The following is a 138,686-nucleotide window of genomic DNA, read 5'->3' as shown; positions in this document are numbered from 1 at the left end:
CCCCAGAGGGGAGTTTTGATCCAGGCTGGGCTGGGTTGGGGGAGCCCAGGAACCAGGACCAAGTAGGTGAGGAATTAGGGGACTTAGATCCCACAGAGGCAGCAGGAGGTGTGGCCTAGGATTGAATGAGGTGGGTGTGGAGAGGACTCAGGAGGCCCCAGGATGAAGATGGAGCTGTTATGAGAAGGGGGCTGGGAGCAGAGAGGACTCCCCCACACAACAGGGGCCAGTGGAGGGCATACAGTGTTCAGGTGAGGGGCGCTGAGTGCCATGGTTGGTGACATGTGACATAGGGAGGCTGGTCATGTATGCCCGGGAGCCTAGGCCTGGGGACAGGCAGGCACTAAGCCTCTGGAGGATAGGGAACCGGTCGGGAGAGGGGTGGGTTCACAGAGGAAAAGCGATGTGAGGCCAACAAAAGAGGGTTATGGCTCCGGCGGGCGGGACCACAGACAAGCTGAGCCAGCGCGAGGAGGGACAGGGACATGGCACAGGGACATGGCAAGGCCGGGGCCTGTGTGTCCCTCAGGCCACCTACCTGACCCTCAGCAGCCGGTTCCTCTCTGCCTTCCCCCAGGCCTCTTTCTCCTTCTCCTTGCGGAGCTGCTCGGCCCCCTGCACCTGCAGGCGCCTCCCAGCGGCCTCCACCTCCTCCTCTCTGATGGACTTCTGCATGGCCTCCAGCTGGCCTTCTCGGATTGCGACATGCCACATGGCACTCCTTGCAAAGCAGAGGCACTTAATTTTTGGCAATCTGAGGCCGAGTGTCCACCCCAAGGATCTGGCAGGACCTGAGCACTGAGTTTTAATATATACTCTGGGTGGTCACTGGACACCTCTGATGGGTCAGCTCCTACTCCTTGGAGCCCTCTGGGCCTGTCATCACCAGAGACTGAGGCTCCCCCTGTCACAGCACCACCCACCCTCGCTGCCCTCCACACCAAGCCAGGCCCAGGACCTGCCCAATAGGTTTCCCAAGCTCCTTAGTCACTCTGCGAGCTATTTACACCCCCAGAAATTCCTTTCTCACTTCAGTGAGCTAAAGGCAATTTGGATGTTCACAATCAAACCCTGACCAGTCAAGCACTCAGAACAATACCACTTCTCCTTCCTGGGGGACCTTCTCAAAAACTCATGAAGCCAGGTTAAAGATGGAGCTGGCTCTTTTATGCAAGGACAAAGAGCAAGAGACAGGAAAAGGGAAACGCAGCGGATGTCATAGTTCTTAAGGACGCAGACAAACGTGAGAAAATGGAAAATGCCTCAAAAGGCGAAGCTGTGGTCTCCCAAGTATTTCACCTAAGTTTCCATTTGATTTTTAGGTAGCCTGAAAGTCAAGATTTTAGGTTTTGTTTTTTTTTTCTTTTTAGAGAGCTAGAGATAGAAAATAAATTCTTTTTTTTTTGTGTGGCAGACAGAGAGAAACAGATAGGGACAGACAGACAGGAAGGGAGAGAGATGAGAAACATCAATTCTTCTTTGCGGTTCCTTAGTTGTTCATTGATTGCTTTCTCATATGTGCCCTGACCGGGGGGCTACAGCAGAGCAAGTGACCCTTTGCTAAAGCCAGCGACTTTGGGCTCAAGCCAGAGACCATGAAGTCATGTCTATGATCCCACGCTCAAGCTGACAACTTTAGGGTTTTGAACCTGGGTCTTCAGCATCCCAGGCTGATGTTCTATCCACTGTGCAACCGCCTGGTGAGGGTTATGTTTCACCTTAAGCTGCCAAGCTGATGGACAAGAGCAGCCCCTGAACTCACTCGTTCTCCCTCAGCACGGCCCTGATTTTTGACAGCAGGCTTCTCTCGTTCTCCAGCTCGGTGCACAGGCATCTGGACTTGGCCCGGAGGCGGCCCATGGCGGCCCTGAGTGCCGCAGCGACAGCAGGAAAGGACCATGGGAAAGGTGTGTCAGAGCTTGGGCCCCTGAGAGCAAGCTCCTGGGGCCTCGAGGCCCACACCTCCCCAAGCCCCCACTGAGGCTCAGTGCTGCCTTTACCTGGCCTGTCATTTCCACTAGAGAACCCCAGTCACCCCAACTCTCCATGGGCCTCTCATGCTTCTTCTCCAGAATGGGGAGCTGGTTCCCACAGTGGCTGGCCCCTTGTTACAGCAAGCCCATCCAGGTTTGCAGCCAGGAAGGACCCAGCACAGCCAGTGAATGACTTAGAAGCAGCAGAGGGGCCCAAAAGCCCCCAAGGGACCATGTGGACCATCAGTTATCTCCCTCCGTTCCCTCCCGGAGCCGTGCTCCCTGGACGCTGTGCAGTCATGTGAACCCAGTTCCGGTATCGGACAGAGCCATTCCGTGGGGATGCGGAGATGAGCAGGGTGGGAGGGGGGTGGGCAGCACAGAGAGGTATATGGACCCCAAGACCCCCATGTGACCTCCTCACCAAAGCAAAGTCCCTGTCCCTGCACTGTCTTCAGGACACCGCTGCCCCTCTCCAGGCCCAGGGGCTCCTGGGCCTCATACATCCTCACAACCCAGAATGTTCTTCCCCAGTCACTGCCCGGCAGCATGCTTCTGCCATTCGGGCCCCAGCCTGGAGGTCACCTGCCCTCCCCTGGCTATCTGCTTCAAAGTGACCCCGTTCTTGGCCTCACGCAACCAACTTCCTGTCTTGTGACCACCTGACACTTGGTGTTCGTTCTGGGTTGTGTCCATTCCTCACACTTGTGGGAGCCTGTCTGCGCCCCCTGGCCACCTGCCTGCCCACCCAGCTGGCCACTCTGCCTGGCTGCAGAGCTGAGACCTACACGTTGTTGGCCTCTCTCTCTGCAGCCTCTTCAGCGGCCACGCTCTCCTGCTGCGTGGTGAGGAGGGCCATCCGCTGGCGGCAAGCACGCAGCTCCTCTCTGAGGATGAAAGCCAGGATGTGGATAGATGGTGTGAAATTCGGCCCTCTGCCTCCTGCTCCCCGGGTCGCCCGCCTGCCCCCCAGCCTCAGAAGGGGACTGCGCCAGGGCTGCAGACATATCTTCTTTTCCAGGGATTTCTAGTCAAGCCTCGTGCAGGGTCTTGTCCACCTGTCTTCTGAAAACCCTGCCAGGGGGCCTCCTATGTCAGTGACTGGTGCCCAAAGAGATGTGACCACGAACCAGCACAAATAAGCTCAGGCACATGAGGGGCTCTCCAGGGTGGCCAAGGGACACAAAGGACATGGGCTGTGCTTCACCAGGGGTCCAGAGCACAGATCCACAGGACACCAGACCAACACGGGGCCTGTGTTGAATTCTGGATCAAAATGCCACTCTGTGACACGCCTGTCACCTAAGTTTAAAATAGAAAACTCAAAGCCCTGCCTCTAAAAGGCATCTGGAGGACACGGGGGAATAGACTACATGAGACTATCAGGAGATTTTGGTTTTCTTCAGTGAATCATGGTACTGAGGACATGCAAAAGAATGTATTGTGTAGGAGACACTGAAACATTCAGAAGTATCGTGATGTCTGCAGTTTGATTTTAAATAAATGCAGCAAAAAAAGTCATAGATATGACACAAGCACACACCTACAGAGATAAATAATCAGAGGTTGACAGAGAGTTTGGGTTGTACATGGATGATGGCCATGTGACCACACACACACACACACACACACGACCAGAGGCAGACAGAGATTCTGACTGGTACATGGGCGATGGCTGTGTGATTTGTTTCCAACGTTTTTGTATGTCTGAGATGTTTCTTCACAGAAGTCTGGGGAACCCGTAGAGGGTACCATTGCTGATCAAGTGGGGTGGTGGTCAGGGCCGCAGGGAGGCTGAGCCCAGCAGGACCCCAGAGGGCAGGCATGGGCTGCTGCTACTACCCAGAGGCTGGGTGAGGCACGTCCAGCCAAGCGGTGGAGGCCCCAGCCCCCATCCTGAAGGAGAGCAGACGCGAACAGCCTGCCGAGCCCTGGGTAATCGCTCACTTGGACCACAGCTTACCTGGTTTTCTGAAGAAAGACATCTTTGTCTTTGCGCAGCTTGTCCAGGTAGCGCATGTCCATCTGCAGGTGTGCGGCCTGAATCCTGTCCTGGACGCTGGCTATTTTCTTCCATCTATCAGTGCTGGTCTTCTGCTCTTTCTTCGGGCTGAATGCAGAAAGGACACTCGCTGCCACTGTACGGCCAGCACGCCCTATAGGATGTGTCCCCATGCCAGCTGCCCCTCTGTGCTCCACCACGGGCCCCTGAGGCTGGGGTAGAAAAGCTGCTCCCCCCCCATGAATTACCTGCAGCTGCCTCCTGAGTCAGCAAGGTTCTCAGCTTCCTGAGGAGGAAATTCCACCTTCAACTCTGGGTCTTCCAGCTCATCTTCTTCTAGAAACAGAGGGAAAAGTTAAAAAATAAAAACAAAAACGCAGATCTAGATATTCAAGACTGAAGTTCTAGAATAAATGTCGTCACACTCAAATGGGGGCAACAGTGGTGGTGGCCTCCCAGAGCAAGGGTTCTCAAAGCGTGACTCCTGGGGAGGGTTTCCCTAAAACTCTTTTGGGGGGGATCTGCAAAGTCAGACTATTTTTATTATAATACAAAATGTTATTTCTTTTTTTACTCTTGTTTCACAAGTGGAGTTTTCCAGAGGCTGCATGACATGGACGTCACAGCAGGTAGGAGAATCCAGCTGTCTTCCATTAAACCAGACTCTGGATAACATGTAATAGGTTTGTCAATTGCTATTTTAAGTGAACAAATACATTTTCAGCTTTAATGTTTAATACAGTAAACACTGGACGTTATAGCCAGCATAAAAGCCCTTTGGGTCTCTGATAACTTTTCAGCGTGGGGAGGGGTTCGCTGACAAGAGCAGTCTGAATCACTGTCTCAGAGAATCGCCGTGGACTGCCAGCGACCGCGGAGACCGCTCCATTCCTCACAAAGCTCCGGAAAACGACGGAAAGGGAACACAGAAAGACACTGATACAGAGTCACAAGCACAGGAGAGGGAAGACTGTGGGTGAGCACAGCTCAGCACAGCGCTGAGCAGGCCAGGTGGGCAGATTGCGGATCAGGAAACCACGTTCATCCTGGGGCCCAGCAGTTGCCCCAAAGACGCTAATCTGAGAAAAACTTCAGACCACCAGAGATTAAAAAAAAAAAAAAAAAACCCGAAAGCCTCTGGAAAAAAAAAAAGGTCATACTCAAAGGGCTGGGATAAAAACGACATTAGATTTTTCAATAAATATGTTGGAAGCTAAAAACTACGGTCTGCCTCTTCCAAAATTCTCAGATGAATTTGTCTTTGTTTCAACTAAAACCAGAGTAATATAAACTCCTTCTCTGGAAAAAGTATGTGTTTAAGAGATGTAGGCTCTTTGGAAAGAAAAGGGGGGAGGGGACATGAAGCACGCCCTGGGTCTCCCTGCTGCTGAAACGCATGTTATTTGTGAAAAAACGTGCATTACCGTCCTCCACACATGGGTCGTTGTCCAAAGGCTCCACCTGGGGGAACAGACTAGCAAAACCTTCTTCCATCTTGGGAGGCAGGAATTAATTAGCTATAAAATATTATTGCAGAATATAGATGAACAAATTCATAGATTTTAAAAAATAACTTAAAACATCAGATTTCATAACAATGGACAATTTATCCTGTAAAAAGACATTAAGAAAATGAATAGATAAGCTGGATAAATCATTAGTAAATCAATGCTAGTAATTAAATTTTTTTATGTATTTTTTTTGTGGTTTCTTTTTTTTTGTGACAGAGAGAGGGACAGATAGGAACAGATAGGAAGGGAGAGAGATGAGAATCATCAATTCTTTGTTGCAGCACCTTAGTTGTTCAATGATTGCTTTCTCATATGTGCTTTGACCGTGGGCCTTCAGCAGATCGAGTAACCCCTTGCTCGAGCCAGCGACCTTGGGCTCAAGCTGGTGAGCCTTGCTCAAACCAGATGAGCCTGCACTCAAGCTGGTGACTTCGGGGTCTCGAACCTGGGTCTTCTGTGTCCCTGTCCGACGCTCCATCCACTGCGCCACTGCCTGGTCAGGCTAGCAATTAATTTTTAAAACGCTATATAGTCTGACCAGGTGGTGGCATAGCGGATAGAGCATTGGCCTGGGACACTGAGTAACCAGGTTCAAAACTTTGAGGTCATCTCACCCGGTGTGAGCTCTGGCTCACCAGGTTGAGCACAGGGTTGCTGGCTTGAGTGTGGAATCAGAGACATGACCCTGTGGTTGCTGGCTTGAGCTCAAAGGTTGCTGGCTTGAAGCCCAAGGTCACTGGCTTGAGCAAGGGGTCACTGGCTCAGCTGGAGCCCCCCATCAAGGCACGTATGAGAAAACAATCAATGAACAACTAAGGTGCCACAACTATGAGTTGATGCTTCTTATCTCTCTCCCAGTCAATGGGTCCTGCCCCCTCCAAAAAGAAGCCACAGAGTGGCCCTGGCCGGTTGGTTCAGTGGTAGAGTGTCGGCCTGGCGTGCAGAAGTCCCGGGTTCGATTCCCGGCCAGGGCACACAAGAGAAGCACCCATCTGCTTCTCCACCCCTCCCCCTCTCCTTCCTCTCTGTCTCTCTCTTCCCCTCCCGCAGCCGAGGCTCCATTGGAGCAAAGATGGCCCGGGCGCTGGGGATGGCTCTGTGGCCTCTGCCCCAGGCGCTAGAGTGGCTCTGGTCGCAACAGAGCGATGCCCCGGAGGGGCAGAGCATCGCCCCCTGGTGGGCAGAGTGTCGCCCCCTGGTGGGTGTGCCGGGTGGATCCCAGTCGGGCGCATGCGGGAGTCTGTCTGACTGTCTCTCCCGGTTTCCAGCTTCAGGAAAAAAAAAAAAAAGAAGCCACAGAGAAACAAATGTGCTTTAAAGGGCTCGAGAGGCATATATATATATATATATATATATATATATATATATATATATATATATATATATATATATAAAATTCAGTGAGAGGAGAGGAGACAGAGAGACAGATTCCCACATATGCCCTAACCCGGATCCACCTGGCAAGCCTACAAGGGGCTGATGCTCTGCCCATCTGGGGCATTGCTCGGTGAGCAACCAAGCTCTTAGTGCCTGAGGCAGAGGCCATGGAGCTGTCCTTAGCGCCCAGGGCCAACTCGCTCCAATGGGGCCTTGGCTACAGGAGGAGAAGAGAGAGATAGAGAGAAGCGAGAGGGGGAGGTGTGGAGAAGCAGATGGTCACTTCTCCTGTGTGCCCTGACTGGGAATCAAACCTCGGACTTCCACATGCCAGGCTGATGCTCTCTACCACTGAGCCAACTGGCCAGGGCTCCGAGATGCAGAATTTCAAGGAATCCTGCAAAATATCACAATCTTCCACTGGAACAGCCTGTTTCCCTACGAGTGTGTGAGGGGCAGGGCTTTTGGAGGTTTTACAAGGTGGTCAAAGCTGCTCTGCTCTGTGCTCGTGATTCCAGGAGCCCATCACACGTAGCTTGGTTGGGGCCCCAGCAGATGACAAGTGGGTCGGAGGTGAACCTGACACATGCACACAGAGTCCCATTTAAAGTGATTCCACTAAACCATAGGCTCTCTGAATGTCGGTTAAGATGGCGGCAGTTCCAGACTGGTAGCCTCTGATCCCTCTACATCCTCACTAGGCAGCAGTGGAGGACTCCATTACTTTGAGATGTGAACCGACAGGACAGGAACTGGGAGAAGAAGCAGTTTTAACAAAACAGAGGCTGGGGAGTGGGAGGACAAGCGGGAACCGCCCTGCAGGTCGTGCTGACCCAGACACAGGTGGACCCACCTAATCCCCAAACCCCGGACACGATGCATGACCTGTGCCAGCTCAGGAAGTGTCTGAAACATGGGGGTGAAGTCAGGTCAGACAGAGATTTGCTGAACCTATTTCAGAGAAGCAGCTGGAATTCTCTCTTTGGTAATGGGGCTGGCAAGGTGCCAGCCACCGCACTGAAAATAACCGAAAATGCTGGAGAGGCTTGTATTTTTGAATCATCTGGAGAACCTTGAAGGATGGATGAGAAAGATATGTTCAGGTCAAAGTTGAAATGAAAGCTAGAAAATATATATATATATATATATATATATATATATATATATATGTTAAATGACTATGCTCAAGAGGAGCATTTTGTCAAATTGGATTAAAAAACCAATGACACCACCAACAAAAAAATCTAACTCTAGTACTTAAAAAAAGAGGCATCTAAAGACAAGCTCACAGAAGCACTGCATTTAAAAGTCAGGAAAAGCCCTGGGCAGGTAGCTCAGTTGATTGGAGCATCATCCCAAAGCACAGAGGTTGCCGGTTCCATTCCCGGTTGGGGCACATGCAGGAACAGATCGATGTTTCTGTCTCTCTCTCGCTCTCCCTTCCTCTCTCTCTCTCGAAAGTCAATAAATATTAAAAAATATATTAGGAACAAAAGTCAGAAAAAGATTCACTTGGTAAAATTGTAAATAGGAAGCTAGTGGAGTCATCTAGAAACAGACAAAATGCTTTAGGCAAAAGGCAGTCAGAGCAGTAAGCGGGTCATGTCATAGCCAAATGTCCGGTTCACCGGAAAGATACAACCCTTCTCAATTCAGATGTGTTTAATAATAGCCCTAAGGTAAATCAAGCAAAGGTGACAGAACGGAATAATGTATCAAAAATCTCTTATGGAAAACTTTAACACACCCTCTCAGGAACTGACAAAACTAGATAAAATAGCCATTTGTGACATACATTTTATTTATTTATTATTTTTTTATATTATTTTTTGCATTTTTCTGAAGTGAGAAGCTGGGAGGCAAAGAGAGAGACTCCCGCATATGCCTGACCGGGATCCACCCGGCATACCCGCCAGTGGGCAATGCTCTGCCCATCTAGGGCGTTGCTCTGTTGCAATTGGAGCCATTCTAGCACCTGAGGTGGAAGCCATGGAGCTGTCCTCAGCACCTGGGCCTACTTTGCTCCAATGGAACCTTGGCTTGCGGAGGGGAAGAGAGAGAGAAAGAGAAAGGAGTGGGGGAAGGGTGGAGAAGCAGATGGGTGCTTATCCTGTGTGCCTGGCCAGGAATTGATCCCGGGACTTCTACACGCCAGGCTGTTGCTCTACCACTGAGCCATCTGGCCAGGGTCATGACATAGATTTAAATGGCATCCTGAACAACTGACCCTGGCAGTCACACACAAAACATAAACTGCTATAGAATCCTGAGTGCTCCCTTAAAGCAAACACAATATTTACCAAAACTATACTGCTCACAAAAATTAGGGGATATTTTCAAAATGAACATGAAGCTATAATATCCCCTAATTTTTGTGATCAGTCTATTTACTGTCCCCAAAGCAGGCCTCAATAAATTTAAAGGACTAAGATCACACAAAGCTGGAAGTAAAGATGGAGGACTGTGGCTCTTCGTGGAGAGCTGGCCTTTGGGCTCCAGAGGTCCAGTGCTTTGCTGGCTCATGTGTGGTATTTCTATGTTGTCTCCTGGAGTGGCTGGTCCTGCTTCTTCTATCCAAGCACTTTCCCTACCCTTGAAATATGGATATCTCCTCTCAATTCCTGACCTCCACGACTTTGGATTAGAAAAGGTTTTGTTGTTGTTTTTTGTTTTGTTTTATGTACCTCTTAATTTTAACAGAGAAGGCACTAGGATGTAGTCATCCTGACAATGTCTCCAGAGAGGAAGAACTAACCGACATGTTTCTTCTGCCACTTGCCTAATTGCAAAGAAATTATTTTTTTGCCCTGGCCAGACTGCTCAGTTGGTTAGAGCTTCCTCTGAAAGTACAGAGGTTGCTGGTTCAATCCCTGGTCAGGGCACATACAGCAATGGCTAGCTATGTTCATCACTCTCTCTCTCTCTCCCTCCTTCCTCTCACTAAAATCAATAAAATATTTTTTAAAAAGGAAATTATTTTGCAACTTGAAAGGTGATGTTTAATATGAAACAGGTGCTTAGACGGTATTTGTGAATTCTTTACTTTTTGTCCCCAACAAGAAGACTATATAAATAGCAAGTATGGGTGACATCAGGGTTTTTTTAATGCCTTCCAGTTTTAGCCACTGTCATAAGCACAGTCTAGACTGCAGCAGTAAATTCCAAATATGTGCTGTAACTTGAAATGAAAGGGATGCTAAGAAAATATATATCTAATATAAAATAAAGTCACACAAGACTGGTTCTCTGACCAAAAGTAATCATCCCAAATTAATAACAAATACAGGATTATAATTCACTTCATTTTGGGAGAATAAGACACCTATGTCTAAATACCCTGTAGGCAAATAAAAAATCATATTGGTGGTGGCGCAGTAGATAGAGCATCGACCTGGGTTGCTGAGGTCCCAAGGTTCAAATCCCTGTCGCTGGCTTGAGTGCAGGCTCACCAACGTGAGCGTGGGATCACAGACATGACTCCATGGTTGCTGGCTTGAACCCAAGGTTTCTGGGCTCAAGCCCAGAACTGGCAAGGGATCACGGGCTCAACTGGAGGGGCAAAGTAATTAGAAAGCAATCAATGAACTACTAGAGTGCTACAACCACAGTTTGATGCTTCTCATCTCTCTCCCTGTTGGTCTGTCTCTCTTTCTAAAAAAAAAAAAAAAAAAAAAGAAATAAAAAGAATCTATACAGTATTATTTGTTTACATAAAGTTTAAAAACAGGTGAAAATTATATTGTTTGGGGATGCATGTGTAAATGGTAAAACTAAAGAAAAGCAAGGAAACTGGAATCTCAAAAGTCAGCCTGTGGTCATGGGGAACCCATCTGCGTGTCGCCAGGGTGGGGTGGGCTGACTTCTAAGGTACTGAACAAAGTTCTGTTTCTAGACTTGGTTAGTGGTTACTGATGTTCACTCTACAACCTGCTATACGTGCGAATTTCTGCACTACGTGTCTGCAAAGTCTCTATTGGGAATTGTTTTGAACAGTGGGGACCAGAACAGCCACTCATTATTACCTCGTTCAGTAGCTGGGCTCAGAGTAGCTGCTCCAGGACTGTTTGCTAGCTACATAAATGTGGGCAGTCAAAAAGAGTGTTCGTTCTTGAGAATAAAATCATCAAGGCCTTTCCAAAATAGGTCCCAAAGTAGGCTACGCATTGAAAACCAAGTTGGGGTGACTTTCGAATGATCAAAGCGCCCTTCTTTTCACCCGCTCAGACGCTCAGGGTCCCATCTCAGCAGCTGGGCTGAGTCTGTTCGGAACTTCCCGTTAAGTGCTCGGTTCACAACACACTTACACCGCGGAAGGTCGGAAGCGGGACCGACCTGCGCCCTGGGTCTCCCCTCCGCAAGCCAGCCAGCGAAGGCGTCGGTCTGTGCCTGAGTGGGCAGCCAAAGCCCCTGTGCCCAGCCCCAGGCTCCCAGCACACTGACCTACCTCTCAGCGGACCGCCTCGGGGGTCCTGGAGTAGTGGGCTCCGGGAGGAGAAACACCCTACGGCTGCACCAACGACCCTTCGCGCGGCTCTTCCCGCCGCGGGCCGCGCGGTTTGGAGCGGTAGCTCCATGGCAACGGACAGCTCCAAGGGACAGAGACGGGGCTCGCCCGGCAAGCTCCCCCGGCGAGCTCCCCCACTAAGGCGGTGGCTCTGTCCAGCACGGGGCGCCCGGACCCAGGCGCAGTGTGGCCGAGCTGGCGCCGCGCGCGCCCGGGAGCGCGGGAGGCGGAGAGAGGCGCGGTTTGGTGGCGGTCCCGGCCTGCGCCCCTGCACCCTCCGCTAGAGGCCAAGGCTAGGAGGTGGAGTCTGGGTCGCCCTGGCTACCAAGATGTCACAGAGGCGCCCAGTGCTATGCAGTGGCCTGGACTCCGTGCCAAACTGCCTCATTTGGCTAGAGTTTGGATTAGTTCCCAACTTTAAAAAAAGTTTAACGTCTGACCAGGCGGTGGCGCAGTGGATAGAGTATCAGACTGGGACGCCAAACCCAGGTTCGAAACCTGAGGTCGCCTACTTGAGCAAGGGCTCATCTGGTTTGATCAAGGCTCACCAGGTTGAGCCCAAGGTCGCTGGCTTGAGCAAGGAGTCACTCGCTCTGCTGGAGCCCTTCAGCCAAGGCACATATGAGAAAGCAATCAATGAGAAACTAAGGTGCCACAACAAAGAATTGATGCTTCTCATCTCTCTCCCTTTCGGTCTGTCTGTCCCTATCTGTCCCTCTCTCTGTCTCTGTCACAATCACAAAAAAGTAAAAAATAAAAAATTGAAGAGTTCACATAAAATCGGAATCCCCCACTTCTCTAAGATGGATGATTACCTTATCAACCTATGGTCGATGATTGCCGGTGTCAATTCAACACTAAATGAAATCCCCAATTGGAGGTGTGGTGAGGAAGAGAATTAAGCCCCTCTCCAGCTTTAGCGTGCTCCACCTGCTCCAATCCGGTCTCCCTCACTCTCTCCTGAGATACTGGGCTCCAGTGGAACATCATCAATATTTCAAGTCCAGCTTAGAAACCCTATGCTCAACATAAAAAGAAAGAGCTCTTACAGCTCCTAGGGGGGCTGACTCATAAAGACAGAGGCCCCTGCCCCCAATCCCTGATTGGTCCATCATCACGCAAATGAGGACTCCAAATCATCAAAGTTTGGTCCAAAAGACACCGTCCTGAGTGGTCAGAATGGAACTATTCTGATTGGTTGATGAAGATGTTGATGTGGGAGGGGAAGAAGTGTGTGTGTTATGACTGCACAGCTTTGATTGCATGGGGAAAGACTCAGTCCTATTGGTTGGAATAGGATTCCGGAACCCCTTTAAAAAGTCTAGCTCAGGCGGCAGGAGCACAGTGCAGGTGGGCAGTTCAGTGACAGCTTCTACGCCTTAGCTGCTGGGCTCAGCTGGAGGCAGGAAGGAGGGAAAGAGGGAAGGAGGGAGGGAGGGAGGGAGGAAGGAAGGAAGGAAGGAAGGAAGGAAGGAAGGAAGGAAGGATTGAGTCTGGTTAGCCATCAGAAGCACAACTTAGTAGGTGTCTAACTTAGGAGGTGTCTTTTCCTCTCAGAGTCCACAGAACCAATATGGCAAACTGGTCTGGAGCAGAACTGAGCTTCCCTGGTGCCTTCTCCAGCCCCAACATACTGCTCTTTTCTCATTGTGTGTCCTGCAGGGCCCTGAAGGGGCAGTGTTTGCCATCGGACAAGTGGATTGTTAAGTAAGTTCCCTCTCACCTCAGTACCTGGCACTGGCACACGAGTGAGTCAGGCGTATCCCCTGCCCTCGCGAAGCCCGGTGCCTCTCAGCACCCCGCTGGCCCTCCTGGCCATGCATTGCTTTTGACCAGAGGCTCCTGATGCCACAATGAGGCACGGGAAGTCCCTTGGTATCATCTTGAGATGTTCACCCATCAGAGCCATTCAGGCCGCGCAAAAACCGCCTCAGCTGTGAGAACGGTGAAAGTTAGCCAGCAACACCATGTCTTCTCTGTCCTCACTGGCCTTCAGTGGCACCCAGGTCTTTTCTATTCTCAGAATTCTGGACTCGAGGAACAGAACTGAGTTGCCATATTAACCCACGGCAGTTTTGTGAGAGAAATAATATTTCTCTTCCCCTTGCCCACCTGAATTATGGGGCTTCTTTCTTAACAGCTTTGCTTCTCTGCGCTATAACATATAAATGATTACTGTGTTGTCTACTAAATGGAGTAAGGACGAAGAAAGATGGAAAACAGTGTGGGAATGGTTTGGTAAAGCAGGTGGTAAGATGGGGTCATGTCTAGGATCCCACACTCAAGCCAGAGACCCCACGCTCAAGCTGGTGAGCCTGCACTCAAGCCAGCAACCTCGGTGTTTCGAACCTGGCTCCTCTGCGTCCTAGGCTGATGATCTATGTACTATTGCACCATCACCTGGTCAGGTTTGAAGAGGTTTAATGAAATTATTTAAAGATCATTCAAACATGGCAGCAACTCTTTATTTTTTCATGTCGGTAATCCTGCACCGGGACCAGAGAGAGGCCCAGGGGATCCCAGTGTCCTTCCCAGAGGGGGCAGCCCCACTGCTGGGTGCTGTGGCAGGACCCTTCCTGCTCGCAGCCCTCTGTAGGAGCTGGTGAGTTCTCAGTTCAGTCTGGTGTGCATCTAAAAGGGAATGTTTTTCTCACTTGATTGACAGCCCCTTTGTCAGGAATTGTTAATTTATGTGTAGCATTTTCTGTCACTTTAAATTGCTATATGAAAAAATATAAAATATGAGGGCAGAATTCTGACTTCTCTGCATGAACCGTGAGCAAATTGTTCTTGGACGTCTAGATAATTCGTGCAGAAAAAAATCTCCAAGTGGCTAAATTTAAGAGTTCTTGTGTGTGTGGGGGGGGAGCTTTGATTACTTAAAGCAGCAACAAAAACCAAGCTCGTTTCCTGGTGAACTGTCTCCTTTGTTTATGGAGCCCGCAGATCTCAGGCTGCTGGAAGTATTTCGTATTTGGTCCTTCCTGCCAACTTTCCTCTGCCTCTCCAAATGAATGGATTCCGTCTGAAAACCGTAGGATTAGTAATTACACTCTAAGCTCAAGAACATTCTTTTCTGTGTCACTGCCATAGTCTCTATTTGGTACACTTCCCTGGGAAAATAATAAAGCATCCTCATAAACATAGGAGGCTGAGATTTTAAATTTAGCTAGTCCAATGTCCCCTCTCAGTTCCCTATGACTCACCTCTGCTGCCCCGGGGCTCGTCCTGCTGCCCGGATGGACTGCGGCCAGCCCTCCGCCCAGCCCTTCCCGGGCACTGTGAGCATCCGGCAAAACATGTACCCAAAGAGAGAATGCCCACAGAAGCTGCAGGCTGATGGTCTCAGGGACCAAGAAGACCAACAGACAGATGCTTCTTTGGCTTTCCAGATGCCACCCAGGGCATTGCTGTCCATGGCTGTCTTGTGACTAAGGAGCAATTTCGATACCTCCCAAAGCTGACTCCCAACCTCCCAGCATGACTGTCCTGCTCAGTGCCCTATGGGGGAGCGTGACACCTGCCTGTGACACCTGCCTGTGTTAAGTCTGAGGTGGCAGTGGCTGCCCTGAGCCCGGAGCCCCAGGGCTCTACATGTGTCCTGCCTGGCTGTGAAGCCACCTTCGGCTGGTAATTCGGGACAAGTTGCAGTGCCGCTTAGTCAGATACATGCTGGGTCTGATCAGAGAGAAAGAGCCTGTGTGCGGAAAGGAGCCATAGACATGTGTGGCACAGGTTGGCTGTGGCAGTGGCGGTGCGGGTGCCCGATCAAGGGGCCACAACATGAGACCGTACAGAAAGAGTTGTCTACCTGGGGGCACTTCGTTTGCTGGCAAGAACCCCAGAGCTGCTTTGTCATCACTGTTCTGTGGTCAGGAACCAGGGCCTTTCTCTGCTGTTCCAAGTGGGGTTGTCTGGGAGTCTGGTGACAAGCACAGACGTGGTCTGCAATAGAGAGCCTTCTGCCGACAAACACCCTGCTTATTATTGATTTTGAAAGTTTCACTGAAGTTGCATTTGGAGGGTGGGGTTCTCCTACCCCCACAAAATAACAGGAGTGGAGTAAACATAGGGAATGTCCTATGGTATTTTTCAGAGAAGGGAGGTGGCTGGAGCGCCTGCAAGTTAGAACTGTTGTTTTCAGAGAAAACAACCTGTTATTACTGATAAGGAAATGTATTCTCTGGAGTAACAAGGTCAGCCTCATGGATCTGTGATTGTTAGGAAACCAGCCGCTCCTCTCTTGTCCTCCCTTTGTAAGTGAATCCACAAAGCCAGGAAAGATTACTTCGGGGGCCACACAGCCAGTTAGGAGCAGAGCTGGGACCTGTACTGCCCTCTGCCCTGGGAGCATTTTCCCAAAGTCTTAAAGACAGGAGCCAAGTAAGTCGTTTTTCCTTCATAGGCGTGGACCTGCTGGATGCTGGGCGCTTGCTTACCTGGGGGCGGAGCACAAGATCAGGGGTCTGTCTATCTGCTTTCCTGGCCTGCGGTGGGGCTGCCCGATTGGTTCTCCCCATTCTGGACCTAGTCTGGCTGGAGCTGATGTCAACGGAATGCATCAGGTCCAGCAGAGCCACAAACAAATTCTCAAAAATTTTGAAGAAGGAATGATGAGAATTCCCATTCTCTAGAGCCAGACAGACACCAATTAGGGACAATACTGCACTTGAATGAAACTCAGCACACTCCGGGGAAGAGTTTAAGCCTTTGATTTGAGGTTTGTGAACATCCCTGGTGCTCCAAAGAGCAGACAGAAGGCTGCTGCTGGGAAACCCATGATGGATGGGCGTCACTGTGGGTCTGCAGGTGGCTTCCTTACGTCTTTCTCTACTCGGCTCTTTTTTTAAATTGATTTTTAGAGTGAGAGAGGAAGATGTGGAAGCATGTTTGCCTCCTGAGCTCAAGGAAGGAAAGTCAGTTTGATGCCAGGTGCCCATCCTGGCACTGTCACTGGGATCACTGTCACACTCCTTCCAATACTGAGAAGGTCCCAGTGCTGATAGCTTCTGAGCAGATGCCTAGACCAGTGCAGAGACCCAACCTCCCTGTGTGGTCCCAAAGCCTGGGACTGAAAGACAGGAGAAGGAGCACTCTGTGGCCCAAGCAGTTAAGGGATGGCCAACTGCACTGCCATATAAGCTTTGGAGACTCCAGCCTGTGTGTTTTTCTACATTTATTAAGCATCTACGATATGCCAGAGGCTTAGACATGGGCAACACTATGGAAAAGCAGGCAGATAAGATCCCTGTTCTGGGTGTGTGTGTGTGGGAGGGTTGATAATAAAAATAATCCTTGTGGATATTCACAGAGCTCTCTCTGAGCCAGGCCATGTTGTAGACACTGCCCCTCCCCCCATGAATTAACTCTTTAACTCTCCCAGCAAGCCCATGCAAATAGACAAACAGAAATGAGGCCATAGGCTTATCCAGGCACACACTGGGATGTGCAGCATGTGGACACCTTGATCTCAGTGCTCCCAAACCGAAAGGACCCACTTCAGCTGGGGCTGGGGAGGACTCTACAAAGGAGGCACTCTGCTGAGCCCTGACCGGCTTCCTTGGAGCCCGTTCCTGGCTTTGGAGAAGAGTTTGGACTAGCCTCCTTCATTCTTTGGAGTTCAGGATTGGGGTACAAATTCCCAGCAGCATAACCTTATCTACACTTCTCTCTACCTGTTCTTGCCCTGGCTGGGGACTTAACCCACCTCAGGACAAGTCTGCCCATTTTCAGTGTTTCCATGAGAAATTCACTCTCTGTTGACAGCTTAGATGTGGAGTCCAGAAGTGAATAAATGCCTAAAGTTAGTGATCAGCTTTATTTTTTTGGGGGGGGGGGGACTGCTGCAGAATTTTATGTTCAAAAGAACCGAAATAGGAAATGTGCCTGGCCTTGATTTTTTCAACATTTTGGGGGGTGGGGAGGGTGGATGCCACGTGGCTGGCGCCCAGCTATCTGCATTGCCCTTGGAGAGGCTGTGGACAAGTGTGAAGGATCCTGACTGCCTGGCAGAGAAGTCACCCCATCCCATGGCCAGAACAGGGTTGTGACCTCAGAACCAAGGCCAGTGGAGCAGCGACAGCATCTACCCCCTTTTTCTCTCCTGGTCCATCCAGCTGCAGGTGGGCAGAGCTGCTCCTGGGGTTGTTGCTCCTGCTTTGTGTGAGGTGCTGGCTGGGGAAGGACGGGGGGTCTCTCCCAAAAGAAGGCAAAGGCTACAGGGATGCTGGCACCCGTCCCAGTCCCCGTCCACGGTGTTCCAAACCAGCTCCTCTGGCCAGTGAGCCCCACAAATAACCCCCAGCAAACTCAGCCTCTGGAACAAGGTTCTGCGTGCCCCTCAGTCCGAAAAAGCCTAACCCAACAGCGGGAGGTCGCAACTCCGCGGGTGGTGAACCTATCGCCTTGCGGGCAGGCGCGCGGAGGGACCCCGTTAGCCGCCGGCTAAACCGGCAGAAGTGGGACGGGCAGTACCAGACTCCTCAGTCCGGAGCAAGCCCCCTGGGGGAGGGGGCTCAGCGAGGTGGTGCGGCCGGCGCTGGAGGGGACGGTTCTCGTGGCTGGGTGGGGGGGGGGGGCGGCGGGAGGAATTGGCGGCAGGTGGGGTGGCGGCCGGATTCAGGGCGGGGCGGCTCCTGGCTCCGCTTTCCTCCGCCCTCGCGCCGGCGCCGCGCGCCCTCCCGCTCCCTCCCGCCTGTGCCGCCGCAGCGGCCTCCGGGGAAGCAACTTCGCGAGCGCCCGTGACCCGCCAGACCCCGGCGCCGAGCGGCCCGAGGCCATGTCCGCGCTGGCCTGGCTGCTGCCTCCGCTCCTCCTGCTCTGCGCACAGCGGCACCGCGGCACCAGGTGAGCGCGAGCCGGGTCCGCGCTGCGCGGGGGCCGAGACCGGGCTGCAGAGAGGGCTCTCCGAGTTACCCTGAGTTTTACCCCTACGCCTGCCCTCTCGGTTGTCCCCGCGTCGGCCCGCATGTCCTAACCCCATCTCCCCGAGTCTCCCTCCCACCCCCATTCTCCCGTGTCTATCTGCACCTTCGGTTCCCTCCGTGTCTGTCCCCCACCCCGAGATCGCCCCCGTATTTCTGCCCCTGACTCCCCGGTGTCAGTCCCCATCTCCCCCCAGGACACCCCCACGCCGTTTCCCAGCGCCCGCCCTCCTTTCCGTACCCAGGTACCCCCCCGCCCCCCGCGCCTGGTGCTGTCCATCGTCCCGGTGCTGAACCGGCCGCTGCAGGGCGGGACGAGGGCGTCGAGCAGCTCCCAATCCCACGGGAACCGCGACCGTACTTGGCGGGTCCCTAGCTGGTGGGTGCCCTTCCAGGCGCGGGCTGCGCGCTCGGCAGGCAGCAGCTGCGGGCAGGAGGGAAGAAGAGATCCTGAGAACAGGAGGAGGCTGCTCCCACTCCGTGGGAACAGAGCTGCAGGAAGCGTCCGAGTTCCCAGGAGCGGGTCTGGGCAGACAGGCAGGCGCGTCCTCACTGCTGCTGTGGGCTTGTGAGAGAGTGCGGGCCAGAATGCAGAGGGGTGTCCTTGCAGGGGCCGTTTCAGAGGGCATACATTGAGCTCTGGAGTGTGCAGGTGGGAGCCAGCCAGGTGCCCCTGGCAGCTGGAAACACTGGGATTTCTTCCTGACAGTGTGTGGGTGTGTGTGTGTGAAGGGGTGGGGGATAACTAGGGCCCCATGACCCCAAGAAAGAGGAGGTAAGAACCAAGCCTTCCCCAGGCTGAGGCTCCCTCCCTCTGGCTTCCAGGGACCAACACAGTCCCAGCCTGATTCGATTCCTCTCCGGGTGGAAAATGGGCTCTGTCACCCAGCATCCTGAGCGCTGGGCTTGGCCACCTTCCATAGAAGTTGTGAGGGGCCTCTTGGTGCAAGAGATCTGCAGGGAAACCAGAGCAAAAACAGACCCCCTGCTCCCATGTCTGGGTTGTCATGGTCAACCAAACACTTCTTAACCAGAGGTGGCTGACTGCCAGCTTGTGTTTGGCTGTGAGGGCTCAGGCATCACCTATATGGGGGTGGGGGCTGGGGGGATGTGGTCAAAGCTTCCTTGTTGGTGGGGTGGGAGCAGACAGGAAGACCTGGGCCCAGCAGGGGAATGCCCACTGTGCTTGTGATCTGGGGCAGTGCTGATGTGCCCCATACTCGGGAAGGCTTTGCTCTTTCATCAAACCCCACATCCCTTCCTGCCTTCTCCTTCCCTCCTTCCCAGAATCAGGAAGGGATAGGTTGAAGTGGGCTGCAGCCCCGTGCGCTGGACGCCATGATCAGCCAGTGACCCAGGCCCATGGCCATGACAATGAGATCTGGAACCCAACGCTATCTGAACCCAAATGCCTTAGCCTAAGTAAGGACCCCAAAATGCATTTGATGGGAAAGCCTGTCCCTCTCAGACACGGGGTTTGTTTGTCCTTATTCATCTTATTTTGGTCATATTTATAGATATCCTGCTGGGAAGTTGTCCAGAACCCAAAGTCTGCATGTGCTCATGTCACCTTTCTAAAGTCTAAACATTCTGAACTCTGACCCCCATCTGGCTCCTGGGTATCGGGGAGGGATGTGCAGGAAGGTTGTCAGGCCTCGTGCTTCGTGGCCCTTGGCAGGCAACCTTCCACCAGCCTCCCTTCCATCAGCTTCTGTGTCCCTCTGTCCCAAAGTGCAGAGAGACAACACCCCTAGTCCCTCAGTGTCCAGGTCCTCACCCCTGCAGCAGGGAGGAGGACGGTGGGACTAACGCAAGGTCCCTGTCCTGGTTGCTGCTGTCAGGCCATAGCCCAGGGGTCCCGTGGGAGAAGCTTGGTGGGACGGGAAGCAATGCCCTGTGCAGTGTCTGCAGGCTGAGTCAAAGCTACAGCTGCCCTGAGTCTGACCGTCCCCTCACGCCAGGACACTGAGCTCACCAGCTGCATGCTGAGTGGGTGGCCTTCTCCGGCTGCTGGCACCTCCGTCTCCCTGGAGGAGCTGTGCCTGCAGCTCCGGTCTTGCCAGCTTACCGTGCTCTCATGGTGGGGTTCCTCTTTCCCTTGGTAACTGAGGTGCCAGCGTGGCTGGTGCTGCTCTAAAAACAGAGCCGTCAGGGACCCGTGAGCTTGAGTGTGCACAGTGCAAGGGTCCAAGGAGGAAGGAGGACCCCAGAGTTTCACTCAGCTACACCCACCTTCCCCTTCTGTCCCTAGGGGCACAGACAAGTGACAAAGGAGGGTTTGTGTCTCAGCAGGAGCAAGACAGGGAGAGAGGTCTGCTGACTCCCAGAACACAGGGTCGGAGCTGCCTGTCATTTCATGGGGGCCGCTCCACTCCCAGGAATTTGAGCCAGGAGCACATCTCTGAGCTTCTTCTGTTCATCTCTCCAACAAGAAACCTCAACCTTAGGCTGCCGCTGGGGTCCCAGGTTGTTATGGGCCAGAAGCTCTCTCCTGAGCTGCTGGTCAGAGTCACCACATTTTTACTCTGTGCTAAGCTCCCCACACATGGCACCCACCCCCCTTACCTACCCCTCAGAATCCTGACTGACAGGTAGCCTACCCATCTGCCCTGGCTTCCTGGCTTTCTACATCTCTTCACAGCTGGAAAACGCTGACCAGCCCCTGTCCTACGTGAAAAGAGACATCTGAGGAGGGAGCCTGTCCCCTTCCCACCTTGGAACGTGGCAGAGACTAAGCAATCTAGTGGTATTCTGTCATTTCCAGGCTAGCTTCATGACAGAGGCTGATCCTAGGACTTGCTTTCCTGCCCCTGAGTGGGCATGAGAGGAGGTGGAGGGAGTGTCCCTGCCTGCGCCACCCCGCTGAGGCCCAGGAAGGACGTGTCTCCTGATGACCTTGTTCCAGGCTGCCGCTGCGGCTGGATGGCAGCTGGGCCAGTCCAAAAATAAAGCCTATTTTGAGTCCCTTTACATGGACCTTCAGGGTGATCTCTATTTGCCTTTTTTAATTGCACTTTACTTGGGGCCAAGGCTTCCTTAATTTCTCTTTATACTTTGCTGCAAAGCACCAGCCCATTCCACAGGAGACAGGGCCACCGCCTGGGAGGACCAAGGTGGTCCTACGGGATAGATCGGGGGTCAGTTCATGTCATTAACCAAGGAACTCCTAGTTCAAAGTCAACTTGTTTTTCCCCAAAAGGCTGTGTGTGAAACAAATAAGGGGCCTCTCAACCATAGGCAGCCCCTGGGGTTTGGGTCCCCCCCAAGAATACAGGGTGAGTTAGGGGCTCCCTTCCAGGCTGCATTGCATCTGGATGCTTGGCCACAAACTCAGCCCTGGAACTTGAGCCCCCACCCACGGCTACTCCTCCAGAAATGCGAGGTCCCCAGTGCCCCCCACCCCTGTCTGGGCTAAGCTCCTTTCTGTCTCAGCTGTGTCCAGCTCAGCATCACCTCATTTACTTACTCCCCCTCCCCACCCCAGGGCACTTCTAATTACACAGCTCCTTGTCCAGAGCCCCGGAGAGCTGTGCTGACCTTGGGAGAGACAGTGGTGCCCTCATGGTGGTCTGGAGGGAAGAGGATGGAGGGATGGAGATGGAGGCTCGCAGGAAGCATTGGTTGGCTCTGGAGGAGTGGGAGGTGGGGGGGGCAAATAGAGCCGGAGCTGGAGAGGAGGTGGGTTGTGTGTTGCGGTGGGCTCATGTGGGGCACTGGGGAAGAGGCTGGACACAGCAGCTGCATGAAGGGCCCCAGCTTGGCTGCCACAAATAATGAGGAGACAGTCCCTAGGATAGCAGGAGGCTGGGGGTGCAGGGGGGGCTGGGGTGTGGCTCCCACTGTTGGTGGAAAAGGAGTGGCCAGTAGCACAGTGGGAACCCAGAAATGACATGGGTCTTCTCACAGCAGCCAGAAAGAAGAGACCAGAGCAGGGCACCTGGGCATGTGGCCATGGCTGACTTAGGCGGGTCTGTCTCCAGGCACAGGGAGCCACAGTCTCGGAGTTTGCAGCAGTCCCCCGCCCCGGATCCAGATCTTGACTTCTCATGTCTTCCCCACACACTCAGGCCAGGCTTGGGGCCCAAGGTGACCTTGTCAGGATAGAAGTGATTCAGAAAATAGTAACAGGAGAGTTATTTTTGAATGCCCCTCATCTCGTTGTTCCTGGCTCTGTGATGTAAGGAACATGCCCTTGCCTCCCCCACTCTGTATGGTCCCCCCTGTGGGCTGTAGGAGGGGAGTGTGAATGTCCCAGGGCTGCTGTAACAAATGACCAGAAACTCGGAGGGGCTTAGAACCACAGACATTTATTCTCTCCCAGTTCGGGAGGCCAGAAGGCTGAGGTCAAGGTGCGGGCAGGTTGCTTACTTCTGAGGCTGTGAGGAGGATCTGTTCCGAGCCTCTCCCATCTTCTCCCTGATGCCTCCAGTTCCTGGGCTTGTTGCTAAGTTACTGCAACTTCTGCCCCCGTATACAGGTGGCCTCCTCTCTCTGTGTGTCTATTCTCTTTTCTGACAAGGACACCAGTCTTTGTGTTCTAATTCAGTGTGACCTCATCTTACTAATTACAGCTTCAAAGACCCTATTTCCAAATAAGGTCCACTCTGAGGTTTTGGGGGAACAAGAACTTTGGGGGCCAGTGCTCACCCCAGGCCAGGTGAACAGAAGGAAGGTGGGCTAGGGAGCTCAGTATTTCCGGCTGTCCATTGTGTGTGGGACACAGGGTGCCTACCCTGTGGGGGACACACACTATGACCCGGCCAGGATATCAGTGGGATTGTCCAGGCATGGGCCTCAGCTTCTCTGGGGTCAGGTAAGCTCCAGCAACAACATGGCAAGTTGGGGACTTCTAGGACCAGGCCTGGGCCTCCCTGGGAAGGGAGAGAGATCAGGAGACCGGCTTCAGCCTCCCCATGGGCTGTTGGTCTGGCCTTGGTCAAGTTAGGGACCTCACCTGCCTCTCTACCTGGCCTTCAACCTCCTGGTCATGTGTCTTTTCTCCCAAGTCACCTCCTGCAGAGCACTTCTTCCTCAGATGCTTGCAAGGGTACTGGTGCCCTTGTTAAGGTCCCCTGAGATCTACCTTATGAGAGACTTGAAAGTGGGGACTCTGAGGCAGGCTGTCCTCTGGGGATCATTTGTGGAGGGAGCTTAGGGGCTAATCCCAGGCTGGGGGCTCTGCCAGACCCTGGCAGCCCCCCCCCGGCTGACCTGGTGGGGTGGAAGCTGAGCAGAGGTTGGTGGAAGAATCGATCAGCCCTGGTTCCTGAACCTCCTTGGGCCCCCTGTTTCTGGTGTGACTCCTGGCCTGGAGGGGCTCTCAGAGTGGTCCTCCCTACCCGTCCGGGTCCTGAGCTCCATCCCTGGTGCTCTGCCTGTGACCAGTGGGCCTTGCATTTCCAGAGCAATGAATGACATTGGGGACTACGTGGGCTCCAACCTGGAGATATCCTGGCTCCCCAACCTGGACGGCCTGATGGAGGGATACGCCCGAAACTTCCGGCCTGGCATCGGAGGTGAGCAGGGCAGACAGACGGTGGGGGCCCTGGCAGCCGTGGGTGTGATCCCCTGGTTTTGGGCTGACTCCCCTGAGGGTTGTGTCATACTTTGAGTGCCGGCCCCTAGGGGCACAGCTAGGAAGGTGGACCCTCTAGACCTCATTGCAGACATTTTATTTTTAAAGGAGATTTTTTTTTTTTAAAGAAAGAGTAAGAGAAAGAGAGAGAGAGACAGGAAAGGAGAATGAGAAACACCAACTCACAGTTGCTTTCACTTTAGCTGTGCATTGATTGCTTCTTGTATATTCCCTGACCGGGGCCAAGCCAGTGTCCCCTTGCTCAAGCCAGCAAGCTTAGGCTTTTCAAACTAGCGACCTTTGGGCTCAAGCTGGCGAGCTTTGGGATCGTGTGAATGACCCCCCTGGCTCCAGCCAGCAACCCTGAGCTGACAAACCTGTGCTCAGAGCCAACAACCTAGGGGTTTTGAACTGGTGACCTCAGCGTTCTAAGCTGATGCTTTATCCACTGCGCCACCTCGATTAGGCCTCATTGCAGACTTGTATCAGGATGGCTCTCACTACAAAACTCCTAGCTGCACCCCACCCTGCCTGTCGGGGCTTTCGCTGGCCTGGCCTAGTAGCTGGGGTGCTGGGTCTGACCTCAGCCCTGCTCCCCACTCTCAGGCCCCCCTGTGAACGTGGCACTCGCCATCGAGGTGGCCAGCATCGACCACATCTCCGAGGTGAACATGGTAGGTGCCACCAGCCCCAACCCCATCTGTGGCCTAGCGCCCCAGGTCTGGCGTGGCTGACTGTGGGGCCCCTCCCGCCCCACAGGAGTATACCATGACAGTGTTCCTGCACCAGAGCTGGCGGGACAGCCGACTATCCTACAACCACACTAACGAGACCCTGGGCCTAGACAGCCGCTTCGTGGACAAGCTTTGGCTCCCGGACACCTTCATCGTGAATGCCAAGTCCGCCTGGTTCCACGACGTGACCGTGGAGAACAAACTCATCCGTCTGCAGCCTGACGGGGTGATCCTGTACAGCATCCGGTGAGCCCTGCCTACCCCCACCCACCCACTGGGGAAACCCAAGACCCACAGCTGTGGGGACGGTGACTACTCACATCCTCTGACAGCTAGCCGATGCTCAGGAAAAGTTGATTGTGGAGGTTGCCGACTAGATGCTGGCCGTGTAGCTCTTGGTCAGTAGAGTTTCTTTTTTATTTTAATTATGATGAAGTCCACATAATGTAACATGAACCATTTCTACATAGACAATTCAGCCCTGGCTGGGTAGCTCAGTTGGATAGAGTGTTGTCTCAATATGCCAAGGTTGCGGGTTCAATCCTAGGTCAGGGCACATGCAAGAATCAATGAATGAACGTGTAAATACGTGGAACAACAAATCACTGTTTCTTTCACTCTCTCTAAATTCAATAAATAAAGCCCCAGCTGGATAACTTGGTTGATCATTAGAGCATTGTCCTGAAGCATAGAGGTTGCCAGTTTGATCCCCACTCAGGGCATATACAGGAACAGATTGATGTTCTTGTGTGTGTGTGTCTCTCTCTCCTTTCTCACTCTCTCTCTCTCAAATAAATAAATTTTTAAAAAGAATGGAGACAAACATTAACATTTTTTTTCTTGTTTTTTATTGGTTGCTTTTAGAGAGACAGAGAGAGAGAGAGAGAGCGTACATTCATTTGATGTCCCACTTTGTTGTGTATTCACTGGTTACTTCCCATGTGTGCCCTGACTGGGGATTCAACACACATGCTTGGTGTTTTGGGATGATGCTCTAACCAACTGAGCTAACAGGCCAGTGCTAAAAGCAATCAATAAAAAAGTTTTTAAAGTGAACAGTTTAGTGACATTTAGCATACATAGTCATGTTTTGCTCAAGCATCACCTCTATCGAGGTCCAGAATATTTCAACCCCTCAAATGGACCACCTATTAAGTGCTGGCTCCCCATGTCCCCTCATCATCCCCAAACCCACCAGTGTGCCATCGGTCTCTGTGGATTTGCCTCTTCTGCACTTTGTATAAAGTGAGTCATATACTGTGTGACCTTTTGGGTCTGCCTGCTTTCACTTGGCCTAGCGTCTTTGAGCATCACCTATGTTGTAATGTTGACCAGAACTTCATTCCCTTTTAAAAATGGAATTCACTGCCAACATTTTAAAAATCAGGAGGTTTACATAGGAATCTAAATTCTCTTGGAAAATCAACCTGGCAGCCGGGTCATCTTTCACCCATGGTCAGTGGGAATGCCTAGGGCTGCTGACCTTGGGGGCTGGGCCGGTGCCTGGTTGGACCTGCCTTCTGGTTTCCGGCACAGCCACAGAAGTCCAGCGTTTTGAAGGATGGAGATAGAATGGAATCCAGTCTATCATTCCTGAAGGAAGACCCATAGATTATCTGTAAAGTGACCAGTTCTCAGTTTCCACCCAGAAGCTGGCACCTGGCCATCTAAGCCCCTGAGCAAGCTGGTGAGGCTGGGGTTTCGGTGTGAGCTGGCCCCTCTAGGCAGACAAAGGAGCATCTCCACCTCCTGGGTCAGAGGAGTTGACAGCTTCTGAGGACTGGCCTCTCCCCTGGGGACCTCACCAGTGTGTTGTCTGTGTAGAATCACCTCCACGGTGGCCTGTGACATGGACCTGGCCAAGTACCCCATGGATGAGCAGGAGTGCACCCTGCACCTGGAGAGCTGTGAGTGCCCCTAAGGCCCGGACGGGCTCCACTTGGCAGCCACTGTTTCTCTGGGCACTTTGCTGTGGGCGGTCAGGGGATTGAGAGGCTCAGGGCCCCATGTGTTAGGTTCTTCCTGCTTCCCGGGAGCAAGAAGCCTGGGTAGGAACAGAAGGGGCAGTGAGTCCTGAGCCCTGTCCAGGAGAGCAGAGCCCAGACAAAGCATGTACCTATGTCACTGGGCCACCATGGCAGCCCCGCAGGTCACCTGGCAATGGTGACCTGCACTCTTGCTAGCTCTTTGGGCCCCATCTGCCTGCCCCAAGGCCTCCTTGCTCTTGGTGTCGCTGCTGCTTTGACCTCCCTGCATGGGCCGGGTGATCTTACAGGGGTGGGAGGGCGAGTGGGCTGCTTGGAGCTGAGGGCACTGGGACCTGCTGCCCATGTGGGCTTTCCTGCAGATGGCTACTCGTCCGAGGACATCGTCTACTACTGGTCTGAAAACCAGGAGCAGATTCATGGGCTGGACAAGCTGCAGCTGGCCCAGTTCACCATCACCAGCTACCGCTTTACCACGGAGCTGATGAACTTCAAATCGGGTAACGCAGACTCTCCTGTGAGCCCAGCTTCTGGTCTCCCTGGGCAGTTAGCTGAACCGCTAGCCAGCTCCAAGGGCCTTGAGGTTGCGGCCGGAAACTGCTGATGGGCAAGGGCACAGTGTGGATGCAGACCAGCTTCTCTCTATCTTATTCCTTGGTCCTTTGTTGCTTCTCAGGGGCTAGCAGCATGCTGGGTTTAGGGGCAACCTGAACAGATGGAGTACTCCCTGAGCCCTAGGACTGCAGGGGCTCAGGGACCAAGCCTTGGGGGTTTCCTTGTGTCCTGGCTCCTCCTGCCTGACCATCAGGGCCTGTGAGCCCAGCCTTGCTCTTTCCTTGAGCTTGGCTGTGCGTAGAAGATGACAAGGAGAGAAGAGCCGACCCCACTGTTAGGAAGGTTCCCTCTGGGGCAGGAATGGTGGCAGAATCTTCCTCCTCTCTGCTCTCTGGGTGGCCCTGTGGCAGGGGCAGCCTTTCTCCAAAGGCCAGACCCAGGGCTAGGGAGAACCGTGACCCACCGAGCTGCGGGGGGGGCAGGCAGGGTGTTAGGGTCCTCCTTCCTTTTGAGACTTGCAGTGGTTCCAAGGGCCATGGAAGGTGGGGGGGGAGGGAGGAAACATGGTGCGGGGTCCTGACCGTTGGCCCCTGCAGCTGGTCAGTTCCCTCGCCTCAGCCTGTATTTCCACCTGCGGAGGAACCGCGGCGTCTACATCATCCAGTCCTACATGCCATCCATCCTCTTGGTTGCCATGTCCTGGGTCTCCTTCTGGATCAGCCAGGCAGCTGTGCCTGCCAGGGTGTCTCTAGGTACTGAGCTGGCCTCCCCGTGAGCCATGAGCCCAGGCATTGCCTCCCCCAGTCCCCTGAGCCAGCTGTCCTGGGTCTCAGCCCAGGGCTGGGGCGAACAGGACGATGAGATCCCAACCACTGACTCCCACAGGCATAACCACGGTGCTGACCATGACCACACTGATGGTCAGCGCCCGCTCCTCCCTCCCGCGGGCCTCGGCCATCAAGGCGCTGGATGTGTACTTCTGGATCTGCTATGTGTTTGTGTTTGCCGCGCTGGTGGAATACGCCTTCGCTCACTTCAATGCTGACTACAGGAAGAAGCAAAAGGCCAAGGTCAAGGTCACAGAGCGGAGGGCAGAGGTGAGGATGAGACAGGCTGGGTTTTTTGGAGTTCAGGACCAGGGACAGCAACCCCAACCCGGCTCCGGCCCCCCAATCCCCACACACCCCTTGCTTGGCTCAGGGGTAAGCAGCCACCTTTTCCTGGGCCCAAGTCTTGGCACCCTCTGACAACTGCTCAGGGAGTGTCACTTGCACCTCGACTCCCCTGCTCCCTCCTGCTGTGGGTCACAGAGCTGCTATTCTGCGGGGGTGTGGAAGGGGGAGGCTCCTGTGTGGCTTCTTGCAGGCTGGGCTGTTCCGCTCAACCGTGCCTCCCGCTCCTCCCCGGGCAGATGGACATGAAGAATGCAATCGTGCTGTTCTCTCTCTCGGCTGCTGGCGTCTCCCAGGAGCTGGCCGTGTCCCGCAGGCCCAGCCGCAGGCTTGGGAACCTGATGGGCTCCTACAGGTCGGTGGAGGTAGAGACAGGGGAGACTGAGAAGCCGGGGGGAGCCCGCTCAGGGGACCAGGGTGGCCTCCGTGCACTTTTCAAGCCCATTGATGCGGATACCATCGACATCTATGCCCGTGCTGTATTCCCGGTGGCCTTCGCGGCCGTCAATGTCATCTACTGGGCAGCCTACGCCATGTGAGGCCAGACCCTCCTGCTGACCCAAAACCTCCTGGGAGAGAGGACCCTGTGGTTGGATCTGCCCACCCTGCGAGTTTCAAAGTGGGGACAAACAATGGGCCACGTTAAATGAGAGGAGAACCTAGGCTTCCCTGAACCCTTTGGCTTTGCCTCTCCCTTGCCGAGACCCCACCCTGGGGCCCTCCCACTTGCCTCTCCTGCAGAAGTTCAGCCCAGCCCTTCCTTCCCAACAGCAGAGCCTGCCTGACCCTGAGGCTGAGCCAGGTGGAGGCCAGGCCCTTGAGGAACTAGACACTTGGGGGACTTGGAAAATGACCCGGCTCTAGGACTTTGCTCTGTGGGATTGAAGCAGGCAGTGGGAGGAGGCTGGGCATGGATGGTGCTCATTGCCTGGGTGAGATGGTGGAGAGGGCATTCATGGGCCTTTGGTCCCAGCATGAAATAAAGAGACTTTGGCTGGCATGACACTCTATGTCACAGCAGCTGGGCTGTGGCCTCCTCTCCCAGTGTCTGAGGAGCTCTCCTCCAACTGTGGGTTCGATGGGCTCAGGCAGAGGGACTTGAGGACAGATACTAGAGGACAGAGGGGCATGAGGGCTGCACCCCAGAGGCTGAGCCATGTGAATACATCTGGGGCATCAGCAGGAGGGGAGCCTCTGGGAGTCACAACAGTTTCTCAGTCTCCTGGTCCCATGGCCAGGGTGCTGTCTCAGACGTGGCAACGAGAGAACAGAGGCCATTAAGTCCCCACAAACACTCCCAGCCCCTTCCCATTTCTGCTACCTCTGAGGACGCAGGGCGACAAGGTCACAGCTCGAACACCCTTGGCCACTGGAGAGCTGACAGGCAGCTTTTAATGAGGGGGTCTGATTTCCCAGTGCTGCCCTCATTGCCTATGGAGGAAGGAGGAGCCCAATGAGAGGAGCAGCTGTGCTGGCTGCTGTCTGCTGCAGGGACTGGAATGCCAGCTCCTGTGGGCAAGGTCAGGCAAGGGCAGTGCCCTGCTGTGCCCAAGGTGGCAGCCAGGCCACAGCCCTGCTGGCTTTATGGTGCCCCTCCCGCAGGGTCCACCTCAAGCCACCTCAAGGGGCATGTGACAGACAAGAACTTGGTGTGAATCAGGAAGGTGCCCTGTTGGGCCATCTGCCCTCAGCTGGCACAGCCTGCCCAGGGGTCCTCAAATATCCCCAGGCCATGAGGGTAGGATCCTGGAGGACGCTCACCCACAGGCAGGGCTCAGCACTTCAGAGTGACCACTGAAGTCCAGGTGGTCCAGCTAGGGGCACAGGGCCCAGCTGCTTCCCAAAGAGCCAGCCCCTGTCTGAGGGCAGAGGAAGGCATCGGACCCCCCCACGCCCAAACCACAGACCGGGGCTCCCCACCGGATTTCACCTCCAGCCTAGAGCTAGTTCGAAAGTTCTGGCCTCTTAAAGACCCATCCTTGACCCCTGCTGCCCCTCTGGGTCCCAGTCTTGAGAGATGGGACTAGGCTGCAGAGCATCCCTCGGGTAAGACAGGCCAGGAAGCAATCTCAGGGCCCCCAGTGTGAACAGGAGCTGGGAGCAATCAGAGAGCAGGTGGCTGAGGAACAGCAGAGCGGGATCTGGGTCAGCCAGGGCTCCCGGCCACCTCCGGACAGCAGGGGGTGGCCGGCCCAGCCTAGCCTGCTCTACAAACAAACAGATGAGGACAATGCTGCCCAGGAGCAGTGGTCCCTTTCTACACTGCCCCAGCTCAGTACTCTCTGGTCTGCATAACCCTGGGCAGGGTTGCTGCTCCCGTCTTCCCTGGGAGTTCCCAGGGGTGAAGTGTCCAGGCCTCAGAGGGTCCTCTGAAGCTACCAGGCTGGGCCAAGACTGATGACACCACCTAGCACCCAGGGTTCCACCCTAAGGCTGAGCCTTCTGCTGAGACTCACATAGGTGTGTTCAAAGTCCATGGAGCTTCTGGGCTCACTGGGGTGCAGAGGTCAGCAGCCACCCCGAGCTGCTGCTGGGACCCTGCCTATCCCAGCGCCCCCCTCCAACCTGCCCTAGGCATGCAGGCTGCCCGCCTTCTGCTGTGCGAGCCCACGGGGAGCTATTTAAAGCCAGCTTCGCTGCCTCTGGCACCCACGCAGCGAGGCCCACCCGGGCAGGAGCCACTGACTGATTCCACCACCAGCAATCACCCCCTCCCGCCTGCAGGCTGCTATTTCTGCCATGTATTTACAGGGCAGGAAAAAGGGGCGGAAAAAACTGCTTTTTAAACACCGAGTTCTATTCTGGTGGTGATGACAGGAGCAGATTGAAGGCCAGGGGCGGAGCAAGGCTTGCAGCTGAGCCAGAGCGGCCTGGGACAGGGACTTCGGCGTTTCCTGCACCAGGGCGTCCCGGCCAGGGCGAGGGGCAGAGAGGTGGCCGGGTTTCCCATTTGCTTCATTCCAGCAGGTCCGTCCTTGGGGGCTGGTGGCTTGCTTCCTTGACTGTGGTCCTTGGCAGGGGCTGGAATGTATGCTGTCAACGTAGACTCTGAAAGCTTCCTTGAGAACTGGGACCACTCTCCCCCAACCTGGAAGGGCCAGAGAGTCAGGGGGACAGCACTCAAACCTCCCTCTCTCACCTGCAGCTGGGGCAGGCCAAGTACTGACCCTCCTGTCCAAGTGAGGCAGACGGCGCACTCGCCCACACCTGGGTGCATGATTGGGTTCCTGCCAAAGCAGAGGCTGAAGACAAGGAGTTGGGTGCAGGGAATTTACTGGAAGGGGGCGCATTAGTGTCCTGAGGCTGCCATAACAAAGTGACACACTCTAGGGGCTTAACACCACACAAATCTATTCTCCCCAGGTCTAGAGGCCAGAGTCCAATCTCCTGGTGTGGGCAGGGTGGTTTCTGCTGAGAGAGAGCAGTACCAGGACCCTCTACCTCTGTTGCTGCTGCCGGCACTTCTGGGCCCCCGGGCATTACTTGGCTTGTGCCCCCCGGCATTCCTTGGCTTGTAGATGCATCCCCCGTCTCTGTGTCTGGAGTCACGTGGCCTTATTTTGTTTGTATCATCTCCACTTGTCATCCATTGTGACCTTATTTTAACTAATGACAGCTGCAAAGACCCTATTTCCAAATAAGGCCCCATTCCAAGGTTTGGTTGAACATGAATTTTGGGGGGACACTATTCAACCTAGTCCAAGGGTGACACGCCAGAAGCAAGAACACAGTGTAGGGAGAATGGAGGGAGGAGGAAAGCCGATGAGGTCCCCAACCCCACTGGGGACACCTGTAGAGCACGTAGAAGGCACCCCTGAGCTGCCCCTTTAAAGAATGAAGGGCTGGGGCATTTAGCACCAGCTTCCCCTGCCCCAGAGCTGGTTACATATGAACTGAGTGGAGACCCCTGCAACACCATGCAGAGCACTGGGGTTGGGTGCCATGTACAGCAGGCACAGCGCAGGGGCCAGAGCACTGCACAGCTGGGAGTCACCCGGCCATGGTCACATCTGCTCGGACACCATTGGTTCTTCAAGGTGGCTACTGTCACCGCAGCAGCAAGCACACTTCCCAGGTGCCTGGGTACCTGCTGCAGAGCCCTGGCAGGTGCTCTGTCTGTCAAGGTTGCACCCAGGCAGAAGTTGTAGAGAGTAAGGAAGGTCCCATTCCGAAAGCAGTTTGTCAGCTCCTGCTGCTCTGCCTGGGGAAGGGTCACTGGGGGCCAGCAAGGGCCAAGTGCTGCCTCTAGATGTGGCTGACTGTCCTTTGGGAGTGGCAGCCTGAGCTCTGTCCACTGGAGGCTCCTGACCTTGGGTGACAATGTCCCAAAGGGTCATCTTCCCTCCCAGGGGCAGCTGGGGTGTTTTCCCAAGAGAGAGATGTTGGATGTAGCTGGGTTGTGAGGCTGTGGGGTCTAGAGTCTCCTGCAGGGCAGGGCCCAGTTGAGCCATGTGCTGCTTCATTGGGGTCACCTAGCAGGGCTCCTACCGCCATCTTTCCTGGCAGACATGCTCCCGCCTGGCCTTAGGGAGAGCCCAAGTGTGTGCCTCTGCAAATGTGTGTATATATCTGTGTGTGCACGTGTATGCCTTGTGCATGTGTGTGCACGTGCTTATGTGCTTGTGTGCATGTGTGTGCAAATTTGCACCTATGTGTGCAAATGCTTGTGTGTCTTGTGCATGTGTGCACATGTGCTTCCGTGCACACGCTTGGGTGACCATAGCATGCTTGCATATGTATGCATGTGCCTGTGTGCACATGTATCCATGTGTGCAGGTGTGAGTGTGCAACGGTAGATCTCAAAGATCATGTGGAGCCTGCGGTGGACTTTGCCTCTGCTGTACAGCTAGCCACAGTGTCACCTGCCACCTGCAACCCTCCCTGTACCTAACCCGGCGGACTGGTGGAAGGGGGGTTCTTCCCTTAAATGGAGTCCTAGAAGTGGAATGATGAGACCAAATGACCTAAATATCTTTTTTTTTTTTTTTTGTATTTTTCTGAAGCTGGAAACGGGAGAGACAGTCAGACAGACTCCCGCATGCGCCGACCGGGATCCACCCGGCACGCCCACCAGGGGGCGACGCTCTGCCCACCAGGGGGCGATGCTCTGCCCCTCTGGGGTGTCGCTCTGCCGCGACAGAGCCACTCTAGCGCCTGGGGCAGAGGCCAAGGAGCCATTCCCAGCGCCCGGGCCATCTTTGCTCCAATGGAGCCTTGGCTGTGGGAGGGGAAGAGAGAGACAGAGAGGAAGGAGGGGGAGTGGAGAAGCAAATGGGCACTTCTCCTATGTGCCCTGGCCGGGAATCGAACCTGGGTCCCCCGCACGCCAGGCCGACGCTCTACCGCTGAGCCATCCGGCCAGGGCCCTAAATATCTTTATGGCTCTAGATGTGTTTTGTCATCTTGCTTTCTAGAAGTCAGCCCAAGCCATACCTCCTGGTGGGCGGTGTGGGGTCTTCTCCACACCCTACTCAGGATGGTCACAGTCTCGAGGCCTCTGGAGGCTCGGGCTGCTCCTCACCCCTCTGCCTGGGAGCAGTTTACAAACAATACTGGGCCTTTGGTGACCCTCGCCTGGGACCACCTTCTCAGTCTTCGAGCAGAACGCAGAGGAAACTTGGGAAGGTGGGCTCAGTGAGGTGGCAGTGCCGTTGGGTCCCTGACACATGTGACGGAGCAGCCCCTGTCCAGCAAGCTCAGCTTCCCACGTGAGGACAGACCTGGCTCACCCTAGAGCTGAAGACCTGTCAGGGCTCTGTGACCACCCTGTGATGCTTCACATTAACCATCATCCTGTCTGTCTTCATGTGGTTAAAATAGAGTGCACTCGACGCCCTGCTGAGTGGCTGTGGCATTGCCATGGTGACCAAGGTTTTGGGTGCTCCTCCTCAGACACAGGCACATCAGGCCGCTTTGGGTTTTAAATGTAATCTCAGAAAACCAGGGGATGGGAAAGTGAAACGGGCCCCACCTCTCCGCATCTATTCCTCCCCCTTGCCCTCTGTGGTGCTCTGACCTGGCTCCTCTTAGGCCCCGAGGAGAGAGGAGCAGTGCGCCCCCATTGGCCTGGGTTGGGGACATTGGCTGCCATATGGTGTCCCAGCCTGGGCTTTGTTGGCCCTGTGACCCTGGACAAAGCACCAGGCCAACCTGACCCTCAGTGTCCTCATTAAAGAACAGGGCCACGATACTACATTCTCAAGAGCTGCTGAAGTCCCTTGATGTGACACCTAACACCAAGGTGACCTCCCCAGGAGTGGGGGTGGGGGCATATTCTGCTCAGTGAAGGGTGTGGAGGGGGGAGTCCTGTGCTTCAGGGTACAATGGGACAATGACCACTGCTTGGCCTCCTCTATGAGACTTAGCGCAGGTGTGTGAGAATAGCCACAGGACAAGGCCTAGACAGCCACGTCCAGCTCTGTTCGACCCTGTGGTCAGTGTCCTCCCAGCCTGTCCAGTCCAGCCTGCCTTCCCTTTTCCAGTCTCTGGACACAGCCACCACACCCTCCCAGCTTGTCCCCTGGTGCACACACACACACACTCACAGACATGAACACATGCTGTATCCGACCAGCAGATAGAAGCTCCCCAGTGATTATGAACCAGGACCAGTTGATGTAAAAGGTGACACTCTGAAGAGGTGGGTGGGAGATGCGAATGTGGCCCCAGGCGCGGAGGGAGGCAGGCCCCCATGGAGGGTAAGCTGGAAGGGCCCCCCTTCCAGGCTGGCGTTCATGCTTGTGTCGTGAACTCTAGCCTGAGCACCCCCCACCCACCGCGCTGCTCTGGGGAACCAGCTAGCAGAGCCCCATCCTCCAGCCGCATCCCTCCCGCGCCCTCTACTGGAGACGCGCAGCACTGCATTCCCGGGTAGGAGAGCCGCTTCCGCTACCAGCGGCGGGTGCGCTGCCCAACACCCCGCAGGGCACCCGCGGGCCCTACCACGGTGAATGACCCAGCCCAGATGCCAGCCCCTCTCCATGGACGAATCCACCTGCAATCACAGGTAGTACATGGTGAATTTGGAGCTGGGAGGCAATAATTAGCAACAGGCACAGGAATGCACACAGAAACATCTATATAAACTCATGCACACAGACACACATAAAAATGCACAGATACACACCCTGGCCCAGAAGTCCACAGAGATGTAGACTTCCGTCTCCCTCTCCCTCTGGGTAGGACTTCCCTCTGGGTACAGAGAGAGGAAGATGAAGCCACCTTTTCTGGGAGCTTCCAGGGTCATGTCCCTGGCTCCCCCGCCCTCCTTCCTGAGGCTCAGCGGGTCCTGGGGTGGGGGTGGGGGCGCTGCTCCAGCACTCCCGCAGCCGTGCCTGTCCCACACCTGCAGACCACTCTGCTCTCTGGAGCCACAAGGCCTTTGCTCAGGTCAGCCCTCTGCCTCCCCTTCTCTCCCCACCTCCTCAGGTCCCACAGCTGCCTCTGCCAGAATCTGGTCAGACCTGATCCCTTTAGCTGAGTGGCTCTGTGTGACCCAATGACAATGGCTTGTTCCTCCACCTACCACTAGGGTGCAGGACTTAGGAGGGAGCATTTGTGGCTGGCCAACTCCCCACTGCACCCTGTCACAACATGGGGCCCTCAGCTGGCCCCCAGTGAACATTCACTGAATGAATGAGCGAGCGAGTAAAGTGTACATTATCATTTGAACTGGTTTCTCCAAATCCTGTAATCTGTGAAAAAAGGAAGAAAACTTTAGCTGTCCCATCCCTCTCACAGCTGTGTGAGCCAGGAACCTGTCAACAGATGGCCTGGGCTCTTTCTGTGAGCTGCCAAGTCCTCACCACCCTGCGGGTCAGTCTCACACCTGCCAGGATGACTAGTACCCCTGACCTCCTGGGCTCCATGAGGTGCCATCTCCTACAGTCAGCTCTTTCTGGGTATAAATGCAGTCTGTGAGCATTCATAAGGACAGTGTCATTTGGGTGGGGCTCTGGGGAAGGACCCCATGGGAGGGGCAGTGACCCTGCAGGAGGCTTTGGTTTGAGGAGTCTCATTGAGCACAAACTCCACCTGGCTTTCACCTTTCACCCCAGGGATGTCAGTCATTTAAAACAGTGGTCCCCTATTCCCGGGCCATGGACTGGTACCGGTCCGTGGGCCATTTGGTACTGGTCCGCAGAGAAAGAATAAATAACTTACATTATTTCCGTTTTATTTATATTTAAGTCTGAACAATGTTTTATTTTTTAAAAATGACCAGATTCCCTCTGTTACATCCATCTAAGACTCACCCTTGACACCTGTCTTGTAAGTTTGACAATTATATTTAAAAATACCACAGTCACCTGACTAGGCAGTGGCACAGTGGATTGAGCATCTGACTGGGATGCCGAGGACCCAGGTTTGAGACCCTGAGGTCGCCAGCTTGGGCGCGGGCTCATCTGGTTTGAGCAAAAAGCTCACCAGCTTGGACCAAAGGTTGCTGGCTCGAGCAAGGGTTACTCGGTCTGCTGAAGGCCCGTGGTCAGGGCACATATGAGAAAGCAATCAATGAACAACTAAGGTGTCGCAATGTGCAACGAAAAACTGATGATTGATGCTTCTCATCTCTCCATTCCTGTCTGTCTGTCCCTGTCTATCTGTCTATCCTTCTCTCTGACTCTCTCTGTCTCTGTAAGAAAAAAAAAAGAAAAAAAATATAATTAAAATACCACAGTTTTTACACCGGTCGCATAATTTTATTTTGTGCATTTATCCTTCCCACACTAAAGGCTGGTCCATGAAAATATTTTCTGACATTAAACCAGTCCGTGGCCCAAAAAAGGTTGGGGACTACTGGTTTAAAAGCATCACGGTAAAGAACACTTTTTAAAGAAAACCAGAGGCTGAGACAGGTGCCACCTGGGGCAGGTGGGGGGGGCCTTGGCTGGAGGCCATGTGGCCCAACTCTGCCCTCGGCTGGCCTGCCCACCCTCCTCCACCGCCTCGTCCCCAGCCCCACACCTGGCGGGAAAGTGCAGCCAGGTGACCAACCTGTATCTCCACACTCCAGTCCTGAGGTTGGGAGAGGAGGCAGGTCACCTCAAAAGGGTTTCTCCTCTGCCTACACACTTCTGTGTTGTTGAGGTTTTACAAAAAGCCCGTGTCACTTTTACAATCCATTTAAAAAGAAACAACACAACACGCCCTCGTATTTTTTCATTTATAACTAATAGGTGTTGACAATTATGAGAGTGCATGAGGTCTTTGTGGAAAATTTGGGGCACACAGAAACTGCTGAGTGGTGACAAGGACCTACCCTCAGCTGTGGGTCTGCTCTGGTCCACACTTTGGTCCAAGGATCACCTCCCCACTCCATCCATCAGAGGTGTTTGGGAATCCTCTCATGACATCTTTATGCCGCTGACAGCAGAAGGAGGAGAGGCGTAGCCCTTGCCCAGTGGTCCTAGGAGGCCGTCCTGGTCCTAGCATTTCCGAGGGGGCTTTACCTACGCACTCATTCACTCATTCATTCATTCTACTGTCTGCCAGGTGCCTGGGGATGTGGGGAAACAAGCAGTGACCCAGGCTGATTGAGAGTCCCAACCTCCATCTTGTCTGGAGGGGGAGGTGAGCAGAAAATTTGGGAACAAACACCCGCCCAGTCACCAGGGTGCAGAACAGGTGGTGGACACAGCAACATTGAGCAGCATGCCTATTTGTCTCTTAGGTCTGTGCCCTCTGCCCTTGAGGCCCCAATGGGGGTGGCTCATTGGCTGGCGGCTGCCAGGAAACTTCACAGTAATGTGCCATCACCCTCTAGAGGTGGTCTGAGGGCCTGGGTGGACTGGGACCTTTGTTTGCACAGCTAGTTGGTGGGGAGAATGCAGAATCCCAGGCCTCTGTCCTCCCTGGTGGAGACTGGGAAGCTGTGTAGAACGGTGCCTTTCTGAGCACTGCAGGAGACCCCTGTGCCCTCACCCCCTCCAGGGGCTACATGTGGTCCTGGACCCAGGGGTGGAAACTCCCAGCACCCCATCCCAGAACAGTTTTCCCCCCACCCCAACTCCCACAGAGAACAGAGCCCCTCCCCAAGTCAGGTGGTTGCTGCCCTCCTCCAGACTTCTCTTGTGAGGACAGGAAGCTGCAGTGACCCATGTGCTGGCCTCCAGACGGGAGGTTCCCACATGGCAGCTGAGGCCAGGCTGGTGTCCAGTCCGAGAAATGGTGTCCAGCGGTAGGCTGCTCGCCAGTCCATCCTGCCCGCAGTGGCATCAAGAATTGGGCTACTTCCTTGTCAGGTCAAGAAAATCAGAATGTTTGACCCAGAAAATCAGAATGCTGGGGGATGCTTTGGGATGTCAGAGGACTACCCTCCAGGATGGCCTGTGCTTACCGAGGTGCAGCCTCTCAGGATGTGCCCAAGGCTGCGGGGACAAGGGCACAGGGCTGGCCATGAGGGTCAGCTGATGGGCCTGTCAGGGGGAGCTGTGTCCCATCCATTTGCGTCCTGGGTTTCTGCTGACGTGGCAGTTTCCTGCTCATCCCCATGAGTACCATGCTGCTCCTTTCGCATGGCAAACCTCAAATCTGGTTTCCCTTCCCCACTGACAGCCACGGAGCTCTGTGTACCTATGCTGGGCCTTGGAGGAGCCACCACAGGTGGGGGGGGGTGAGCAACTAATGCAGGGACAGTCAGGCAAGACCTAAAGAAGTGTGTTCTGGGTGAAGGTGCTTCTGGGAAAGAGAATAGCACCTGCAAAGGCCCCAAGGCGAGAGGCAGCTGGTGGACCAGGATGCGGATGGTGGGAGATGAGGGCAGAAAGAAACGGGGTCCTGGGAGCTTCACCTGAGGACAATGGGGGGTTTGAACACTAGACAGATGGTCGCAGATTGACTCATGATTTAAGGAAACCGGAGGCTGCTGCTGTAGTGCCAGTGTAGAGGGTGGGGCCCAGCCCAGGTGGTCACCACGGAAGTGGCAGGATGCAGCTGGAACCTGGAAGCATGCTGAGGGTGGCTTGTTCCCAATTTGCAGCTGGAGGGGAGTGAGATGTCCGAGGGAGGAGGCCAAGGGGCCTCCAAGGTTTGCAAGTTGCACACCTGGACAGGTGGGGTTGGCACAACTGAGGTGGAGAAGAGCATGGTGGAGGTAGGTTAGGTGAGGGGTGTCTGGTGGGGGGGTCAGGTTCAGGGGAGCAGTCTGAGCCTGGGATGATGGCACTTGGAGCCATCTCCTGATTAGCAGAAGCAGCAGGGGTGGGGGTGGACGGTGGGAGTTTCTGAGGGGGCCCAACAAGGATCAATGAAGAAAAAGTCTGAGGATTGACCATTGTTTGTAAAACACAGGCATCCTGGTGGGTGGGGGCAGGAGCTCAGAGAAAGTAGCAGGAGAGATAAAGGAAAAGGAGGTAAGGAATGCAGGCGGCTCCTGGCAAACCAGAAATGGACAGGTGGGTGGATGAGTGTAGGATACAGAGGTGGTTTTTTTGTTGTTGTTTTGTTTTGTTTTTTAGAAGGGAGAGTTCCCAGCCCCTTAAGTAGGTGAGAGGTGGGCTGTCAACAGGCTTCTCTACAGCCACCTCCAGGAAGAACATGGGTTCTATGACCACAGGGACTGTCCATTTGTTTCCCTGGGGTCCCGCCTGTGCCCGGCACCGCGGAGGCGCCAGGAAGCATGTGTGGAATGAAAGCGTGAGCGAGTGAGAAGTCCTTACATTAGGATTGTCCAGGTGAAGAGTGGTGAAGGCTTGGCAGGGGGTGGAGTCTGGGGAGGGGGAGAGGTTGCCAACTGGGTGGGGTGGAAGGGGAGGGAGGCGGCAGAGGAATGGCGGAGGGGTGGAGGGGGTTTGGCAGGGGCGGCAGAGATGAGGGGGCTGCAAACCTGGGGCCCAGGTGAGGTCTTGCTAACAGCAGGTGGGTCTCTCAAGGGAAACCCAATTCTACACGGAAGAGGAGGGGGCCCAGGATACCGGTTCCTGGAGGAGAAACGGGGGCGGGGGTGGGTGGGTTTTGTGGACAGTGCTCAAAGGCGACTGTCCAGATCAAATGCCAACAAGGACGTTGTGGATTCAGAAATGAAGGTCGTGGGCGACCTGGACAAATGCAGCCTCTTAGTCCCAGGAGCACAGGGAGCCGGCTAGCGAGTGTAGTAGACCAGCCTTCCTTGTAATGGGGTCATGGATTCCGCAGGGGAGGAGGGGGCGGCTGGGGCCGGGACAACCAGCGGAGCTTGAATCCTGTGCGTTGGGACCTTGGCCAGGGCCTCTGCCCCTCCAGCCGCAGTCTCCGCATCTGTCAACTAGCGGGACGGGGCACTCTCCGTCGGAGCGCGCTGGGGACCGGAGGTCTGAGCTTGACCGCGCTCGTCCTCAAGGGCGGATGAGCTAGCTCCCTCTGTGTGTACACCCCTCCCTATCCCTCAGCCGGTCAGCAGCGATCCTTCTCGCAGTTCCCCCAGGTCACTGCTCGCCCTGGAGTCGCCCGAGTTTCGGCAGCACAGACGGCTGGCTGGAGCTCCGACTCAGCGGATTTGGACGCGAGAACTGACGTTCTCAAGTCCCCGGGAGCGACACAGTGCGGGGGCCCCACCTAGAAACCGCAGGCCCCGGAGCGAATTGCCCCGAGGGGCCGCGCGCGGGCGGACAGTCACTCAAGTCTCCGGCCGCTGGCGCCGCCGGGCGTTGCCGGGCAGAGCCGGGCCGCGCGCGCTGCCATTGGCCGCAGGTGGGCCGCGCCCCGCCCGACAGGTAGTGTCCTCGTGCCGCGCCATTGGGTCGCGGCCGCAAGGTCCCCCGGGGATTGGCCCAGGTGGCGGCCCCGCCTCACCCTCATTGGCCACAGGTGCCACCGCCCCCGCCCCGGGACCGCCCGCCCCGCCGATTGGCCGCCGGCTGGGTCGGCCATATTCGGAGCCCCCCTCCTGCGGGCTTGACCGCTGGCTCCGCGCTCCCGCCCGCCCACGCGCCCGCCGCGCCCCCGCCCCGTCCCGCGCGCCACCCAGGTTCCGCGGAGTTGGCCGGGCCGGCGCCTCTCGGACCCGCGCCCGCGCGCTCCTTTCCGCGTTCCGCTGCTGGCTCCACCTGGCGTCTGGCTGCAGGGCGCCCAGTGCCATGGCTCGAGCGCCCCGGGCGCGGCGCTGACGGCGGTCGAAGCGCGCCATGCCCAGCAGGACGGGCCCTAAGATGGACGGGAGCGGCGGCCGCGTCCGCCTCAAGGCGCACTACAGCGGGTGAGCGGGCCGGGGCGCGGGACCGTCGGGGACTGTGCCGCCGCCGCTGCGGGCGCCCGAGGGCCGGGGCCGCCCGGGGCGGTCCTGACGCACCAGCGAGAGAGGCGGCCCTGCGGTTACTCCACACCCCGCAAGGGTTTCCTTGCGCTGGACGTGCGGGGGGCCACTCCGCGACGCACTCCTCCAGCTCCGGGCCACAGTGTGGACGGTTTCCCTGGGAAGCTAGCTGGAACTTTTAAGGGCGCAAACCTGTAAAAACTAAACTTTTTGCCGGATAGTGAACACTGAGGGGAGACTTTTAAAAAAATCGGAGTTTCCTAAGTTTTCCCAATGTTCTTGCCCAGCGGTCTCAGCTTAAGGAATGTTTCATGTCCCAGGCGAAGGCCAGCTGGTGAACCGCCCGTGGTTGCCTGAGTGGCGGGCGCCGGGGAGGGCTCGGGCGCAGTTCCTTGGGGCCGGACCATTCAGACACCACTGGTCAGCCCTGCGGCCGCCCTCGGCGCCCTGGACTCGACCTGTTCCGCGGTGAAATGGGGCGAGCGGCCGCCTCACAGGCGCCAGTGGCGGGCAGCGCTGGACACTTGGCGGACGGAATCCCTGGGGGTGGGGATTCGGGAGGGAATGGAGGGGGCGGCGCCCAGAAGCCAGGATCCCGCCGCCTCTTGTACAGCTTGGTGAGACGGCGCTGGAGGAAGAACTGGGAACTTTTGCCGCTTCTTCCTTCCACCGGGGTTGGTCTCCAGGAATCCCGAAATTCGGCCTGGCTGCTGTCAGGGTTGCCACCGCCCGGGGGGTGGGGGAGCGGAACGGCGACCCTGTGGGTGAACTTGGCGATTTGGGCTACAGTAGCATTCCCCGCGGTCTGCTCTAGGGGCACCGCCCGAATGCGTCCTCATGCCTGAGAAGGGGCTTCGGGCACATGATCTCCTGAGTGTTTCTTGTTTGAGGTCTCAGACCGGCTTTTCCTGCCCCCTGTGCCATCCTCAACCAGAAGGGGATTGCTCGAAGGGTGGGTGTTGGTGGCCGAGCCCGAGGGAAGATGGATTTCTGGGGGAAGCACTGGCCAGCCCGCCTAAATTGGTCTGGAGTCTTTCTTGCCTTCCTGCCTGGAAGGGTGGGCTGTCACTAAAGCTGGGAGGTGGTTGGCCAGGTCCTGGGGCTCTGGCTCCTTCTAGGACCAGAGCATCTTGTCTTGCTGATGGATAAACCCGAACAACTGTGGAATCTTCAAATTGAATAACTAAGGACTTTATAAAAATCAGAGATGATCCTTAATGAGAGGATATCCACACCCAGAGGGGCCTGGGGTAGGTGGGGTGGGAACTCCACCCTCCAGCATGCCCCCAAGATAAATTCAAGTAGGCACCTCCAGACAGGGAGCATAGGTCTGGGGATGGAGACAAATTGTGGGGAAAGTTCAGCGGACCCCCTGGGAGTTATGGACCAGGTGCTCCGCCCACCCGGTTCCCTCCCTGGCTTTGGCCCCTGGAGAGCTCTTTGGTTACCAGGAGTAATGTGACCTGTTGAGTCTGGTTTCCCAGCGGATGAGGCCACGCCCCACACTCTTTCCTCTTCCTTCCCTTCCGGACCTCTGCTCCTTCCTCCCTTTCCCCATCCCCTTCTTTCCTCTGGCTTCTCGCCTCCCTCTTTCCCCTCCTCCCACACCCCACCTCTGCCCTGGGCTCCACTCCTCCCTCCCTTCCCTGCCTGCTTTTACTGACTTGCTCCTGCCTCTCTCAGGGGACTGAGTTGGGAGTCCTAGTCCTCAGAGCCACGCCTGTGACTGGGGCACTGGTCCGGAAAGCACCCACCCAGAGCAGCGCTCACTTATCCAAACCTGGCGGGTCCAGATGAGAGGCTGGTGGCACCACCCACGCAGAGGAAGGTTGTTTTTGTGCAGCAACCGTGCAAGAGGGGCTGACACCTGGTGATGGCTTCTCCTGATCACTCTTGCCCATCCCTCCAGGCTTCCCCCAAAGGCTTGATAGAGGTCTCCCTCCCACCCAGCTGGGCCTTCGGAGGGTGTGCAGTCACCAGAATCTGATGGGGTCTGGCAGCACCTGTGTTTTTCACTGTTGCTCTGCCGGGCTGAGCCTCAGATGCCTGCTTTTGTGAGGTCATGGAGATGACTGCTGGACCTTTCCTTTCTCTAGCTCAAGTTCCTGTTGCAGAATCCGTTATCCAGGACCTGCTGTGTGCAAAGCCTCTGGCTGGGTGGGTCTTGTGGCTTGGGAGACCTGGGGGTCCAGGGAAGGGCAGTTGACCAGGCTGTTGAGTGCCAACTTGGTCACCATTCTTGGGGCTCTGTCTTGCTCAGAGTGGCTGTTTGATTTAGGATTGAGGCGAGTTGATGGTGGTGGTGGTCAGGGGTCTGGCATTGGGGATGGGATGGCCCCATCCTGTGTGTACTGGAGTCATGCCTCTCTGTAGCCAGGTGATGAGGGCCCTTGGTGGTCCATCCTGATGTGGACATTTCCACAGTGTTGGCATCCTGGGGGAAACACTAGCTTCCATTTGGAGGCAGAATGCAGGGGGTGGGGGGGTATTGAGGCAGGGACAGGTCAAAGGTAAAAGGATGGCAGCCCTGACTTCCAAAGTTCCTGGGGGCAGGAGGACTGTTGGATACTGGGTTAGGTGATGAGTGTGCCGGTCAATGTAGGTACCAGGTCTGGGTGACCCCAGGATGATGGAGTAGGTCGGGGTGGGAACTTCATTTCTGGAGCCCTCACTGATGAGCCATGTGCCCGTTCCATGCCTTTGTTTCCCCATCTGCTGAGACACTACAGGCTTTGTTGATGACAGTCTGGGTTAGTCCTGGGGGAGCACATGAGGTACTGGGGGCCTGTGCTTCAGGGTCTTTGAACAGAGAAGATGGCCAGTTCCAGCAGGAAGGGGTGGGCAGCTGGGGACCATCAAAGTGAGCAAGGCCTGTGGGCTGGGCTGCTATGCTGAGCCAAGGTGTTGCCTGTGGATGGACAAATCTTGGGTCCTGGCAGCCCTGGATTTATTGTCTTGTGGACAGAGACTTTATAAACACTTGTTTGGTGGGATTCAGAAGCCAGCAGGGCTGACACCAGCAGACCCTGCATGTCTGTGGTTTGGGATGTTTCAGAGCCTATCAGATCTCTTTTCAGGCTGCGCTCTTGTGATGTCACGTGTGGGTGTTTTCCTTGCAGCTTCAGCCTATGCTCTGAGGATGTGCTTCCCTCTGTTTCAATACAAATTTGTCCCATCTGAGTTCATGCCTTCCCTTCCCTCTGTGGTAAGGGGGCAGGACTGGCACTTGTCCCCGGCCATGGAGGGAGCAGGACCATGCCCCTCCCTCCCGCTCCCTGGAGGGGAGCTGCCCTACCTGTGAAGGCCAGCCCTTAGAGGGTGACCTGGAATCCCTAAGCCATCTCCCGCCATCCATTGTCAGCATCTTGTTTTGGGATGAAGACATGAAAGACAGTAGTATTCTGTGACTTGCTCTAAAAAAAATTTGCAGGGAGGCAGTTGAATGTCTTCCAGGGCACCCTTAGGCCATTATACTAGTCTCTTCTGCCTCTCAGTGACCTGGACACCCTCCTCAGCACTGTCCAGGTTTGGGGGAGAGTTTAATAAAGCAAGTGGGTGTAGCCTTTTGGTCAGAACTGGAACCTGGTGCCGGAGTTGCTGTTTGCCCAGCTTCCACTAGGAGGCACCTTCTGCTGCTCCCACGTCCTGTCTGCCCCAGGAGAGGGTCATCCAGTCACCAGAATAGATCTTTCCTTTCTGCCTAGGGGTCTTCATGGTGCTAATATCACAAGACATTGGTCAGTGGCTCTGGGAAAATTTTATTTATTTAGTCAAATAATTTGGTTGATCAGTAATCTGTATCTAATTTAATTTATGTGCATGCCATGGTGACCTGTCCGCCTCCTCTTTGCCCCAGGGACATCCTGATCACCAGCCTGGATGCGGCGACCACCTTTGAGGAGCTCTGTGCGGAAGTGAGGGAGATGTGCAGCCTCCACCAGGGGCAGCCGCTCACCCTCAAGTGGGTGGACAGTGAAGGTAGCCCGGGGTCACGTGTTGTTGGAGCACAAATCACTAAACCCGTGTGTCTGTCCCTCTGTGGGGAGGTCTAAAGTCATTGCAGCAGCTTCCCCAGTAGGGGGCAGGAAGTCTGTCCAGGAAGAGGTTGGCCACCTGCAGAAGAGAAACTGGGTGTAGGGGTGGGCAGGTGACCCCGGGAAGGACTGCAGGGGTCTCCCCTCCCCACTTGTGGGCTTGTCCTTACTCTCCTTACCTGATCGTCCCCTCTCATATTGGGGGCTTTTCCTGTGGGTGCATTGGAAGGATGAGCTCTTCATTTTCTTTTATTTTTTTTCTTTTCTTTTTTCAGAGACAGAGAGGGATAGGTAGGGACAGACAGACAGGAACGGAGAGAGATGAGAAGCATCAATCATCAGTTTTTCATTGTGACACTTCAGTTGTTCATTGATTGCTTTGTCATATGTGTCTTGACTGAGGGGGGGCTACAACAGACCGAGTAATCCCTTGCTCAAGCCAGCGACCTTGGGCTCAAGCTGGTGAGCCTTGCTCAAATCAGATGAACCCGCGCTCAAGCTGGCGACCTCAGGGTCTCAAACCTGGGTCCTCCACATCCCAGTCCGACACTATCCACCGCGCCAACACCGGTCAGGCGAGCTTCATTTTCTCAGGGAAAGTGGAGGGGGTGCGTAGCGAGACCCTTCCATTCCGATCCTTCTCTGTCTCTGTCTCCTGTCTCTGGCTCCCTCTCTCCCTTCTCTCTCACAGTCAGACACACATCCCACAATGCTAAGAGGTTGGGAGACAGTCCAGGAGAGACCCTCTTCTCTGGGATGAGTGTGACTGACAGCCGAGGATGCGGGGGAGCCCCTTCCTGTGGGAACAGGGCCACGTGGGCGCTGGTTCTGTGCATATCTGAGTTCCCTGTCCAGCAGTAGATGACCAGGAACCTTCCCTTTCAGGTTGGGAATGACTTAAGAAGAACGTCTGGGAAAACCCAAGAGTTAGCAAGGCTTAGCTCTGCACGGGGCCATTTTGGGCTGTGGGTAAACTCCCCTCCCCTCCAGGGATAGGTTGGTTCTGAGGTGGGGCTCAGGGCCAGCTGTTCTGGGACCTGTCTCTGCTCTGAAAGAGTGTGTGTTGTGTGGACACCTTTGCCCTTAGGCCTGCGGGGGCCTCAATGATGTGTCTTGCTCGCCTAGGTGACCCCTGCACCGTGTCCTCCCAGATGGAACTGGAGGAGGCCTTCCGCCTATCCTGTCAGCGCAGGGATGATGGGCTCATCATTCATGGTCAGTGCCCCCAGCAGGGCGGGAGCAACAGTGGAGGGGTTGGGTGGCAGGGCTTTCTCCATAGCTGTCCTCTGTGGTCTGGGGACATGGGAGCCCAGGGACCCATGACCCCCCCCCCCACTCCCTGGGGGACTAGAAGCCACACAGAGGATGACAATTTAGAGTCATAGGGTGCCAGAGAATTTGAGGATGTTGAATGTAACACAATCTTTTCCTCTCTGACACATTATTAACCCAAACAAAACTTGCCCTCACTGGTAGATTCAGGAAGGGGTCCCCTCCCTGGCACAGAAGCCTAGGCTTGACTGTGAGTCCCAGGGCGGGCATCCCTGGGGCCTCAGAAGCCTGGCATACTCAGCTCCCTCCAGCTCTCCCAGAACTCTGCGGTCTGGGCTCACGGCCGAGTGTACAGAGCAGGGGCCCATCCCACAGCACTGCTCAGGGAGGGAGACCTGACTCTCCCTGGGGCTTTCCAGGCTCACAGCGGTCCTCAGCCTGTTAGGCTCAGAGTTGGGGTATACACTGAAATTTCGTTATCGTTCCAGTATAGTCTTTAAATTGGGAGTTTTCACACAGTGCTCCCCACACTTTCAGGGTTCCGCAGGGTGTCTGTGGGGCCCAAAAGAGTGGCTCCAGCAGTGGTGGCCAACCAGCCATGTGGTAGACCAGAGTATGAAGCTGGTCACTGCTTTCTGTCAGCTGGTCCTTTTCTCTGATGCTGGTCTAATAGCTGGTTAAAGTATCCTGTTTTTGTAGCTCTTTATATAGATGTGGTATAGATTTATTTATTCTTAAATTTCCCCCCCCCCTTTTTATTGAATTGATTTGAGTGACACTGGTTAACAAATTTGTACAGGGTTCAGGTGCACAATTCTACAACGTGTCTTTTGGACAGTGTACTGTGTATTCACCTCCCCAAGCCGAGTCTCCATCACCATGTATGCCCCCTCTCCCAACCACCAACTTCTCTCATTTACCTCTCCCCAGAAATCAGCACACCATTGCCTGTGTCCCTGTCTGTGAGTTTTTTCTGTTAACTCTTTTTCACTCAGTCCCGCCACCCAGCCCTGCCCCACACCCCAACAGCTGTCGGCTTACTCTTTATCTGTGAGTCTGTCTCCTGTTTTACGTGTTGGTTCATCTTGTCCTTTAGATCCCATAGGTGAGTGAGATCGTAGGGCGCTTGTCTTTCTCCGACCGACTTATTTCACTGTCCACCCGTATTGTCGCTGTGCCCACCTCGGCCACTCCGCTATTGAGGCGTGAGCACATGTCCGGTGCATTCACAGCAGTGGTGCTCTCAAGCTGCTTTCCAGACTAAAAACAGATCGTTTCTGGCTTTTTATACTGCCTAAGTTTCTATATATTTTAGTAATTTACCAAGAAAGTCCTGGGTGTGTTGGACAACATTTCATTATGAACTCCTTGAGTGCAGAGACACAGAGTCCAGTGTGCTTTCGGACACCGGTTTTCAGAGTGACTGTGGGTCTTCCCTCTCCGTATGAAGTTAGGGCCCCTCAGGCGCTCTGCCGTCGACACCCCTCTGATGTTTCCCCTGACATCCCTGTGCCTTCGGAAGTCCTGGGTGGACGTACGTGTCCTGAGGTTCCCAAGTCTTTGCCTTCCTGAGCACCACCCGAAAGCGGGTGGTCGTTGGCCACTTAGGCTCTGCACATGCGTGGTCAGTCTAGTCTGCTGCCTTCTGCTGGAGCGGCACTGGGGGACAGCCGCACGGTGCTAATGATGTTCTCTCTCTTCCCGCAGTTTTCCCGAGCACCCCCGAGCAGCCCGGCATGCCCTGCCCAGGAGAAGACAGTGAGTACTGCTCTTCTCTCTGACCCCTGTCACTCATTCCTTACATTTACCCCTGTCACAGGCTGTGGGTTGGGCTTCAACGTGTTTGTGTACAAGGGGAAGATGGCGTTCCTGATAGCCTGTAATGTAGGGCCATTTACCCCATGAAGACCCTAACAGGAGTGAGCAGATGATGGGACCTCCTGTGGGGGTTTTCGCTGGCTGGTGTCCCTGCCTTTTTTGGTGTGTCAGTTTTGGCGAATGAGTGCGGCCATCAGGGCGGGTACCAGCTTGGTCAGTTGGTGCCAGAAGTCCTAGAAACGCCCTGACCATCCCCAGGAGGGAAGGTCCAGGCGAGGAACACAGGGAGAGTGAGGTGCACACTGGCTGGGCAGGACGGGGGTGGCAGGTGACAGGTGAGAGACCCATGTCAGAGGTTGGTAAGTGAAGGCAGAGGTGGCAGATGGGGTGGGCGGGGCTACAGCTTGAGATTCAGAGGCTGGAAAGCCACACTGAGAGGGCCGCTTTCCGGCAGCACCCAGCCAGGCTAGTCCAGGGTGCACACCCGGCCCAGGAGCAGCAGATAACATATGTGCTGTGTCTTGTTGCTTCTCTGTGAGGAATTCAGGTGAAGGCAGGAGACTCGTGAGGTGGGTATGCACTGGGTTTCTGGAGAGAAGGGTGGTGCTAGGTGGGCACCACTGTGATGCGGAATTCCACCTGCAGGAGCCCCAGTTGGCTGCAGGGGTACCCATCAGGGGGCCTTGGAGGCAGGAGTCCAGCACAGGAGTTTTAGAGTCCTAGTCCCTTCATGGGGCTGCTTTCCCTTGGGGGTTCCCATGTCTCATGCAAAGGGGAATGCATCCTGAAAGGCATCATCACACTCAACAGTTTAAGCATCTTTTTGAACATTGAAAAAATACCATGAGCCTGGCTGGCTGTGGTTGGGAGGCAGGGGTTGTCCCTCTGCTTGTGTTCTCTAGGAGGGTCTTGTTATTTGCCCTCTAGATGGCTTCTGATGGTGGTGACAGACTGTCTTTGTTTGTCTGCCCAGAGACGTCTCCAGCAGCCAGTGTGGCCCTGGGCACGGGATCTCCGCGCTGCCTAGCATCCCGGACAGTGGAGCTGGCCATCAGCTCAGCCCCAGGCCCTGGTAGCACTGGCCCTGTCGTCTCAGGTCTGTCCTTCTGTCCGCAGCCCTGGCACCTTCCTTGCTGTTCCCCTGGAGACGCTGCTCTGTCCTGTGTCACACTCATGCCAGCCTTGTGTAGGGAAGAGTCTTTGGGGTTGGCTCGGCCTCGGCTGTGCTGGGGGGCGTGGTGATCCCAGAACATTGAGGAGTCAGATCTCTGGCCGAGGTAGACATGGGGGTGACTCCTGGGCGATGGCCATGTCACTATGGAGGAATTTGGAGACTGTGATGAGCTTTGCCTGAGCCCTGCTTTGAGGACCAGAGCAGGTCCTTGAGTTGCATACCTGGTGGCTGTGAGGCTTGAGGAGCACCAGGTTTTGTGGGAGATGTTCTCCAGTGCCCGGAGGTGGTAGGTGCTGGGGGAACCAGGGCAACAGACAGCATTGTACCCCTCCCCACCCGGGCACACAGAGCCCCTCTCTGGGTGTTGACGTCTGCTTGGCCTCGTCTTGCTAGTCAGGAATGGACAGAAACCCCTCTTCACATGGGCCCTCCAGGGTCCTGGGCTATTTGAGGGTTGGCGTTCTCTGCAATATTTTACTCTTTTGGCTTGATTTTAATGCTAATCTCAGATAGTTAGGACAACCCTGTTCTGGTCACCCAATGGCCACAGCACTCGAGTTCTTGGTCAGTTTTCATGGCCTCAAGCAGCTCTGCACAACGCCAAGGGTGTGTGTGAGGGGTCAGAGGGTGGGATGTAAACATATCGGAGCCATGTGAGGCCCTTGCCAGGAGAGCTGGATGGACTGATGTGCTGTGGCCAGAGGTGGACATGTGGCAGGGGTGTGGTTGCACTGTGGCACCTGGGCTAGTCCAGCTGGAAGGGCCACATTGTGCCAGCCTGGCCAGTCTTCATTTTCAGTAAAACACCTTCCCACACATTGTAGTCAATATGAATTCTATAGACTTTACAGGTTTATTTATTTCCAGTAAGAGAGAGAGAGAGAGGAAGAACAAGCAGGAAGGAAGAGAGAAGAGAAACATCAACTTGTAGTTGTCCATTGATTGCTTTCTCATACATGCCTTGACTGGGGAGTTCCAGCTGAGCCAATGACCCCTTGCTCAAGCCAGCAACCTTGGGCTTCAAGCCAGTGCCCATGGGATCACGCAGTGAGCTCACACTCAAGCTGGAGACCTCAGGGTTTTGAACCTGGTACCTCAGCATTCCAGGTTGATGCTCTATTCACTGTGCCACCACCGGTCAGGCTACTATTTTAAACTTTTAAAGTGAACAATTTGGGCCCTGGCCTGTTGGCTCAGTGGTAGAGTGATGGCGCAGCATGTGGAGGTCCCGAGTTTGATTCCTGGCCAGGGCACACAGGAGAAGCAACCATCTACTTCTCCACCCTTCCCTCTCGCCTTTCTCTCTGTCTCTCTTCCTGTCCCACAGCCAAGGCTCCATTGGAGCAAAGTTGGCCCCGGGCACTGAGGATGGCTCCATGGACTCCACCTCAGGCGCTAGAATGGCTCTGGTTGCAACGGAGCAACGGCCCAGATGGGCAGAACATTGCCCTCTGGTGGGCATGCCAGGTGGATCCCAGTCCAGCACATGCGGAAGTCTGACTGCCTCCTCGCTTCTAACTTTGGAAAAAATACAAAAAAAATAAATAAAGCGAACAGTTTGGTGCATTCGAGTTGTGGAGCAGCCCCCACCTCTCCTGCTTTTTTTTTTTTTTAAAAGATTTTATTTATTGATTTTACAGAGATAAGGGATGGGGGGAGTGAGTATCACTCATAGTTGCTCCACTTTAGTTGTTCATTGGTTGCTTGTTGTATGTGCCTTGACCAGGCAAGCCCAGGGTTTTGAACCAGCAACCTCAGCATTCCAGGTTGATACTTTATCCACTGCGCCACCACAGGTCAGGCAAAGAAGGGTGTGGCTTTTTTTTTTTTTTTGTATTTTTCTGAAGCTGGAAACGGGGAGAGACAGACAGACTCCCGCATGCTCCCAACCAGGATCCACCCGGCACACCCACCAGGGGCGATGCTCTGCCCCTCCAGGGCGTCGCTCTGTTGCGACCAGAGCCACTCTAGCGCCTGGGGCAGAGGCCAAGGAGCCATCCCCAGCGCCCGGGCCATCTTTGCTCCAATGGAGCCTCGGCTGCGGGAGGGGAAGAGAGAGACAGAGAGGAAAGAGGGGGGAGGGGTGGAGAAGCAGATGGGCGCCTCTCCTGTGTGCCCTGGCTGGGAATCGAACCCGGTACTTCCGCATGCCAGGCCGATGCTCTACCACTGAGCCAACCGGCCAGGGCCTCTCTTGCTTTTTAATGTGTTCAGAGAGAAAGCCTCGTATAGTCAGCATCACTGTTCTCCACCCAGCACCACTGGTCTTCACTCTGAGAATGTGACTGTACCTGATCTGGACGTTTCATATGAATCAAGTCACGCACTGGGTGGTCTGTTGTAATTAACTGCCTCCTTTCACTTGGCGTGATTTCTTTCGAAGTTCACCCATGTTGTAGAGTGAGTCAGAACTCATTTCTTTTTTTCCACCAGCCTTTGATTCTGCAAAAATACACACAGCATGCAATTTACCATCTAAACTGTTGTAAGATGGCAGTTCATGGATAGTAACCACCGTCACGTTGTTGTGTAACCATGACCACCATCCTCTTCTGAACTCTTCATCTTGGAAAACTGAACCTCTGTCCCCTTTAAACACTCGCTCCCTCTCACCCCCTCCACCGCCCCGGGCACCACCATCTGCTCTCTGTCTCTGGATTCAACTGTTCTCGTGTCAGTGGAATCGTATTGAATTTGTCTTTTGTGTCTGGCTTCTTTCACTCGGCATAATATCCTCAAGGTTCATCCATGTTGTAGCGTGTGTCTGTTGGAATTTCCTTCTTTTTAAGACTGCGTGTGGATGGACAGACTATGTTGTTTGTTCATCCATTCATCCCTTGGTGGACACTTCTTCGCTGCTGTGAGTAACGCTGCTGTCATTGTGGGTGTGTAAGAATTTCTGTGAGACCCTGCTTTCAAGTCTTTGAGTATGTACCCAGAAGTGGAATTGCTGGAGTGTATGGTGATTTTATTTTTCATTTTTTGAGGAATCGTCATGCTTCTTCCATAGTAGCTGTACCATTTTATGTGCCCACCAGTGGTGCACGGGGTTCCAATTTCTCTACATTCTCGTCAGCATTTATTTTCTGCTTCTTTCTTTCTTCATTTTTATTTCTTTCTTTTATTTTTATTTTTTTATTTTTTTACAGAGAGAGAGTCAGAGAGAGGGATAGACAGGGACAGACAGACAGGAACGGAGAGATGAGAAGCATCAATCATCAGTTTTTCATTGCATGTTGCGACACCTTAGTTGTTCATTGATTGCTTTCTCATATGTACCTTGACCACAGGGCTACAGCAGACCGAGTGACCCCTTGCTCGAGCCAGAGACCTTGGGTCCAAGCTGGTGAGCTTTGCTCAAACCAGATGAGCCCGTGCTCAAGCTGGCGACCTCAGGGTCTCGAACCTGGGTCCTCCACATCCCAGTCCGACGCTCTATCCACTGCGCCACTGCCTGGTCAGGCTATTTTTTTATTTTTTATAGTAACCATCCAAATGGGTATGAGGTGGTGTGTCTCTGGTTTTTTGTTTTGTTTTATTTCTTATTTTCCAGGTGAGAGGAGGGGAATGGAGAGACTCCCACACGCTCCGCAACCAGACTCCACCTGGCAATCCTCGTCTGGGGCCAATGTTCTGCCCATCTGGGGCCTCACTGGTTTTGATTTTAGGTCTTTGATGCATGTCAAGTTCATTTCTTTTTTTAAGATTTTATTTATTGGTTTTACAGAAAGAGAAGAAAGAGAGGGAGGAGCAAAAAGTATCAACTCATAATTGCTTCACTTTAGTTGTTCTCTGCTTGCTTGTTGCTTATAGTATGTGCCTTATGTGTCTTGATCGGGCAAGCCCAGGGTTTCAAACCGGTGACCTCAGGGTTCCAGGTCGATACTCCATCCACTGTGCCACCACAGGCCAGGCTGTTGAGTTAATTTTTATATGTGGTATGAGGTAGGGGTCCACCTTCATTCTTTAGTGTGTGGACATCCAGTTCTCTCAGCTCCCTTTTATTGAAAAAACACTGATGGTCTTGGCACCCTTGTTGGAAATCACTTTACCACAGATGTGAGGGTTTATTCTGGGTTCTCTCTTCTGTCCTACTGGCCTCTATGTCTTTTCTGTATGTCAGCACCACACTGATTTTTATCACTATAGCTTTGTAGAAGATTTTTTAAAATTACTGACTTTAGACAGAGAGAGGAAGGGGGGGAGAGAGATAAGAAACCAACCTTAAGGGGGGGGGGAAGGAAGGAAAGGGGAAGGGGGAGGGGCACAAAGAAAACTAGATAGAAGGTGACGGAGGACAATCTGACTTTGGGTGCTGGGTATGCAGCATAATTGAATGACAAGATAACCTGGACATGTTTTCTTTGAATATATGTACCCTGATTTATTGATGTCACTCCATTAAAATTAATTAAAAAAAATTTTTTTTTATTTCAAAAAAAAAAACAAACACATCAACTTGTTGCTCCACTTAGCTGTGCATTGATGGCTTCTCATATGTGCTTTGACTTGGTGATTGAACTGGTGACCTTGGGATCAAACTGGTGACCCTGGGCTCGAGCTGGTGACCCCAGCATTCTGGGTTGTGACACTCTTAACTGCTGCTCCACCACTTGTCAGGTTTGATGGTATGATAGGTAGAACCATTTCATTTCCTTTTTGGGTTCATTGCTAGTTTATAGAAATGCAACTGATTTTTGTTGACTTTGTGTCCTGCTATCTTGCTGAATTTGTTTATGAGTTCTAATAACTTTTCTGTGAAATCATTAGAGTTTTCTGTGTCGTTTGTGAACAGAGATAACTTTATTTATTTTTTCCAATCTGGATTGATCCCTTTGATTTCTTTTTCTTGCCTAATTGCTTTGACTAGGATTCCCAGTGCTGTGTCGGCTAGACGTGGTCAGGATAAGCGTCCTTCTCTTGTTCCTCATCTCAGAGGAAAAGCTGAAGTCTTTCATCCTTGGTATGTTCGCTCAGGATTTTTCATATGTAGCTTTTATTGTGTTGAAGTACTTTCCTTCTGTGGTACAATAAGAAACACATGTGGTCTGTGTCTCTACTTCCTGACTCAATGCTCCTTCCTAATGCCCTTGGAATTTCCTGGGTGATAGGAGTTCTCTTTTGTCATTCGCTAGGATTCCCTTTTGAGCCTCACTAGATAAGGTGACTTGGGGCAGGGCCCCTGGGAAGCCTCAAGGGAAGGGTTGGTCACCACAAAGACCTGGTGATTAGAAGGTTGGAACTTTCAGTCAAACCCCCCACCTCAGAGGACAGGAGAGGGGCTGGAAGTTGAATCCATCTGCAGTGTGTTTAATCAGTCCTTCTGTGTTGGTGAGCACCGGAGATGTGGAGATGGGGACACCCTGCGCCCTTTCCCCACTCCTGGTCCTTTGTATCTCTTCTAACCAGCTGGTCCAGAGGTATTTCCTTTCATAATAGACTGTGATCCTATGAGCAGAATGTCTCTCTGAGTTCTGGGAGCCATTCTAGCAAATGAATGGAACCTTGCGGGGGGGGTGCTGGGTGCTGGGGGAGTCTTGGGAATCTTTGACCTGTAGCTAGTGGCTCAGAAGCACAGGTGACAGTCTAGACTGGTACCTGACATTGGCCAGGGTGTGTGTGTGTGGGGGGGGGGGGCAGCCTTGTAGGACTGAGCCCTTAAAGTGTGGAATATGATGTGATGATCTCCAGTTGTACAATGTCAGAATTGAGTTAATTATTTGGTAATATGGGGGGGGGGGGCACATGCCACCTTTTGTTTCTAGTTTGTTGAGTGTTTTTATCATGAAAGGATTTTCAGCTTTGTTAGATTTCTTTTCTCTGTGGGTTGAAACCATAGTGTGTTGTTTTATTTTCCTTTGCTCTGCGGAAGTGGAATGTTACATTTGTTACTCATATGTGGGATCACCCTTTTAGGAATAAATCCTGCTTGGTTATTGTGTATCATCCTTTTAGTTGTGCTGCTGGCTGCTGTTTGTTGAGGTTTTTTTGTGTCGGTTTTTGTGAGGGATGTTGGTCTGTAGTTTTCTCTTGCGGTGTTTTTGCCAGTCTTTGGTGTCTGGAGAATGCTGGCCTCTAAGAGTGAGTTAGGGAAAGTGTTCTCTCTTCAGTTTCTGGAAAAGTTGGAGAAGGGTTTGTACTAGTTCTTCCAATGTTGGGTAGAATTCATTAGTGAAGGTGTCCAGTCCAGGACTTTTCTTTGTGGGAAGACTTTCTTTTCTTTATTTTTTTTTTCCTTTTTTTGAGCCAGAAGGACAGACAGGAAGAGAGAGAGATGAGAAGAATCAATTCTTCATTGTAGCACTTTACTTGTTCATTGATTGCTTTTTCGTATGTGCCTTGACTGGGGGGCTCCAGCTGAGCCAGTGACCCCTTACTCAAGCCGGCAACTTTGGGGTCATGTCTATGATCCCACGCTCAAGTCAGCGACCCCTGTGCTCAAGCTAGGTGAACCCGCACTCAAGCCAGCAACCTCAGAGTTTCAACCCGGTCCTCAACATCCAAATTCGACACTATCCATTGTGCCACTGCCTGGCCAGGCGACTTTGATTTTTTTTTTTTACAGAGACAGAGAGAGAGATAGACAGACAGGAACAGAGAGATGAGAAGCATCAATCATTAGTTTTCAGTTGTTCGTTGCAACACCTTAGTTGTTCATTGATTGCTTTCTCATATGTGCCTTGACCCCGGGTCTTCAGCGGACTGAGGAGTAACCCCTTGCTCGAGCCAGCAACCTTGGGTTGAAGCTGGTGAGCTTTTGCTCAAACCAGATGAGACCGCGCTCAAGCTGGCTACCTTGAGGTCTCGAACCTGGGTCTTCCGCATCCCAGTCCGACGCTCTATCCACTGCGCCACAGCCTGGTCAGGCGCGACTTTGATTTCTGATTCACTCTCCTTATCACTTGCAGGCCTGCGTGGGTTCTCCATTTCTTTGTGGTCTGGTCTTGTAGATTTTGTGTTTCTAGGAATTTATTCATTTTATCTAGGTTATGCAGATGGTTGGCATAGAGTTGTTCACAGTTCTCTCTCATTATCCATTTTACTTGTGTAGAATCAGTAGTAACGTTCCTGGTTTCCTTTCTGATTTATTAATTCATCTTTTTTTTTTTGTATTTTTGTTTGTATTTTTCTGAAGTTGGAAATGGGGAGGCAGTCAGACAGACTCCCACATGCGCCGGACCGGGATCCACCCAGCACGCCCACCAGGGGAAGATGCTCTGCCCATCTGGGACGTCGCTCTATTGCAACCAGAGCTATTCTAGCGCCTGAGGCAGAGGCTATGGAGCCATCCTCAGTGCCCGGGCCAACTTTGCTCCAATGAAGCCTTGGCTGCGGGAGGGGAAGAGAGAGACAGAGAAGAAGGAGAGGGGGAGGGGTGGAGAAGCAGATGGACACTTCTCTTGTGTGCCCTGGCCGGTAATCGAACCCAGGACTCCTGCACGCCAGGCTGATGCTCTACCACTGAGCCAACTGGCCAGGGCCACTGATTTATTAATTCATCTTTTTTTTTCTCTTAGTCCATCTCACTCAGGTTTGTCAGTTTTGTGAGCTTTTCATTGATTCTCTCCATGGTTTTCTGGTCTCTATCTTTGCTTGTCTCTGCTCTGACCTATGCTGTTTTCCTTCCTCCCGGTGCCAGAAAGACTGACATTCACCTCTGAGCCTGGAGGCTCCGCTCCCTCTGGAGGCTCAGCAGAAGAGTGTGTCTTACCTTCTCCGCCTTCTGTGGCAGAGGGCACCCGTGGCTTGCAGAGGCTTCACTCTGGTCTCTGCCTTCTTTTTCACATGGCACCTGTGCTCTGGGTCTGTGAGTCTCCTCTCCTGCAGGGACATCAGTCATTGGATTTAGGGCCACCTGGGAATCTAGGATGACCTTGAGGCCCTTAACTTAATCATACCTGCAAAGACCTTTTTCCAAATGAAGGCATATCTGCAAGGTATTGGGGTCAGGACATGGGCATGTCTTTGGGGGCCACTATCCAGGACTGGTTGCCCAGCAGTCTCCTTATGTTGGGTTGGTGGGGGGGAGCTGTTGGCTTAACTCTGTGAGTGGGTCTGTTCCTGGGAAATGCTCTCTGCACAGGGTCTTCCTGGCCCTCTTGTGTGATGCTTTGTGGTTCAGGCTGTTGTGGGTTTATGGGGCCTGGGGCTTTCCCAGAGCTGTGTCTGGGGTGGGGTCCTGTGTGGAGCTCTGAGAGGGAAGGGCCCTGGGTCACACAGTGGGTGGTGAGTTTACCCTAGGCCTGGCTTGCGGGGCAGGCCCCCTCCGACATGGGGCTGCCTGAGAATTTTAGGGGCCGGGGCTGTGAAATTGGGGCTGTGGCCAGTGCTGGTGGTCAGGAACAAACCCTGGGCCAGCTTGTAGCCCAGCTGGTGGGTCTGGTGGCCCCTCTGTAGGTCTTCCCTTGTTCTCAGGCCCCACAGTTATGTGTAGCTGACACCTTTACCCACCGTGGACCCCCCACAAGGGGAACTGATCCAGTCAAGCACTTTTTCTCAAGGATACTGCTGCCTGCTTCTTGCCCAGTGCCTTGTCTGCCCCTCTGACAGCTGCTTGTCCTTCATATCCCAGTGACCAAACCTCCATCGGCTACAGTTATGCTGGGGGCAGCCACTCCTCCCGGCTCCCCCTCCATAGGGCCCTTCCTGGAAACCTGCCAAGCCTCCAGCTTAGGGGACTGTGGGGCAGGGGTAACTGAAAAATGGAGTGAGTCCCCAGTGGGATGGCCTGGGAGGAAAGGGGCTCTCCCTAGGGACGGTGTGGCTGCCACGTGTGTGTGTGTGTGTGTGTGTGTCTGTCTGTCTGTCTGTCTGGAAGCTGGGTTAGTGTCAGACGGTGGTCATGGTCCTGCCGACAGGAATGACACTTCCATCAACCTTTAGTGAATAACTGTTTAGTGATGGTCTTTCCTTACTTATAAAGTAGAAATAATTGGGTTGGAAATAGAATAGTGTTTGTAAAAATATTGAGGATCAGACCTCCCCCCTGAGTGCTATTCGGTATATTGTAAAGGACAGTTGGTGCATTAAAGTTCTTCTGTCACCAGGGCTGTCTCGGCAGGTGAGTGGCCACCACTCCAGGCACTAAGGGCTGGGGCTTCTGATGTCAGCCCCTCTTCCTGGGTGTCTTCCTGGAGGAGGAGGAGGAGCAGGAGGCTTGCTAGGTGGCAGGGCCTGCCACATGGGGTTGGATGTGGATGTGCAGGAACCAGAAGCTGTCCCTCTTTCAGGCCAGAGACTGCTCAGGGGCCATTGGTGGGTGGCCACGGGCCTGGGCAGCATGTGGCTGGGTAGGTGCACCTAAGGGACAGAGGAGTCCTGTCAGCCGTTTCCCTACCCAGGTCAGGCCCGTGGCCTCCCTGTGGTCTGTGGTGGAGACTCTGGTGACCTCCTGGGAGGGGCTGGAAAGAGGGTTGGGGTGTTCACACTGAGATTGCAGGGGCAGAGCTGAGTGGTCCTGACTCAGCTGGGCCTCTAGTCCTTGGTACAGAGAGGACACAGATCTGGGACTTCTGTGGCAACTGACTCCCCCTAAAAGCTGGTGGTATCCCACAAGGTCATCAGAACCTGGTATGGCAGCTCCGTGTGCTTTATGTCGTTGGTCCCAGCCTGTCCACAGACTGAGTGACAGAGGGTCCCTGCACTGGCCAGGGGACAGGCAGGCTGTGGACTGGGCCCCGCTCCAGCCTCCTCCTGGGGAGGGGCATCCCATGTCCCGAAGAGCAGGCAGCGCCCTCCACACTCCAGTGGCCCCTTCTTGTCACCAGGTGGTCCTGGAGGTGGGTTCTGGGGCTGATGCCAGGTCCCAGGGCAGGTCTGTCAGGGTTTGAGGGGAGATTGCTTTTGAGTCAGGACTTTGAGAAGTGGGACCCTGTCCAGCCTCAGTCTGGGCTTGCCCAGCGGAAGACTGGACCACTGGACCACTGCCTTTGATGGTAGCTGTGTCCCTGTGCCTGTGGGTGGGGCTTCCTCACCTCTCAGGAGCCCAGGCCTTGGGGGCAGTCACTGCTGCTAGGGGGTTGGGTGGGAGGTCACAGCTGTCCCTGCTCTGCCCCAGAAGCCAGACCCCAAATCCTTGACTCTGAGTTTGGGGAGAGAGTTTCATAGCCTGAGAAGGTCTAGGCAGGTGTCTGTGCATAGTGGTGACAAAACGTGGACTGACCTGTGTTCTGTAGGGGAGGGAGTGGAGGCTGGGCTCACCTGGGCATGGATGTTTAGAAGCTTGGAGGAGCCATGACCCTGAAGTGAGAGTTGGGTTGGGGTTGGTCAGGGACAGCCTTGGGTTGTCACAGCAGGTTGGAGAGGAAGGGGCTCCCTCCAGGGGTTGTGGGAGGACAAGGGGCTCACATTGGGCTATAGTAGGATCCCCAGAGCCCCTGTCCACCTGCCACCTTTGTCTTGCTCACGCCCCACCCTTAGGGCCTGGGGCTGCTGTCCTGCCCGTTCTCTGGCTCTGAAACCTCATGCGTTCTCTGGACACATGCTGGACAACAGCCCAGAGCAGAGCAGGGGGGGGGGGACAGCCTTGGCCAGGGTCACATTTTTCCGGTGGTCACAACCCTCACGGGGAAGCCAGGTATTGGCTCCTTGCAGCCACGGCAGCACCAGGGATGTGTGTGTCTATGAGACCATGGAAGGTGGTAGGTGTGTGTACCAGTCAGTTGGACACCGCTGTGCTGCTGAGTTCAGACTCCGGTTTGCTGGTGAGCCCTGTGCAGCTCTGGGCAGGTGGGCATGACTCCCTGTGCTTCAATTTCCCCCTCTGTAAAAGTGGGCTATAGTAATAGCTACCTCATGGGCTGTGTCAGTGTTAACAGAGTTTACAAGAGCTTCAGGAACTTGCTAAGGGCTCAGTAAGACCAGCTTGTCACCAGCCCCACCCACACCCCAGCTGGTTGAGCAAGTGGGAAGCACGGTGCCCCCATCAGGTGTGTTCAGGCCCACCGTCTTTGGGAACAAGAAGAGTAAGCCAAGCTGGGGGGTGGAGGGCTCAGGATAGCGGCTGGTCAAGCTGATGGTCTGGGCCCTGGGGGCCAAGGCCAGGTGGAACATCCTCCAGGCATAGTAGGTGGGTAACCACGAATCCTCCCAGAGTAACTTAATGCTTCCAGTTCCCTGGCATTTATAGGGACGTCTATTGTTTTATTAAAAACCCGGTTTCATTCAGCTTTGTCTCAAATTATTTGCAACAAACTGGAAAAGCTAGTTTTCTACCTACGAGAGGCTTCCGATAGAATTAGCCATCTGCCAGTTCAGCCTGAGTGTTCTCGCATTCTGCAAAACTGTGTGTTTTGGCTGGATTGGGGGCAATGGGCTAAAACAGTGGTTTTCAACTGCTGATTAGCCAGTGCTTCAACTCTTTCGTGGACCGGCATGAAATTTCCAGCAGACCTGCATCAGAAAACCAGTGGGCAAGAGGTCGGTCGTGGTGGTGTGAAACCTGTTATGGACGCCTATTCACACTGGGCTTGCTACTTCTGCATTTCCTGAGGAAGCCCCATGTAGACCTGGAGCTCCTCTTACCTGATGGTTTTACAGCCTTAGTTGGGGTGGTCGCCAAGCTTTTCTCTTGGCCTGGGGAGTAAATGTTTGGGCTCCGTGGGCTGTTCAGTCCCTGGCGTAGCTACTTGGCTGCCACTGAATGGGGAGTGTCCACAACGAGCAGGTTACCAACACCAAAATCTGGATTTCAGGTGATTTCCACAAGTCTTGAAATGTTACTATTTTATTCTTATTCAGCCGATTAGCACTACAACTGCCAGCCTCAGGCCACTGACTGGGGAGCCCTGTTGACTGCGTTTCCCATAAAGGAGGTTTAGGGACCATCCCCTCCCTTAGTGGGAGCCTCTGAGTGTTGTGTTTACAGTACCACGTTTGTGAAAGTCCAGCTGCCTGATGAGGGACGCTCCAAAGTGACCGCAGGCCACACGGCGAGCCTGAGTCTGCACCCAGGCCAGAGTCTGTTCTGTGACCACGAATGGTCCATATTCGTCAGCCTGATGCCTGCTCCACACTGAGGGGAGTGGGAGTCTCAGCTAGGGGGAGCTCATCCTGGACCTCTGCCCCCCAATGGCAGCAGGGGTCTATAAGAGGGTGGGGGTGGGAAGCGGCCAGTCATTTCCCATGCCCCCAGGGTTGAGCCTGGCCACGCAGGGCTAGCACCTATTCGAGTGGTTGCAGGGAGGTTGGTGGAGCTACCCAGGCTTTCCTGTGTGTGTTTTGGATCTGGGGAGACATGGCTTGGGCTCTGGTGCCGCCTGGGGTCTTGAGCCAAGGTTTGGGGGGGACACAGCGTCAGAGTAGGAGGGTCAAGTTGTCCACTGCAGCTGGGGGTCTGCTCTGGCCACGTCTAGGCACGACACAGGTGAAGTGAGAGCCCTGTGAAGCGTCATGGGGCCCCTCTCACCTTAGACTGGCGGGTGTGTCACCCCATCTTCACCTCCTCGTGTGGGGCGACCTCCTTGGTGCCCTTCCCTGTGCCCACCACCCCACAGAGCAGCAACAACCTCAAAAGGCCACCTGACCCAGTGTTTGGCCAACTTTTGACCACACCCATGGTTCCTCCTCTCCTCCCCTCGTCCCCTGGGCCATGGTACCCGCCTCAGACCCCTTGAGCGTTCATGATGAGTCTGTTCTCAGCCTCTGTGGATGCAGGTTGGAGGTCACTTGCACTTGAGTGGCCGCGGTTGTCCCTGTATCCTGGCCAGAGGGTCCCAGCCAGCTGAGCTCCCTGTCCCCCGCGGACACTGCATTGGTAGCTCCCTGAGGCTGAGCTGCCTCCTGTTGGCGCTGCCCACTCCCAGGACCGTCTCAATGCAGAGATGGTTGTTTTCATGTGACGTCAGCTCCTTTGATATCCAGGCCGTGTTTTAGCTGGTGCCTCAGCTGCCGGCTCCAGCTTCCCAGGGGAGCCGGGTACCACCCGGGCCTGGAGACATGAGGAGGCAGGGATGGGAGAGGCGGGGGATGGCCGGCCAGCCTGCCTTTAAATAACTGCCCCAGCTTGGGAGCCCACCTGCCTGTTGTGGGGTCGAGGGGACAAGGGTCAGCCCCGGCGCTTGAAAGGGCAGGAAAATGCCTGCCTTCACGCCCACCGCCTTGTAGAACATAAAGGCGCCTGTGCCGGGGAGGAGGAGGCGGAGGACGGGTGAGTACTGCGCATCGCTGCCCCTGCGGCCCCACCGTGCAGGCCGTATGCTCGCGGTCAAAGCTGCGACTGGCCTCCCAGCTGCACAGATGTTCCCAGCACAGACGCGGCAGTGCCAGGCGGCGTGCGGGGGAGAGTGGGGAGGCCCCCGTTTCTGAGGGTGACGGATGAGCCCGGCAAGAGAGGCGGCTGATGCAGGGGTCTGTGCGGAGGCCTGTCAGCACAGCCGTGGCTCAGGGAATAAGCGCATCTACATCTGAGCCCCACGGGGGCCCGGGTGGCGTCCCTGCTCTCTGTGTGTGGGGGGGGAAGGTCAGGGGGCATGTGCGTGGCTGGCTCCTGGCTGGCTCCTTGCCCTGCGGAGCTGGGAGCTGCCCAGCTCCTGGTGGCCAGTCCCAGCGGGTGGCAGCGTGGAGCAGGGTGAGGCGGCACCTGCTCCTTGGCCCGGCCCAGCCTGTCTGCCTGTGGCTCCCATTCCCACCACCCTAGCCGGTCCTGGCTCCGGTTTGCATTGACGACAACAGCACGGCCAGTGTTGACGTGCGCTGGCTGGCTCGCAGGGTCCTCCTCGGCGGCGATGAGTGTGGCGCCCGCTTCTCCGCTCTGAGATGGTTGGAGGTAGACTGAGCCGCACAGGGCTGCATCGTGAGCGGGGAGGTGGGGTGTGGGTGTTTTTCAGACATCCATTTTGCAAGGTGTTTCTGTAAAAGAAAAAAAAATGTATATATATACAGCAGCAGGCACCCCCCCCCCCCCGGTTTGGCAGGGGCCAGGCGGTTGGGCTGGGGCAGTGGGTCCCCTTGTGTGCACAGTGCCGGGTGCTGGGAGGGCCGGGGTGCCGCGGGTACAGGGGTGCCCCAGGAGCAGGGCGCTCCCCACCCCCAGCAGCAGAGGGGCCAGCTCTGCAGCTTGCTTGTTTTGGATCCTTGAATCATGAAATGTAGGCTGTGTCATGGGGCCATCGGGAAGGGGAGCGGGTGGTGGCTCACATGCATGTGTGCCAGTGTGCAGAGATTAGCTGTGTCATGGTTTCCTTGGGACGACTGGGACATCTCGGCCTCCTTCCTTTCGGGGGACCACACGCGGGTTGTGCGCAGCTGATGGAACCCTCAGAGCACAGATATGCTGCCCAGGGGGACCCAGAGCGGGGCTTCAGCTGAGTCACATCAGAACTGTGAACAGGGGACAGGTTGGAGAAGCACTTCCTGCACCCCAAAGAAACGGTCCCATTCTGTGTTGATGGTGGCAGATGAGGCTCTGGCTGCCTGTCACCTGTGCCTGTGTCCTGGTCAAATCTGTGGGTTCACCATAGTCCTGTCTCAGGTGTCAGCCACCAACCAACCAACTAGCCAACCAGGCACCTTCACAAAGTTTAGAGCTGCTGGCAGTTACATAAGGAGTCGTGTGTGCTGTTTGCCCAACTCTGAGCTCGGGCTAACCTTCCAGATGGCCCCCCAGGGCCTCTGGGCTGCCTCCGCATGTGTTAGGTCATCTCTTCATCAGTCAGGCACACAGAGTGGCTGAGAAACCTGGTTAGACCTGACTGGGCACACCAGTGGATGCCACCCTTGGCCACCCTGCCATCCATTGTCAACCTGGTGGGGACTCCATCAGGACTGTTTGTGGCCCAGTGGAGACTCCCCTTCTCGTGAACTTCCTGTAATGTGGTAGAGGAGAGGCAGCATCTTGCCTGCTGGGCGATTGGTCACCCAGACGGAGCAGAGCCCAGGGAGGCCTAACCATCGGGAGGACCATTCCCCAGTCACAGGTAGGCAGTGGTGAGGGTCAGGCCCTGACCTTTGCTCAGTTCTGAGGACTTGGGCAGTAGTTGTCTCCTTTGCTGACTTAGCACAAGGACATGCTGAGCAGGGGGCTGGTCTGGGGTGGCGGGACACCTCTGAATGCCTTCTCTCCAGAGCTAGGGCTGTACCCGGCCCATTGAGGAGAAACCTTCCCAGGTCTGATGTCTCTGGTGTTTACATCAAAGGAAAGAGTGTCTCCTTTCTCCTTTTTGTTCTTCATGGGGAGAGATGTGTGAGGGACCTGGCCAGCAAGTCTGAGTCATCTGCTTAGTCCTCGCCACTGCTGGGCCTTTGCACATGCTCTTCCTGCCACCACCACCCCCCCCCCGCCCTTAGGCCCAGATGAGGTAGGTCTTCCTTAGTGTTTCCTGTTTTATGGAAGGGGTGGCACTTTGTCCAGAATAGTCCACCTGAACCAGTTGCTCACCCAGCATAATTTTTGGTGATGAGTTTACAGCAGCACCCTGCTGTATTTGGACGTGGCGACTTATTTTTAGGATCAGCCTAGTTGAGTTAGGGCACTTCATTCATGACTGGCTTCTCTCCGCTTTCATATCTCTGAGGCTTCCAGGCTGACCCGGCCCCATTCCAGCCCATCCGGGCAGCCGACCTGGGGGGCTGGCTGGTTGACTGTTTCCCCACAGGGATGTTCAGAGCCTGGAGGCGCAGGAATGCCATGCTAAAAACAAGTCCCATCTTGGTACTCGTGTCAGAGGTGCTGTCACTGGGGTCTGACCGACAGGGAGGCCAGGTCCACTTCATTTCATTCCTTATTTCTTTACTGGGTGAGTGAGAGGTTGTGCTCAATGATGCCAGAGGGTGGGTGGGTGGAGGGGACCCAGATTGTACCTCTGGTGGTTTGAATGGATCTGATCTTCCTGAAGTTTGCTTTTTTTTTTTAATTTTATTTATTTATTTCAGAGACAGAGAGAGAGTCAGAGAGAGGGATAGATAGGGACAGACAGGAACGGAAAGAGATGAGAAGCATCAATCATCAGTTTTTTGTTGCAACACCTTAGTTGTTCATTGATTGCTTTCATATGTGCCTTGACCGTGGGGCTACAGCAGACCAAATAACCCCTTGCTTGAGTCAGCGACCTTGGGTTCAAGCTGGTGAGCTTTTTACTCACACCAGATGAGCCCGTGCTCAAGCTGGCAACCTTGGGGTCTCAAACCTGGGTCCTCCGCATCCCAGTCCAATGCTCTATCCACTGCGCTACTGCCTGGTCAGGCCTAAAGTTTGCTTTTTGTAACGTCTCTTCTGTGGGAAGTTTCAAAAGCTTTGATCTGCGGCTGAATGGACCCTTCCCATGTGTGCATGGGGAAGGCCTCGCAGGAGAGCAGATGGTCAGCGTCTGCCCACTGCCCTGGGCTGTGGCCCCGAAGGGCCTTGGCCACTCGCCTCTTTTTTCATCTGTGAAATGGGACTGTTGAAAGTCAGATGTGGTTGTGAGATGGTGGACAGGCTGGGCTGCCGTCCTGATTGGGAAACTATGTTATTATTGTGATGTGCTCATGTGCGGAGTTTGCATTGTACGTTATTTTAATATTTGAATGCAGTTTTGAGTTTGGTACATTTGTCTTTTAAGGTGTTGAATAGTTCCCTGCGGTTTAAGAGAACAGGTGTCCCTGCCCGCTTCCCCCTTCACACCTGCAGGGGGCGGGGGGGAGGCTCACTTCTGGTCATAGCAGGTTCTCGGCATTTATTTCCAGATTTCCGAATGACACATGTATGCTGCTGTTTCCAGATGTTTCTGTTGGGGGCGTTACTTGGTCCTCGTCTCTGGAATGAGTGCGCTCAGCTAGCCCTTTCTCTGCCCTCCCCCCCCCCCCCCCCCCGCCACAGGGTCAAGTCACCTTTTCTTGTTTAATCGCTGAGAGTTTGTGCCGTCATGGATTTCTTTCTTAGCGTTTTCTAAAAGTCATATTTCAGACTTGCCTGTAATCTTTCTAGTGGGTGGGCAGCCCCCTCAATGCCCACGACACCTCCCTCCTGGTGACCCAGCCCCCCTGTGCTGTCCTCCAGGTCCCCCGCAGCTCTCCTGCATGCCCTCCATCCCTGGCTCCTGCGCCCCTTTTCCGGCTTAGTCTCCGGTTAAGACAGCCCCAGGATGGCTGAGAAAGGGGTACATTTTCTGAGCCCCAGTCTGAATATGCTTTTGGCCCAGCCACAGGTGTAATGGTTGTTGATCTGGGAATGGAGCCCCAGATGAGAAATGATCTTCCCTCAGCTTCCAGTCAGATGGATACGTCGGAAGATGTTTTGATTTTTGTGGCTTTTCTTTTCCTGAGAGTTTTTAGATCCTTGGGTCTTCCATGTTTTCGAGTTTGAGGATGTTGCACCTTGCTGTGGGCGGTGTAGCCTCTGGAGCTGGGACCCATGTTTGGGCGCAAGGCTTCATTCATTCAGTTGGTCTGGGACTCTCAGATTGGCATCTGATTTTCCTATTTCCCATTTTATCCATTTTATTTTCTAGGAGGTATCTTCAATTTTTTTTGTCCAAACTGTCTACTAAGGTGGTTATTTTTATTTTTAATTTCTGAGAGTTCTCTCTGTGCCCTCAAGGTTCCTTTTTAAAACAGAATCCGGCTCCTGTTCCAAAGAGGGAAGATCACACCTTTTATTTGAGGTTATTAATTATGGTGAGGCCCTGAACTATAAAGTAATTGTATTAGTTGTTGAGCACATTTACAGCTCTAAGCCTTCACTTGTGTGAATGTGTGTAACCCTATCAGTGTCCCATGAGGTGTGTGTGCATACTGTTGTCTCCATTCTGTAACAAGATTGGCACCTGGGGCACAGAGAGGTCGAGTGATTTTCCCGAATCCTATAGCTTGTGCATGGGGGAGCTCTTCTCGTCCCCGTGGCTGGGTTGGGACCCTGCTCTGCCACTTGCCAGCCCGGGACCTGGTGTTCACAGTACGGTCTTCCCTGTGAATAGACTGGCCCTCATGGATGAGGGAGGACTAAGCGGGTGACATGCTGGCGTCTACCACTACACTGCCAGGGCTCAGGCGCAGACACACACCAGGAAACCTGATGGAACAGTCAGGTCTTCCTCTAATGTTTTCTTTGGTCCTTACGCAGCTGTTACCAACAAGCTTCCTCTTCTCGGTTGGTTCTGGCCTAGGAGGCTTTCTTCAGCCCTGGTGACCCTGAGTCATCTGTCCACGTTGACATGTGGGCACCGGAAAGCTGGTGGATGTCATGGTCAGTCCCAACTGAGCCTGTCCCTGGGAGCCCCCGTGGTGGCTGGTCCACATTCCTGGGGAGGTTCTGGGTATCCCCCCAGGATGAGCCCTCATTCACTGCTTGGGGGGAGGACAGGGGTCTTCTCCTTAGAGGTGTGGGAGCTGTACCATGGGCATCCCACTCCTGGTCTCCAGAGCCTCCAAGCTGAGGGCATTTGGGGTCTGGCCCTGTTCAGTCTACTGGTGGCCGGCCACCCACTGTCCAGCTGTTGTGGCTATCAGTGTTTTTCTAAAACTCTGGTCTGGGGAGGCAGTGTAGGTGACTGACGTGTCCCTGCTTTGCTCACCTGGACCTAGATCACACCTTCCCGGAGCTCAATTACTTGGAGACCTGGTCTCAGGAAAGGTCTTCATGGTGGAGGTGGACAGGTTTAGATGTCATGAACCAGCATGTTCTGAGGGCCCTGGTCATGGTGGGGTCGACAAATTCATTAGTCAACAGAGCCAAATATCAACAGTACAACGATTGAAATTTCTTTTGAGAGTCAAATTTTTTTAACTTAAACTACTGTATAGGTAGGTACATTGTTATTAACTTAATTAGGGTACTCCTAAGCTGGCCTTTGCTAAAAACATCTCATGCTGTTAGGTTGCATGTGGCTCTCAGCCAGTGGTTTGCCAATTACTGTGCTAGTGTGTTTGTTTTAATGAATGAGTGAACATGGATACATTGTTGTCAGCTGAAGTCCTCTGTTCAGATTTCCTTAGTGTTCCCCAGCATCCTCTTTATGTCTCAGGGTCCCATCCAGGTGGCATTGGGGGGGGGAGCCGGCTGTGCCCAGTCCTTGGGCCCGAGCTATGTGTCTCCGCACTAGACAAGGCCTTCCCTCCGTCCCCTCGGCCTTGGTGCTTTCTGGGACACACCACGCTTCTGTTCTTAGTTTGAGGAGATGGCAAGGGGCAGGGTGATAGTCAGCCTTCCGCAGTTCTGTCCTGGTCGGTGCCTGCCTGTGCATGGAGTTGCCCATGTGAGTCCGTGATTCTGTTCGTGGTAATGTTTAGACAGGAGACCTGGTGTGGTGGTTCTAGTTAGGGTTCCACACAGCTACCTAGGGTGGATGTCCAGGCTGCCGGGAGGGTCTCTGTGGGCAGCTGCACCCTGACCAGACGCTTCCTCCTGTGCTATAGATGTATCTGAGCAAGAGGGATCCTTGCAGCATGTTACAAGGCACACTCACACACAGGAACTTTGGGCCACTGAGCAGTGGGTCAGGATGTGCTGGGCAAAATAGGTTTTCGAGCTGCCTCCTGACTGCCTTCGACTGAAGGGAGTAACTGATGTTGCTCCAGCCCCATGGCCAGGAAGGAAGGTGGATGTGCACAGAGACTTACCTGCCGTCCGAGGGATGGGTTCCGTGATATGGACAGTGGATTCTGGGAATGTCCAACGCCTGGGAAAGAAAAGAAGCCCTGGGCAAATGCCAGCATGACGTCCCCAAAGGCAGCCTTGGGGACAGATGCTCACAGGGGTCTCGAGAGCTGGCACGCACTCCTCCAGCTGTCCCCAGGAGATGGCTTCCTTTATTGGAGAAGGAGGTCATGTGGACACCAAGTTCTATTCAGTGGGTCAACACAGCTCAGAAAATGACACCCTTCCCAAAGGGCTCTGGCTTTCCCCTTCAGAGTAGCACCTGGGATGTTTGATACCATGCAATTCAGCCAAATTAGGAGCAGCTTTTGGGCAGAAGACATAGGTGAAGGGACAGTGTCACTCCCCGGACGGCGCTGTCCCCGCAGCCCCTTGTCTTCCGCAAAGCCCACCTTCCCCATTCATCTGCTCTCACGTTCCTGTCTCCTCTGTTGATGGGTTGCATGTGAAGTTCCATTTCAGGTTGTCACACTGGGCTCAGTAACCTTTTACCTGGGTTTGTCTTTCACCTGTCACTCTCCTGAAAGCATGGATCCGAGTTGGGCTCCCTAGGAGGACAGAGATGCCAGGCAGCTGGTGTGGGGGAGCTCAGCGTGGCTGTGCAGGGCGAGGGGCGAGGGTGCAGAGGGTTCCTCTCCGTGTGTCAGAACCAGCTCAGGGTGGGCACTACGGCACAGTGGGGAACAGTGTGACAGGAAGGCAGGAACAGACACACAGGGAATGGTGAGCTCAGAGTCACCAGAGCAACATGGGGGTGGGAGGGTGTCAGGAAAGGCTCCTGGGGTCTGCCCTACCTTTCTTTTTGTGTCATAAAACTGAGCTTCCTCAGATAGTGTTTTAACAGAAACGTCCTGGTGGAATTTCAGCATTTTGTGCAACTCTGTGCAGGGAAGAAGAGGACACAGCCTTGCCCTGTAGCCTCACACCTTTGAGGTTTTTATTGGCCGCCAGGCAGGGGTAGCCCACGCCTGGGCTGACGTGGGTGATGCTTACGCAGAAAGCCCAACTGATGGGACTCCAGGCACGTTTGTGATGGCACTTGGCACAGCATGTTCTCGGGCTGTCAGAACCTGGCTCGGAGGGAGGTGATTGGGTCCTTCCTACCTGTGGTCCCCACACCGGCCAGCGACAGAGCCAAAACCCCAACTTTTTGCCACAGTGTCTGCCCCACCCTACCCCCGCCTTGCTAAACATGCTTTTGTTTATTGTATTTTTTTCAAAATCCTTTGTTATCTGGAGATGCTCAAAGCCGGTGCCAGCAAGAGATTTTGCTTCAACTGCAGAACCAGGCTGAGGTCTGTGGCCGCTGCAGTTCTGCACTTCCTGGTGAGTGTGCCAGACCCCAGATCACCAATGTGCCAACGTGGCCATGGCTATTTCTACTACCACCCCCCTTTACCAGTTAGTGTGTGCTGTAGGGGAGGGCCACCCCTTCTCCCCCCGTGTCTAGAAACACAGCATTCTGTATAGACTGAGGATTCTTGAACTGAGTTTATGAAAACCCATTTCTGTCATTGCTGATTCTGAGTCTCACACTCTCCCATATTTGAAAAGCGGAGCCTCTTGAAGCTGCTCCCATGCAGTTTTTAAAAACACATATTAAACTTATCAGGGGGACACTGGTTAATGACATTACACAGGCTTCAGGTGTGCAGGTTCATCATGCACCGTCTGTGGGCTGCATCCCACGTGTGCCTGACATTCCCGTCCTTTTCTGAGTGTCACTCATTTTCCCATGTGACATCCTCCATGGCCACGTGTGCATGCTGGCTTCCTGGTGGGCGCCTCCTGGGAGCTGGTGCCTCTAGGGGAGAAGGGACCTGGGAGATCAGGGTCCTGGCTGCCTGAGCTCCTTCCTGCGCCCCCATCTCCTCCTCCTCCTCCTCCTTTTCCTTCTCCTTCTCCTCCTTCTCCTTCCTCATCTGGGTTCCCCGGCCCGTTGTCTGCCTGCTCACAGCTGTCACTCTAACGGGGACAGAGCAGGTTCAGAGCTGCCCACCATGCAGGGACAGCAGGGTCTCTCCGGGTTCCTTTGTCCTAAGACCGTAGTCTGTGCAGGTGTGCTGGGTCGGTGGTCCGGGCGTCAACATGGGCGCTTATTGTCATGGTGGCTGTCTTACAATGTAGCAGTTAACCGGGGTTTCTGTTTGTGTTCAGTTTTAGTGTATTTTCCCCATCCTTTATTAAATAGGTTGTGTAAAATACAGTGTGTCTGTAAAGTCATGCTGCACTTTTGACCGGTCACAGGAAAGCAACAAAAGATGATAGAAATGTGAAATCTGCACCAAATAAAAGGAAAACTCTCCCAGTTTCATACCTATTCAGTGCAGTTCGATGTGGGCTCATGCACAGATTTTTTTAGGGCTCCTTAGGTAGCTAGTCCGTATACCCTCTACAGACTCGTCACTGACTGATGGCCTACCAGAACGGGGTTTCTCCACCAAACTGCCAGTTTCCTTCAACTGCTTATCCCACCAAGTAATGTTATTCCTATGTGGTGGCGCTTCGTTATAAACGTGCTGATATTCACGTTGCACTTTGGTCACGAATTCGAATTTAGCGAGCCACAGAACACACTGAACTTTCCTCTGTACCATCCACATCTTGACTGGCATGGCCGTGGGCTGCTCCGCTGTATACATGGTGTTACATCATCATCTGCGCATGCACACATGCTGCCACCTCATCCTACAGAAACTGGGAGAGTTTTCCTTTTATTTGGTGCAGATTTCACATTTCTATCGTCTTTTGTTGCTTTCCTGTGATCGGTCAAAAGTGCACCATGACTTTACGGACACACTGTATTTACATGATTGAAAAATAACAAGAAAAGATTTCTGTTCGTGTAACTTTGATCCCATGTGCACCTGCTCTGGTTCACCTTGGGGTGTGAGGTAGCCTGGTGTTCCCCTTTAACTTTCTTACACTCGTCTACTGTTTCTAATACATGACTGTGGCTATATCTTTACAGTGAGAATACAAGCCAAGATGAATTGTAAAATTTTAAGGAACAACAGGCATCACAAAATCTGGGAAAAATCATCATAGTGGAACTCATCATTAGATGATCCTGTGATACTTTCTCCCCAGTATTTTCTAGCTGCTAACACACTGCTGTCTCATGTGACAATGTTGCAATATTTTCTGTAGAGAAACCTCAAAGATAATTACCTCTGTTTTCTTCCAATAGACTTGTCAAAGTTTTACTTTTTTTTTTTTTTGGCTGTTTAGAAAATCATTTTTAAACCCCAGGCTCACAGATCAGTGTTGTCATGTCACATACATTTTTAAAATAGGTTTTCACATTTGGGGGAAGCATCTCCATCCGTTTCTTTCATTTGAATCCTGCAGAACTTCAGAACATTTTGAGTTTTTTTGTCGTGCAGTGACTAATCTTAAATATACTTTTTTTTTTTAATTCAATGAGAGGAGGGGAGGCAGAGACGGATTCCTGCATGCATCCTGACTGGGATCCACCCAGCAAGCCCACTAAGGAGTGATGCTCTGCCCACCTGGGGCGTTGCTCCATTGCTCAAACAAGCTCTTCTTAGCCTTTGAAGCGGAGGCCATGGAGCCATTCTTAGCATCTGGAGCCAACTTGCTCCAATGGAGCCATGGCTAAGGGAGAAGAAGAGAGAGAGAAAGAGAAAGGAGAAGGGGAAGGGTGGAGAAGCAGACGGGCACTTCTTCTGTGTGCCCTGACTGGGAATCGAACCCAGGACATCCACACGCCTGGCTGACACTCTATCACTGAGCCAACCAGCCAGGGTTTTAAATGTGCTTTGAGGCAACAGTTACACTTAAACTGGTCTGTCATCAAGGTCCTTGTTGTCGGTATGTGCTACCTGAATTTTGTGTTGTGTTGTAGTTTTTTAGAGATACGTGAAATGTATGATGACTCAGTATTTTCGTGCAAATGCGCGAAACACCACTTGTCACAAAGAAGTCCTAGCCACCTGGAGCCCAGGGGCAGGTTTGTGCCCACAGATGCTGTCTTATGTATTTTAAGTCATACAGTTGTTTTTTTTTATTAGCTATAATTTTTATTCAAATAACCACTCCTGCCCTACAGCCCGGGGGAGGTAGGGCATCGGTGATTGTCATACAGAGCATCTTAGCAGACCAGTAAGACTCCTTCCTAAGCGACACTTAGCTAGGGTAACGCTCTGTTGGGTGATTGCATCGTGCGAGCTTCACAGAGGCACACACATCACCCAGATGTTATAGCCCACTGCACACCTGGGCTGCAGACCAGCACGGCCAGTCACAGTGCTGAATCCTGTAAGCAGCTGTAACATAATGGTGAGTATTTCTGTGTCTGAGCCTAGGAGAGCTATAGGGAAAATACGGCATAAAAAAATACGGTTCACCTGTGCAGGGCACACTCCGTGAGTGGAGCCTCTGGACTAGACGTGGCCCTGGGGAGTCAGAGTGATAGACGGAGACAGAGTGCATGCAGGAGACAGACCAGACCATGCAACCTCGTGGCTTCCAGGGTGATGACTTTGTCCCATGCCCCCCATGTCAACAGTGGGCAGAGCCCAGCACCCAGGACGGTGTCCTGAGCTGCCAGGTGGTTCCTGCAGCTTCTGTGCTGCTCACATGCCACCTTTGCCCAGAGGGACCCTAACAAAGCCCTTATTTGGGGGAAGTTATGTTGGTCTTATCCCAGCATCCAGGACATTTAGGTGTCATATACCCCAAAACAGTGTAACAAGATCCCCTGAGCAGTGTGTATTAGGTCACCCAGAAGATTTATTGTGAAAAGAATGTGAATAACTTTGAGGTGGTTTTTCTTCTGAAACTGGGCATTTTGGTGATGGAGGAGGTTTTGCCGCCTTTTGACCAATGGGAGAGGGTGATTGGGAATGACCTAGTAAGGGAGCACATCTGACCCTTGGAAGCAGGGCGGGGAGCCCCACTCCACCCAGGCCCCTTGGTGCTGAGGCACCCATGGCCTGGAGGACTGGCCTAGAGGGGGCCACCAGCACAGGCCTGAGGGACAGGCTGTGTTGTGACTGGCACGTGTTGGCTGCCTGGACACATGGTGTGAAGGCGTCCTTTGTTCTGAGAGTTACGGGCCATGGTGAATAGTGGCTTTCTCTAACCACCCTGCGCGGGGGCAACTGCAGTGACTGTGGTGGTGACGGGGGTGGGGAGGTAGAGGGGTACGGGGGGGACTCTGCCTTAGGTGCAGCCGAGTCCAAGTTTCGTTTCTGTTGCTCCCCTGGCGTGTGACCTCAGGAAGGTCACTTAGCAGCTTCCTCAGCCACCTGGCCCAGGCTCCGCCTCCCTTACCTGATGACCTTCCCCTCCCCCCGCAGGCTGTAGGAGCCTGTCAACAGCCCCACTGGGCCATGACTCCCACCATGCCTCCCATCACCTCTGCTCCTGCCCCTCCCCCCCCATCCCCTGGCTTCTCTCTGGTCAGGAGGCCCCTCACTGCTGGAACCCTACCTCTGCAGGACAGCTCAGGCCAGGAGGACTGCCCACCATGTCTTTCCTCCCTCTCCCTCCTCCCTCTTTCCCTGGAGCCTCTGCAGGACGGGCCACTCCTAACATGAAGGCTCACCCCCATTCATTCTCTCCCCAGCTCACAGGCTGTATGACCACCCCCACCCCAACAGGGGCCTCTGTGAGGGTGGGGCCATCTGCTTTGATCTCAGATGTGTTTTTGCTGGGCATTTCCTGGACATCATTCAGTGAAGGTGTCCCTTTGTCACAAGTGGTGGCGCAGGGCTCCTCACACCAGCATGCCTCTAGAGGTCCTTGCTGAGCGTGCGCAGGCCCCGGTGGATGTCAGTCACCGCCACCGCTATCTGGGTCGGGCTGCGGAGCCTCAGGCCAGCCCTGGGTGTCACGAGAAGCATCGTTGCTCAGGGTCCCAGGAGGAACAGGGGTGACGATGACTGGAGGTGACGGCAGCACCAGATAGAAAGGACCTGGCATTTTGCATTTAAAGCAGCATTTCTGGTTGTAAAAGCAACACATGTCGACAACGGGAAATTGGAGACAAGCAGGAAACCGTTAGGAAAGAAATATTAATTGGCCTTTGTGATGCTCTCTAGAGAGCGGCCCGGTTTAATATCAAGTGCTGGCCCTGTGCGCTTGTTAACACTACAGAAATGCTAACATGGGTTTTAGAACATCCTTCCCGAGTACTAGCAAATGGTTCAGGATTCTGTCCTGGGCAGTGGGTCCTTAAACTGGCTGACCTGTTGCACGCCCCCAGGGGCAGCGTGTCCCCTCGCCGGCATCCTGCGGACAGCCTTCCCTAGTAGGAAGTCCTGGACCTGTTTTGTTTTTTTGGTGCAGACTCCCAGAAGAACAATTTTGTCAGATCAAAGAAATAAATACATTTTTTATCATTTAAAACTATCTGAAATAGAGAGACCCATCAGTAGGTCTGGGGTACTTGTCTGTTGGGACACAGGGTACCCCATGAACCCCTGAACCCACCTCTCAACTTAGGATTCATAGTGGATGGTGTGTGACCAAAGAGGACCTCACTGACTTAAAGGGGGTGTGGCCTGAGCGCTGAGTGTCTGGAACTTTCTGTCTTCCCAAACTGGAACTGTCTTGGTTAAATACTAACCTTGACTTTCTCCCCTGGCCCCCGCCCACCGTCTAATCTCTGTCTCTATGGATCTGACCCCTCCAGGGACCCCTGTGAGTGGGTCCTGCAGCATTTGTCCTCTGTGTCTGGCTCATGTCACAGAGCACAATGTCCTGCAGGTCCATCCACATGGCAACATCTGTCAGAATTCCTTCCTTTTTAAGGCCGAGTGATATTCCCATGTGCAAACACACCACACTGTGTGTGTCCATCCATCCACCCATCAGTGGATACTTGGCTGTTGTGGTTGGTGCTGCTGTGAACATGGGGGGGCACACATCCTCAGTCCTTGCTCTCAACTCATGAGAGGATGTGCCCAGAAGTGGAGTTGCTGGATTGTGTGGTCGTTCCGTTCTCAGATTTTTGAGGAATACCGGTTTCCCGTCCCGTCTGCACCATTTTACATTCCTGCCAGCAGTGTTGTCTCAGCAGTGACTGTCATGGTGGATGTGAGCCCGTGTTTCCCTGGTGATCAGTGATGCTGAGCGTTTTGTCCTGTGCTCACTGGCCACATGGGTGTCTTCTCTGAAGAACTGGTTGGCCACCGGCTGTCCTGTTGTTGAGTTGTCCTGGCTGGTTTTAGTGACAGGCTGTGTGCCCTGTGTACTGACCTAAGCTCTAAGCTGCTCCATCTGCACCCCTGGTGACCGCAGGAGGAAGCAGCTGGTGCCCAAGGTGTTGACTCTGGGGTGGAGGGTGAGGAGCGTCATCCTGGTGTCGGTGTGGGGTGTCGGGCGTTGGGTGGGGACGGTTCTTTTCCTTCTTCCATTTCCAGTGAGTGTTGTCCAAGTCTGTGGTCGGGTCATTTGCAAAAACCCACTGGGAAGGAAGGGACTTGTGTGGAGCAGCTTCCTGGACGGCACTTGCACTTGGCGAGGACGACTCTGTGCAGGCAGGCTGGTTGGTCCCCTCCTCGCCTGGCAGTGTCAGCGGCAGGAGCTGGCTGCAGTCATGTCGACCCCCAGACACCTGTCCTGCAGTTCTGCCTAGCAGCAGCCGCCTGGTGACTTCTCGCTTGTCTGTGTCCAATCTCCCCCAGTTTGCCCAGTCACTTTAGCGTCATACCCCCACCCTATGTTTTCCTATGGGGGGAAATCCCCTTGAGAACAAACAGTGGTAGAACCAGGTGGAGCCCCAGCTTACAGGAAGGAGGGGAGGCTGCTGGTCCCACTTGGGGGGGGGGGTGCTCTGCGCTGGGATGGGGAGCTGGACGTCCCACTGAGAAGAAACCATCTTTTGGGAGATGGTTCATTTCAAGAAAAACTGTTCTGGGAAAACATGAATGTGAGGTGAGGTGTGCTAAGGGTCAGCTTGGGCAGCACCCTTGCCTCAGACTGGAGCAGCCTCTGGAACTGTCTCTGTGTGGGGAGGGGGCAGTGTGCCGGCCTGGCTCTGTGTGCGCGGCAGGGGATGGGTGTGCACCACGGGACAGGTGTGTGCGGTGGGACAGGCTCCAAGCGGTGGTGGTCAGGACTGTAGGAGCCGTGCTGCCCTCTGAGCCTTTCGGAGAAGGGGGATGGGCCGTGACTGAGAGGTGGTTGGCGATTCAGCCTGTGAAACCAACTCCCTCCCCCCAAGCCTCTGGCCAGTTTATTACCAAATCAGGTTTTTCAACTCCTGAACCATCCAAGCAAAACCAAAACAACCAGTGCTGAGACCGGTGATGGAAACTGCAGATGTCCCCGGCTTCGGAGAAAGACTCCTGATTCAGACAGCTCTTCTCCCTAATTGACCAAATAACAGACGTTTGCAGCTTTGAACTTAATCACATACCACCTTGATCTGTGTAGTGATTGGGGCTCTGGGCGAGGCCCTGTTGGAGGAGGTCCAGTTCTGGAGCCACACAGCTCGGGGCCACCTGGAAACTTCTTTCTCTCCCGTCACAGAACAAGGAGTGATTACCCCCACACATACACACACACACACAAGTTGCTGGGACAGTACATTAGGAAGCTGGTGCAACATTGCAGCATAAGGCAGCTGGGGAAGAGGTTTTTCTCAGTGTGGCATTCTGGGAAGTTCTTCCTAGAGCCCCACCGTTCCTTCGTTCCATGAACAAGGCCGGCGGCCCCTGGATGCTGGGCTGGGCTGGGCAGCAGTGGAGAGAGCAGTGACCCCTTGTTCATTAGCAGATACGCACGGATAGGTCATTTAAAGTTCCAAGTCATAATTAACTTAAGTGGCCGTCACAACAGAGCCAAGACTGAAACACTGGCTGGGGCAGGTGTGGCTGGTCCTACAGTCCCCCAGAGGGCTGACCTGTGAGGTGGAGTTCAGAGGACAGTGACCCACCCCATGGGAGGCGCGGGCTGGGGAAGTCTCTAGGTGTGGAGCCCAGGATGGCAAAGGCCCTGGTGGGTGGGATCAGGGGCTGGTTAGCGGAACAAGGGTGACCTCACCAGACAGAACAGCCTTCAGAGGCAAGGTTGGGGCTTGTGGGGGAGCTGTGCAGGAGTCTCCATCACCCATTAGGTGTGCACTTTGTGAGTCTTTGAGCTCAGTGACACTAAACCTGGGTGTGACCTGTTTCCTGTCCCCATTATGTTGAATGTCAGTTGTCCACGTCTAGTTCAGTCGGTTTTCACATGAGGAGCAGCAGTGTCTTAGAGGATGTTTTCAAAGCACTGAATGTGGGCTAAGATGCCCTGTTGTGGGAAAGGACACAACTCGGCACCTGCACCCAGGTCAACAGGAGCTGCCTCTCCTCTCCTTCCCGGGAACGATACAGACACCCTGATTGATCCAGCTCGTTAAAACCACTGTCTTCTCAATGCGCCTCCAATCCCTGCCAGTTATTAACGCCCTGGTGCCTCCCTAACACTGCAGTATAGTTCTTGACTGTGGCCCAAAGGCAGATGAGGAGACGTCCTCAGCCCACAGCTGACCCTTTGCTCCCAAACAGAGGCTGCTGTCTTTTGCTTGGTGTAGCTTTTATTTTGCAGTCGCAGAGGTGGTTTTGCTAAAATTATTGCAGAATGTGCCACATGGAGAATGTGCATGTCAGGGGACTGTCTGCAGCATCCTCAGTGCTGGCGTGTGGCTTCGTCAGCCTGCTCACCTGACGGCCACCAGCTGTCCTCTCTGTTCCTGCCCCTGGGGCCCCGACCAGCTGCCCTCTCCTGCTGACCGCTTCCCTGATTCTGCAGGTTCACATTCTGCTCCAGCTTTAAATGCCACATCCTGTCCTCTCTGAGGACAGCCTCGTCCGGACATCAGCTTCTCGTGTCAGTCCCTGTGGACCAGGATGTAGGTGACAGGGACTCACAGCGGTTTGTAAGCCAGGCTCCCTCCGGAAAACTAAGCAGAGAAAGCGAGGCCATCACTCTGGGGGGACATGCTGTGGACAGTCCTCCCACCTCTGGAGCCCGGACGCCACTGGGGGTGAAAAGTGGGGCGTCCCAGGGAGAGAAGTTGAGAAGGGGGAGGGACAGGCACTCTGCCCTCGGCATCTCCCTTTCCTCTGACCCCAGGGACTGGCTGACCGTGGGAATGGTCGGGGCATGCTCCCCGTGGCTTCCTCTCACTTTGCAGGGGACAAGAGATGTCTTCCCCTAGGTGCCATCCCGCCTCCTGGAGGCCAAGGGCTCCCACAGTGTGCTTTTCTTCCTTACGTGTGACTTCCTAAGGTGAGCGTCACAATGAGGATGTCACTTTTGTTTGTAAAGGACATTAAAACGGTGCTTCTTTCGGGCCATCCTGAGTCGCTCTGGGGCCTTCCCTGCTCCATCGCAGGTAGAATACCATCTTTCCTGGACTTGAAGTCTCTCTACCACCAGGGGTCCCCAAACTTTTTACACAGGGGGCCAGTTCACTGTCCCTCAGATCGTTGGAGGGCCGCCACATACAGTGCTCCTCTCACTGACCACCAATGAAAGAGGTGCCCCTTCCAGAAGTGCGGCGGGGGCTGGATAAATGGCCTCAGGGGGCCACATGTGGCCCGCGGGCCGTAGTTTGGGGACGCCTGCTCTACCACCATGTAAACCCTTGAGTCTGAATTTAGTGGTGACAACTAGGGGCTTCCCCCCTCCCCCAGTGAATTCTTAAAACCTTCCCAAAGGCTTTAATTTCAGGCCCTGGCTAGCTGGCTTAGTGGATAGAGTGTTGTTCCAGTATATGGATGTCTCAGATTTGATTCCTGGGGTCAGGGCACACAGGAGAAGTGACCATCTGCTTCTCTCCTCCTCCCTCTCCCTTCTCTCTCTCTTCAGTGGCTCGACTGATTCAAACGGTGGCCCAGGTGCTGAGAAAAGTTTGTTGGTCTGAGCGGCAGCCTCAGGCACTGAAAATACATTGTTTGATTTGAGCATTGGCTCCAGAAGGGGGTTGTCGAGTAGATCCTGGTTGGGACACATGCAGGAGTCTGTCTTCCTTTTTTTTTTTTTTAAATTTCTTTTTTTTTTTTTGCATTTTTCTGAAGCTGGAAACAGGGAGAGACAGTCAGACAGACTCCCGCATGCGCCCGACCAGGATCCACCCAGCACGCCCACCAGGGGCGATGCTCTGCCCACCAGGGGGCGATGCTCTGCCCATCCTGGGCGTCGCCATGTTGCGACCAGAGCCACTCTAGTGCCTGAGGCAGAGGCCACAGAGCCATCCCCAGCGCCCGGGCCATCTTTGCTCCAATAGAGCCTTGGCTGCGGGAGGGGAAGAGAGAGACAGAGAGGAAGGTGCAACGGAGGGGTGGAGAAGCAAATGGGCGCTTCTCCTGTGTGCCCTGGCCAGGAATCGAACCCGGGTCCTCCGCACACTAGGAGTCTGTCTTCCTATCTCCCTGCCTCTCACTTTAAAAAAAAAAGCTCAATTTCAAAGAGAAATAGGCCGCTTTTTTTTTAAGCTTACTAATGCTGTTTTGGATCTGAAACATGATTTGAGAAATCTGAAGAGCATACACTTAGCTGAGTCCTCTGACTGGGGGTGGCTGGTGGGCACCCTCCCTGTCCTTGTGCACATGCTGATGCCCCTCCCCCTACCGTCCTTGCACCTTGTCCTGAAACCGCAGGGATGGATGGCCTCTTGGTGGGGAGGCTCTGATAGTGATTTACTTGTTGTGAAACATGTCAATCACTCACTCATTCTAGCACAGCTGTTGAGACCATGAGCCAAGCAGCTTCAGCTGGCTTTGGTCTGTGTGGGTCACCAGCTGTGGGACCCAGGACAATAGACTTAAGGTTCCCCATGCCTCAGTTTCCCCCTTCTTGTGAAACCAGGTGTATTGGGTAAACAAGTGTGTTTTAGTTTGCTCACTTGTATTGGGACAGCGCCAGGTATGTGCAGTCTATGGAAGGCTGTGGGTGCTTGTCCTCAGGATGGCAGATTGCAAGTAGCAGATTACCTTCCTGCTTGGGAGGAGCGGTTGTTTGCTGTTGTTTGCTGGAGAAGGGTTCTTTTCCCCCAGCCTGTGTTTGAGGGAGAGTGCAGAGAGAGAGAGAGGCAGTGCAGAGGGGCTTTTAGGAGCCCTGCTGAAGCGGGTGGGGGTGGGGGCTGTGAGTCTAGAAGAGTCTGGAGAATGAGTTGGGGCTTTGGGAGCCCTGAGTGAATCAGTCTTCTCTGCCTGTTTGCTCATCTGCCGTTACAAGACTTTATAATAAACAAAATGGCCTACCATTTTCTGGCCCCACAATTCCTTCACCATCTGCCCAAATGCGATGTGAACCTGCATGGCCATGGCGATAGCCCCCAGCCCTACAAGGTTGTAGCAGTGCCTGCTTTGTGGGCTGAGCGAGCCCCTTTCTCTGCTCCGGGCTGCTCTTTGTGGACTGCTCACAGCGCCCCTACAGCTGCTTGTCCTTTGCCCCACAACAACAGTGGCCCACGGAAGGGAAAACTGTCACAGGGACACAAACTTGAGCCTCAGCCAGGCCCATCGGACTTTTGGTGTGTGTGTGTGTGTATGTGTGTGGTCCTACCTACTGTTACCCTCATACTGTAGCTCCGTTACTTGGAGGTTAAGGATCAGGCAGGCTTTGGAAGGACAGAATTGTCCTGGAGTCCAGACATTGCCACAATTTCACCATCTGGACAGCTCTGCCTGTAAAATGGAGGTGGCCATGCTGCCTCCTTGAAGAGACCTAGAGAATGAAAAGATTCAGTGCATCCTGGTCTGGAACAGCATCTGATACACAGCAGGCACATAATAGATATGAATGGATGCATAGTAGACATGTAACACACATAGTAGATGTGGACTAGACACATTGTAGATATGGACTACATACATAGCAGAGACATAGTAGATATAGAATAGATACACAGTACACATAACAGACACATAGTAGATGTGGAACAGACAGTGGAAACATACACAGATACAGAGGTACACAGTGGGAAGAGAATAGATACATAGATGTGTAATATACTGCTCACAGAAATTAGGGGATATTTCAAAATGAATATGAAGCGATAAAAAAAGAATCATTAATTTTTTTAATTAAACAAGAACATCAGAAAAGCAAATGACAGATATGACAGGCCCTGGCCGGTTGGTTCAGTGGTAGAGCATCGGCCTGGCGTGTTGATGTCCTGGGTTTGATTCCTGGTCAGAGCACACAGGACAAGCAACCATTTGCTTCTCCACCTCTTCCCCTTCTCCCTCTTTCTTTCTCTCTTTCTCTCTTTTCCTCTTTCCCTCTTGCAGTCATGGCTCAAATGGTTAGAGCAAGTTGGCCCCAGCTGCTGCTCATGGCTCCATGGCCTCATCTCAGGAGCTAAAATAGCTTAGTTGCCAAACAGCAGAATAACGGCCCCAGATGGGCAGAGCATCGCCCCATAGGGGACTTCCCAGGTGGATCACAATCGGGACACATGTGGGAGTCTCTCTGCCTCCCTGCTTCTTACTTAAGAAAAATATAAATAAATAAATAAATAAATAAATAAATAAATAAAGAAGCTAATATTAAAAAAATAGATATGACAGAGAGCAGAGATACATAGTGGATGTGGACTAGATGCATGGTGGAGACGTAGCTGTAATAGTTACACAGTGGACACTTAGCCAATATATAACACACATGGTAGGTACACAGTAGGATCAACACTGGCTGGTGACCAATCACCAGTATCCTGGGATCACGTCACTATCTGTGGGGACTTCTGTCACGAGGGAGGATTGTGGATGGGGGGTTTGGAAAAACAGCCTGATTTCCTTTCCCTCTGTCCCTTGTTTCCTCTTGATCAGACACAGAAGAGGCACTTTATCCTGCCCGTGGGTGGTGGAGCGTAAATTCTGTACTGGGCTCTGTTGTCAGGGGGCCCCATCGCCACTCCCCCCGCCGTGACCCTGACTCCAGGCCTCCCTGCACCCATCCCTTTGTCTGCCTGGGTTTTTTTTCAATTTGTATTTTTTCCTCGGGGTCTGGTATGGGCTTTTAGAGGCCTTGCTTTGAGTTCTTTGTTATGTTTTTATTTGTTTGAGGCCGCCACAGATTCCTAGAAACATCCTATACATCCTTTTTTCTTTATTTTCACTTTGTACAAAAAATGTCTAAGACTGCACCCTTCCTCCTTCGCCTCACTCAAGGTCCCAGGAGCAAACGTGCACGGCCAGGTATGTAGCGAGCGAATGGCCCTTCTAGCTGGCTCTGGTGCCCGGTCTATACTGAAAAAGTGGACGGCACTTCAGCCGGCAGGTGACCAGAGACAAAGAGCCTGCAGGCTATGCAGACAGGACCCCAAGGGCGCAGAGCATGTGGGCAGGCGTCAGGACTGTGCCCAGGGCTTGTCTATCGGCTCCTCCCAGGAGTGTAGTAAGTGTGGTGGTCAGTTGTTCTAGTGTCTGGTTAGGTCTTTTTACGTGAACGTCCCAGCAGAATGGATTTGGGGTTTGTGGGCACATGGCTGAGGGCTGCAAGGATCAGGGCTGGCCAGGCCCCTGGGTCATCTGGGTGCTGCTTCAGGGACGATGACCAAGTGACATCAGGAGGATTTCCTTGAGGGTATATATTGGCTGTCCCTGAGGACCAGGATGAATCCTGAGGTGGGGACTCTGCATGGTCAGCAGCACAGCCCCAGGATAGTAGCAGAATAAGGGAGGAAAGACTCCTGCATTGGTCATTTCTTCGGTCACCTCTCGTGGAGACATCACCTGGTTCCTTGGTCTCATTTGCGTTTGGCTTGTATCTGAGGTTAGAGGGCCAGGTGGGTTCTCCAGTATCATTGGGCGAGGGACCTAAGGGGCTCATGAAGGCAGAGCTACCCCCTCCTCCAGAGCTAGCTAGCTTCCTAGCTCGGGGGGGGGGGGGGGCAGGAAAGCCAACAAGTGGAAATCAGGTTCTTACTATTTTAAAGAAATTTCTTCCTGTGACAATTCTGAGCCTCCACAAAAGAAGAGAATTGTGCATGCTGCATCCTGTTCTCACCTGGCTCCTTCCTTAAGCTTTGGTCAGCTTGTGCCCCTTGACCCCAACCCCAAATCCCAGGCAGTGTCATCTGTACATATTTCAGCAGAGATTTTTTTTTTTTCAACAGGGACAGAGAGAGAGTCAGAGAGAAGGATATATAGGGACAGACAGGAATGGAGAGACGTGAGAAGCATCAATCATCAGTTTTTCGTTGCGACACCTTAGTTCATTGATTGCTTTCTCATATGTGCCTTGACCGCGGGCCTTCAGCAGACCAAGTAACCCCTTGCTCGAGCCAGTGACCTTGGGTCCAAGCTGGTGAGCTTTTTGCTCAAACCAGATGAGCCCACGCTCAAGCTGGTGACCTCGGGGTCTCGAACCTGGGTCCTCCACATCCCAGTCCGACGCTCTATCCACTGCGCCATCGCCTGGTCAGGCAGCAGAGATTTTAAAACACAGGCATCTCATAACAGCACTATCTCACCAAGACAAAGAAGGAAAACATTTATTGTCATTTATTAAACCACCAAATAGGTAGCGAGTATTCCGGTTTCCCCAACTGTCTCAAAAAAAAATGTTTTTAAAGCAAGGTTTGCTTTTGAATTGATTAAAACAGGTCATATACCTGCTGTCGCCAGTTGCCAGGATAGCAGAGTCTGGCGCCCCCTTTGCCCGGCTCCCGGCAGCCCCACTGGTGTAACTGGGCACAGTATCTGAGCCCATGAGCAGCCATTGAGCGTGTAATGGTTCCATATCATTTTGTCACATGTGCAACCAATTAAGGTATGGCATGTTCCATCCAAACAAGCATCTCCTGTGGCCTCCCTTTTGGTCCCCTACTCCTATCCCCACCCCACCCCCTGACCCCTGCCAGACACCCACCTGGGCTCCATCTCTGTCTCTGCCCTGCTGGCTTTTTTGAGGAGGGCCACTCTCAGTCAGGCATCTCCTTGTGGGGCCAGCAGCATCTCTGGCCTAGCACTGGGGTCCCACCTGCCCCTCAGTGCTGTTGGTCACTGCCCACCCTCAAACCACCAGCAGCAGCGCCCCGAGGGTAGGGGCTTATATGGAGAGAGATACGAAGGACCTGGCGGCTACTGGACTGGTGTCTCAGAAGCACAGATGTGGCCTCCTGGGTCTTCCCTGTGGGGCGGGCCATGCCTGTCATCCTAGCGTGGTTTGAGATGAGCACTTCCCCAGCCCTGGACTCCCCAAGGGCAGTATGGGCACAAGTAGTTTTCAGTGGGAAGGCACTGAGTGGATGAGGGAGGGAACCAGCATGGCGCGGACATTTGGGAAGGTTCCGGACAACCCCGGGTGGGTCCCAGTGCTGTGCGCAGACAGAGCCGGTCATCACGGTCCGGTTCGTCGGTTGGGTGGGCGGGCAGCAGGCAGCTGTAAACGTGCATGAGGGAGGAGCTTTGCCGGCATGGGGGTGTTGGAGCAAGGGTGTGACCCGCAGGGTCCTGGCATCTGTGGGTACTGGTTGATGGTCAGAGTGGGAGGTGGATCCACGTGCCTCCACGTCGGATGGGCAGGAACACCTACATTGTTGGAGCCTAGCTGCCAAGATGGGTGGATGGGGGAAGTGTTGGCTGTCAGATAAGAAGCAGCTGAGGTTGCTGTATCCCAGGAGGCCATCTCTGTGAGCTTGGCCATCGTAGCAGACCCCGCAGACCGGCGGCTTAGACAGTGGGTCTCTTCTCATGGTCCTGGAGGCTAGGGGTCCAAGATCAGGATGCTGGCAGGGCCGGGTTCTGGTAAGTCCTCGGGTTCTGGTGAGGCTGCTCAGTGTGCAGACACCACGTTCTTGTGTGTTCTCTCATGAGGACCCTGATCCCATGGTGAGGCACCCAGGTGACCTCATCACACCCTATCACTCCCAAAGCCGCCCTCCAACACCAGCACACTGAGGTAGGGACAGTTGAGAACATGGGTGGGGATGAGAACCGGGAGCACGGGCAGTCAGGCAGTCACACAGGGTGTGACGTGGGGGCCTTGGGGAGCTGGTGCCACCAGGGGTCTGCGGAGGATCTGGGTTTTGGGGAAAGGGGGGGTGATGACGAGGTTTAGGGGAGGTGGGGTATGACCGCCTGAATCAGGGCTGGACAAGGCAGGACCAGGCTACTGGGCCCCTCCACTGGTCACCTGGGTTCAGGTCTCCTCCTAAGGACTGGCTGATCCGAGAGGACTTCCCTCCTTGTCCCTCAGTGCTGCCACTCAGGCTGCCCCCGGCCTGGATTCTGGGATACTCCCCTCTAGCCCTGCCCTCCCTGAACTCACCATTGGCCCCTGCCCTGCCCGGGACAGAGCCCACCCTTTCCAGACCCTCTCCCCAAACCTTGCTTCTTAGGATTTGATTCTCAGAATTTACAAACATTTGGCACGTGTGTGTGTCCAGCTCCCTGTTTGGCCATCTGTCTATCTGGAGGTTCCCAGATTTCCACCCAGGTGGAAAAGACGTGTGGGGCTCAGGACAGGACGGCTTCCTCACAGTGTAGCTGGGAGCCCTCATTCCACCAATTTTTGGACAGGCCTCTTACTCACTCTGATATCGCTGAGGTCGGCGTGCCCTGTACGCCTTTGCATCCCAGTTTCATTGGCAACGTTTTCTCCTTTCTTAGTGGTGCACAAAGTAAGGGTGTTCTGTAAATGCCCACGAGGCGGGCTGGCATCAGGGACGGAGGGAAGGGTGGGGTGTAAACACGGAGGTGGTTGTGGCCTAATCTTTGCTGGGGGGATGATTCCGAGGGACAGTAGGTCAGCAATGTGGTCGAAGAGGAGGGTCAAAGTCACGGGTGTTGAGGAGGAGAGGGGGACCTGACTCTTTGAGGGCGGTGAGATGACAGTACCGAGGCATGAACAGACGGGAGCAGCTGACGGGGCCTGTGGTCCACGTGAGGCCTTGGACATTGGGTGCCACCTCTAGCTGCGTTAACAATGGTCTTTAGGCCCTGGCCGGTTGGCTCAGTGGTAGAGCGTCGGCCTGGCACGCGGAGGTCCCGGGTTCGATTCCCGGCCAGGGCACACAGGAGAGGCGCCCATCTGCCTCTCCACCCCTCCCCCTCTCCTTCCTCTCTGTCTCTCTCTTCCCCTCCCGCGGCGAGGCTCCATTGGAGCAAAGATGACCCAGGCGCTGGGGATGGCTCCTTGGCCTCTGTCCCAGGCGCTAGAGTGGCTCTGGTCGCGGCAGAGCGACGCCCCGGAGGGGCAAAGCATCGCCCCCTGGTGGGCAGAGCGTCGCCCCCTGGTGGGTGTGCCAGGTGGATCCCGGTAGGGCGCATGCGGGAGTCTGTCTCTTCCCGTTTCCAGCTTCAGAAAAGTACAAAAAAAAACACCAATGGTCTTTATCCTTCCATTCGGGCAGCTCCGTGGAAGCTAGGGAAGTGCCGCGTTTGTCCTCACTGGGGTCTGTGGGCCTTTGGGATCTGGGGTGTGACATCCTTGTCTCTTTTGCAAGAGATTAGCTGCGATCGTTTTGAATATTGCCCTGTTTGCGCTCCTTTGTTCCCAGGCCTAGGGCCCGTCCTTTCTCCACATGTCCCAGGTCCTTGGTTCTTCCCTCTGTGCTTCAGCCTGGGTCCTTCCTGCTCTTGTTTTGTCCAACTTGCTCTTGAATCATTAATTAATTTATTTTTTTTATTAAGTGAGAGGAGGGGAGGCAGAGAGACAGACTTCTGCGTGCACCTGGACCAGGAACCACCCGGCAAGTCCACCAGGGGGCGATGCTCTGTCTGGGTGGGAGCCATTTTTTTTTTTTTAGCACCTGAGGCGAGGCCATGGAGCCATCCTCAGTGCCCGGGGCCAACTTTGCTTGAACCATTTGAGCCATGGCTGAGGGAAGGGAAGAGAGAGAAGGGGGGAGAAGCAGATGGTTGCTTCTCCTGTGTGCCCTGACTGGTAATTGAATCTGGGACGTCCACACGCCAGGCCGACACTCTACCACTGAGCCAACCGGCCAGGGCCTATTAACTTTAATTATTGTACTTTTTCAAACTCAGGATTTATAAGCTTCTAAGGAATGTTAGGATTCTATTTCTTTTTTTTATTTCATATAGCCAGTTCACTGGTAACATTCTCTCATTTATCTCTTTTTAAAATACATTAACTATCTGAGTCACCTGGGAGTCCGTTTCTGTGGCCTGTCCAGTCATTGGCTTCTGTTTCTTGGCTGTGCCTGGTGGTTTTTGATTGAACAGCGGAGACTATGTTTTGAATGCTGGGGCCAGTGTGCTGTTATTTTCCTCGTGAAGAGACTTAATTTTATTCTGGCAGACAGAGCATGGATAGATCACCTCAATTCACGAACACCGTTCTGTCTCTCATCTTGTTTTAACCTCTGTCTGTGAGCAAAAGCACCTGGGGGTCCTCGGGGACCACCAATCTGCAGCTTTTGTCTCCCAGCGTGAGCATCCCACGGCATCTCTGCCCAGCAAGCAGCTGCGCCAGTGGGTTTCCTGGCCTCTTGCCCTGAGCACGTGCAAGCCCAGGACTCAGCAGGTTCCTCAGAGGGAGAGACACCTGATTTCTGGTTCATCCTCCATGGTTCCCCTTCCTCTGGGATCTGGAGAGAGCCCAAGGACGGGGGGGGGGGGTGTGGGGGGCAGAGCATCAGAGCAGGCAGATGTCCCTGGGCCTTCAGGTCTAGCACGGTTTCGGAGCTGGGCTGTGGGCCCGTGGGTGCGTGGCCTTTCCAGTTTTTTCCCTATTTCTCCCTTAAGGGACAGGGTGGCACCTACGTCTGTCCCAGCACTGTGTTTGGGAAGCACACCCCCTGTCTGGTTTCGCAGGTTCGAGTGGGACTTGCCTCCTCAGGGACACAGCTTGTGTCTCTCCCTCTCCATTGGGTTGACGTTTAGATGAGACATGATAGCTGACGGACTTTGAGAGTGAGGACTTCAGGGGCTGTGGGGACGAATGACTGTGTTGTGCATGTGAGACGGACACGGAAGTGGGGGGACCAGAGCTGAGGGTCACGGATTGTGTCCCCCAAGTTCCTGTGTTGAAGCCATCACCCCCAATGCGATGTATTAGGAAGCGAGGCCTTTGGGAAGTCATGAGGTGGTGAGGGTGGGATTAGCGTCTTCAGAAAAAGAGACCCCAGACAGCTCTCTGCCCTGTGGTGACTGATGGTGCCTGTCTGCTCACGGAGCCCAGCCTGTCTCAGCACCCTGATCTCAGGCCTCCAGCCTCCAGCCTCCAGCTCTGTGAACTGTGGGAAGTAATTGACCCTCTGGAGCAGCCCGAGCTGAGATGATTCCTTAGTTCTGGACTGTCTCAGTTGCCCTGAAGCCCAGTTTCTATCTGTACTGACCCCACAGATTCTGGGCCTTCTTTTCTGTTTGGCCTCTAAGGAATCAGCAAACGCCCAAGGCCATGTGGGGGCCCTGGGGACATGTCCCTCCCTGCCTTGTCCATTCCCTGTGCTGGCTATTGTCGGGTCTGTAACGCCTAGACGCTGTTTCTGCAGCGGCTTTCTAGTGTTCAGTGATTGTTCTTGGAAGCACAGTGATACTGGACTGCCTGTGCCCACATGATGTCTTGGTCTGCCTGTTTCTTCAGCTCATGGTTGGGGGCACGTGGTACTGGCCGTGCGTGGCTCAGGGTGCTTTTCTTTCTATGTGTGTGAGTCCATGAAGGGAAGCCTCCATGTGGCAATGTGTTGCGCTCAGGGTGAATTACTTGGGAGTTGGACTGAGTTTTCCGTGGAGTCTTTGTGAGAATATTAGTTGACCGTTTCATTAGGACGTACATAACTCTCGTCATGACAAATTAGTTTTTCGGCCATAAATATCATGAACAAGCCAGGCTATTATGGATAGGTTCTCCCTCTGAAAACATCTTGTGGGATTGCTTTTTGTAACAGTCCCTGACGGTACTGGATGGCGAGGGGACATCGGTGAGGAGCCCCTGGGAGGCCGGCCACCGTCCTCCTCTGCCCCTCCCACCCACATCCCCGCCGGCAGTCTCAGTGACCCAGTGACCAGGAAGGACATCTTGGTCCCAGAAACATGGCCTTCTTCATTATTGTTTTTTGGGGTCAAATATTCTCGTAGGATGAACTGGCATTGCACCTCATCCAGGGGACACCAGGGGACAAAGGCGGGTGGCTGTGCCCTCCTGGGTTGCGGACTTTGTGGCTGCTGCTCCCCATGAGGAAGCTGGCCTGGAGGCATGTCCGGCCCTGTGTGCTGCACCTGCTCCAGCCGCTATGGTCCCAGGCTCCTGGCCGGCTTCATGGCCATGCTCGGCATTATTCCCGCGCACTGTGCCCAGGCCCTGCAGGGCTGGGCAGGTCACCCGGCAGTGGTCAGTGTCTAGTGCACAAGGGAGGCTTTGACTGCCATCCTGTCCTGCTCTGGGAAGTGGCATGGCCACATGCATCCCCACGTCTGAGGGACACGCAGTTGGCTTCTCAGCCTGTTGCTCTCGGCTCAGTTTTTAAAATGTATTTTCTTCCCCTAGTCGGAGCCGTCAAAATGCCAGATTGCTATGGAAACGGCTGGTTAAAATTCCCTGCCGCGTCCTAATTATAGAGTTTCAGCCCAGCTAAGAGCCGCTTTTGAAGGTGAAGGCGTGGAGGCTGAGAGGGAAGCCGGAGGCCGGATGGCTGTGGCAGCCATCGGGCCTCTCTGCCACGCACTGTGGGTCCTGTTCGCAGAAAGCATGGGCCAGCTAGGTGACCTTGTAAGCTCCAGGGGCCAGTGGGCGCCTGCCTGCGAACAGCTCCACCCCAGAGTGACCCCCAGGACCAAGATGGTCCCAGCAGAACAAGTGTGCAGGGTGTGGCCAGAGCTTCCCCAGGGCTGAGGCTGAGCAGGCTGTGTCCCGTGCCCGTCCCCATGTCCCCTGTCCCCTGTCCCCGAGAGGTCTTTCCCGCTTGCCTGCTTATCTTTGGCCCATTTCCCACCTCATCTCCACAGACATCAGTCCAGTGAGAAGGTGGACACAGCCACCCGGCAGGTCGTCCCCAGGGCACCCGCCCCTCACTCCACACACATGTTCTTTGGGGACACTGCCCTTTTCTTTCTTCTTTGCTCTGGCTGTCCCTTCCAGCCAGACTAGGTATGTGACTTTCCGAGCAGAAACCTAGATGCTAAAAATGTGACTGTTATTGAGCCGACAGCCCAGGAGGCTGATGGCACTGGCCGAAGAGAGGGGACCTGGTGGTCACCTTGGAGATCTTCCAGTAGAGATGCCAGAGTCGGACCGGTTTGGGGTTTGGTAGCTGCCTTTGCGGATGTGGGTTTTTCCAGGATGGTGCTCAGCTGATGCAGAAGATGGGGAGGCTGTAACCCGGGTCCGGTCCGGAGCAAAACACCAGGCAAACCTGGAGAGGGATGGGATGTCTGACACATGACTGACCCACATCCTGAAAACTGCCGAGGTCGTCAGAGCCGTGGTCCTCTGAGAAACAGTCACAGCCTAGAGGAGCCCAAGCAAATGTGACAACTAAACAATTTGAGATCCTGGGTGGCAGATGGGTCAGGGAGAGGACATGAGGGGATAGCTAAGGATGTGGGAAAAAAGCTTGGACTTAGGTGACAATAACCTGTCAATATCTGTTCACTTATCACAACTATATTTGACACCTGTTAGAAGCTAACAATAGGGGTCATGGGACTGGGGTCTTTGGGGACTGTGGACAGTCGTTCCCCCTTTATCCACAGGGGACATGTTTCAAGGTCTTCTGGGATGTCTGAACTGCAGATAGACCTGGACCCCACAAATGCTATGTTTTTTCTGTACCCGCACACGTGTGATGGAGTGTAGCTTACATGTGAGGCCCAGTAGGAGATTAACAACTGGTAATAAACTAGAATGGCTACGACAACATACTGTAATAGAGACGTGACTGTGGTCACTGTCTTGGGGGTCCCTGCTGAGGGCCCCGCAGAGGCTCCATGCTTTCTGGGAAACACGTCACTGTCCGTGGGAACACGTTTCCCGCTCCGTCTTCCACCCACAAATGAACGCCTTTCCCGTCCTAACCGAGCACTCCTCACGCACGGGGGCCGTAACTCACTCAGTCTGAGGCGATACGGCCAACCAGCACGGATTTCTTTTTCCTTCCTCACGATTTCGTGGGCGGAAGGTTCAATCTCACTGTAGATCTCAGCCTGCTTCTCTTGGGCACCTCCGCATGGCCAGCACCACACTCCTGTACTGTGGGGCCGTTACTGAGGAAAACGAGGGGGCCCTGACCACGAACCCCGAGATACGGTGACTGTCCATCTGTTCACCGAGGTTTCCTGGAGCAAAAATGTAGGAGACGTTAGAACATCTGAACTTCTCTCCCCCTCAGATGATGAAGATCTTCTATGTTTCCTCCTAAAACGTGTATTCATTTTGCTTCTCATGTTTAAGTCCCTAATTTTTGGAGGGGATACACCTGCTCATGGAGTGAGGCCGGCGTCCCAGGCAGCTTGGGCCCCCAGAACAACGCCGGGACTTCCTGGCAAAACAGCAGGCGCGTTTTTCTCCTGGTTCTGGAGGTGATGTCGGAGATCAGCATGCTGTCCGGGTCCCTTCTGACATGCAGACGCCACCTTCCTGCTCTGCCTTGGTGCTGGGGCATGCGGTGTCTCCTCCCATTCTTACAGGGACACTTACCCTGTCATGGGCCCCATCCTCATGACCTCACTCAACCCTTATTATTCCTTAGAGGCCCCGTCTCTGCATTCGACTGCACTCGGGCTCAGGGCTTCCCTGTGTGAACCTGGGGGACACGGACATACAGCCCTAATAGCAGGGATCACTTTTCCTTGCCATGGAGGCTAGGGTGTCGCCTTGGTGCCCGTCCTGTCACTCGTGTTCTACACCCATGGGGTCACGCGGGGCTCGCTATCCTGTCCTCTCGCTTTGTCCAGCCTGCTGTGGGCTCCCTGGCACACCTCAGCCTCTGTCAGGATGGCTTTGGGTTTCTGTTCCCGGCAGCTGTAATCAAATTTGAACGGTATCGGTGGGGGTATTTTTAGAGTTTGACATGTTGTGTGCTCTGGGGCTGAAGGGAGAGCCAGAGCATGGATGCTGGTGTGTCCCCATGTGACAGCTCAGTTCCCTCCCTGTCACCACTGTCTCTGTGTCCCGTCTTTCTGTCACTCCATGCCTTCGCCCTTGCTCTGTAGGGACAGTCGAGGGGTATGCGTGCTACACATGGGGACAGTCACTCCTGTGGACATTAGCAGAGACTCTCTGTGGGCCAGGCTTCCCCAGAGCAAGCCAGGGCTTGCAACCTGTCCTCTGGGCAGAAGCCCTGGGGGGTCACTAGGGGCAGATCAGTGATCTTTGCCCCCCATGACCCCAGGCTGAGCCCACGGTGTGAGTCCCAAGGTGGGTGGGGAGGGAGGTGGTGGGCTCTGCCCCCAGCCTAGCCCTGTTCTTGCCTGGCATGCAACCTGCCCGTGGGGTCGCCAGGCCAACCGGCCTCTACCCGCCAGCTGTGAGGTTCCTGCCAAGGAGCCCAGACAGCACGGTTCCTGACTCGGTCTCCTGTGAAAGGGGGAGAAGCAGGTTTTGTTAAGTGCCATGACCTGATTTCGGCCAGTTCCAGCCCAAGCCCGTCCCTTGCTTGTTTTAAAAACATCTCGTTACAATTTCCACATTAGTGTCTTTGGGCCCTTCCGTGATTCCTGAGACGCCTTCACTGGGACTTTGTAAAAGCAACAAAGCTGCCCTGTGTCCCGAAGATACGCATTTCAGAGGGTTTCAAAGGCACGAAGTTAGAGGCGTTCTGAGATTGACACCAGCCAGTGCCAGCTTGGGCTTCAGCTCCGCGATTCCAGGAGAGGGTTTGTCACCTTTCTGGGACTCGATTTGTTATATACCTGTCGTGAAAGCGGCATTGGGTGACCAGGATTCAGCATAAGTGTCCAGCTCGTTGGCTTTTCTCCTGCCCCAAGATTTGCTGGGCCTGGGATCCTTAGGGGCTTTCATGTCCAGGGGGAGGGCTGACAGAAGCTGCGGTCAGATCAGTCACATGTGGACTGAAGCGGCAGCCGGCGGCCCTTGGTAGACACTGAGGCATAACTACTATCATCTGAGCATGTGGCTCATGTGCACCGTGGCCCTGGGTGCTGGGGCATTTGGCATCCATGCCTGGAGGGAAGGGTGCACAGGACAAGTGGCAGGACACATGGTCCTCAGATGGTTCCAAGGCCGAACCCTCGGTGGGTGGGCGGCCGTCTAAGTGACCCTGCTGCTGTCTGCTGACACACTCTCTGTGTCAGCGAGCCTTTCCCTATCCTCCCCACCTGGGGCGTGATGTGAGTACCATCTGAGGAGAGGCAAAGAGAGAGCAGTGGGTGCTGTCACCTCAGTGCCAGCCTCCTTAGGCCCCGTTCAGGGGGGACCTGTCCCGAAGGCCCCTCGCCTGTGGAGTGGGGCCCCGGGCCCTGTGCTGGTTCTTTACACCTTTCTCATCTCTGTTCCAGAATCCATCTACCGCCGCGGAGCCAGAAGATGGAGGAAGCTGTACCGCGCCAACGGCCATCTCTTCCAAGCCAAGCGCTTTAACAGGGTGAGTGCTGCCCTGTGGGATGTGGATTTGTGGCTGTCAAGTGCTCTGTGTTGAGGGCTGAGTGCCCTGTTCTGGCTGCTGTGTGCTGAGTGCTCTGTGTTGAGGGTTGAGTGCTCTGTGCTGAGGGCTGAGTGCTCTGTTCTGGCTGCTGTGTGCTGAGTGCTCTGTGCTGAGGGCTGAGTGCTCTGTGCTGAGGGCTGAGTGCTCTGTTCTGGCTGCTGTGTGCTGAGTGCTCTGTGCTGAGGGCTGAGTGCTCTGTGCTGAGGGCTGAGTGCTCTGTTCTGGCTGCTGTGTGCTGAGTGCTCTGTGCTGAGGGCTGAGTGCTCTGTTCTGGCTGCTGTGTGCTGAGTGCTCTGTGTTGAGGGATGAGTGCAGTGCTCTGTGCTGAGTGTTGTGTGCTGAGTGTTCTGTATTGAGGGTTGAGTGCTTTTCTGGGTGCTCTGTGCTGAGTGGTCTGTGCTTATGCTCTGTGCTGAGGGCTGAGTGCCCTGTTCTGGCTGCTGTGTGCTGAGTGCTCTGTGCTATGTGCTCACTGCTGTGTGCTGAGTGCTCTGTGCTGGGTGCTCACTGCTATGTGCTCTATATTGAGGGCTCTGTGCTGGGTGCTCTGTGCTGAATGCGCTGTGCAACTTTAAAAGCAAAGACAGGGAGGGGAAGTGAGTGGACTGGGTGTACTGTTCAGCTCCTAGTGGAGAGACCGTCCAGATCCAGTTGCACACACTCTCTGTGTCAGCGAGCCTTTCCAAGGCTTCCTGAACCCGTGCAAGTCCTAGTTCAGGTTTTTCTGGGTGGTGCTGTGTGATAAATGCAGTCTGTGTCTCGGGCACCCTGATTGCCCAGTTACATGGTTCTTGCTCAGGGCACGTGGCCATGCAGTCCCAGCCTGCGTGCACACAGGAGTGACTGTGGAGTTGACAGATGACCCCAGGGTGCTCGGTGTCCTGCCCAGGGATTCCTGTGGCAGGAAGCCGCATGCAGCCCCCGCCCACCCACCTGAAGGGCCCTGCAGCCTAGTGTCTACAGTGTGTCTTATATTTTCTGGAAACGAGTGACTCATGTGGCCTTGTGACTGTTCCATTTCTCAGCGGGGGTGGGGGGCTGGTGCCTACAGGCACCTTGGCAGCCAAGGAAGGTTCATGTCCTGGGGCTGCTGGGGAAAGCTCCACAAACAGGGGACTTAAAACAGAGACTCATTCTCTCAGGGTCTACAAGCTGGATGTCCCAACCAGGCTGTGAGCAAGGCTGCTCCCCGTGACGTCTCCATGCTAGGGTCCTTCCTGCCACTTTCTCCCTCCTGGTGTGGCCGGCCGGTGCTCCTGGTGTTCCCAGGCCCACAGCTGGGCCCCAATCTCTACCTCTCCTTACCTGCCCTGTTTCTCTCTAGCCTGTGCCTGCTCCCATGAGGACGCCAGTCACGACTAAGGGCCCACGCAATCCAGTCTGACCTCGTTTTAGCTAACTATACCTACAGGAATACTTCCTCCAAATATGGCTGCATTCTGCCGTTCTGGGCGGACATGAATTGAACTCAGCACAGCAATCTGGGTGCTCACCTGCGGGCCTTTACACGTGCTCAGCACTCCGCTGCCAGGCCTGCCCTCCCCCCCCCCCCATCCTCAGAGCTCAGGCTCTCCCTTGAATTCCCATCCATTCAGGGTGTTGGAGCAAGGGTCCTCCAACCCCCCCACACACACACACTGGCTCTCAGCAAAGCTCAGTTTCCTGCATCTCTGGCCCACGATGAAGCTCTTCTACCTAGGGAAGCCTGCCGGGGCCCAGCAGCACGACTGGCCTTTCCCACTCTGTAGGCTTGAGGAGAAAAATCGTCCCTATCTCTGATTGCAGGTTACAGACTCCTTCCCCTGTGTCTGCCCCTCTGTCCTCCTCCCCAGAATCTGTGGGGCAAAGATTTTCTTGGAGACTTGGCAGGGGCACCCGCTCCAGCCCGTCCCCTCCCTGGTGAGGAGTGGGCTTCTCAGGGCCCCCCAGGACCACGTGGTGTAGAATTTGACCGGTTTTCTAAAATGAACTCAGGCTAAGCTACTAGTTCTTCATCTCTAAGAGTAATTTGAGACACTCTCAAAAGAAAGAAATGTATTTAAAATGGTGAAATGGTCCCAGCGTAACAGCCACCATTGTCGTCTACAGAGAGCGTACTGCGGCCAGTGCAGTGAAAGGATACGGGGTCTCTCCATTTCACTCGTGGCTGCCGAAAACTGTCAAGGCGCACATACCCTGGGGTCCCCCTAGGTCCATGTTAGCCTCAGAAATGAGGCCAAACCCAAAGACTGATTAGTCATGGGGGGGGCAACACCCATGCTGGTGCCTAGACGACCACCAATAGGGACTGACACAGGTAAATGAGTTATGGTTGGAAAAAACTGGAAGTGGTAAGCCTGGGTACCTCGGACACACACGTGTGCCGCGTGGCAGAAGCCAGCCCTGACGGCTGCTGAACGTTTATCCTCACGCTCTATGAAACATGTAGTCGGGAGCAGCAGACAAGCTGATGATCACCACCAGTTTCAAGTAGTTTAGAACCATGAAAAACAAAGATGGACCATTAAAAATCTCTAGGTACACTAAAAAAAATACCACGACGACTGCCCGCTGCCCTAGAGCAGAATGCTCGGCAGAGTCGGTTTCTCTGTCTCCATTGGGGTGAGATGTTTGGATGAGAGTCAGGGGCTTCCCCCACGCTCTTCTCAGCCTGAGTCCCTCCACCCAGACAGGTCCCCACCGCTGTTCCATGCACAGCCCAGCAGGAGCTACAACCACCCCTCCTTCCTACAGGCAAGGGGAGCCCTTGCCCAATGGTCCTCCCCTCTGCCCCTCACACAAAGCAGGGTCCTCCCCCAGCATGGGATGCACCTGAGCCCAGGTAGGACTTGGTACGTGGATGTGACTAGGTGACAACCCAGCTCCATGTCATCTTTTGAGAAAATCAGTGAAGGTGCCTGTGGCTGTGGGCTCTGCGGAGTGCTGGGGTCCCAGCGTAACAGCCACCATTGTTGTCTGCAGAGAGCGTACTGCGGCCAGTGCAGTGAAAGGATATGGGGTCTCGCGAGGCAAGGCTACAGGTGCATCAACTGCAAGCTGCTGGTCCATAAACGCTGCCACGTCCTCGTCCCGCTGACCTGCAGGAGGCATATGGTGAGTGTCCACACTCCCTGCTGGCCCTGAGTCGTCCTGTCTGGTGGGGTCCTGACGCTGTGCCACTGACGAGACGAGAGAAGGGGGCATCCGTCAGTGGCAGAGGGATGGCCCCGGCCAGCAATCTGGAACGGGACCTCTCTTCCCAAGTCCTGAGGGCCCCCAACGCCCTTGGGGGCCCAGGGCCCTTTACTGCTCTGGGCTGGGCGTGGTGGATAAGCCGTGGCTCATCCTACCCAGTCGTGGGAGCTACGAAGGCAAAAGCCCGTGCTGCTCAGCAAGTCGGAGGCTCAGCCCCATGAGCTGTGTGCCCCCATCACCACCAGCCTGGGACTGTGCACGGTGGCCAGTCTTCAAGGCTCTGCTGACAGACTTTTCCTCACCAAAAGACCCCTCTGAATGGACATACCTGAATCCAGGTCTCACCCCGATATTGCTTGAGCTCAGGGACATGGGGTCCCCGCACAGACTGGTGCTAGATAGGGGTCCATTTCACTCGTGGCTGCCGAAAACTGTCAAGGCGCACATACCTTGGGGTCCCCTAGGTCCACATTAGCCTCAGAAATGAGGCCAAACCCAAAGACTAGTCATGGGGGGGGGCAACACCCATGCTGGTGCCTAGACGACCACCAATAGGGAGCTGCCCCCATTCTGACACCACACTGTGGAACCCCGGGTGCCAGGAAGTGGAGCCCAGTGCCTGCTTGGCTGCTCACATGTGCAGATGTGGCGTTGCGGGGTGGGGAGGTGACCGAGCATTATATGGAAACCCCCATTTTATTAAAGCACCTGCTAGTGCCTTAGTGGGCACTACTCCCTGTGGAATCCCAGGTAACTTCGTGGCAACAAGGTAACAGTCTGTATCAAACATGTTTAACGTGTGTAACAATGTATATATTTTAATAGGTGGGTTTTTTGGGGGTTTTTTTTGCATTTTTTTGAAGTTGGAAATGGGGAGGCAGTCAGACAGACTCCCGCATGCACCCGACCGGGATCCACCCAGCACGCCCACCAGGGGGCGATGCTCTACCCATTCGGGGCATCGCTCTGCCGCAATCAGAGCCATTCTAGCGCCTGAAGCAGAGGCCACAGAGCCACCCTCAGCGCCCGGGCAAACTTTTGCTCCAATGGAGCCTCGGCTGCGGGAGGGGAAGAGACAGAGAGGATGGAGAGGGGGAGGGGTGGAGAAGCAGATGGGCGCTTCTCCTGTGTGCCCTGGCCAGGAATCGAACCCGGGACTCCACGCCAGGCCAATGCTCTGCCACCGAGCTAACCGGCCAGGGCCTTAATAGGTGGTTTTTAAAAGTCCTGCAGTGTGTCCAGAAGCTACACTGTAACGCCGGCCAGTCACTTTGTAACGGCCTGTCTCTCTGCAGGATTCTGTCATGCCTTCCCAAGAACCTGCAGCAGATGACAAGGACGGCGATGTGGACCTTCCCTCTGAGGAGACCGATGGCAGTAAGGGTTTCTTCCTTCCTGCTGGGGTGCCCAGGCTCTGCTCGCCCTGCCACACCTGCTGGCCTCCCCCTTTCTGACCACGAGTCCTTTCTAGACCCTGTCTGCTCTCTGAGGGTCGGTGTCAACCAGCGTGGCTGCCATAAGTGGGACTGGGGACATGCTCTCCAGGGCCTCCGCTCAGCTCCAGCAAAGATGGGCAGGGCAGGTGGCCTTCCCCGGGGCCCATGGCTCCGTGACTTGCTGCCATCGGAGTCCAGGCCCAAGGTCTCCCCTCTGTGCCTACGTGGGACATTCTAGAAGGCAGCCAGTGTAGCAGCTGCCATGCCAGACCCTCCTGTAGATCAGCTGCAGCACGGAGCTGAGCTCTGTGAGGAGCAAGGCCCACTGGGCAGCCACTGTGCACATGGCATGCTGCTGTGGTTCCCGGGGTTTTATAGGATTTTTTTTGGTGGGGATAGATCTTTTTTTTTTTTTTTTTGGGGGGGGGGATTTTTGAATACCATTGTGAGTGATGGCCCAACTCTGAACTTCCAAAGTCCATGTACTCTCACAAGGGTGTGTGAGAGCTCTAGCCCTCACTTGATAAATATGATTTCATCCCAGGAGCCCTCGAATGGTGAAATGAGACCAGAGCACCTCCCACCTCCACACACATCCATCCCCCATCTGTCACCCATCCGTCAGCCACCCACCCATCTACCATCTATTATCCACCAACCACCACCCACCCTGATCCATCCATCTATCCATGTATTTATCCACTTATCCACCTATCCACTTACCCACCTATCTACTAAACACCATCCATCTACCCACCCATCCATCCACCATCTATTATCCACCAACCACTACCCACCCTGATCCATCCATCTATTCATGTATTCATCCACTGACCCATCTATCCACTTATCCATCCACCCACCCACCCACCTATCTATCTCTCCATTCATAAGTCCATCCACTCACCCACCCATTCACCAACACCAACCACTCATCCACCACCGCCCCCTTCCCCGTCCATCTGTCTCCACTGAGAAGACTGGAAGGGTGGACACCGAAATCGTCGATGACTAGTTTCTTCTAGGTGAATCCCCCCAGTAACTTGTCACAATGGCAGGTTCCCAAGCCCCGTCTCCAGATGTTCAGAGCCAGCAGGTCTGGTTGAAGCCCAGAAAGCTGCATTTTCTTAAGACTTGTTGAGTTGGGGGTGTGGCTGCTGCCTGTGTTTGCCCTGAGCACCGCTGGCTTAGTCCTTGTGTCCAGGGACATAGACCCGACAACACCTGCAACAGCCTTCTTTCTTTCTCTTCCTCAGTTCCTTATATTTCTTCAACCCGGAAACGAGACGACAGCATTAAAGATGATTCTGAGGTGAGTGTACTGAGAGGGGCTCTCTGGGGTGTCCAGGGTCCTATTTAGAAGCTCATTGATGCAGTTCTGGGCATTTTAATATGAACTAGACGTGTTTGGGGATTTTTGCTCAACTTAAATGAGAGCGTGGTCCAGTGGGCATCCAGGCGTCCACACTGAAGCATTTAGGGCTGAAGTCCAGGAAGTCTTTCAAGTGTTTTAGCATAGTGGTCATCTCTGAATGGCCAGATGCACAGAGAGGGAGTGAGTGTGGCAAAGTGTGAGCCACCGCTTAATCTCAGGGTGAGGACATGGTGCTTGGTGTGTGTTTCTCACAGCCACGCAGAATGGGGGCAAGCTGTTGTTGGCTGAATCTGCAGGCTGGGCCAGGCCCAGGCTGAGCCTGGGTTAGGGGACCCCTCTGACCTCAGGATTCTCCGCTGTCATATATTTGGATAATGATGGCGTCTTTCCATGAGGATAAACACTTAGCACCGTGCCTGGTGTCCGGGAAGCTTCCACAGCACGATGTTGGTGGCCATTCCCGGTGACCCACACACGGGAAACCCCTGCTCAGGTGCTTTGAGAAAGGTGGGAAGGCTGGCTCCTGGGGGCTGGGCTCACTGGACTTCTTAGTGTCTTCTGGGCACACTTACAGGACTGGCATGGTCTGTGGGCCCAGAGACAGGGGTAGATAGACTGAGATGGTCACTGCATTCACAAGTAGTTTGGTTTCCTCGCTCCCACTGATCAAATTCTCAGATTTTCTATGACCATCTTTTGTAGCCTGGGACAGGTGTCCCCATTGCAGGGAAGATCGCTGCCCGGAACCTTGGTATCCACAGGCACCTCTCACATGGGGCACGGGGCCCTCTGTCTTTGGGGACCATGTACAGTGTGGTGAAGCTCAGTGTGAGGGGCTGGGAGGAGAGGGGCACCCAGGAGCTGGTGCACCCAGCGCCACGGGCTGCTGCCGGGCACTGTGGGGCACACCCTCTGTGAATCCCCGGCTGCTGCCATCCCAGCGCTCCAGACCCTGGCACTGTCCTCCGCTGTGGGTGCAGGCCTCTCAGCACCCTCCTCACTCAGAGGGCTGTGTTTTAAGCTGTAATATTTGTCAAATCATTTATTTTGTCAAATTATTATTTTTTTTCCATTGTCATTTTCCACACCACCAAGTAATTTCCCAGTGCTCAGCTGACGCTGACCAGGTGCCCTACAGTCTAACCCAGTTCCAACACGGTCTTCCTGGGGACAGCGTCAGGCCCCACAGGTGAAGGGCGCTGCCCCGGGAGACCCCCCCACCCTTCACGCCAGTCACAAGTCCAGGCGCTTCTGCCCAGTCAACCGCAGGTGGAAGGTTGCGACGACCTCATGACCTTCCTCCGTGGGCTTGATTCGTTTGCTAGTGCAGCTCGGCTCACACAGCTCAGGGAAACTGTTCCCTTACTAGATAGACAACTGGTTTGTTCTAGAAGGACGGAACTTAGGACCAGCCTAGTGGGAGAGGGGCACGGGGCGAGGTGTGCGGGGTTCAATGAGGAGATTCCACAGCCTCTCTGGGTGTCAGTCTCCCCGAATCTCTCGTGGTCTTCCACCCGGACGGTCTCTGGACGCTATTCTCTTTGGGAATTTGTGGGGGCTTTCATAACACAGGCGGGGATTGATTCAGTCGCCATCCACAGAAGGAGCTCGATCCCCAGCCCTTCTGCCCTCCCTGGGGGTCGGGGGTGGGGCTGAAAGTGCCAACCCTCCAATCACGTGATTGGTTTCCCTGGCAACTAGCCCCCATCTTAAGTGATTTAGGGGCTTTCCAAAAGTTGCCTTATTAGCATAACAAAAGACACATCCTGGCACTTAGGAAATTCCAAGGGTTCTGGGAGCTCCGTTCTAAGACCTGGCTAGAGACCCAGTGGAGTTCTCATAGATCAGTGTCACAGTGTGGTCCCTCTGGCCAGCAGACCTCAGTGCCCTGTCCTGTTCTTCCCTACCTCGGGCAAGAGAGGCTCAGTGTGGCCTCTGTCTGTGGCAGCTCTAGGTGACAGGAGGAAGGCACAATCACATTGTACTCATGAATGAGGTCACATGGCGGCGCTTCCCCTGTCCGCAGCACCTCAGGGAGCAGCCATACCTTTCTCAAAGTCTCTGACAAACATCACTTGATTTTGCCACCCTGGTGGTTCTGTTCTGTCCACAACAAGTCAGGACCACTCAGTTACCGACGTCCTTTGTCCACCACAAATCTCGCCAGAAATAATTCGCAGGCAGGAAGCAAATTATGTCTTAAATCGGATTGCCTTTTTCACTCATCATGTATATATTTCCAGTAAGACTTGCTTTGACAGACAGGAGCCAGTGAGGCCCTGGGAGGTCCAGGCAGCTCCAGAGCCCCAGCCCTGATGTCCCTGGGGCATGGGAACCTGTGGTCACCTCTTCAGCTCATCCGATGATGCTGTCCTCAAGCTTCCGCATCACTCATGGCAGGGCCACCGGTGCCTGGTGATGGGGCTGTGTTCTGTGGAAACGAATAGCTTTTGGGTTTCAAGCTCCTTCCAGCAAAAGCTGCACAGTCCTTGTTCTTGGCTTTACTTCCTGAGCAGTGGGGTGGGGGTGTGTCATCAGAGGACATGGCCCTTTGGGTCCGCCTAGGACCCGTAGTATTTTGTGGGTTCTTGACATCGTGTTGGAAAAACTTCACAACATGAGTCCAGGTGATTTTGAGGATACATTTACTAAAGCTGGGGACAAGGACACAAGGGAGGGCCTAGGCTACAGAAGAAGCCACAGGAGAGCCTAGGCGGGGCTGCCGTCAGCTCACTGGAGTCAGAGAAAAGGGGGCCTTGGAGACAGGTTCAGGGGGTTAGTCTGGGACAAGCTGCTGCTGCCCGCTGCTCCCCTGATACAAGTCTCCTGGGATACCTCAGAGTTTAGGAGATGCACGCCTGTGGGGGAGGAGGAGGGGAAGGGGGAAGGGAAAGGTGTGGGTGGGTAGCCAGAGGGACAGTGCCCTGGGTCCTCTGTCCTAAGGTCTTTTAAGGGTGGAGATTTTAGGGGATATCCCAGGGGAGCATCTCAATCAATACTCATCAGCTCTCCAGATGTGTTCTTTTAGGGTGGTAGTCTCCAATGATTGGTCAGTGCCAGGGTCGGGGATCAATAGTCAATGCAGCTAGCTGGTCCTGAGGTCGGCCCATGTCATGACTTGTCTGGTTTTGCTGTTTTTCTGGGCCTGGAGCTGAGACACAACTGAGGCCTAGATGTCATTCCTAGGGGTTAATGCTTAAGGGCTGTTCTCTGGCCCCCTTGCTTACTTCCCTGCTAAGGGGTCTGACTCCTATGACTAGTAACACACCAGGAGAGGAGAGGTCAGGGGAGGGTCTGAATCATATGACCAATGATGTGGAGGAAAGGGTACCCTGTGGGCAAGATCCTTGTCTTCCTGGTTTTGCCTATTGCTAGGTCCCCGGGGCTTTCCACCCAAGTGACTTCCTGTGCCTGGCTTGTAGCCATTACTCGTGTCTGTCTGCCTGCCTACCACAGGGGTTGTTTAGGGTGTGGGGTCATGACTCATGAGCAGGTTGGGGCTCAGGTCTGGGGCACACAGGGATCCTGAGTCTCAAATGTTTCCCCCTTCCCACTCTCTGTTGTCTGCCCTCCCTCAGGACCTCAAGCCAGTTATCGACGGGATGGACGGAATCAAAATTTCTCAGGGGCTGGGGCTGCAGGACTTTGACCTCATCAGGGTCATTGGGCGTGGGAGCTACGCCAAGGTCCTCCTGGTGCGGCTCAAGAAGAACGACCAGATCTATGCCATGAAGGTGGTGAAGAAGGAGCTGGTGCACGACGATGAGGTGAGCCAGCCCCTCAGGGTGCCACAGAGCACCATGGAGGGAGGTGCCACGATGACACCACAGAAATGAGTATCCAAAGAGGGAATGCCACGGGGTTGCCACCAGGAGACCATCACAGTGTATTGTGTGGATCTTAGTTCTGGCTCCATGGGCTTTGTCCTTTTGTTGAAGTGAAATACACACCAAATTTGCCACATTGACCATTGTGAAGTGTGTACACCAGTGGCACTGAGCACATTCCCTGTGTTGTGTCTCCCAGGGCCAGGACATTTTCATCCCCCTGAACAGAGAGCCCTGTCCCCATTAGCATCACTCTCCACCACCCACCCTGGGCTCCTGGCAACCACTAATGTGCTTTCGGTCTCTGTGGGTGACCTGTCCTGGGTGTCTCGTATACACGGAATCACACTGTGACCTTGTGTGCTGGCTCCTCTCATGGCACATCAGGTGTTCAAGGTTCCCCCACACCCGTGTCAGGACCTCGCCCCTTTTCATGGCCGAGTAATATTCCAGTGTGCAGGTGGGCCACTTCCAGTTTATCCAGCCATCTGTGGATGGATGTTTGGCTGTTGTAAGTAGAGCTGCCGTGAACACATATGCAGAGGTATCTGTTGGAGTCCCTGTCTTTAGATGTTTTGGGTCTTTACCCAGGAGCAGAATTGCTGGGTTCTAGGGCAATTTCATGTTTAACTGTCTGAGAAGCTTCCAGACTACCTTCCCCCAGTCCTGCCAACCCCATGTGGAGGTCCCAGTTCCTGCTGTTTTCTGGGTCTAGATTAGCGCTGGCCCGGTGGGCATGAAGTGGCGTCTCACTGTGGGTTGGTTACATGGCCATAGTGACTAGTGACACTGAGCGCCTTCCAGGGGCTTGCTCACCTCGTGTATTTAGGTCTTTGTCTTTCGCATCCAGATGCAGGTTCTGTGTCTTAGAAGGAGAGGGGGACTGGCATTCAGTGGGCACTGATGCTGTCGTTGTTAGGCTGCTGCTGGCTCGTAGGTCTCCCTGGCCTGGGCTCATGGGTGAGAGGGCAGGGCTAGGGCTGGGCTGGGTGTTTCCAGGCCACACTGTCCAGCTGGCCCCTCAGCCCTGAACGCTGAGCTCACACGTGAGTGGTGGTGTCCATGCCTTACCGGTGAGGAAACTGAGGCCCTGGGAGGTGTGTGTTGCCAGTGCCCTTGTGGCTGGTCATCTGCACTGCTAGATGGTCCAGACCCTTTCTCAGCACAGTGGGCCGCTGGGAAACTGATGGAATGTGTGAGGTTGACTGTGTAGGACAGGGGTCCCCAAACTTTTTACACAGGGGACCAGTTCACTGTCCCTCAGACCGTTGGAGGGCTGGACTATAAAAAAAACTAGGAACAAATTCCTATGCACACTGTACATATCTTAAAGTAAAAAAAACAAAACGGAAACAAATACAATATTTAAAATAAAGAACAAGAAAATTTAAATCAACAAACTGACCAGTATTTCAATGGAAACTATGCTCCTCTCACTGACCACCAATGAAAGAGGTGCCCCTTCCGGAAGTGCGGCGGGGGCCGGATAAATGGCCTCAGGGGGCCACATGCGACCCACAGGCCGTAGTTTGGGGACCCCTGGTATAGGACCCTGAGAGAAAAGGCATTGGGAAGAGTCGCTGCTTTGGTTCACTGTCGGCATCTTCACACCGTCTGCTGTGGCTGAGGTGTGGAGGTAGGGGCTCTTAGGTGATCTTGCGGGAGTAGGGCGAGTCTAAGAGTTGGTGGGTGGGAGCTGAGTTTGTGTTTGTGTGTGTGTGTGTGTGTGTCTGAGAGAGAGACAGAGACAGAGACAGACAGATGGGTGTCCCACGGCCATGAGCCTGGGCCGTGGACATAAGGCTATGGGGCCACTACAGATGGTGGCCCCACCAAGAGAAATGTTTACATCCTAATCCCCGGAACCTGTGACTAGTGTAGCAGGCTGGGAGGAGGCAGCTGCAGTCAAGCGAAAGAACCTGGTGGCTTGATCTGCACCTGAGGGGAAGGAGGAGTCTCGGTGACCAGCAGGGGTTTCTGCCTGAGCATCTGGGTGGCTGGCTGCCTTTGGAGAACAGATGGCGGGGCAGGTCAGGAGCTCTGTTGGAGACCTGCCTTGCCAGGTGAGATGCCGAGTGGCATTGCCCAGCAGCCATTGCCTGAGCAGGTCTGGAGCTCGAAGATGGGGGGAGCTAGGAGCACTCTGCATGGACAGATGGAGTTGAAGTCATTCCACTCCAGGGGTCTCCTGACAGACAGAGGGAAGAGAAGAGCTTTTTAAAAAGTTCCAGCATGGATTGGGAAGGGGATAGCCCTGTGGGAGGAGCGGTGCTGGGGAGATGGATCTGGGACTCTGCAGAATCTGCTTAACTACTCCATCCTCTGTTTCCTCTTGTCTTCAGTGGGGTCGGTGCCAACCTTCCCAGGCTGCCTTGGGGAGCACATAGCAGTGCATGGAGAGTCTGTAACTTAGAGGCCAGCACAGTGCTGGCAGCAGTGGTAGGAAGGGTGATAAGTGATGATTGTGATAGATGATGGATTATGATGATGATGGAGATAGTGATGAGTGATGGTGGTGGTGGTGATGGTGATGGTGGAGGTGATGGAGATAATGGTGGTGGTAACGATGATGATGGTGGTGGTGGTGGTAATGATGATGGTGATGATGATGATGGTGGTGAAGATGGTGATGGCAATGATGATAGTGATAATTGATGATAATGGTGATGATGGTGATGGGTTAGATCAGGGGTAGTCAACCTTTTTATACCTACTGCCCACTTTTGTATCTCTGTTAGTAGTAAAATTTTGTAACTACCTACCGGTTCCACAGTAATGGTGATTTATAAAGTAGGGGAGTAACTTTACTTTATAAAATTTATAAAGCAGAGTTACAGCAAGTTAAAGCATATAATAATAATTACTTACCAAGTACTTTATGTCGGATTTTCACTAAGTCTGGCAGAATAAATCTTTATAAAACAACTTACTATAGTTAAATCTATCTTTTTATTTATACTTTAGTTGCTCTGCTACCTCCCACCATGAAAGCTGGAACGCCCACTAGTGGGTGGTAGGGACCAGGTTGACTACCACTGGTGGAGATGATGGTGATGATGATGGTGGTGGTGATGGTGATGGGTTAGATGATGGTGTTGATGATGATGGTCAGTAAAGGTGACAGATGAATGATAAAAGATAATGGTCATGGAGATAGTGATGATGATATATTTCTAAATGGGTGCTTTATTTTTTTCTCTGCTTTGTCTTCCACAAATGGGGTTATAGGCATCCTCCCTTCTCCGGGATGCCCGGGAAGAGTGCTCAGGAGCCTCGTCAGCATCCTCTGGTCTTTTTCAGGACATCGACTGGGTGCAGACAGAGAAGCATGTGTTTGAGCAGGCCTCCAGCAACCCCTTCCTGGTCGGCTTACACTCCTGCTTCCAGACGACTAGTCGGTAAGAAAAAGGGTGGTTCTGGTTTGAACTACGTGGAGGCCGAGTTGGCACAAACCATAGGCTTCTCCTAGTTGCAAGTATGGAGCATTTTGGTTTGTCCAGATATTGTTGTTCTCAATGATATAACTGGTAAGCTTCATCCATCTGAACGTAAATGATTTAACCTCATTGATAAAATATTTATTGAAACTGTCCCGTGAGGGCATGCATTGGCTCGGGTATCGGGGTGCCCCTGTGAACAGGAGGTGGGTCTGTGCTCCTGTTTCCTGCTGATTCGTGGAATAAGTAAATCAATAAATACTAACATCTTCGCCTATAAGCTTCACATAAGTCAGGATTCTACTGCTTTGGAAAGGTTGGGAAAGTATTGGTCTAGACTCTAGGATATTTCATCTGTCCTCTGTTTAGAATGTTTTGGCCAGTTGAGCTGAACTCACCTAGTTTGTTTGAAAAATTATCAACTATCCTGCTGGGGAGTCCTCAAGAGCACCCCAGTTTCGATGGTTTGCTGGACCTCTCAGGACTCAGCACCTGGTTGTGTTCAAGGCTAAGATTCTTTCCGAGTGGTTTTATGTCAGCGCAGGAAACCATTTACCGTTCAAGACCCAGACTCCGGCTAAGGGCTGACCTTGCAAGCAGACCTGTCACTATCTTAACGCCTCTGCCGTGCTCAGCTGTGTGTCAGACTAGCGGCTCACACCCTCTTCAGCCCCTGACCATCAATCCCTGTTTCCCACCTGTGCTGGCTGGCTTTTCCCCCAAATCCGCTTTTGTCTATCCCGGATCTCACTGCCTTGCACCTTTTGAATGTGTTTCAGATTCACCCCTTCTCCTCCCACCTGAACCCCACCACAGCCTCCTGGGGTGTCCAGTCCTGGGCCTCCCAGGCTGTCAGTCCCCCGGTTGGCGCTAAGCCTCAATTCGAGAACACAGATCTGAGATATCTTTCTCCAGCTTCGGAGCTACTCTGATTACTTTCCGAATTGCTTCTGGGGTACTGTCCAGGCTCCTGGGCATGTGGACCAGGACGCTGTGATGACCGGGTTCCCCTGGTTCCTGGTCAGTCTGGCTCGGCCACACTGCCTGATGGGGTGGCTCTGTCCTTTGCTTGTGGCCTCTCCGCCCCAGAGCTCAACATTCAGGGATTCCTTGTGTCTTGCTCAGCATACTGTCTCTGGGCCTCTGCTTAGCACTGACCACAGCTCCAAGATGACACTCCCCCAGGGACGTCAGCCCACCCCAGCCCCCTTCCTCCTCACTGGACTCCCGAAACGCATCTTAGATTCTCCTGCGTGAACTTGGAGGTGTGCACGTAAAGGGGCGAGTGTTTCAGCCTTGTACCCCCCCCACTGCCGCCCCTCTGCTCCGCAGCCCATGTTCCTGGTGTATCGGGTCAGAGCTCCAAGAACTTCATCCTTCAGGTGTTTCTGTGGGGTCCGTTTGACATACCCACTTCCTGTACTGCTTTTTCAAGCTGATGTCCGAGAGACTTGTTGGCTACACACAGCAGTCACACCAGGGAGACTGCGTCCTGAATAATTAGTGTGCACGTGCCACGCCCGACAGTGACCTCTGGAAACGCCAGGACAGGGTGTCTTTCTGGGCCACTTTCACTTCTGTCCAGGCCCGTGCACCACGGGAGCCGGGAGCTCCTCACAGGCAGGGCTGCGCGGTATGTTTTAATACCTGACACTGCGTAGGCAGTCCTGGTGTTGGAGGATGATTTTTTTTTTTAAGGTACAGTCATGTTCTTGGTATAAATATAAAGTGAACACTTGTCAGATTTCCTGATTCAGTAATTAATGAGGGACCAGTAAGACGTCACAACCAGCTCGAAGTAGAGTTCAAAGTCCCGGATGCATCTGGACAAACGCGGGTTTACAAAGTGGTGCGGGCCCGCCGGGAGGCGGGTGTAGGGTAGGGGCCCTTCTACCGGACAGGCTGCGTTTGTGTGTCTGTTGGCGTATCTGACTGGTGGAGTTGGAAGGTAGCTGCAGATGGTGAGAGGTGGCATAGGCACCTAACCCAGAAGGGCACATGCCAGGCGGTGCCTGCGTCCCCTGCCGACACCAGGCCTCATGCTGGTCTGTTTCTCAGCCTTCCCTGACAGCCGTACAGCGGAGGCTCCGGGTTCCACGTTCAGCCCTTCCTCTTGCTACCTGTGTGGCCGGCCCTGCCCAGGGTCACCTCTCTGTGCCTCAGCTCTCTCCTCTGGGGACAGGGATGTGTAAGTTTACAGCGTGGTCAGTGGGGAGGGACTTGCTGCTGGGAGGCCTGTTCTGGTTGTTACCCATCTTCAGGAGCTTTGTCTGAACCCCTGTGTGATGAAAACCAGCAGCTCACTCGGTCAGACACTGGGTGGCTGTTAGCGGGCACAGCCACCAGGATGCCCATGCCAGTGAAGTCATAGAATATGATGAGGCAGTGGGGACTACAGCAGCTGTGGGTGGCTGGGGGTCACTGCAGGCGTCGGGAGGGCTCTCCCTCCGCTCATGGGTGTCACAGTTGACACAAAAGGACATCAATTAAAGCTGGAGCTGGGCTGAGTGCTCCTGTGGCCTCCATCCGGGAGAAACGTGGTAACAAACAGGAAAGCTAGCGCACAGCCTAGGTGTTAGACTGGGGTCTCTGAATGGGGAGAAACGGGCATTTCTTTATTTTCTCCCCCAATCCTGGGGTGACGTGGAGTGAGGTCAGCATTGATATCACCACGTATACACAGATGGGACCAACAGCACAGGGGTGCTTTTAATACAAAATAAACACCTGTATTAAGGAAAAATGACACATCATCTCCAGATAGCTGCCAAGTTGAAATTAACTACAGAATTATCCAAACAGGGGAAAGAGCTTCAGTTTAAGCTGTTTTAGGAAAGAGAGCTACCCAAAGGGTGTAGGGTGTAGCTGGGACCTCTGTGTTTAGCAACCTTAGCCTGCCCCCCACTCCCACATCAGATTGCCATTTGGGGACAGTTCTGTCCCATCTGCACCATCTCAGGTCACAGGTGACTGGCCACCACTGAGACACACAGTTGCTGCTTCACATTGGCTGTTGAACCTCTACTCACTTCGTACATGGGATATGTTCTCTAAAAATGAAGGTGTCTGGGCCCTGGCCAGTTGGCTCAGTGGTAGAGTGCCAGCCTAGCATATGGAAATCCCGGGTTCAATTCCTAGCCAGGGCATATAGGAGAAGCGACCATCTGCTTCTCCACCCTTCCCCCTCTCCTTTCTCTTTGTCTCTCTCTCTTCCCCTCCCGCAGCCAAAGCTCCATGGGAGCAAAGTTGGCCCGGGCGCTGAGGATGGCTCCATGGCCTCCGCCTCAGACGCTAGAATGGCTCCGGTTGCAACGGAGCAGCGGCCCAGATGGACAGAGCATCGCCCCCTGGTAGGCATGCTGGGATTTCCCTCAGGCGCATGCAGAAGTCTGACTGCCTCCCCGTTTCTTACTTCAGAAAAAATACAAAAACAAAAACAAAAGTGTCTGGCCGTGGCTGGCTGGCTGCATGAATAGAGCATCAGCCCCTGTGCACCGAGGTTGTGGGTTTGGTCCCCAGTTAGGGAACATATGAGATACAGTCAGTGAGCACACAGCTAGATGGAACAATGAAGTGGAACAGTGAGTTGATGCTTTCACTCTCCCTGCCTCCCACTCTTTCCCCCGCTTCCCCTGATCAATGGAAAAATTCTAAAAAAGAGGTGCCCGCCACACCCTATGTGTTTATGGAAGAGCTTTGTGGGCCCTGTGCCCACAGGATGCTCAGCCCAGCGCCACTCTATGTGACCTGCTGACACCCGGCTCTGAGACACACCTTTAGCGAAGACAGGGCAGGACCGTGTGCCTATGTTCTGGCCGGGGGGGGGGGGGGGGGGGATGCTGTGAAGGTGCTGTAGAGAAACCAGGAGGGTGGTCAGGGAGCGGTCAGCCATGGTGGGCAGGGAAGGTTGATGGGGAAGGAAGCAGATGTACCAGGTAAGTGGGGCCCGCCCCGTCAAACCCCAGCACACTCCGGCCACAGCGGGAGGTGCTGACGGGACAAGTTACAACTGCGGAGCAGGGACAGGGCGAAGGGGCCGTGACCTTGGCAGCAGTCACCCCAAGACCTTGACAGGCGGGTGCCACCCTCCTCAGGAACGTGAGTCACTGCACCTTCCACACGCGATAAGTTTGCTACTGTCACACTTTAAACCCAGAATAGAGCAGATGTTGAGTGACACACGGCAGAGAGAGTGGGGGACCATCATCTCAGCCTTTGTTCTCCTGACACACAGTCACGGCTTAAAACCCTGTGATTTCGCTCGCTTTTCACCTAAAATGGGTAAAGCTCACAGCCCACGTGGTCCAGGTTCCGGAGCAGGGACCACTCAAGGCTAGTGGACTGCCGAGCCACACAGCGTCACAGGAGACAGGACCCCGGGAGAAGATTTGGGGTTTATTCTATTCCTGTGTTAACTGTGGTAGACTGGCGGCCATTGGGAGTCCCCCAAAGCCCTGGACAGGGACCCTCGGACACACGGCCTTGGCCCCCAGAAGCTGGCGACTGAGTCCTCCTCCTGCCGTTGGGGACCCCACACTATGCAAGGGAATGCGATTCATAGTAGCTTTTAGCAGCAACTGGCTGCTCTGGGACAGGATGCTTTGGGGGCATGTTCTTGGGAACGGAAGAACCCAAGTGTGAGCCACAGAAAGATGTGGTGACCTTGGTGCCCAACTCAGAAGTCTGCATACAGTGGAGGTCCTGGTGCCACCTCCTCCTTGTCCAGCCGATGTGCCCTGTCCAGCCGTGTCCACTCACAGGACAGAGCCAGGGCTCTTTTTGTCACAGCCAAACCTGAAGCTGTGTTTTCACCAACTATTAAATAACATCAGAAACTACATAAAATAATAGCTTCTTTTAAAAACGTTACACAATTTAAAATGCAGGAAAGTGCAGAGCAGGAAACCATTGTGGTACCCACTCCCTGAGTTAACCAGTGCTGTCTGGGCCACGTTGGTGCTGCTTGGTTTTTTTTTGTTTGGGGTTGTTTTTTTTTTTCCTGAAGTGAGAAGTGGGGAGGCAGAGAGACTCCTGCATGCACCCGACCTATATCCACCAGGCACGCCCACCAGGGGGCGATGCTCTGCCCATCTGGGGCATTGCTCGGTTGCAGCTGGAGCCATTCTAGTGCCTGAGGCAGAAGCCATGGAGCCATCCTCAGCGCCCGGGCCAACTTCGCTCCAATGGAAGAGAGACAGAGAAAGGAGAGGGGGAAGAGTGGAGAAGCAGATGGTCGCTTCTCCTGTGTGCCCTGGCTGGGAATCGACCCCGGGACTTCCGCACGCCAGGCCAACGCTCTACTGCTGAGTCAACCGGCCAGAGTCTATTTTTTTGTTTTTTATTTCCTCATCTGAACTTCAGAGTCAGTATGTCTTGTTCAGAAAGAAAAAGAAGCCAGCATGATTATTGGGTTGCGTTGAGCTTATGGATACCCCCAGGGAACACTGACGTCCCTGTGGTAACGGGGCCACCCTCCCACCGGGCACGCAGCCACCTTCTCACCTGCTCACGTCCTCTCTAGGGGGCAGTCAGCCGTCTTCTTCATCCAGTGTTTTCACTTCCTTGCTTAATTAACCCTTTGAGTAGTGAGTTTTTTTCATGCTCACTGACCCCTCAGGAATGAGGTGTTTTTTGTGTTTTTTTTTTTCATTTTTTCTGAAGCTGGAAATGGGGAGAGACAGTCAGAGAGACTCCCGCATGCGCCCGACAGGGATCCACCCGGCACGCCCACCAGGGGCGACGCTCTGACCACCAGGGGGCGATAATCTGCCCATCCTGGGCGTCGCCATGTTGCGACCAGAGCCACTCTAGCGCCTGAGGCAGAGGCCACAGAGCCATCCCCAGCGCCCGGGCCATCTTTGCTCCAATGGAGCCTTGGCTGCGGGAGGGGAAGAGAGACAGAGAGGAAAGCGCGGCGGAGGGGTGGAGAAGCAAATGGGCGCTTCTCCTGTGTGCCCTGGCTGGGAATCGAACCCCGGTCCTCCGCACGCTAGGCTGACGCTCTACCGCTGAGCCAAACGGCCAGGGCCGTTTTTTTTTTTTTTTTCAAAAAATGAAATTAGTTCCAGTTCCAGGTTTATTAACTTAAAATCCTGTTTGTTTGATAACCAATTTATGGAAACAAGAACATACATTTGCCTTTTTTTTTTTTTTTTTTCTTTTCATTTTTCTGAAGCTGGAAACAGGGAGAGACAGTCAGACTCCCGCATGCGCCCGACCGGGATCCACCCGGCACGCCCACCAGGGGCGGTGCTCTGCCCCCCAGGGGGCGATGCTCTGCCCATCCTGGGCGTCGCCATATTGCGACCAGAGCCACTCTAGCGCCTGAGGCAGAGGCCACAGAGCCATGCCCAGCGCCCGCATTTGCCTTTTTTTAATGTTGCCTTACACATTTTTAAAATAAATCTATCGTACTCTGGATGGTCAGGGGCACGAGGATGAACATGAACGTTCGCACTACTCAAAGGGTGAATTCTTGTCCTGAGTACTTACCTCTCCGGTATCCATCATCAGTGAGGCCTTTTCTTCCGTCCCACCGGTTCCTCCCTTCCCTGCATCCTGCCTACCAGCAGCCTCGGCCCCCTCCTCGCCACCCCCCCCAACGACAGGGCACCTCCTTCCCTGCTCCGCCTGCCCGCTCTCCCCTCCCCAGGATCCATCCAGACCCAGTGGTCAGAGCTGTCGCTCACTAGGCCTGTCATCCCACCCCGGGACCCCCACTGGGCCCCTAGCTCTCAGCGCCTTTCCTCTGACATCTCCACGGACCTACGGCCCCATCTTATTTTTACCTTTTCTGCCCTGAGGTCCGACCTCGTGCCACTCAGAGAACAAATAGCTGTTGAATCACAGGAGTGAGTGGGTGCAAGTTGGGGTTTCTGAGTGTTACTATATCGGGGTTCAGGCTGGGCAACAGCAGGTCTCCAGGTGTCTCCAGGACAATGCCTCCAAGACGGGCACAGGGCTCCGCCTCCCCTGGGGAATCTTCCGCCTGGGCTGCTTTCCCTGCTGACCCCGGGAACCCAGGTCACTTCTTTCTTTGGCCAGTCAGGGGAGTTGACATGGCAGCATAAGGAGTCTGTGTCACCAGCAAGAACAACTCCTGGGAGGGTTCTCGGTCTGGGTGTCCTCCTGCTAAACGAATATGAGGTGACGCTGGCCGCCACTGCTCTCAGCCTCCATCGCCGTCTTTCTCCTGTTTACAGGTTGTTCCTGGTCATAGAGTACGTCAACGGCGGGGACCTCATGTTCCACATGCAGAGACAGCGGAAGCTTCCGGAAGAGCACGCCAGGTGAGTGCCAGCCAGGGGGTGGCTAGGTGGGTTGGCCCCAGGGGAGGGACGGGCACAGGGTCCTTCTGGGAGGTCAGCGGTGAGCTGCACTAAGAACAGGTTTGGGGAAAATGTGTGTCCTGCTCTCTCCCGTGAGTGACAAATTTCCGAGCCACTCTCTCTGGAGCCATGAACTTGGGAGAGCCCGACCCTGCCTCCAGGGGCAGGGAAGTGGGGGTTTGGTGAAACGGCGCTGCCGTGGCTTTTGTCTTTATTATTGCCAAAATCAGGGGACAGGTTCTGACTAAACTGTCCCAAGTGGACATAGCCACCCACTTCCTGGCCTGTGTCACACGGATGCAGAGCCAGGGTTTCCTGGGCATCAGGAAGAAATGGTCACTGTTTCTTTTTCTTTTTTCTTTTTTTTTTTTTTTATTGATTGATTTTAGAGAGAGAGGAAGAGAGGGTGGGGAGATAGAGTGAGGGAAGCACTCGTTTGTGTTCCACTTATTCATGCACTCATTGGTTGCTTCCCGTCTGTGCCCTGACCAGGAAATCAAACCCGCAACCTTGGCATATCAAACAATGCTCTAACCAACTGAGCTGCCCGGCCAGGGCTGACCACTCTTTTTAAATGGCTTTAAAGGACACCCACCTCTTCCTTGCTCCCCTCAGCTGTCATCAGCTCCCCACCCCCACAGCCCTGGGCGTGGCTTCTACACCCTGACTCTTTCCTGTTTTCCACAGTTTTCTCTTTCCTCGTTTCCTCACTTGAAAACATTTCATGCAGTTTAGAGTCACCTTCGATCCCCTTTTGGGCAAAGGCAGTTAATAAACCAAGGACAGCACCCCCCACACATACTCACTTTGTCTTTTCCTAATTGTGGTAAAATACACATTAACGCGAGAGGGACCATGTTAACCATCGTTCATTGTGCAGCTCATAATTGGCATTAAGCATCATTGTTCTGTAGCTGTCACCACCATTGTCCTCTCCAGAACTTTCCATCTTCCCAACCTGAAACTCTGTCCCCATTAAACACGCACACCCACCCCACCCCCCAGCCCCCGCACCACTGTCTACTCTCTGTCTCTGTCAGTCTGACCCCTCCAGGGACTCCTATGAGTGGGTCACACAGCACTCGTCCTTCTGTGTCTGGTTTATGTCACGGAGCATAATGTCCTCCAGGTCCATCCAACGTAGCAGGTGTCAGAGCTGCTTTCTTTTTAAAGGCTGAGTAATATTCGTGTGTGTGTGGACACTGAGTTTCTTAATTTTTGGAGGCAATGCCACTGTGTTCACAGTGGCCACCCCATTTTACATTCCCATGAAAGGTGCACCCCAGGGTCCAGTTTCTCAACGTCCTCATCAACACTGATGGCCGTGAAGTGGAGTCTCACTGTGATTCTGATTTGTGTTTCTCTGACGACTGGGAGGTTGAGTGTTTCTCTTGGTCTCATTGGCCCGTGCACTCAGCAGTTGGGGACACAGGGACACAGATGCAAAAGTTAGGGTCACCAGCAGGCCCTCCAGCTCGGCTCTGTGCCCAAGCCTCTTGTCCCAACTCCATGTGGGGTCCTCCGTTGATGCCAGGCTGTCCCTGGACCCCCAGGTTCTACGCTGCTGAGATCTGCATTGCTCTCAACTTCTTACACGAGAGAGGGATCATCTACCGGGACCTGAAGCTGGACAATGTCCTCCTCGATGCTGACGGCCACATCAAGTTAACGGACTACGGCATGTGCAAGGCGAGCGGCCTCCCGGGTCCCAGTCCCCACCACGCCCTGACCTGCATGCCCCACGTGGTCCTGGGCAGAGATGCTGACCGCATCCCCCCAGCACGGGCACCTCTGGGGGCTGCCCTTCCTCCTGGTAACAGACCTTGTCCCCACAGGAAGGCCTGGGCCCCGGTGACACCACGAGCACTTTCTGCGGAACCCCGAACTACATTGCCCCAGAAATCCTGCGCGGAGAGGAGTACGGTGAGCATCTGGCAGCGGCTGGCAGTATGGATGCAGGCGACCCCTGACCACTGGAAGTTTTCCCTTCCTGAGGATATGGTCGATATGGTCACAGAGCAGAAGGAGAGGAAGGGAGGAAGGGGCCTGGCCCATGAGGGGGGTTACACCTGGAATACACGCCCTTAGTCTGTTCCCAGCGTGTGTCACCATCTGGGCCCTATGCTCAGTTGAGCTCGTGCAGCCCCTCTCTTATCCTGTGTTTACTCCGGTGTCCTAATAAAGGACATTGGGCAGGATTCCTCTTCCCAAGGAGAGAAGGAGGAGACTCACAGAGCAAAGACAAACCAGGGTTCGCTGTCCCAGGTTAGCGGTGCCACCAGCAGCTGCTGGAAAAACCGCTGTACCCCATGACAGATCCCCTACCGCCCCGAGGACCCTGCAGATCTCTCTGTGCCCTTCTTCCTCAGGGTGTGAGACAGAAGGGACCAATGCATGTGCACGCGCTGGTGTTTTCAGTGAAGCTTGTTGCAGATGTGCCAGCCACTACTCAGCATCACCTTCTTTGCCGTTAAAATAGGGGCGGGGGTAGGCAGGGTGGGCAGGACCTGCCCTCTCAGATAATCGGGCACCAGGGTGTCAGTATGATGGGCATCACTTAGCTGGAGGAGGGCAGACAGCAGATTGCTGGACCACAAAGAGACGAGGCCTTGGGGACAGCGGGCTGTCTACGAGCAAAACTGAGTCAGACTCTCCCACGCCTCCATTTGCTTAAAGCACATTCCTGACTGGACTGGTCAGCTGCACTTGCACATGAGGCCGAAACAAGGAATGTAGGAAAGAAATGCGGGAAAGTGGCTTAGAGAAAGGGAATGTCCAAGCTTGGCTAAGTAACAGCAGACACGAGGAAGGACAGTTGACCCACAGGTGGGGTCAGTCTCACGCGTCTGTGAGGTCAAAGGTGCCACACGCAGAATTAAAAGGCCAGGTTACCACCTGGAAAACCAGTGGGGAGCCCACCCGGTCAGGGAGGCACTGCCCTAGAGTGAAAGAGCTTTGCAAATAATTAGAAGAGACCAGCACCCCCAGGACAGCAGATGGCGGGTGGGGAGGCCAGGACGCCCAGAGAGGTTGAGGACGTGTCATACAACCCAGTGACAGGCTTGTTGGGCAGCCAGCGCGTGAGGTGGACCCCAGCGTGACAGGCCTGTGTTCCTTCCAGGGTTCAGCGTGGACTGGTGGGCGCTGGGGGTCCTGATGTTTGAGATGATGGCCGGGCGCTCCCCCTTCGACATCATCACCGACAACCCCGACATGAACACCGAAGACTATCTGTTCCAAGGTGACAGTGTGGCTGGGAGGGTCCCCAGGCGGGTCCTCATCCCCTGCGGACTAGGTCTGGCCCCCCGTGTTTTCAGAGACCTGCCACAGGCTAGGGAGGGACACTGCTCTTTTCTGTCTTGACTTAGCTCAGACTCCTTCCTGCCTCGGCCAGGTACACCCCGGAGGCCTGGGGGGCGGGGAGGGGGACTTGCTCAGGCAGGACATTGGTGGCCCCATTCCAGCCCTGTCATGGCTCCCTACCGTGTAGCAGCACCTGCCCTGGGATCCAGGGCGTCTGTCCCCATGGCACCCTCTGGTGGCCATGTGCGGCTGTGCCATGTACATGGGCATGCTGAGCACGTGACCACGTGTGCCAGATTGGGCTGTAGGAAGGGGTGCTGGGCTCCTTCACTGCTGGGCACAGCGGACATGGGGAGGGGCACAGCGAAGGGCGCGGTTTCTCACCATGGCCCCCATCTCTGCAGTGATCCTGGAGAAGCCCATCCGTATCCCCCGGTTCCTCTCAGTCAAGGCCTCCCACGTCCTGAAAGGATTCTTGAACAAGGTATGTTCATGCGCGGTCACTGGGACAGATGTCTGTGCATGTGTGGCGCACTTGGCTGCTCTCCGTGGTGGCTCGGGGACGCCCCGCTGTGAGCAGGACTCTGCCTCCTTTTCCAGCGGGTCCTGCGGGCTGTCGCTTCTTACTCAGTCTCAACAAGACAGCATGAAGAGAAGTAACCCCAGAGAGAGATGGAGTGAGGAGGCTGAGGGTGCCGGAGGGACCGTTTCCCAAGGGAGTGCTGAGCCTCCCGGCTAATGGGGAACAGGCAAGCCCCTGCCACGCACAGGCCACGATCCAGGCTTCTTTGCTCCTTGCTGACGTGCCCTTGTTTGAACTCTGACCTCTAGGACCCCAAAGAGAGGCTCGGCTGCCGGCCACAGACTGGATTTTCCGACATCAAGTCTCACGCATTCTTCCGCAGCATAGACTGGGACCTGGTAAAGCATCACAGAACCCCAGTCCCCTCCCCCGCAGTGACTGGTCAGCACTGCCTTGTTAGGGGTGTTGGGGGGTGGCTGGAAGCTCACATGACAAAACAGGGATGGAGCCTCTTGGTGATCCTGGGGGAGTCTTGCCTGGTATACCCTGGCCATGCCCCCCGGGGCCACATGGGGGACGCCCTAGTGTGCGGCCATACCCCTAGTGATTCTGTGCAGGTCACAGGTCAGGGCGGGCCGACCCAGAGAAAGGCATTTCCTTTGGTTTCCTATTGGTTGGTTGGTTTTCCAAAACCTGGTGTTCTCTGCCCGCCCGAAGCAGCCAAGGAGCACGGTGTCCAAGCAGGTTCGAGTTTAGCGCTATGGTTCCCGGTATTAACGAAGAACGGAACCTAATTTGTTTGCAATATAGACATGGTTGCCGAGTTACTGAAGTAAAACCTTGGAAATGGAAAACATGCCATTTTGGAGAAAAGATTACGTAGCTAATGAAGTTGGTGTCAAACGTTTGCTTGAACTAGATGGGCAGGAAGCCAGCTCTAAAGGTGGGCGGGCGTGTCCCTCCTGTCACAGGCTTGTTTGCAGGGCGGGGCAGGCTGCCCCGGCCCAGTGAGGGACTTGTGTGACTGTCTGGCCCAGCTGGATTGAGCAGAATCTGAGCCCCTCCTGCAGTTAGTGCAAACGTGACAGGGTATTCAGAGCACTGACACGTTTTAAGAAACTGACTTTGAATTTCCTCACTTAATTGTGTTCCGCAAGCACAAGGCTGAAGGAACCTGGACCTTGGCTGGTTGCTAACCCTTATTCAAGCGGCTCAGGCACACGTGGTCAGGGCCAGGCTGTGCTTAGTGCCCATGTCCTCGCCCCCAGGATGGTCCTTAGCCTGGCGGCCATGCTGGCCTGTGACCCTTGACCCAGCAGGTATAGGGTTCTGCTAAGTGTGGCTCTGGCGCTGCCATCATCTTGGGCTGTGCTGGCCTGCAGCGCTGCACCCTCTGGTCACTGGCCACTGTGTCCTTGGGGCGGCCGGGTTGCAAGCATGTCCCCAATCCCTGTCTAATGCCTTCCAGGAACACAGGATAAGAACTGATGGCCTGGGCGTGAACATGGGCACCTTCTTCCATGAGCAGTGCTTGTGTCTGAGCCGCACGAGCTGGCTGCTGGGTGGTGACACCCCCATGGTGGCCGCTGTTCACAGGTGCAGCCGCGCCAGTTGGCTGGGAGCGCGTGTGTGAAGAGGGTTGCAAGCTGGAGCATGGTGCCAGGGTGACTTGACAGGGATTGATTTCTGTGAGCAGCATGGAGGCAGAGGAGGGGAAGGAGTATTTTGACAGAGAGGGAGCCGGAGTCCCTCCGTCCTCACGGGTCCCCACGGGAGGTGACGTCTCGCTGGCCGGGCCCCTTGCTCAGAGTGTGGGCAGCACCTTGTGCCTGACGCAGCCCCAAACCAGTGTGGTTTCCTGGCGTCCCACATCTTACTGTCTCAGAACCACCAAGGGCTGCGCAGCCCCCTGCCCATGCCTGAGCCCCCATGCTGAGCTGTCCAGCTGGGGTCCAGGGACCACGCTCCTCAGGCTCAGGGTTTCTAGGTGGTCGGTCATTTGCCAACCAGCAGTGGTGTTGTGCACAGTGTCTGGCTCTTTGCTGGAATACTCCATGTTCTCGGCGAGCACAGAGAATAACCTGACAGGCAGCTCCCGCTGACTGTGGGTTCCCCGTGGGTGTCGGGTCTATGCAGGTCCGTCCCCAGTGTCGCACCTGAAAACTCAGCGTCTAAATCGTTTGAGGCCATGGTCTTGTCCCCATACCTCAGTCCTAGACCCAGAACTGCTCCACTCCCGCCAAGGCCAGGGGCAGGGCCTATCAGTTCTCAGTCCCCGTCCTTGTACTCTCCCTGCCGCCCCAGGGGCCCAGCCCTGGCATGGGAGGCCCCGTCCCCAGCAGATCAATGGCCTGAATTTTTTCCCTAGTCGACTGCCAGCTCCTCTAGCTCCGCATCCACTGTGTTCCTACTGCCCGCCTGCACTTGGGGAATTTCAGGAAGGAGTTTCCTGTTTTGTCCAGATTACTATAGTTGTCTTCGGCAGGGCGGTGGTTTTGGACATGGGTGTTCTGTGTCACACTGTGACTCCACGGCCCCTCCCACCCCAGCATGCAGCACCGGCCTTCCCCCAGCTCTGGCTGGAGACACTGCAGTCACCCTCAACCCCTCCTGCATCCCGCACAGGGCCTCGGCACACCTGCCACATTCTGCCAACAGGCCCTGCGTGGCTGGAGCCCCGGCCACTACAGCAGACTCCCCCCAGCCCCCCCCCTCCCAGTATTCTCTTTCCGGTGACCCCCAGCTTGGCTGAGCGTGACCGGCACAGGAACATCGCTACGGGTGACTCTGTTCCCAACCACTGCTTTTTTCTTTTCTTATTTTAACGTTTTATAACTTTATTCGACAGCACATTCACTGGTTGTAGATCTGTTAGAGTGGTGACAGGTGTGTAGGTGACTGTCCAATAGAGCTGCTTTGGTGATTCCTCATTGTCACCGAGGGTTCTGGACAATTGCACCCAGACACAGTGTGGGAAAGTCCTGATTCTTCTGGCCCAGACAGCATTGCTGAGCCAGGTGTCACCGCATACATACGGCATCCCTGTCTTTTTCCTGGCAAATCATTGGATCTTTCTCAGTGTCTAAGAGGCACACTTCTTGAAGCCCATGCCACGGACACACTTGTGAGCATCGATGGTGGCCTCTGGTCACCAGCTCACTGATGGGAGAATGGCCCTTCCTCTTGACATCATTCTATGTGGGAGGCATTCTGCGGGCCCAGGTTGGGAGGGAAGGCTCTGTCCACTGCTTTAGACTGAGCAGGGAAGAGGAGACACGGGCATGTGGGACACTCTGAGGGGGGAAAGGGGACCCGCAGGACACCGGCGAGCACCCAGTTGCACTGCTTCCTGCCCCGTCCTGACTTCTGCTACTTAGATCTTTTTAAAGCACCTTGTGACCCAAGGCAGGCAAAACGGTTCATCCGTTCATCCCTGCCAGGTCATAGAATACACACACACACACACACACACACACACGTGCAGACATGCACTCACACATACACAAATGCGAGGTGATCCCACTCTGCCTGCAGGGACAGCCTGTCCCCTGGGCTCTGCACTCACTTTCCCAGCATCCTCTGTGGGACAGAAGATGGACATGCCTCTCTGTCCGTGGCCTGGTCATGGACACTGTTGCCATGCTGCCCACATTCCCGATGCCTGTCGGGCACCACTTGTGAGACGCATCTGTCTTTGCAGCGTTCTTATGCCCTTTGCTACCTTCATAGTGGAACCTGTGTTCATTCTTCACAGGCCTCAGTGGCTTTCCGGGCATCCTCAGCACCCCCGGCCCCATTTGTTTCTGTTGTTAGAACTGGCACTTCCCGAGCACTCCGGTCTCCAGAGTGCACAGGGGCCGCGAGCAGGGTCATTTCATGCCGACTGTGGCTGCCATCCCCGTCACATGGGGCCTTGGGACACTTCCGTCTCGGACGGGAAATCGAGGTCCCATGCGGGCGAGCATCTGCGGGCTTGGTGCCTTCTCGGATGCGTCCGGGGGCCACTGTGTCTCAGGCACGCAGAAACGCCTCCCAGCCACAGTCTGTGGAGATGGGGGAGAGGATGTGTGACCCTGATGTGACCTCTCGCATGTCCCCCAGCTGGAGAAGAAGCAGGCGCTGCCACCCTTCCAGCCGCAGATCACTGATGACTACGGTCTGGACAACTTCGACACGCAGTTCACCAGCGAGCCCGTGCAGCTGACCCCTGATGATGAGTAAGCCCTGGGGGGGGGGGGGGCGGGAAGATGTGTGGGGACACTGTCCTCAGCCGGGTGTGGTGGGAGGTCAGGGGCCACACCTGCAGCCATGCCCTCTGCCTGTGCCCTCAGAGACGTGATAAAGAGGATTGACCAGTCCGAGTTCGAAGGGTTCGAGTACATCAACCCACTACTGCTCTCCACCGAGGAGTCCGTGTGAGGCATCCTGTACCGTGGACACGTCTGAATGACCCCCACTCTCCTTCATCACAGCGCATGCATGCCAGGGAGGGACCTGCCACCGAGACCGCGGCTGGGGCTGAACAGCCTCGCCTCCGCCCGCACGGCGGCTTCATGCTGGAGGACTTTGCTTCTTGTGCCTGTGTCGTGGAGGTCCCGCGGTGAACACGTCCAAGGGAGACACAGTCCCACGATTTCGAAGGTGCACATTTTCCACAGAAAACAGACCCGACCCGCTCCACCGGGAGACTTACCTGTAATGTCCCGAGGAATAAAATGTGCCCATGGTGTAGACGCTCCCCTTGGCTGCCTTTATTCTGCGGGGCACCTGGCGACGGCGGCGCAGAGGAGCATGGCGTGTGCGCAGAGTGGGCTGGGGACAGGAGTCTAAGTGCCTGCCACGAAGAGTTTTTACAAATACGGAACACTTTCTAAATCCCGGTAAGTTCCTGTTGTTAACATTTAACAAGTATTTTTCATACGGGGCGTGTTGGTGGCCGTGTGGTCTGACGCTTATGTCACTCCTTCCCCCGATGAGTGCCATGGCCCCCGCCCATGCACCGGACCAGGATGAGGAAAATCGGATGGTAGAGATTCTAACGTGTTGCTTACCAAAGCACCAGTACACCAAAAAAAAAAAAAAAAAAAAAAAAAAAGAAAATTGAAAACTAAATCTGCTCCAAATATATTTCTGAAAACACTAACCAGTTGCCTACATGATGTCTTGTGTTATGTGTCAGCTTGGGTGGGGGAGTATTTATGTCAGTTACAATGATGCTCAGAATTAGAAAGTGTAAGATGCGTGTCCAGTGGGCCCTGGCCTTATACACCCGCAGACACACTGTGCGTCCCCGGCACAACCTGAGCAGGGGGCATGCGTCACCCGGTTACCCTCCTCAGGTGAAGGGACAGCTTGAAAAGCCAAACAGAAGGCTTCGTAGAAAGAGAGAGAGTCTTCTGGGTTTTTAAGTAGCACATTAGCTGAGGCGTGAGCCCGGGCCGAGCGCTCCTCAGCCACCGAGTCCCGAATGTCCGCCATGCAACCATGGCCTGCATCGCCACGTTCCCTCTGCGCCTCCGTGGCCAGCAAGGCTTGCTTTCTCCCCATGTGGCTGGTGGTTTGGGGCAGGTTATCGTCGGAACAGTGAAAACAAAGGAGCTTCTGCCACAGCCATTCAGCCACGCTGGGTCGGTGGCAGCCCCCACACTCAGTGCGGTGCACACTTGGGCTTCCCAGCGCCTTGGGAGCTGGCACAGGAATGCCAAGGCCCTCTGGCCCCGCCCCTGGGGCTTCTGCCTCCCCTCCACCATCACTCCCTGGACCCTGGGTTACACACCAGCTTTTATGGATCACGGAGACTCATGTTAACCAGACCCGTGTCATTGAGAAGACTTGTCTCCAAAGCCCAAGACCAGGGAGCACAGGGCAGTGTCTGAGCCAATGCTGGGTCTCCTGGGGTGCCCCCACCAATGGGATGTCTGGGTGGGATATCTGGCCACGGAGCCCTGAGCTGAGGGAGTCACCTGTGACTGGCAAGCAGGGCCCTCCCTGGGACCTCCCCACATAGCCTGGGAAGGGAGAAAGCCTGTGTGGCAGGAAGTGCCCTCGAGAGCGCCCTCTGACCTGGTGGGTTGCCTACTGCGCTGGGTGTGGTGACGTCTTTCCTCAACAGGACAGGGCCCTGGCTTTGTCCACTGAAGGCACTGACTTCAGTGGTGGCTGTTGCCGGGCAGCTCCCCGGTTACCAGTTTGGTAGCTTGCATACAGAACGTGTGTGACACTGGGCTCATGGTGACAGCCACCATCTGTCTCAGGAAGTGATGAAGGGAAGGACATGCCGCATGGAGGTTTGGAATCAAGAGTCCCCCACCATTTTGTACAACTAGCAAAGCCCTCGCTCATCCCAGACAGGACCCCTCTGTTCCTGCACATCTATTCAAGATCTTCGTGAAAACACTGTCGTTATTTTCTTTAAAAGTAGGTGTTTCCAGGAAGCAGGTGTTGGAAAACATTTTTTAAAATTAGGTTTTATTGATTGAGCACTTTTAGGTTCACAGAAAAACTGACAGGCAGGTACAGAGATCTCCCATCTGTCCCCCACCCACGTATAGCCACCCTACCCTGCTTGCTGCCCACGGTCCCCACAGAGGGTGCGTGTGTCCCAACTGACACGTCACTGTCACCCAGGGTCCCCGTTGACACCTTGGTGGTGCACATCCTATGGGGGTGCACAAGGTACTTGATGACGCATGTCCACTGTTATGGGTGACACAGAGAAGTGTCCCTGCCCTAAACATCTGTGGTGTCTCCCCTCTCCCAGCCACTGACCTTTTTACTGTGTCCCTAGTTCTGCCTTTTCCAGAGCCTCATGCCATCGGAACACAGGAGTTGGCCTCTTTTAGGCTGGTATCTTTCACTTGATAATGGGCTTTTATGTGTCTTCTGTGTGTTTCTGTGGCTGGTGTGAGGCTGTTTGTGAGAGAACAAGGACTTCTGCAAGTTTGTCTGGGGGTTTTGTATCGGACGCCCACCTGCTGGCAGTGCTCAGCGGCCGCTGTGGCTGTGGCAGAGACGGTGTCAACACCTGGCTTTCCGAAACCTGGCCAACCCCTCGTCCCAACCCCACACTGAAAGCCTAAGTGAGGTTGAGGTTGTGGCCAGCTGGCCTGCCCACTGCCCACGGCACCAGACCAATGGCCTCCCTTAAATTCTGTTCATGGGAAAGCTGCTCGGACTCGCCTGATGGTCAATGGTGGGCCCCAGGGCACCAAACAGTGACCGTTTCTTCCCCTCTGGGAGTGACCACGGCCACAGGAGGGACGGGTGCTTCTGGGGGGTTGAGATGCAGCTGTGACCGTGCAGAGTCAGCCTGTCACCTGAGTGTAGGCGGGCCACCTGGGTACAGGTGCCCTGTTCAGCTGGTGAAAATGTCCACACACCAGCCCAGGCCCATCCAAGGGGCCGGACAGTGTTCTGACTGCAGCAGGCCACCGCTGAGCAGAGGCCAACGGAAGAGGAGCCGGTGTTCTGGTCCCAACGGAAAGAGCTAAGTCACATGCAGGTCACGGTGACACGGTTTAATATGCAGCATCAGCTTTCTCACGTGGGGCGTGCAGGGCAGTGGCCCTGGCTTGGGATGGCGCAGGCTCACCACACCATGTCTTCCGTGCTGTCTGCCAGGCACTGAGCAAGGTGGCTATCGATGTCCAGCTGGGCCATCCTGTGAGGAAGAGGAGAGACGGTCACTCACGGGGAGGGACGTGCTGCCGCATGGAAAAGTGCCTGGTCAGAGCCACTGCTGGGCACTCATGCCCTTCCCGGGACCAGTCGAGGAAATGCTGATGATCTCCGAGGCTGGTCAGAAACGAGCAGAGGTCTGGGAGGAGGGGCCGCACCAACCAGGAATGGCCTTTCTGGAGCCTGTTCTTGGGTCAGAGGCTCTGAGTGCACCCTGGACACATGACACAGGGAGACCATAGGGGACATGCATTCTCAGGCTCCTGTGTCCAAGGATGTGGGCACCCTGGTCTGAGTGCGCCTCTGGGGGACAGGTGCCTGCTCAGCTTGACAAGTGTCATGGCTCCCGGGGAATTGCTCGAAGGCCCGCCAAAGGGCCAATCCATCAGCAAAGGTAACAGGCAGAAATAAGGCCCCATAGCTTTCCCATCAGGCACCTGGGTCTCTTCCAGCAGCTGCATGGAGAGGCACCTCAGGACCATCCAGGGGCTGGTGAGACACCAGGAACCCTATAGGGCCCCTGTAGATGCCCCGTATGGCCTTGGCTGGGGAGGTTGTTTCCTGCCCAGCCCTAACGCCCTCTCCCTGCCTGCAGGGACCTCCCAGACAAGGCACTTCTAGGGCCATTTTTTTTTTCGTTTTTTTTTGTTTTGTTTTGTTTTTTTGTATTTTTCTGAAGTTGGAAACGGGGAGGCAGACAGACTCCCGCATGTGCCCGACCGGGATCCACCCAGCATGCCCACCAGGGGGCGATGCTCTGCCCATCTGGGGCGTCACTCTGTTGCAACCAGAGCCATTCTAGCACCTGAGGCAGAGGCCACAGAGCCATCCTCAGTGCCCGGGCCAACTTTGCTCCAGTGGAGCCTTGGCTACGGGAGGGGAAGAGAGAGACAGAGAGGAAGGAGAGGGGGAGGGGTGGAGAAGCAAATGGGCGCTTCTCCTGTGTGCCCTGGCCAAGAATCGAACCCAGGACTCCTGCACGCCAGGCCGATGCTCTACCACTGAGCGAACCGGCCAGGGCTAGGGCCATTATTGATCAACTGGCCAAGTTCACTGGCCCAGAACAGAAAGGCCCATCCCTGTAGCCACAGAGGTACAGTGCTGAGCCCAAAATGACCCCTTTTCGCTGTAGTCCATGGGGCGAGGGCCACAGAACCACCAGGAAGGTTGGCACCGGCCTCTCACCAGACTGGCCCTCAAGCCAACTCCCTGCTGCTTTCTGGGGCCAAAGCCAGTTCCCATGGCCTTCAGCGGCCTTCTCAGTATTTGCAGACCCCTGTCCATGTGCTCTGAAGTGCCTGGGGCCACTCAGCCCGTCCTCAGGACCAGGCCCCCCACATGCTGTCTCCAAGGCTGACAGAACATTGTCAGGACTAGGCCTACGTCATCCTGTCCAGAGGTTTGCAGGCAGGGTCTCTCAGGGTACGGCAGCCTCTGGGATTCCTTCAGACCTTCCCGCAGTGACAGAGCTTTGTCTCAGCTGGATCTACCCTCAGCCTGTGTCACAACAGCCCTGCCTTGCAGTCATCTCCGACACCCAGGGCATGGGCATGGGCATGGAAGGCTGGCACAACTTGCAGGGGTGGGATAGGGGGACACCCAGCAGCTTCTGAGCACAAACAGGGCCAGAGCAGCTGGGCGCCCTGCAGCCAGAGGGGCCTCGAGCTGCTCTGATCCTATAAGTGGGGACACAAACACGATTCAGGTTCTTCACGTTACCTGGCTTGCAGGAACCAATCTTCACAACCGCCCACATGACTTAACGGGCATCAGAAAACCCATGAAGTATCTCAGTTCAGCAGCAAGGGGACAGCACTTCACACAGTTTGTTGAGTCCCTCACATTGGAGGATGCAAGTTTTCTGAGCAGTTTGTAAAACGCTGAGCCTTGGAGGAAACCCTCCTGTACCCGATCCCTTCCTCAGCCAGAGGGGAGTCCACAGCTCTAGGAATCCCTACCAGCGTTTTTCTGGGACTTGTCCTGAGACAGCAGGACAGTGCCGTCCCTGTGTCCAAGGGCTACACTGGACCCTCCTGCAGCCCAGCCTGTCACCTTGTCCCAGGCCTCTTGAGTATCCACTCATGGTGGGGAGGGGGCCTTATTTCTTGGTCATCTCCCTCGTGGTGGCTGCAGGCTCAGAATGTGCTCTGACCCAAGTCCTCGCTCTCCCTCCCTCCCTCTCCTTTACAATCACATTGAAGAACGTGCTAGAAGTATTCCAGACATGCTGAGAGCTAGACCCAACTGCACGGATGCCCACTTGTGAAAAATGTAAGCCAAGCCTCACCTAACTGCTTTAAAGCTCAACATGGGGACTTCCCCTCTCTGATGTCCAGGGGCCTTGTTTTAGACTGTGGAGAAATGCAAGTGATCCGAAAAGAAGGCAAAGGGCTCCACAGCAGGAACAAAGGCTGGTGCCCTGATGTTGATGGCTTTGGCCAAGAAAAGGAATCCCCCTCCAGGCCTTCTAAGAGTGTCTTCTGCACCTGCGTTTCTCCCGACAGGTTTGAGCCAAGAAGACTTACCTCTTTCATGTCCACCACTTCACCCAAGTCGGCGAGTGAGTCAGGACTGCGGCTGACAACAACAATCCTGAACCACCAGTATAGATGAGAGCAGGAATGCTGAGACACTGGGTCTGGAACTGTCCTGCACATTCTCCGGTGGATGCTACCAGGGCGTCTCCCGTGGGCCCCTTCATCGCCCCTTCCACCAAGCCCGACAGATACCAGGAGGTGGCTTCACACAGGCCCCACCTGAGGACAGCCTCTCTAATCTCCCGTACCCCAAGCTGTCTGGATGAAGCCTGGGGCTGGGCAGGGTGTGCCAGAGGGGTACCATTTGGGCTCACCCCCAACACCAGGCTCTCAAAGGCTTGGTTCTGGTAAAAAGTCGCAATGAAGGAGCCTTGATGCTGACACCATGTGTGAAAATGCACATAAGATCCCTGTGCAGGTTCTGTTCTGTGTGTTTGGGTCACTGGCTTGAAGGTTGTTTTTTGTTTGTTTGTTTTTTCATCAGCTGCTAATTCTGAAACTCATTCTCTTCAGCCTCCAGGGCTGCTTTCGCTTCCCAGAAGTCCAGGGGCATGGCTCCTAAACACAGGGTCTCCTGGCCACAAGAAACCTAGAGCAGGTCCAGTTCCAAAACCTGCTGTCCATTCACACGGCACCTGGCCAAGTTCCTCCCCACCATCCGGACCCCAGGACTCCCACAGCTATGTCCTGGGCTGGGTGATGCTCAGCCCACATGCTGGGCAGTTTGAGTTTCACTTCTTAGCCAAGGTGGATTCTATCCCCTTACTTAAAATAAGGCATAGCCTGACCTGTGGTGGTGCAGTGGATAAAGCGTCAACCTGGAAATGCTGAGGTCGCCAGTTCGAAACTCTGGGCCTGGTCAAGGCACATATGGGAGTTGATGCTTCCAGCTCCTCCCCCTCTTCTCTCTGTCTCCTTTCTCTCTCTCTCTCTCTCTCTCTCTCTCTCATTTCCCTCTCTCTCTCCTCTCTAAAATGAATAAATAAAAATTGAAAAAAAAAGTTTAAAATAAGGCATAAAGATATACATTGGGTTTTTGGTTTTTGGTTTTTTTAAAATTTTTTTTAAGCTGGAAACAGGGAGAGACAGTCAGACTCCCGCATGCGCCCAACCGGGATCCACCCGGCACGCCCACCAGGGGGCGATGCTCTGCCCATCCTGGGCGTCGCCATGTTGCGACCAGAGCCACTCTAGCGCCTGAGGCAGAGGCCACAGAGCCATCCCCAGCGCCCGGGCCATCTTTGCTCCAATGGAGCCTTGGCTGCGGGAGGGGAAGAGAGAGACAGAGAGGAAAGCGCGGCGGAGGGGTGGAGAAGCAAATGGGCGCTTCTCTTGTGTGCCCTGGCCGGGAATCGAACCCGGGTCCTCCGCACGCTAGGCCGACGCTCTACCGCTGAGCCAACCAGCCAGGGCCACATTGGGGTTTTTTTAATAGAAAAAAACGCCTGCCTGGCGTGCAGAAGTCCCGGGTTCGATTCCCGGCCGGGGCACACAGGAGAAGCGCCCATCTGCTTCTCCACTCCTCCTTCCTCTCTGTCTCTCTCTTCCCCTCCGGCAGCCGAGGCTCCATTGGAGCAAAGATGGCCTGGGCGCTGGGGATGGCTCCTTGGCCTCTGCCCCAGGCGCTAGAGTGGCTCTGGTCGTGGCTCTGGTCGCAACAGAGCGACGCCCCGGAGGGGCAGAGCATCGCCCCCTGGTGGACAGAGCTTTGCCCCTGGTGGGCGTGCCGGGTGGATCCCGGTGGGGCGCATGCGGGAGTCTGTCTGTCTCTCCCCGTTTCCAGCTTCAGAAAAATACAAAAAAACCCCCAAAAACACCTGATAGGTAGGTACAAGGCAGTCTGTTTTTAAAGCTTCCAACCCACCACTGGGAGGGTAATGATGGAGCTACACTGGAAACTTTTTAGGGACCGGCAGCCTGGCCCTGCCCTGGAGGCTTAGAGCTCACCAGGTCCCTTAGGGCAGGGCAACCATTGTGGCCAGACTGCAGCCTATCCTCAGGGCCCTAGGCCAGCAGATCAGCAGGTGGACCCCCAAACCTACAGCACTATGCCCTCTTGTTGACCTCCATAGTCACTTCCTTTGCCAACTTTCTATGCATGAAAAAGTTACTTTGAAAGGCAAGCACTTCTTAGCCTTCTAATAATGTCTGGGGTCTCGCGTGGCAGCGGAGGGGAGAAGCGATGAGCAGGTGCACTCACCCTGGGGCGAAGTCGGCCTGGCACATGGGACAGCTCTGCAGAGTCTGCGCTCCATCCACCGCCGGCTGCTCTTGGGTGCTGGGGACCTCGCGGGGCTCCGGAGCGGTGCATTCTTGCGGGGACTGGGCAGGGGACCCCAAGTAGAAGCGGCCTGGGCTCTCTCCTCCCCTCGGGGCCGGCGGCAAGGGCGTCCAGGTAAAGGTCTTGGATCCCACGGTGAAGACCTCAGGGGACGCGGCGCGGTCAGGGTCGCACGTGGGCTCCTGCGAAACGAGGTGGTCGGGCGGCGTCAGCGGCACCCCGGGCAGGAGGCCCCAGGCCTCCCTCTGCCAACCCCGGGGCAAGCACCTGGCCGGGAAAGGCGGGCAGCGGCGGCAGCTCGCCGTCCACACTCAAGTCCGCGCTCGCTGTGCGCAGCAACTCGGACCACAGCCGCGCACTCTCGCCGTCGCCGTCGCGGAGGGGCACAGGGCGGGGGCTCGGGGGCCTGGGGAGACACCGGGACGGCGGGTGAGCTATCAGCTGCGTAGGCAACCCAGCGGGGAGCGGTCAGCGCGGGGTACAGGGTGCACCAAAGAGGCACCGGCTGGGAGGGCGGGACCCAGCGGGTGTGGCCCGGGAGGGGCGGGCCCGAGGCGCGCTCTGGAAAGCACATGGGGTGGTGACACTAGTCATAGCTCGGCCGAGGGGACACTGGGCCGCCCGCTCCGGCCGTCCCCCACTCCCCGGCCCCCGAGGTCCCCGACTCCGGCCTCACCCGCCCCCATCGGGCGGCCTCCGGCGACTGAGCCGAAGTCGAGGCCTCCGCGACCGCTCCATCCGCCCTGAGCCCGCGCGTCCGGCGGAAATGAGCGGCGTCGGGACCCCGCCCCGGCCACTGACCCCGCCCCTACCCGCGCAGGTCGCGGCCTCGAGCCCCGCCCCCGCCGGGAACCCGAGTCGCGCCCTTCCCGGACCCTCGCCGGAGGGGCGCTAGGTTCCCCGACACCCACCTCAGCCTAACCCGACCTTCCACACCGGGGCGCTGGGTCCCGTCCCTTGGGGGACCCCACGGCCTGCTCTCAGGCCATGAGGTGACCTCTCCTTTGTGACACTTATCAGAGCAGGTGTCAGTCCAAACAGAGCAGGTGGACTCCAACCTTTGGGGAGACAGGCTGGATTCCGGAGGAGGCCGACTTGCCCCATGGAGCCATTTTCCAGCTGAGGAGGGGGTGGCGGGGGGAGACCCCTCCTTCTGCCTTCACCCACAGGCCTGAAGTCTGCAGAGGCCTTGCAGGAGGAGGAGGAACTGGGCAGGAAGTCACGCTGGGTCCCCTACCCCACCCCGATTAGAGCCCATCCGTAGCTGCCACCAACTGCCCTGCTGAGACAGCCTGAGCCTCGGTTCCCGGCTACGTAGACCCCAGCTGGCCTTCCTAGGACCATCACAGTGTCCTTACAAAAGGGAGGAATTTGGTTTCCTCAATTAAGAAAAATAGAAGTGAGTGATAAAGCCCAAGTTGTCAGCCGAGGTCCTGGGCCCCTGGGCAGCGGGGCCTGGAGGGGTTTCCCTGCTTTACCCAAACCCGGGACAATTACGTAGCAACCACTCACTTGGCCACTTGGTGGCAGCAGAGGCCCACAGACCCTGGGTCACTCCTGACCTTGCAGAACCCCTGCCCTGAGGTGTGCCCCTGTGTGATTCAACTAGGCTGGGGTGTGGAGTGCGGCTGGTGGTGGGCAGGTGCTCTGTGGACACAAGCAGATGTCACTCGAGTTGCTGGGACTCAGCCGTTTCTGTTCTCCGCAGCCCAGTTTGGGAGCTCTGCTCTGCACCCGCTTGGGCATGGGCTCCCACAGGGCTGCCCCAGCCTCCTCAACTCACCCCCTCTCTGCATCACAGTCCCACCTCCTCCAAGCCCCAAGTTTTGAGCACATACCCCCCGAGGCCAGGGCCCACTTCCCTGAGTGCAGGCCACTCTAGTGAGCAGCCATCCTCCTACGACACCCAGGTGGCCTCTCTCCAGCTGTTCATGCAGACCTCAGAGTGGAGGCAGGGCACTAACCAAGCGTTCCCAGGGACTGGTCTGGATGCTGGAAACCCCAGGAAATTGAGACAGGGTCCTCATCCCCCAGAGCCCTGCTGAAAAGCAGGCCCTCTAGTGAGTGAACCAGTGAACTACAGTAGCAGGAGCTCTCAGGGCCCCTGGATGAGGTGACTGTGGCTGGGCCTGCTCCCATTGTGGGGGCTCCCAGCCCTGGCACATGGAAGCTGCCAGCTGACTGAGGACTCCCCAACAGCTGTGTATGGGGTTCCCTGACCGGATCCTGGCTGGCCCAGCTTCAGAGCCTTTCCTGGAAGTGTCACCATACGTCTGCAAACCAGACGTAGGGACGTCCAAGAGGAGTGGCGCCAGGTGTCCCCGAGGCAAAGGAAGGCCTTGCCAGGCCTCAGATGGCCAATGTGTACCCAGTTCTCAGGCCATGCTGGGAAGCCGAGGAAGCATCTAGGTGCGGAGTTGCTGCTCCTGAAGAATGCTGCTGTCTTCAGCATCCAGGCCACTCCCGGCCACTCCTGGCCACTCCGGCCCCTTCCAGCCCCTTCCAGCCCCATCCTCTACAGACTTCACGTGGCCTCCATCCCTGAAAAGCAGAGCAAGACAGGAGTGGAGAGAGGCCTCAGATGTACCCAAAATGCTAGGCTGGCCAGGGGGCAGCTGCCCCGGGCAGTGCAATACAGCGCAGGCCCCAGGGGCTGTCTGAGCCTGGATGAGCCTGGCTCCAGCGTCTGGCACAAAAAGGGGGAGGGCACCCAGTCTCCTTTGGCCTTAGCCACGCCAAGGGGCCTCCTCTACCTTGGCTACAAGGGGAGGGGACCCAGACCCCAGGCCAGGCCTTCACCCACTGGTGGGACAGAGGACCTTGGGGGCCTGGCGCTCTGGGGAAGGCAGGGCCAGAGCAACGTGTAAAAGTCATCCTGAGGCTTCTCTTCTCTGGTTTCATCCGGCTGCTGAGGATTAGCACCCTCCAGCCCCCATCACCACTGGGACTGACAGACGGGCACATTTCCTCGGAGAACAGAGCTGGGGCCCCCTGGAGCCAGGCACAGCAGGTGCAGGAGCCCATCAGGAAGCCCCACCACCACCACCCCCTACCACTGCTTTCCGACAGCTGCCACCTCCCCTCTACCCCCCGGGCCTCGCTGGAGACCTTCGGGAGGTGGAATAAGAGCATCATGCACCCCTACAGCCCCACCTCGTCCCAATGACTCCATGTCACTGGGGGCATGCATGGCCGTGGTGGGGCTGGAGGAAGTTTAAAAGTTGAACTTGTTGAAAAGAGTCACGTTTTCTGTGGGGACAGGCAGTGGAGTCTTATTGGAAACTAATTTCTGATTGGGGAGGGAGGCTGGTGCTGTGGAAACAAGTTTCTATGAGCTAAAAATCATGTTTACAGAGAATACTTCAGTGTTTCGCAGGAGACGCCCTCCTCCCCAAATAGAAAGTGCTGGAGGGGGCAGGGGTGTCGGGCCTACCCTGCAACATGGAGCCGCCCAGTGCTGGGCCCTCACTGTATCCTCTGGCCTCGTCTACCACTGACATGTTGGTGGGAGATAAACCAGACCACTACACCCCTCACCACCTCCAAGGCACCCTTCCCTCCCTGACACCTTCCGCTACCAACAGGTGTCTCAGCTCCTGGCTTCCTCAGAGCCAGGGTTTGAAGGATCTCCTGGCTCTCATGGGGGTGGAGGGGGCAGGCTTGCCCCTGACACCCCAGGGGTCCAGCTCAGAGCCAGCTGGGGTGATCCAAGCCACACGTCACTTCCCCAGACCCTCCTTTGATATTTGGGAGTCGTTTCTGCCATCAGGTGGGGTTAAGATGGCTCAGGCAACAATAGGATCAGCCCCTTCCAATTTCCAAATGAAACCAGCAGCCAGTGGGCATGTGCTGTCAGCTTATCCACAGCAGGAGGGCACAGCACCCACCCAGGGCACCCTGTCTATGCCTGATAGCTGGGTGAGGATGGCCTCGAGGATGGCCTTCTGCCTCACCTACCTGCCAGCCTGTGTGTGCCAAGCAGACGAGCCTGCCTAGAGCCAGGCGGTGGCACTTGTGGGTGTGTGAGCGCCAGGCAGACAGGCTGGATTGAATCAGTTGCCTGGGAAACATCGGCAGATCATAGGGCAGCAGAACCAGAATGCAGGGTGCCCCCACACATACACACTGGTACAGGGACAGGGTCTCAAAACACCTCTTCACCTTGCAGAGCCATGGGCATCAATGGCCAGGACTGCCAGAGGTCAGCAGGCTAAAGCCAAGGGCCGGCATAGCCTCCAGCCCCCACCTACCCCAGGAGCCTGAAAGTCAAGGGGCAGCTGAGGGGCTGGCGAGAAAGACGGTGGCGTCATTTCCAAGCCCCCATCCTGGCCACCACCTGTCTCCTGGACAGCTACCCTCTCCCAGCATTCATAGTGAACCTTGTCACTCCCATGAGGTTCACACTGTCCCCCCACCCCCAACTGTCTCTTCTGCTCTGTGTTCCATCCACTACAAAGGTCCTTCCTGCCTCGATGTCTCCCGCTTGGACTTCTTTTTTTTTTTTTTTTTGTATTTTTCTGAAGCTGGAAATGGGGAAATGGGGAGAGACAATCAGACAGACTCCCGCATGCGCCCGACCGGGATCCACCCGGCACGCCCACCAGGGACGACGCCCTGCCCACCAGGGGGCGATGCTCTGCCCCTCCGGGGCGTCGCTCTGCCGTGACCAGAGCCACTCTAGCGCCTGGGGCAGAGGCCAAGGAGCCATCCCCAGCGCCCGGGCCATCTTTGCTCCAATGGAGCCTTGGCTGCGGGAGGGGAAGAGAGAGACAGAGAGGAAGGAGGGGGAGGGGTGGAGAAGCAGATGGGCGCTTCTCCTATGTGCCCTGGCCGGGAATCGAACCCGGGTCCCCCGCACACCAGGCCGATGCTCTACCGCTGAGCCAACCGGCCAGGGCCTCGCTTGGACTTCTACCCTTCTTGGTTCCCTTGCCCCAAGTGGCAGCTCCTGATGACCCTTGGGTTCTACTCTGGGACCTGCTCCCCAACCCCTCCCTTCACCTCATCACCCTCCTGGGTTTTCCTGCCCCACAAGTGGGAATTGTAGGGCTGGGGGTGCTGTCTGACTTCCCAGGAGGACAAGCCTACACTCTGCCCGCCTACATGTCCCCAGAACCTCAGCAGGTGCCTGGCCAGGGGGCCAGTCCATACATCCTGAGTGGGAGGGGACCATCGCAGGCAGCATCCTCTAGAGGATGTGAGTCCGGCAGAGATTGAGCTTTTAAGAGTGTTAGAAAACTGAGCAGCCCTGGCCGGTTGGCTCAGTGGTAGAGCGTCGGCCTGGCGTGTGGGAGTCCCGGGTTCGATTCCCAGCCAGGACACACAGGAGAAGCGCCCATCTGCTTCTCCACCCCTCCCCCTCTCCTTCCTCTCTGTCTCTCTCTTCCCCTCTCACAGCCAAGGCTCTGTTGAAGCAAAGTTGGCCCAGGCGCTGAGGATGGCTCTATGGCCTCTGCCTCAGGCACTAGAATGGCTCTGGTTGCAACAGAGCGACGCCCCAGATGGGCAGAGCATTGCCCCCTGGTGGGCATGCCAGGTGGATCCCCGTCGGACGCATGCAGGAGTCTGTCTGACTGCCTCCCCATTTCCAACTTCAGAAAAATGCAAAAAGAAAAAAAAAAAGAAAACTGAGCAGTGTTACCCCCCAATTCACGTCCACTGGGAACCTGTGAATGGGACCTCCTGTTTAAGATGAGGCCATGCCGGCTAAGAGCGGATCCTCAATCCAATATTACCAAGGCTGGTCCGTATCAGAAGAAGGAAGCCTGGACACAGAGGCAGAGATTAGGGTGATGCAGCCACCAGCCAAGGGAGGGCTGGGGCCATCACTGGAAGCTGAGAGAGGCAGGGGGGAGGTTGCGTAGACCTTCCAGAGGGAGCTTGGCCCTGCCAACACCTTGAGTTTGGACTTCTAGCCCAGGACTGTTGTTTTCACGGCCCCAGTGGGTGGCCACATGTGCAGCAGCCCCAGGACACTTGCACAGGCTCTTGGGGCCTCTCTAAGCCATTGCCCCACCTACTGCTTGAAAACCCTGCACGGTCAGGTTAGGGATGGCCCACTTCTCTGGTCTCTGTGTCCTGTCAGCCATGCCCCAGTGCAGGGGGACCTGAGAGGTGACCCTGCAGACAGAGGGCCAGTCAGCTTCACACCCACGTGCCTCCTGGGCAGAGAGAGTGGGCCCTGCATCCCGGCCCCAGGGCAGCAGCCTTGCCTTATCCACCAGCTCTGTGCTGGCTGAGATACCGCTGTCCCGTGCACCTTGTCAGCCCAAACACGTGGCCGCTCTGAGCTCCTCCATGACACTCCCATTTCTTCTACGTTAGGGAGGTTTGATATGGGAAGCTCTGTCTCCTTCACTGGGCGTTTCGGCAGGGGCTGTCCTCATCCCCTGGGCTGGCCTGGCATGCTCCTGGTGTGACCTACCTTGTGGGGTGTCCAGCGGAGGAGCCCCTGGGCCCCAGCTGTGGCAGTCCCTCCAGTCCTCTCTGGTTTCTTCCTTTCCCCCCTCCCCCACACCTTCTACCTCTTCTCCTCCCACTCTGCCGGCCTCCTCTCTCCCCAGGGCACAGAGCCCCCCCAGCACTCAGCCTAGACACAGAGGCTGGGGCAGGGGTCAGCAGACGGTTGGCTATTTGACCTCCCTGGCAGGAAAGGTTAAAGGTCTGTGGGGCAGGGGTGAGTGGGTACTGCAGGGAGAGGGGCCTCCTCCCTCCTACCCACCCTCACCGCCCCCAGGGGCCCTGCCATGCTCCTGGTGTTAGTTTACCTGCATCTCTGCTGAGTGATTCCCCTGCATCCCACCTCAATTATTTTTTTATTTTTTTATTTTTTTGTATTTCTCTGAAG

The 138,686-nt window shown here is 54.8% G+C and overlaps 4 protein-coding genes across 10 annotated transcripts in view; 2 read left to right on the top strand and 2 right to left on the bottom strand.

The window, feature by feature from the left end:
- CFAP74 (cilia and flagella associated protein 74) overlaps positions 1–11,359 on the bottom strand; it is a 53,941-nt gene extending 42,582 nt beyond the window's left edge. For 3 of the 5 annotated variants that reach the window (XM_066265196.1, XM_066265197.1, XM_066265200.1), the window contains exons 1-7: positions 11,308–11,359; positions 5,400–5,492; positions 4,224–4,311; positions 3,937–4,083; positions 2,762–2,860; positions 1,763–1,867; positions 539–721 (exon numbers count right to left, since the gene is read on the bottom strand). In XM_066265196.1, the coding sequence (XP_066121293.1) occupies positions 539–721; positions 1,763–1,867; positions 2,762–2,860; positions 3,937–4,083; positions 4,224–4,311; positions 5,400–5,469 (692 nt within the window). In that variant the 5' untranslated portion in view covers positions 5,470–5,492; positions 11,308–11,359. The remainder of the gene's footprint in view (positions 1–538; positions 722–1,762; positions 1,868–2,761; positions 2,861–3,936; positions 4,084–4,223; positions 4,312–5,399; positions 5,493–11,307) is intronic. The other 2 variants (XM_066265198.1, XM_066265199.1) reach the window with 2 other exon arrangements.
- A 6,661-nt stretch (positions 11,360–18,020) lies between these two features.
- On the top strand, positions 18,021–29,303 carry GABRD (gamma-aminobutyric acid type A receptor subunit delta). Of its 2 annotated transcripts, XM_066265193.1 has the most exons (9): positions 18,021–18,213; positions 23,694–23,806; positions 24,472–24,539; positions 24,625–24,845; positions 26,424–26,506; positions 26,947–27,084; positions 27,736–27,891; positions 28,025–28,236; positions 28,551–29,303. In XM_066265193.1, the coding sequence occupies exons 1-9, from the start codon at positions 18,146–18,148 to the stop codon at positions 28,848–28,850; spliced, it is 1,359 nt and encodes a 452-aa protein (XP_066121290.1). In that variant the 5' UTR covers positions 18,021–18,145; the 3' UTR covers positions 28,851–29,303. The 2 variants fall into 2 exon arrangements, with proteins under 2 accessions (XP_066121290.1, XP_066121292.1); XM_066265195.1 differs by lacking the exons at positions 18,021–18,213; positions 24,472–24,539 and having other exon boundaries at positions 23,719–23,806.
- An 11,863-nt stretch (positions 29,304–41,166) lies between these two features.
- Positions 41,167–124,075, top strand: PRKCZ (protein kinase C zeta). Of its 2 annotated transcripts, XM_066270665.1 has the most exons (18): positions 41,167–41,485; positions 45,399–45,520; positions 46,702–46,791; positions 48,556–48,606; positions 94,796–94,881; positions 97,903–98,034; positions 99,411–99,492; positions 100,808–100,863; positions 104,505–104,693; positions 108,054–108,151; positions 115,393–115,479; positions 117,072–117,207; positions 117,354–117,441; positions 118,640–118,759; positions 119,226–119,305; positions 119,653–119,742; positions 123,446–123,561; positions 123,676–124,075. In XM_066270665.1, exons 1-18 carry the CDS (start codon positions 41,415–41,417, stop codon positions 123,761–123,763), a joined length of 1,782 nt encoding a protein of 593 aa, XP_066126762.1. In that variant the 5' UTR covers positions 41,167–41,414; the 3' UTR covers positions 123,764–124,075. The 2 variants fall into 2 exon arrangements, with proteins under 2 accessions (XP_066126762.1, XP_066126763.1); XM_066270666.1 differs by lacking the exons at positions 41,167–41,485; positions 45,399–45,520; positions 46,702–46,791; positions 48,556–48,606 and adding an exon at positions 63,482–63,605.
- Positions 124,076–126,846: 2,771 nt separating this feature from the next.
- FAAP20 (FA core complex associated protein 20) lies at positions 126,847–132,619 on the bottom strand. Its single transcript, XM_066270664.1, has 4 exons — positions 132,516–132,619; positions 132,107–132,245; positions 131,759–132,021; positions 126,847–127,004 (listed from the first exon to the last, which is right to left on the bottom strand). Exons 1-4 carry the CDS (start codon positions 132,575–132,577, stop codon positions 126,932–126,934), a joined length of 537 nt encoding a protein of 178 aa, XP_066126761.1. The 5' UTR covers positions 132,578–132,619; the 3' UTR covers positions 126,847–126,931.
- Positions 132,620–138,686: the final 6,067 nt, after the last annotated feature.

The sequence above is a fragment of the Saccopteryx bilineata genome, chromosome 3, assembly GCF_036850765.1.
Source record: "Saccopteryx bilineata isolate mSacBil1 chromosome 3, mSacBil1_pri_phased_curated, whole genome shotgun sequence".
Classification (NCBI taxonomy): domain Eukaryota; kingdom Metazoa; phylum Chordata; class Mammalia; order Chiroptera; family Emballonuridae; genus Saccopteryx; species Saccopteryx bilineata.
Note: the sequence above shows the minus strand (reverse complement) of the source record. Positions and strands in the feature narration are given on the sequence as shown.

Coding starts and splice junctions, on each gene's coding strand:
- FAAP20 (XM_066270664.1), bottom strand. CDS start 132,577: ATGGAGCGGTCGCGGAGGCCTCGACTTCGGCTCAGTCGCCGGAGGCCG. Junction 132,022..132,106: donor TGCCCGCCTTTCCCGGCCAG/GTGCTTGCCCCG, acceptor CTCGTTTCGCAG/GAGCCCACGTGCGACCCTGA. Junction 127,005..131,758: donor CAGGCCGACTTCGCCCCAGG/GTGAGTGCACCT, acceptor TCTTCCTCACAG/GATGGCCCAGCTGGACATCG.
- GABRD (XM_066265193.1), top strand. CDS start 18,146: ATGTCCGCGCTGGCCTGGCTGCTGCCTCCGCTCCTCCTGCTCTGCGCA. Junction 26,507..26,946: donor CACCCTGCACCTGGAGAGCT/GTGAGTGCCCCT, acceptor GCTTTCCTGCAG/ATGGCTACTCGTCCGAGGAC. Junction 27,892..28,024: donor GCCTGCCAGGGTGTCTCTAG/GTACTGAGCTGG, acceptor TGACTCCCACAG/GCATAACCACGGTGCTGACC.
- PRKCZ (XM_066270665.1), top strand. CDS start 41,415: ATGCCCAGCAGGACGGGCCCTAAGATGGACGGGAGCGGCGGCCGCGTC. Junction 94,882..97,902: donor AAGCCAAGCGCTTTAACAGG/GTGAGTGCTGCC, acceptor TGTTGTCTGCAG/AGAGCGTACTGCGGCCAGTG. Junction 115,480..117,071: donor CTTCCGGAAGAGCACGCCAG/GTGAGTGCCAGC, acceptor CTGGACCCCCAG/GTTCTACGCTGCTGAGATCT.